We start from the raw sequence: 144,179 nt of genomic DNA on the forward strand, positions 1-144,179 counted from the left end.
AGCGGCTTGTCGTATCTAATTGGCTGACAAGAGGCGAGGAGAACGCTCAAGTGGAGAGGGGTACTGGGGCAGAGCGAGTGCACTGAAAATCGGTAAGCGGATGAAGAGATTGGTGCCGGCGTCTGCGATTGGTCAGCTTTCCCTTACTTAGCTTGTGGTGGCTGGTCGAAAATCACGGCGGCATGCAACGGAAGCTTAAGAATGACACTAAAACTGACCCTCAGCAAAGAAGAGTTCGCAGAATGAGGTGGTAAACGTGCCGAAAGGGCTCGAAAACGTTACACGGCCACGCAAGTAGCTTTATTATACGCAAATACACCCATGCTCTCCGGCAGGTGCGAGTAGCCAGCGTCTCAGCGATCGGCGGCAGCCATCTTTTATTCCTTTCGGAACGGGGCAGCCTGCGGCTATTCTGAAGAAAATTCAGTTTTGTGCGGCATATTAATGCATCTTTATCGCGTACACGTCACTTTGACGCGGTGAGTTTGTGCGGTTTTGTGACGTCGCGTGACAGGCAGGTGAAGTGGGTGCAGCCCGAAAACTTTTTACCAATAGCCGAGGGATAATGGCGAAAAGGGGTCGAATCAGAAATAACTGTTTTTCTTTTTTCTTTCAAATCATGCATAATCAGTGTGTACACATCATAACAGATGGGGAGGTATCGCAGTTTTCGTGACGTCGAGTGACAGACAGGGAAGTGGGCGTGGTCGAAAAATGTTTTTGACCAATCGTGGAGGGCTGATAGCAGAATCGGAATAGAAAAGTTTGGAATAGTTTTACGTTATAGCGCCCAATATTACCTAAAGAAAAATCCTATGCACACCATTGTCGACTACACTCGCTCACCTCTGTACAAGCTTTCCCGTTTCTTACACCGGATTATTTCGCCGCTCGTTGAAAAATGCGGCACCCACCTACGCAACTCTGGCGTCCTTGTCGAGAAGATACGGCACATTATTCCTGGCCATGATGACATCATGGTCTCATTTCACGTTAGGTCACTATTCGCAAGCGCTCCAGTGGAACTGGCCGTAAGGGTTTGCACCATTTCCCTCGAATCTGACGGGTCGCTTCGCGACAGGTCTCCAATTGACGTTCCAGACCTGCCCCGCCGGCTTAGGTTCTGTTCGTCGAATACATGCTTTGTCTTCTCTCACAGTTTCTACCTGAAAAAGCATGGTACGGTTATGAGCGCATCCATCTCACTCTCTGCTGAGAATGTTGTCATGGAGGACGTCGAACGTGGGACGTCTGCGAACTTTAGTCCTTCTCTAAAGGTTTGCCTGAGACATGTAGATGGTTTCTTCTGCATAATTCACAAGGATGCTAACACTGCCTTGACTGCTCATCTTAACAGTGTGGAACAGGCGATTCAGTTTACTGTCGAGCAAGAAGCGAACAGTTGTCTAATACTTGTTCATATTGTCGCAGCACTGCGCGACTGAGACAGAGAAAGAAGAAGTAGAGTGTGGGCGCGTGATCTCTGGGTACTCTGCGCTGGCTGGGCCTGGCCTGTAGCTTCCATCTCGGTCCTCGTTTCACCCTGTAAATAAACATCATTCGTAACATCTTTGGTGGACATGCGGGGTAAATCTTGGACGATCCTGGACGACTCAGCTCTACCAAGTGTCCGACGGAGTAGGCGCTTGGCCTGTTTACGACCGCAAGCAGCGGACATGGCCGATTCCGGAGAAGGCAGTGACGACCCCACCTGTGGCGGACCAGACAGCAACCACGCAGGTTAGACTGGCTACTGGACACCGCTGCGAGAGCCACCCACCTTTTCGGGAAAGGCGAGCGACGACGTCGACGACTGGCTTAAACACTACAAGAGAGTGAGTCGCCACAACGACTGGAGCACTACGAAGCAAGCAGCGGATATGGCCGATTACGGAGAAGGCAGTGACGACCCCACCTATGGCGGACCAGACAGCAACCACGCAGGTTAGACTGGCTACTGGACACCGCTGCGAGAGCCACCCACCTTTTCGGGGAAGGCGAACGATGACGTCGACGACTGGCTTAAGCACTACAAGAGAGGGAGTCGCCACAACCACTGGAGCACTACGAAGCAGCTCGATAACGTGTTTTTTTTTTCGCTGGAACCGCGCTCCTCTGGTTTGAAAACCACGAGAGCGTTCTGACAAGCTGGGACAATTTTGTAGAAGAATTCACCAAGTGCTTCGGGGACCCGATCTCTAAGAAAAAGAAGGCTGAGCAGACGCTTTCCCGACGAGCTCAATTACCTGGCGAAACGTGTACAACGTACATAGAGGCTGTTCTAAAATTATGCGGAATCGTCAGCGCTACCATGACAGACGAAGACAAAGTAGGACATCTGCTTAACGGAATCGCTGAAGATGTTTATAATTTTCTTATAACGAAGGAAGATCTTAGTACTCCGTCTGATCTGAGGAAACACTGCCGGGCGTTTGAAGCGCTGAAAATGAGAAGGATCGGGCCAAAGTTTGGACGCTTGTACGACGTTACAAATATTGCAAGTGTGTCCGTCCCAACCCACGACGACATCTCCTCGGTGATTCGGCAAGTGGTTAAAGAAGAGCTTGAACGCCTTAAAGTTCTTGACGACGCTCATGTGTGCCATCAGTGTGCATTTGATCATCGCTCTCGTGTGCCAACGGCCACCTGGGCACCTCAGAGTTACCAAAAACCTCGCAGGACCTGTGCTGATCGTACGGAGAGCGGCAACTTGCCACCGCAACCGACAAGTCTGGGACGCCGACAAGATGCACCACAGCGATTTGTTCCGCGGGCTCTTCCCTCCTACAACCAGCCTGAGAGCACGTTTCTACCCATGACACCCATGTCACCGGTGTCACCCGCGACAAGCCGCGACTCCCGCATTTGCTACAGCTGCGGTGTGCCTGGACACATTGCTAGGTATTGCCACCGCCGCCAGCAGCGTGCTCCACGGTTTAATTTCTACACGCCCCGCGTGCCCGCTGACGAGCCCTGGCCGTATACCAGTTCCTTCCAGCGGCTGCAGCAGGGACGCGCGAACCGCAGTGACTCCCCCGTTTCCGATCGCAGCCTGACACCACCACCGACACGACAACGACGCTCTGCATCACCTCATCGTCCCTCGTTATCACCGCCGCCGCTGGGAAACTAGCTGGTGCGACCGACGGGGGTGAGGCCACAATATGTTCATCTTCATCAAGACCCCCTTGTGCAAAATTGTTTAAAAACAGTGTGCGTTTTAGTTGACAATGTGAGTGCTTTTGCTTTAGTTGACACCGGGGCGGCAGTTTCTGTTATGAGCCTGTCCTTCAAAAATCGTCTTGGGCAACAAGTTATGTTTTCTTGGGATCGGAACGCTATCTTTCGTGGAGTTGGTGGGGAAAGGTTACGCCCACTTGGGGTCTGTTCTGTTTCAGTTACGATAGGGGACCAAACATTTCGAAGTGAATTTACTGTGCTTGAACGTATAACGCATGACATTAATTTAGGAATCGATTTCTTGCGTTAGTGGGGGGCAACTTTGGATTGTGGAAGTGACGCGATTTCTCTCCGCCGCGACGCACGAACTTCAATGACAGATAGCACCAGTGATGCTGCCGACGTTCTCTCCGTCTCACAAGATGTGTGTTTGCCCCCTCAGACTGCAATGTTTGTACCTGTGAATACTTCTCGCCCTCGTATAGGTTCTTGTTGTGGTTTAGCCGAGCCCGACTATAACAATGCGCTCAAGAAAAATGCGATAGTCCCTCGCTCCCTCGTTGTCACCACTGATGTTTGCACTCGTTTGTGGACAGTGAACGTTTCAACACAATCCATAACATTGCCGCGCTAGGACTTAAACTGGCAACTTTTGATGAAGAAGCCATTATCAGCGTCGGAACGGTCGAAATGTCAACTGCCGAAAAGAAATTCAACCCCAATTCCAATCAGGATAATTCTGCTGACCTTAAGCGCATGATTAACAAGTCGCTGTCTTCTAGTGAGCAGTGTCTGCTGGAAGCTGCGCTGGCTCGCTACGCCAGTGTTTGATTTTGCTCAAGGCCAACGAACATCCCATACACCACCGGTGTCTCGTGTGCAACACCGCATCCATACAGGGCAAGCAACGCCAATTCGTCAGAAGCCCTATCGCGTATCACCTTCAGAGAGAAAAGTCATCGCCGAGCAGGTCGAAGAAATGTTACAGAAAGGAGTGATCCAGGAATCATGTAGCCCTTGGGCTCCTCCTGTGATCCTAGTGAAGAAAAAAGACAACTCATGGAGATTCTGCGTGGACTATCGCCGCCTAAAGACCGTCACAAAGAAAGACGTGTACCCCCTACCACGAATAGATGACGCCGTCGACTGCCTCCACTCCGCGTCGTATTTTTCTTCTGTTGATTTACGGTCAGGATATTGGCAAATCCCCATGCACCCCTCAGACAAGGAGAAGACAGCCTTCGTGACACCTGACAGTCTCTTTGAGTTCAACGTTTGCCCTTCGGCTTATGCAACGCTCCAGCGACATTCGAGCGATTTATGGATACCGTGCTCCGCGGACTCAAATGGGAAATTTGCATGTGCTATTTAGACGACGTTATTATCTACGGCCGGACATTTCACGAGCACACTCAGCGCCTGTCGATCGTTCTTGACTGTATCCAGCAAGCTGGCCTTATTTTAAACTCGAAGAAATGTCATTTCGGTGAGCGTCAAGCCCTCGTACTAGGCTTTCTGGTCGACAGAGACGGCATAGGACCAGACCCTGAAAAGATAGCAGCGGTTCGCGACTTCCAACAGCCCCAAACGGTGAAAGATCTGCGAAGCTTTTTGGGCCTTTGCTCATATTTCCGGCGCTTTACCAAGAATTTCGTACAGCTTGCCTCTCCCCTCACGTCTCTCCTTCACAAAGACACCCCATACTTGTGGACTGCTGACTGCGAGTCGGCGTTTCAACAGCTGAAATTTTTGTTGACTTCTGGACCGGTACTGCGGCATTTTGATCCGGAGGCGTCAACTGAGCTGCACACTGACGCCGGCGGTGCGGGTGTTGGCGCTGTGCTTGCTCAACTCTGCGATGGCCGTGAGCATGTAATTGCCTATGCTAGTCGGACGCTTACAAAAGCGAAAACAAACTACACCGTTACGGAACTCGAGTGCCTAGCAGTCGTATTCACCATTCAGAAGTTCCGTCCGTATCTACATGGCGGCGCATTCACGATAGTGACTGACCATCATTCACTCTGTTGGCTGGTTGGGCTGCGTGACCCGTCTGGTCGGTTGGCCCGCTGGGCTTTGCGCCTTCAAGAGTACAGCTTTTCCGTTAACTACAAGAGCGAGCGCTGTCACACGGATGCTGATTGCCTATCCCGTCTCCCTTCGCCTCACACTAAAGCTGAGGATGATGACTTCGATGACTACCTAGTTTCCATCTCTTCCGACTTTCCAGACCTGCGTACCTTCGAGAGTGCGCAACGTTGCGACCCTACCTTGAAATCGCTACGGGCAGCTGCACGTGAGCCAGCAGGACAAACACCGTTTTCTTTTCGTAATAGTTTGCTGTACAGAAAAAATTACTCGGCGGATGGTCCCCCATTGCTTCTAGTTGTGCCCGAAAATCTGCGCCCTGCTGTCCTTCGTTCCATGCATGACGATATCACGTCCGGGCACCTTGGCTTTGCACTACACCGACTCTGGCCCAAGCTTTGGAAACAACGAAACAGTATGTCGCCAGCTGTACTGTTTGCCAGCGCCACAAGCAAACGACGACGGCCCCAGCAGGCTACTTACAACCAGTTAGGCCACCGACGCTACCCTTTGAAAAAGTCGGCATCGACTTGCTTGGCCCGCCCCGAAAGACGTCAGCTAGCTACCGCTGTATTATAGTATGCGCTGATTATCTTACTCGCTACACCGAGACGGCGGCACTTTCATCCGCCACTGCGGTAGATGTCCCTTCATTTTTGTTGCATCACGTCATACTACGTCACGGCGCTCCCCGGGTTGTCATCAGTGACCGTGGACGGCAATTCACCGCCGAGGTCGTTGAAGATCTTTTACGGCTTTGTAGTTCTGCATATCGGCATTCCACTCCTTACCACCCACAAACCAATGGCCTCACGGAGCGGACGAATCGAACCCTTACCAACATGTTATCAATGTATGTCGCTGCTGACCACAAGAATTGGGACGCCGTCTTACCTTTTGTAACATACGCGTACAATAGTGCCAAGCACGAAGTTAGTGGATATGCGCCATTCTTTTTGCTGTACGCACGCGCTCCCCAGAGCTTTCTGGACACTATTATACCTTTATCGTGCCAAGAAGATCCTTCCATCGCCCAAACTCTGTGTCGTGCTGAGGAAGCACGTCGACTGGCGCCTCTTAGGACGTTGTCCTCACAAGGCAACAGCAAGATTCGCTATGATGCGCGGCATATCCTCGTCAGCTTTACTCCCAGTGACTATGTTTGGTTGTGGACACCTGTTCGCAAAAAGGGATTGTACCGCAAGTTTCTCGCCACTTACACCGGGCCATTCGTTATACTCAGCCGCTTGAGTGATGTGAACTATGTCGTCGCCAAAGTGACGGCAAGTAATCGGCGTTCACGTGCTACGCAAGTTGTTCACGTGGCCAGACTCAAGCAGTACAATCACAGGTCCCTTTAACTCGCTCAGCGAGCTTCGTGTGCCCCCGGGGAAAATGTCGCAGCACTGCGCGACTGAGGCAGAGAAAGAAGAAGTAGAGTGTGGGCGCGCGATCTCGGGGTACTCTGCGCCGGCTGGGCCTGACCTGTAGCTTCCATCTCGGACCTCGTTTCACCCTGTAAATAAACATCATTCGTAACAATATTATTGTCAAGCGCGGTGACTCTGCCCTTTCTTAAAGTCTACAGGAAGCCCACACATACAGGCCGGTACCTGCATTTTAATTCGTTATATCCGCATTCACACAAAAGGTCTTTTCCTGCTACGCTGCTACAGCCAGCAAAAACCGTTTGCGCAATACAGGAGGACCCCATGCATGTTGTTGAGAGCATCTGTGAAGATTTAAGAACCTGCGGCTACCCTCCGTCCTTTTTGTCCTTGGTACGAAAAAAAGTGTCCCTCCCAGAGAGACAGTGTTGAAGAGACATGGCGGCGACGTCCACAAAAACTGGCCAACTTTATGGCGTGCTACGTCGTTTCTGAAGAAGCGAGCTTCCATTCCCTATGTCCCTGGCACAAGCCAGACCATCGCTCGTGTCATGTGCAGGTACGACGTCATAACTGCGCACGTGCCAACTCCCAAACTAAGAAATGTTTTAGTAAACGTAAAAGACAAGTTGTCACAGAACATTTTTTCCGGTGTAGTCTATGCCATTACCTGCGAGAATTTTGACTACAAGTATATTTGCGCGATAGGTGACTTCAAGAAACGTATGAAACAGCATGTGACCTCGAGTGCCCATGCTGAACGTGTGGAATTTAGAGACCGCAATATTGACTGGGCAAGTGTACGTGTTCTGGTCAAGGAAAAGAAGCTTCCGGCACGCCTGCATCTAGAATACTCGCGCATACAAACCACGGTGCACACCCTGAATAGAAATGACGGGACACTTCCGTCGGCGCACACTCGCTGCTTGCGTCACGTACCGAGACGTGCTCGTTGTGCCTCTGTTATGGGTCTTATTGTGAGCAAGGCTCACGTATCGGGGCCGAAACGTCATTTAATTTTCAGTTATCTTGGTCGGTGCTTCATTTGGCGCTTACTAATATAGAGAAAAATCTGGCACCATTGCCTATTTGGGTTTTCTAACGGGCGCTACGCGGCCTTGGGAAGGCCTGTATGTGCATGTGCAGCGTTTATCTCTAACGTGCCTTCGTATAAAACACGACCATGGCTGCACAAATACAGCTACCTGAATGTGAACACTTGTCAATAAGGTTTTATTAACCAGTAATACATATTTCCATAAATATTAGTCACCTGCCAAGGATAAGCAAAAGAGGAAAACATATGCGAATGTCCCATAGAGAGGGCTGATCTTGTCTTCGGTCCTCCAACTTTGAACAGCCTACTGGTACCTTTTTACACACAATTGCATGTCCAAGCAAGAAGTACAGATAAATAAATGAAAAAGCTTTTTGCTTAACAATAACAACAATACAGTCCTTTGCATGACGCTTTATCAGAAAATAAAGTATTGTTACAGGCGAAACGGTGCCAGGAAGACGTTCGATCAAAACACCCTTACTCTTCGTGAACGATGCCCATGCGAAGCCACCACACGCAAGCATTTAAATACATACACCAATGGTACACCACCAGTTTTCCCTCCGGGTTACATTGTAAGAAACTCCAAACGCAACTAAATGTATTATCAGGTAAGATAACTAACTTTTATAGGAATGGTGCAAGCATGCTCGAGTACAGTTGCGCGTCCCAATCAGAGCATGAAGATCTTGCAACCTGACCTTCTGACCTCAATTTGCAAGGTTTCTGTGGTTAGTGCAATGGTAAGCCCCACGACTGTAGTGGCTGCTTCTGGCTCAATTTGTGTGTGCAGGCTCCCTCGGCTCAGACAGACCCCACCATGAAGAGGGTGGTTAATGGTTCATTGCGCCGGCAATCTTCTAAAGGTGCACCACCAGTTGGAACAAGCCTTTCATGTGAGTTGACTTCGCATTGCATTCCCAGCTGTGCTTGACTAGTGCGGCACAGTAATACTTGCTTCAATGAATTCAGGTTAGGCAGTCGGTAAACTTCGTCATCAAATACTATGGCATTAGCTTTTGAAGCAAAGCCTCTCCATGGTCCTTCCTAACGCATTGCGTGGACGCCTACATGGCAGAGTAAACTTGGCCAATTCTCAAAGGTCATGACTTCTGAGCTGATGCTCATATGAACGCACGAGTATCGTCATCTAAACAGCTTTATTGTGGGTGCCCATGGAAGCGTGATAATTAAAAGGTAATTAGTAGACCTTTGCTGATAGCGTACGTTATGGCCTCGCGAGGATTTGATTGTAGTTTGCGACGAAAGCCAATCGTCAAGGCAGTGCCCCCGCAGCACATAGCCTAGCCGAGGATTTGATTGTAGTTTGCGACGAAAGCCAATCGTCAAGGCAGTGCCCCCGCAGCACATAGCCTAGCCGAGGATTTGATTGTAGTTTGCGACGAAAGCCAATCGTCAAGGCAGTGCCCCCGCAGCACATAGCCTAGCCTGTCTACAAGGAAGATATAATGTCAGTTTGGCAATAATCCACTGATGCTTCCTGGTCATATCTTATTACCGTTATAACATACGTTGCTTTCTCAACAACTTTGTTTGCGTTAGCTACTGAGAATTCTGGGATCAGGTCCTTGTGTTCAATTATATGTTATGTAATAAAAATTGCAGAGCATCAGCCCGTCTGATAGAGCTGTGGAACTTTCCCCTAATGAAGTGTGTTCTGGTCGCAAGCCAGCGACTGCAATGGTCCTGAGCAGGCACGCTGTCCCCCTCAATTTATCTGGTGGTTTCTGGAGGAACAGCCGCACCTCGAGCCAGACCTTGGAACAATTCAACTGAATATATGTACTGACATAGTTATCTTTTGGAAAAGCTTCGCTTTAGAGCTAAAACATGGCAAAGCAAGTCTGCTCCACCGCGCATTTGTTGTGGGTGAATTCACAAATATTTCAGGATAAGAGCAATTGCAAAGAAAGCTGGCTTGCCAAACATAGACCATGCAGAGGTTCTTCAAGAGGATTCTTATAACAGCTACCTTCCAGAAGAACGCTCAGTCTACCAGAAGTATTATAAGTGGGCGATTGATTTCTAGGATACAGTCACTTTCTTATGACTTGGCACTCGTCGTGTCGATGTCAACAGGCAGCAGCGTTCGGTATACTTTGTCAAGACAGCGTTACGATTGTTCCTGGAACTGGTGTAATGCGCCTGGTGTAATAGTGCCTTTTAAAGAGCACCGGTTGACTTATTCAACCTCACAAATAATATGCTATAACCACACTGGTGCGCCACTAAAAGTGTCTTAAATAAAAAGTGAAGGCTCTATTCGAACCTCATCGGCCTTGCGCGAGAACAAAAAGGAACAGGCAATTTACCAGAGATAATAGAACTGAGTCTGTCTCTGCAACCATGATTGGCGTATCGCAATCACTTGTTGTTAAAACAAAAATGCAGCATGAAACAACGCTGTTTAATTGCCTAGGCAACCTGTGCGTTTCAGGACAGAATGTACTACGTCTCTTTCCAAAAGATGCCCCAGCAATTTCAGATGCACTATAAAATTTCTGCCTTTCTCATTTAGGGCTAAAATAGCAATGTTGGCGCGGATGAGTTTCAGACTTGACTACATAATATTGGTCGGCAAAGTGCGAAGGGTGGAGGTCTGCTTCACCTGTGGTCATGTCAGCACCTCCCATGCTAGAAATTGCGCCACTGGGCGCAACCACAAGGTGCATGGCAAAGTTTGCTGACGTCGTTATTCGAAAGTTTCCGTGCCCCAAAATTGACTAACAAAGTTGACTAATAAATAATTCACTAATTAAGTTCTTCACTAATTATAGGATGGCCCATATTGCGCGCCAGACAATGAAATCTTCCTTACTTTAGTAAGAAAGCCTTCATTGCGGTTAGGCTACTTTATGTCACTCTGAAAGCTTTCTTACTGAGGGGCCCACGGTGAAGGCTTCCTTGGTGCTTCCTCAGCATAGGGTAGCTCCAAAGCTACCTTCATGCGTCCTTACGCCGCTCCTGGCCCTGAACGAGCGCTTCACCTCACTGCTTAACCACGTGACGTTTGCTTGCGCATGCGCGCTGTCGCCCATCTAGGGAGAAGCGCGAGCACGGTACGTCTTGCCAGGCATGTTCGTTGCAGTCACGCGTGCGGCATCAAAGCGTTGCTAGGCGTTGCTAGGCGTTGCACGACGCCGGCGGGCCAGCGTTGATGGAGCACATCAAGTTTTACACTGTAATGCGAAAGGTGCCCGAAATGTCTACGTTCACCCATGACGTCACGTTCGCTATAACCCATGATGTCACATCCGCTCATTTCCATGGCGTCTGTCTTGCGGAGCCGGCTGCGCTGCGAAGCGGTTCGTATTCCGTGCCCACTTAGAGGGTGAGTAATTCATCTTTCCACGCTATATGCCTGTAATAAAGGATTGAGGCTGTGAGCTGTTTGATGCGTTACCATTAGGTACCTTGTGCGCATATTTTGCCTCATGGCCGCGTCAAATTGCAGCCGGCATGTGGAATGGGCCGTGGCATCTTATATGGAGCTGCTCATATGTGAGTGGTATTGCCTCCGTCAGGATCGTCAGTGCGTGCACAAAACCATTCAGTAGTCTTTTTCAGGGGAGGGTGCGCGTAAGAACGAGGACGTAAGAAAACACTGGCATGAGGAGCTGTTCCGTCAGATCGCGTTACGTCGTGCTTTTTGTCTAAGACCATCTCGCTCGAGCGAGAGGATCTTAGAACAGCATTACTGCTGCTTTTTTACAGCTTTGCTGCGGCTCATTTAATCATCACCTGCATTCTTTTAATAATACGAATGGCATCGCTCCGCGGAAGAGCGTCTCTTGAAGTTTCCAAACAAGAGCCAATGCCGCCGTGCCTGCTGCATATACGCTTACCTTTCCTAACGCAGTTAAGACACGGTACCAGCTCTGCTACTGCGTGATACAGGGTCACTATGATAAGAAAAATAAAAAGAACAAACGAAATTCAAGCAGAAAATGTCAAACGTTGCCAAGCGTGCTAAACGGACCTGCCTCGCTAGATAAGTTGAATAAATCGGCGTCCTGAAGTCAGCTTCGCCGCAGTAGACTAGTGTTACGCGGTGAAGCATGTCAGAAGTGAAGAGTGACCGCTTTCACCGACATATATAATATGTGTTCCTTAATGATGTACGCGTGCACCTGCCGTCTCCTGTTACATTACGCGCGCCGAGGCGCCTAATAAGTGTACTGGCTGGCCTTCAGCGCTATTTCGGACGTGGCTGTGATGCTTTGAACCTTTGGTTTGTCGCCCTCGTAAGCAATTGAGTTAATGTTTACACAGCCATTTGTTTCTGAACTGTTGATTTCTTCCATAATAGCTACGTAATTTCGTAGTCTCCTGTCTAACTGCTTTGGTCATATGCGAGTGAAGGTGTTTTCTTTAGCCGAGCGCAGTTTTCGAAAGCGAAACGACGCTTTTGCATCGATCAGCATATAGTGCCGTCGCCCATTTACAACACAGTCAATCAATGTCATTTTGTATGTCACTGGGAAACCGCCGAACGCAGGGAACTCACTCGCATGCGGGGAACTGCATAACTAGCCACTGGATTAGCGTGCCTCTTGGGAAGCTGCTTTGCATCAAAGGCCAGGTACCCTTGCTATGATTCACCGCAAAACATTTATGTCTAACTGCTTAATCTATTTGTATTGCGGTGAAGCTAACCTTACGGAACCGAATTTAGCAACGCTTTTTAGACTCCTGTATCTCTACCAGACACTACCAAACGCTTGTCGGTACGTCTCTTGGCAAAGGTCCAGCTAAATCTCCCTGGTGGGAATTGGGGGGACTCACGTATATGAAAACTGCCAAGGAAAGCAGTTGCCCTGATGAAGGCACGCTCCCCTGTCGAAACATTTGCACCAGCCTGTTCGACCACCGTTATCACCGCAACATAGTTCTGTGTTGCGGTGAAGCATGCCAATATTGGGAAAGATTTACGTGAATCTGGAATGTATGGTTTCTGTTGGCGACGAACCTAATGTTCTACTCTCAACAAAGCAGATTTTTGCGGCAGGATGCATGGTGTCTTAAGAACTTTTCTTGGCTAAAGCCATACATGCCAGATTAGCTCTTGTCACAATAATACGCTTTACCGCAATACACAAGACGCCTCGCTGCAGGACACGCCCACCGTAGTTAGCCAAAACCTTACGTGACCGTTCACTGCAAAACACCTCCTGTATTGCGGTGAATCGTAATAAAGCACATTTGTCAGTTTAGAATGTAAAGACCCTTGCCCTTCGCTTTTGTAGTATTATGACTCAGTTTAATGAGAACATGTATTCACTGCTAAAAATATCCACATTGAACTAGAGATATGAACACTAATGGCAGCCTGTGTGATGTTTTATCTCTTTACTTCTTTTGTGTACCTGTCACGCTGCCATTATTAAATTTTCCTGTACTTTGTAAGGTGCTGACGTACATAACATTACATCGTAAGGAGCCACTGTGTAATTAGTGTTCAAGGACCAGTGTGATGGTTTTTCTCAAGAAAGGTTTGGGTTATTTTCTAGTGAAGGTTTTTTTTTTAGAGAGGTAGCTTTCTGAGAAGAAATCAGATGTCAGGAAATAGACCTCAGTGGCACAGTAATCTTGGCTGTCTTTTGCTGAAACGTGCCCTAGACATAATTGAGTGATTTGCACTTGCAACTAGACAGCAGGCTTAGCTTGGGAGACCAGTGATATGGCATATTTTATCAAACTAGGCGGCACATTGCATTACCAGTCCGAACAGAGACCTGTTTAAATGTTTGTCACCTTTAACACCTAGATTTTCGACCATGAATTCAGAAAAATCTGTAGCACATTTAGAACCTAGATTTTAAATGCTGTATAAGTTGGCTTCTTGTTCACTGCAGCTGTGCTCGGCTTCTGTCCAAACGGGAGAGCACTTCTGCACAGCTTATTAGGGAACATCCTTATTTACATACCTTCTTTTTATTTATCTTGCCTACAATAACAATCAAATGTTTATAGCACATGAATGTGCTATGCATGAATCTTAACTTACAATGCCATGTTCAACAGCACAGTGCATGTAGCTTGTGTTGGTTCATTCAAGCTATGCATTGCTATAGCCTTTAACTGTAGGTATCATTGTATGAGAGCAGAGAAATGGATATGCAAAGACAGTTGGGTACATTGAGACAACATCTTTGTTGTGTGTGAAAAGGTGACAGATACACAATATGGGGAGAACGCATGCACTTTCATATTTTCTCGCGCACAAAAAAAGCCGGAGGAATAAGGTTTCTTCACTGTGCCATAGAAACTATATGTTTGCTCTCAAAGGTAATTCTGATTCATTGGATATGTTCCTGTGCTGTGTTTATTTTCTTGAGTGTGCTTTAGTTTTTGCACGTTAATGTTTCAAACTCGTTTTTGTTTTCACAGACTGAACATCCCACGTCTTGGTTTGACTTCCTGGTACAGTATACTTGCACTTAGCATGGAGTGATGAAGCAGAGCAGTGTACTTTTATTAAATGTGCAGATTTTAGCAGTATAACAGCCATTCATTAAAAAAACATGTGTGCTGAAAATAAAGTGTTGTTACCCACATCCCTCGTTGTCTATTTATTTATTTATTAATACTGTCAACCCTCATAGAGGGTCATAACAGAGAGGACAATCCAATTACATAAATCAAATATGGACAATGTCAATGTACGTAAAGTTGCTTAACACTTGTCAATTCACAGTGAATAAGATGTTCACTTGAATGCTGTTCAGCACACTTCTGACATTTATCAAAATACGTACAATGAATATCAAGTTGCACATATCACTTGGCACTTCAAAACTAAATCGAAAACTCCCATAAATATGCCTCAGCAGCATTTTCAAAGTCGGTGACATCTTTTAGGCTAACAATAGCGTTTGGCAATTGGTTCCACATTTCTATCGCATCCAGGAAAAAATGAGTATCGATATGTATCACTATTGATACGGTCGGCTTTATGACATAGTCGTGGTTAGTTCGCGGGTATCTTTTGCCTAGAGCATGTAGATATTTGAGCTTATGAATCTAAAGTTGATCCTGCATTATTTGAAAAAGCACCTTCAGCCTATATTTTTTTCCTACGTACCTCAAGAAGATAGAATTTGTAACGCTGTAACATAAGCGTGGCCGATTCCTTCCTTCGGTATGTCGAACAAATGAAACGTGCCGCCAGACTCTGTATCCTTTCCAACTTCCTCTTAAGCGTCACTTGATGGGGACTCCAAACAACGGCTGAATATTCTAGTATCGTCCTAATGAAGGCGGTGTAGGCAATAAGTTTTACATTACGCAATGCACGTTCCAGTTTTTTTTTCTCAGAAAATATGACTTTTGATAGGCAGTCATACAGACGTTATCTATATGTTGGTTCCATGTCAATTTTGCTCGTATTCCTGTATTCTCATCAGCAAAACCACTTATATGGGGAACTGATCTTGATAAGTGCTCATGAGCATTTTAAAGAACAGCCTTAAACCCTACTCATGCACTCGTAAAATGTATAGATGCAGTGAAATTGAAACAGAAGGCAAAATAGCAAACATGATGCAGTATTTGTCAGACAATTATGTCAGAAATTTTTGCATAGAACAATTTACTTAGAGCATACTAGCACTACAAAGTACCCGTCTTTCTTGTTAGGCATACATTACCACAAGCTTTTAAATGTGGTCACAAGAGAGATGCTGGCTTTAATGAGGAACTATAGAGGTTAAAGGCAGCCATGAAAATGTATTAAGAAATAATGCAATGCATAGCATTTACTCAGTTCAGAGAGCTTCCAAAGCTGCCATAAGGCCTTGATAGCTGTGGATGAGGGAACAGTTGTTGTCCAATTGGAGTATGAGGAATGAACATTAAGATCGAAACAAGTAACAACTTGTATTGCAATTAAAAAATATTGCTATACCTTTAAAAAGACAGTGAAATGAAATTTGTGTGACAATTTCCTTTTCCTTCTACTTCATTTAGGTTCAACATACTTATTTTAATAACGCAAAAAAGCAGAGGCGTGAAGCACATAACAAAGATGCTAGTCTGTTTTTATATTCTGCCTTCTCTAAATTCAAAGCTCAGTAAAGTTAACTTAGAAAACTACAGTGAAGCCATTGCGTCTGCCTGTATGGTGCATTACAGCAGCAATCGCCAGCCTAACTGCTTGGGTTTACAGCGCCTTATCTGTATTGTATACCTTTTAAGTGCTGAGCTACTGGAAGATTGATTAAGGTGGCCAACATGCTGAACCAGTAGTTTACTAAGTAAAATACATGGAGAAGGGTGGAAAGATAGGACAGAGCACAGGGGATGTATTCCGTGTCCACCTAGTGGAAATGTCCATTTCATCCGCTGCTGAAGTTCTGATTGGCTGGGCTGGGGTAAGCATGAGAAGGAGACATGCCACCCAGCTAATTCAGCAGAAGAGGATATGGACATGTCCACAAGATGAATACTTACAAAGCTATTTAATAGAGTACTTCTGTAACCAACATGCCTGCTATGCCATCCTTGCTTTCAATGTCTGTCTTAGTAAAAGTGTGAAAGAACCAGGTTTGTGCATGAAAAGTCTTCCTGAGAGTGTGTGCCTTGAAGCCCATAGTGGTAATCACAGGAAACGGGGGTGGATCCAGAGTAGCACCAAAGGGCAAGCCTTCATCGAAACAAATATGGAGGGAAGTGACTGCATGCTCAAGCTTGTCAGCTCACAAGTTTGCCAAGACCAAGTGATGTCAGAAGTTGAAGAAGCATACATGGTTTATGTATAACCGCTTAGGCCAAAATTATTTAGATACTTTTTATGAGAACTACGTATTTACTGGAAATCTCAAAATAATTATGTTAGTGCAGAATACCTTCCACTAGTTGTGACTTCCTTGAAAGAATGAAAATGTTTGAGTTGTACTTGTGTGGTGCATAAAGTTACTTAAAAAAAAACTCAGCAATGGAAACAAAATGCAAAGAGTAGTATTGGAAATAAATTGCCACCTCTTTAGGGCTAGATGAATTCAAATAATAATAACAATAAGCAAATGAAGATCGGGCATACAAGATAAATGCTTCGGCTCCCACTTGAAAGCCTTGTTCGCAAAGATTGCGAACAAAGCTCCAGTTGAACCAGTTCTTATTTTTCATTTTTATGGTTAGCACCTAATTTTAAACTACTTACCGTGCCTCTTTTGACCAAACCAGACAGGCTGCCGTCAAACTCTTCACTACTTCAATGCAAATAACTGGAGGTTGGCAAATACATTTTTCTAATAGGAATAGTAGGTAACGAATAGTCAAACACTGATGCATACAGTTACAGCAGGCATATTTATCTTGGAATTAAGCACCATGCTTATATTGTCTAGTAAAAAAAGGACAGCTATCAAGGAAGATTAGGATTATTTTTAAGCAAAAGCAATTATACCTCGTATACTTGAAGCAGACGTAGTGCTTCTCAAGAATCACGTCCAAACTGCACACACTAAAACATTAAGCTGGGATACTCAAAAAGACAAGTACATGTTTTGCTCGCCAAGTGACTTTTAATGTGCTCAATTATGTAAAGTGTGCTATTATATGATTAATGTAATTTGCTAATGTAAAGAAAGAACAAGCCAAGATCTCTTGCTTCATATATATGCGCTGAATCAAGAAAGTAATTAAGGAAGAAGAACACCAGAAATAAACACAAATATTTGCGTGCTTTCTGGCATAAAATAGTTCTCATGTAAGCCACATAACATGCTTTCCAAAGCATCCCCTACCTCAACTTAGAGCTGCATTACATGAAGGCACTTTCTAAGAACCCACATGCTTCATGATCATTCATTGTGTTAGTGACTCCTACTGAAGTAGACTGAGAACATATCTGGGCATTACATTCAATAGCTGATGTAAAGTGAAAAGACGGCTGCTTGTAGGTATGAATGAACCAAGTGAATAAGAAATATAAGTTCTCAAACTTCTAGTAGTAAGTGTGGCAGCACTTAAGAAGAACATATTGCAACTAAAAATTGCAACACATGATGAAATAACTGAAATAGCTAGGGAGAGTTTAATAGACCAATAAACAGGAAACTGCAAATTCCCAACATTTCTGAATACTTTTCTTCACATGTACTCACCTCATAAGTATGACTTCCCTTAATGCTCGAACCTCTGCCTCAACTTCATAATTCCCCATTCTCGCTGCTTCGCTCATGCTGATTGACATCTAGCACAAAGGTTGGCAAAAGTAGCTCAGCACGTGCATGTGTTGTGAGGCAAGCTGCCCACATCTGGTAGCCGCATGCCAATTTCTCAGAGTAGATGAAAGGGAAGCCTTGAGGGTAAACCATAGAGAAGACGGATACCTTGGTTCAATGATAACTGAAAACACCAACATGGAAAATTTGGACAGCCCACAGAATCAGCAGAATTGACATAGTTTGGAAAAACTGAAAAGATGCATTATGATATTTATGTTACACAGGTTCCAGTCAAGTTGAAGATTTTCACTGTCTAATAAACTTACAAGACAATATATGACCAGCAATAATGTATGGAACCTAAACAATTTTAATAAAGTCATCTGATCCCGAAGAAGCACTAAACAAATTCTGCACTTTATTTTTATTGGCCGTTTCGACTGACACACGCACGATAAATTTGGGAAAAAGTATAAATATCCGCGCAACCCATGGATGACGGAGGGTCTTCTAGAAAGTTTAAGAAAGAAGGAAAACATGTACAAGAAAACTAAATGTCAGCCCTTTAATACTAGACTAGCTAGACGCTATAGTAGATACTGTAAATTACTGAATGTTTTACTTAAACATGCGAAAATAAAGTACTACAAAAATAAATTTGATCAGAATAAGGATAACCCCAAAAAGCAATGGCAGTTATTGAACTCTTTTCTTAACAAATCGTCTGTTGATGCCTCTATAACCAAAATAAATTACAATGGCCTCTCTCTTTCTGAGCCCAACGAAATTGCTAATGCTTTCTTGGACTACTTTTCTTCTGTTTACACTAATAACAACACACATGCGCAGTTGCATAATAGTTTGAGCCGTACGACACAATCATTCTTCTTGTTACCAGCTACACCAAATGAAGTGTGCTCCACGATTGCTAACCTTAAAAATACAGGGCCTGGCTTAGACAATATTTGTGTCAGGCATTTAAAACTGGTTGTGCATTTAGTTTGCGACACACTCTGTAATATCATCAACCTTATGTTCAAAGAAGGTGCATTCCCTTCATTTTTAAAAAAATGCCAAGATTATTCCTGTTTTTAAATAAGGCGACAAACACGTACACAGTTAATAATTACCGACCAATTGCAGTTCTTTCCTGCCTTAGTAAACTCATTGAGAAATTATTTGTTAAACATCTTAATAACTACTTAACAAAGTTTAAATAGCTAAAGAACAATGAATTTCGTTTCCGCCCAGGAAGTTCCACGAATCTAGCTGTCCTATCTCTGACTACATAAAAAAAATGTATTGATTTGGGAAACTTAGTTGGTTCTGTATTTTTAGACTTCAGTAAAGCTTATGACACGGTTAACCATCAAGTCCTGTTTAATAAACTTGACTCTTATGGTATAACCGGTCCTGCGCTAACATTCTTAAAAAATTATTTACTTGACCGGCCATACACAGTACATGCAGCAAATACTTTCTCAGTAACAAAATGTATTAACCAAAGTGTACCACAGGAATCAGTTCTGGGCCCTTTGCTTTTCCTTTTATATATTAATGATCTTCCGGATTCTCTTAACTCCACCAACTACGTTCATTGCATTTTATATGCAGATGACACAACCATATCTTCATCTGACAAATCTGTTACTACTCTTACTTCTAAGTTAAATATTGCATTAAGTAACAATGTAAAATGGTGTAGCAACAATTACTTAGTTCTTAATCCTTTAAAAACTAAATTTATGTTATTAAAAAGTGCTCAAAGGGCCTTAACTTCTATTCCTGAAGTAAAGCTTGGAATTGATTCAATTCCCATTAGCACCGATGTCACTTTTCTTGGCATACATCTTGACCCTAACCTTACATTTCGCTCTCACTTCCAACATCTCAAGCACAAGACTGCGTTTGGTATACGTGCATTAATCAAAGCTCGCCCTTTTTTATCTCGTGAGGCTCTGCTAGCGTTGTATTATGCATTCATTCATAGTCACATTAATTACGGCATTCTTTCATGGGGCAACACATACGCTTGTCACTTATCATCAATTCAACATATCTAAAATCAGTCAATACACATTATCACTTCTAGCTCCATGCAATCGAATGCCTCTTTGTTACTTCGCGCGTATCATATCTTGCCTATTAATAATTTGTTCCAGTTTAACATACTCGTCTTACTCCACAAGTTGCTTCATAATAACCTTACGTTTCCGTTCATTGCAACTCACCTTTTGCAGAATAAAAATATGACCAGATTTGCGGCTAACAACAATTTCTTGTTACCCATGGTTCATACCAATTATGGCAAAAAAACATCTTCCTTCGCTGCAATTTCTCTTTGGAATGAATTACCATCAACAATAAAATACTGTACTTCTCTTGCAATTTTTAAAAATCATTTTAAGCATCATTTCCTGCGTTAACTGTGATGTGGCGGTGTACCTTTGACTTTTATCTCACATGTCATTTCTTGTATTTCACCCATGCTTTTTTCCGACTTTCTTTTATAACGTGCTTTTTCGTGCTTGATTGTAAATGACATGTCTAGTGATGTATTTGATCTGTAGATGTTGTTAACTACGCTAACTTGCAATACGCTAACTTGCTGACTATTGATATCACCATCAATCTTGTTATTATTAACCGAGGGTCCCATTACAGTTCTCTCACTTTGGGACCCTCGTCTGTATATTTGTCATGTAATTACTTCTTTTTTTTGGAACCAATAAATCTGAATCTGAAATATGAGAAGTCAGGATGGAGAAGTGACTAAATTGAGGATGTTAAAATGGATGAGCTGGAGGCAGATTGTGAAGACAGGTCTTAAAAAATTAACATTCAACACACACTTAAGTTGGCAAAGATTGGACTCAATGTTCAAGAAGAAATTGACTAATATAATTGATTGGTATACATACATGAGAGAGCAGCAACAATACAGCAGAGATAACTGTCATTCAAGAGGGAAGGACGTCAGTATAAAAATTAACATTTGATCAGAAGAATGGTTATGCATGGGCTAAGGCTCATGTACAATTCTGTATGGTACGCATGATGTCAGAGCTGCATCGCATAAGGAACTGTGGCCTTACATGCCTCGATTATGAAATGATGTGGGCCAAGAGTGGAACAAGGATAGCACCAAGAGGGGGCCTCCTCCAAAAGTAGAACGGTAGGGAAACAGGGCGAGAGAGATTTTCTACTCAACAGATACAGAGTTATATGAGTCATAGTCATAGAAACCATGACCCAAGGAGCTGAACAACAAGGTATATAAATTCAAATATCTATACAGTTAAGCCTCAATATAACGAAATTCTCGATATAACGAAGTATTTAACTTTTCATAACCTCTTCTCCATAGAACACCATGCCTTTAGAGCCTCAATATAAAGAAGTGTGTTTGTGTGCAATTTCAATATAACGAAATTTTGCTTCTGCCGCAGAGGAGTGCCAAGACAATCAATGATAACTTCCGCGGACGCAGATAGTCAAATGATTGAATTACAAGCGGCTGCTTGCAAACGCACCTCTCAAACGGCGTGCAGCGCGACAAGAACAGCTTGGAGCCGCATCATGTTCCGTATAAATTAAGTCCAAGTGCGATCAGATCCTATCGCGCCCCGCGCACTTGTGCTTTAGGTGCGAGTGAAAGTGTGCGAGGGTGAGACAAGAAAGATGGTGGCTTCATAAGTGCGCCCTTCCCACGCGAGCAATGGCAAAGTGGGGAAGGAAAGCGAGCTGGCGGTAACGCGATCAAGCGCGCGCGAGGGGGCGGAGTGGGGGGGGGGGGGGGGGGTAAGTTGACGCGCGTCTCGGCCATGACTGCGCGTGGCTGTAAGCGCGGCTGAGCGCATATGCAGCCGCGCACCCTGCTCTAGAGGTAATCTGCTGCATGTGGAAAGAGCGGGGATGCCAAGACGGCGTGGCATCATGTAAGCTGTTTTCCAGTACGTTTAGTATTGAAGGTTGCGCAATCTCGAGTTTTGATGACCCGTTGGAACGAGAAGCAGACGAAGCATTATTTCGCTCCCAGCTGCCGGCGCTTTTCATAATAGCGTCGTCGCAGTGCGACCGGGCGACGCTTTGGGGGCGTAGTGCACGCGAAAGCATATGGCGTCACTTAATTCGTACCGCTGATGTGAAGATATCAACGTGGCATGAAACCGTATCATTCATCGCCACTGACTCCTATATTTCTCAAAATAAATTGTTTTCTCATTCAAACGCTTTTTTTTATTGCCCAATAGTTCAGAAAATTACATGGCCCCTTTCTGTGCAATAAAAATTGATCGGCGACTGTACTCATTTGCATAACAGATCGAATTTCAATGCAACGAAATTTCTATATAACGAAGCGAATTGCCGATTTTACCTACTTTGTTATATCAAAGTTTAAGTGTATAACGAAATTTCCTGTTCTCTACACGGGGGCGGCAATGTGGGCTTGTTCGTTGATCATCATGGAACAGCATGTAGTGTAGCGCAGCAAAAACAAGAACACAAGAAGAAGTGAAACACAGACACAAGCGCCTAATTATGCCTGTGTTTTGCTCTTTCTTGTGTCCTTGTTTTCGTTGCATTACACTACATGACATTCAATACTTTCACTGTCACATTCATGAGCACTGAAAACCTAGAATCAACTAATATCTTGCCTGATTTGCCATAATTAAAAAAAAATGTGGGTATAGTAGGTCTAATTGAGTTCTGGTGATTTTAGTATCACTGACATGTAGCTTTTAAGAATGTTTAATCGTTTCTTCTGTTAAGGCAGAGTACATGCTCAAGTGCTACAATAAGTGTGAATGTAGGCAAAACGACATTTCTGGCTCTTGCATCAATTTTATGGCATGTTGCGTGATCTAATCAAGTGGTTTGAATTTGACGAAGTTCTCGATTTAACAAAATAAAACCTCACATCCCAATAAAATTTATTAGCTAGACTTACTGTACTTTATAACCAAAGTACTGTATAACTATAAGCAGCTACAGCCGCCAAGAGTGGCGAGCAGAATTGAAATGAAATTGCTTTAGTCGAAACACGCCGAGCGCTGCTGTTAAAGTACGCGCCACATGCATTGGGCAACTGCGGGAACCGTGGTACCACATGCAGTTATTCAAAGCCGCACATTAAAGTGCCGCGGACTCAAATTGGTTAGTAAATGCATTCGGAACCAGTCTTTCGATTACTCAATTGATACATCAGCCACACACTCGCATAGCACGGCCACGTGGCAAACGCAGCCATGCGGACTCTTCACTATGCACGGATCGGCTGGTTGCAATATTGGGGCACTCTATGGGTGCATGTTTAAAGCACAGCGTTTTTTGCCTATCGCATGATCGTTGCGGGTGCTCCATGGCTGAGTGTATTGCATGGTACAGAATTGGCCCCAGTACCAAAAGTACACAGGTAGGGTGGTCCGTGTAAACGAAGCGTGAACGCGAGCTCAACATAACCACGTCGTCATTATTCTGTAGCGATTATTTATGCGAAAGCGTCAAATGGCCCATTGAGCAAAAAAGCCGGCGTTTGTCGTCTCAGCGAAACAGCACCTAAAATCCCATTGGCTGCGACCACGTCACAAGCGCACCTCGACGAAACAGAGTTGGTGAAAGGGTACACCTGCTGTCGCTATAGTGCACCAGGTGTTGCGTGAGGGGAGAGGGCGTCGCCGCGACGCCACGTCATCCTTGCACTCGCAAGCCGCCGCCCGGTCCGTATCTCCCCTCTCCACTGGGCTTAACTGCTGCGCGTGCCTGCCGGCCTTGGTGGCCACTGCTGTTTCCTGGTCTCTGGTCATGCAGCACGTCGGTGGCATGTGGTGTTGGCACCGCAGGCTACTGCTGCTTGCTAGCTTGGGCCCAATGTAGCTCTAGGGTGCATCACTTGCAGCGTAAAACTCGAAGGACTGCTCAGCCGCATTCAATTGGGCATTAATGCTTTCGCAATCACAACTCAGATAAGACATGCTTAGCTGTCCTCATATGTTTTTCTTTAGTTGCCAAGTGGATGCAGCATTGTTCACCATTCACAGTCTTCAATCTGTCGTCATCATTGCATTGTCATTTCAAATTAGTTGTAATATCACGCCGTCGGATGCTGCCGCCTTCACGCTGTGTAGTAAATACGCAGTCATTGCCATGCATGCACTCATCATCCCAAAGTCGTTATGCCTCAATCGTGATGACTCTAGAATTGTCATCCCATCGTTGATCATGCCATCGTTGTCACCGCATCAGCATCATACTGTTGTCGGCATTCGACAGATGCATTACACAAATTAGCATTACCTTTTCAGCTTCTAGAACAGAATGCACGTGGTGATCTACCGCAGTAATATCATGAGAGACACTTGGGCGGAACAATTGCTGGCCTCAATTGCCAAGCCTCCCTGTGACATCATTTATTTCAATCTCCATAATAATCTTGAATTGTGTCACAAAACTTCTACAACAAATGTCAACATGGTTTCCATAAGACCTTGTCTCTCATGAAAAACACAACTATATTGTCATGTTCACTAACTTGATCTCCTCCAATGAACTTAGTTCTTGCGTTGAATGGATGCTTTTAGCATTTTAAATTCTGCTACTTTGTGCCACTGCCTCCTTCTCCTGAATAAGCTAACTTAATATTGATCCACATGCAATTACTAAAATTCACTGAGTGCTTTCTTCATGACTAAACACAATTTGTATGTTAACAACTCCAATTCATAAATCTGTCTTAATTTTGTCACTTCTGGCATGCCACAATGCTGAGTGTTTAGGCCCTTGATTTTTCTCATTTTAGATCTCGCAATGGACTTAACGTAGAAAACTAAACTTTCTGTTGATGTCTGTGTCTTTTGTCGTGAAACAACCGAACTCTGGCAGGTCCGTTTCTGTTCAAACAGACTAAACAAATGGCCCAATCAGTAAAAAAGGCAGCGTCAGTCGTCTCAGCGAAATGGAACCTCAAATCCCATTGGTTGTGACCACATTGCGAGCGTGCCTCTACGGAGCAGAGCGGGTGAAAGGGTACATCTGCCGTCGCTCTAGCGCGCCAGGTGCTGCGTGAGGGGAGAGGGCACCGCCGCAATGCCACGTCATCCTTACTCTCGCAAGCCGGCGCCCAGTCCCCCCCCCCACTGGGCTTAGCTGCTGCACGTGCCCAGTGGGGCAATGTCTACACTAATGTCTCTCCAGGGTGCCATCACTAGTTAAAAACCTAACATATGTACCCTAGCAAAAAAAGCTGATAGAAATTTCTATAGTCTCTTAGGAATATGTATAGGTTGTACGGGTCCTTCTAAGAGTGATATACATTCCTACCTGACCCATAGAACTCTTTACCAGACTGGCAGGCAGCAGATAGATCTCACTGTGCTGCCTACAAGACCAAATAGCATGATGTACGTATCAGTCTTTTAAACCCAGATAGAGATCATCATATGACATACAGAAATCTCATTGAGGCACTGATAAAGCATGTTAGAAATAGCACACATGCCGGTGCCCACATGCCTGAAGAGACGTTTTTAAAATGAACTGAATATACAACCCTGAATGCATTGCCTGCCACGTGAACAGATTAACAAACACAGTTGGGATATTGAAGTATCAAATAAAAATGAAGTGTGTAAACTGTGCAATTATCAAAACTTTTTACAGCTTGTATGCAGATATATTATTCTAAACATGTTTCAACATAAATTAAAGCACACGTTTTCAAAGCACAGCAGCGTTACTTAGCCTGTGAAACTACATTGGGGAAGTTGCATGAGAAAACTATCAGTCCATCTTTGTAGCAGGTGTGCTCCAGCTCTTTTAATACAAAATTACATTTACAAATTTTGCGAGACGGATGTGCAACATTTAATGCATATCCAAAACAGGATTACTGTCATCATCATCATCATCATTATATTTATGTCCACTGCAGGACGAAAGCCTCTCCCTGCAATCTCTAGTTACCCCTGTCCTGCGCCAACCGATTCCAACTAGCACCCGCAAATTTCCTAATTTTGGCGCACCACCTAGTCTTCTGGCATCCACTACTGCACTTCCCTTCTCTTGGTACCCATTCTGTCACCCTAATGGTCCAACGGTTATCTAATCTGCGCATTACATGACCTGCCCAGCGCCATTTTTTTCTCTTAATGTCTATTAGAATATCATCTACACCCGCTTGCTCTCTTGTCCAAACTGCTCTTTCTGTCTCTTAAAGTTGTACTTGGCATTCTTCGTTCCATCCCTCTTTGCACGGCCCTTAACTTGTTCTCAAGCTTCTTTGTCAGTCTCCAAGTCTCTGCGCCATATGTCAGCACCCATAAACTGCACTGATTGTATACTTTCCTTTTCAATGATAGTGGTAAGCTCCCAGTCAGGAGCTCACAATGCCGGCCGTATGCGATCCAGCCCATTTTTATTCTTCTGTGAATTTCCTTCTCATGGTCAGGGTTTCCTGTGATTAGTTGACCTGGGTAGACATACACCTTCACAGACTCTAGAGGCTGACTAGCGATCTTGAACTCTTGTTCAATGTGCCCGGTTATTTATCATTATCTTTGTCTTCTGCATATTAATCTTCAGCCCCACTCTTACACTCTCCTTGTTAAGGTCCTCAATCATTTGTTGTAACTCGTCCGCAGTGTTCCTGAATAGAACAATGTCATTGGCAAACCGAATGTTGCTGAGGTGTTCGCCGTCGATCCCTACTCCTAAACCTTCCCAGTTTAATAGCTTGAATACTTCTTCCAAGCACGCAGTGAATAGCACTGCAGAGATTGTGTCTACTTGTCTGACTCCTTTCTTCATAGGTATCTTCCTACTGTTGTAATAAAGTTTATTTACAAAAGCAAAACAAAGCACTTTCAAAACTGTGGATACTAACTGTAGCTCTAACATGCCCGGCTGAGTTTCTGAATGCCATAAATTAGACACTACCAACGTGATTTCATTAAAGCTACTTTCTGGGCTAGTTTGTGCATACTTGATTTGAAAATTAAAACAACGCTAATGCATCCATCCACAAAGGAACAAGGGCAAGACACAAGCAACATGACTACAAACATGACTAGGGTTTATTTTACACTCCACTGTCTAAAGAATAAGCAAGCAACTTTAGCCACATTTAAACAAACACATAACAGGAAGAACACAGACTGAAATACCAACTTCACCATGCCCATTTGTGCTCACAGATGCTGTATAGAACACCAGGTCTAATTGGCATATGCTTTTATAATATTACAACTTCATATGAAGCTATTTTCTCTAGACTATGCATTTTTGCATTCACCCCAAAAGTGTTGTGATATGTCACAGAACACAAGTGAGCTTGTGCAAAAAGAACAAACTGGCATGGCACACTGACAGGAAGCAAGGAAACAGGACAAGCAGTGCTACTGGTACAAGATCTACAGCAATATATCAGAACATGACAATGCAGCAATATTATTTAAGCAAAAGTGAGTACAGATCTGATAACTTATTCAAGTAAGAACATGGATTTACCATTTTTAAAACCACATAATCATGAACAAAAACAGCTAAACATCAGTGCACATATTGCAAAATCAGAAGACACAATTCTTCACTGGGTGCTAGTTCAACCACCGCACGTTGAAATGTGTAAAAGTAGTTTAGCCTGTGTAGCCTTCAGCATGCGAAAGCAAAGAAGACTATCAGAACAGGCTTCATATATAGTGTTTGGAGTCTTTGATTCAAACCATAATACACTGTTAAAATAAAATTTCAGAGTTTGCTTGTTTGATTCAGAAAAGAGATAGTGTCTGAGTCATGCTGCCACAGTTAACGGATAAACTTGCACCAGCTACATTGAGTCAAAGGAGTAAATAAAGTGAGGCAGAAGGATGCATGGTGTGAAAATGATGCTGTTGTATCAAGTAGCATAACTGCTCACTTAACATTCAGCTGCTTTCCATGCCTCTGCATACAGACTGAGAAACTTTACCTCTTCACCATCTGCTTGCTAATGAAGCAGTGTTTGTTCACTGTGATCACCCACTCAAGGCAGTCACGTGGTTAATTAAGGCCCTTCGCTACATGTAAGGACACCGACCCGAAACTGTGCATAAGTCCTGTAAAACATTGTCATTTTTTGGCTACTGCAGCTGTTCATCAGCAGCTGCATCACTACTGCCAACATGCAGACCATGCAATTCCCCAAGCACTTAATCAACAAGAGTACAATAATGAAGAGTGGCAAATTGGGCTAGCTGGTTCATTAGGAAAACAAGAAGCTATCGCAAGAAAAAATAAACACTCTAGAATTTTGACGGCTCTGGCTTGGTTAATATATTCAAACATCAAAAAGCTGATTATTACAGAACGCCATAAAGTGTGGTGCACTGTTACCAACTGTTGTTTTTTAAAGCTATAACCTGTTATTACCAGACATTCATGTACCATGGCTGAAGACATACTGTTCATCGTTGCCATGTCTTGAGCATGGGAATTAGTCTCTTTCATAAAGGTTTCGTATTGTCCATTCAAAAATATTGCTGTCTATTTCTGTAAACACATAAAGGCGCATAACTTCGCTGGGTATTAAGTAAACTAGTGGCTCCTCTCTTCTGACGCAGACTGAAAGGTGCTTTGCATGGAGAATTTCAACAGGAAATAGTTTCTTGCATTTCAGAATTATACAAGAATTCGCTCCAGTAAGAATTCTACAAATGAGAGAAAACGCACCTGAGAAGCTGACAAATGCACTGTTTTTAGTCTTTATAGTTCAAGTGTACTGGAGAGAGTGGAATGTTTGTTGGTTGATGACCATTCGCTAATATTCAGTGACACTTGTTGAGTCACAGCCACGGTTGTGGACTACAGCCTGTTTTTCACTTTCATCCAAGTTCAGGCACAGCTTTCCAGTGCCTAACAAAACTGTCTGCTGACCAGCTCTCTTCTCCTGTACACCAAAAAAACTCACTGCTCCTGGTGAAAGATTTAAACTAGCTTTAGCTGCCTGTAACTTTCGAGCAAGTACATAACATTCCAATATTTGTAAAGGAACATCATTAGCTCCGCTGACCAATTTCACAAGAAGTTCATTTCTGCCTTCAAATACAAATGAAGAATGCGACCAATGAGGTCCTAGTTTAGCCGCACATTTAGGAAGATGCAGGATTTGGTGTACATTGTATGTCATTGCACCCAATCCAAACAAAGACTGTGCTCTCACAACAAACTCCGAGAGAAGATCAGATGATCTCATTATGGTCGTCTGAAGAGACGGTGTCTAGTAGAAGTATATAGACACCCTCCACAAGCAAACTGGAATGTCTGACAAACTTATCTGGCAAAAAGCCATGAAGGCATGATAATGAATAATGAAGAACCCACCACTTCCATTCACTAGCTTTCCAGATTGTGAAGTCTAATAATCTTTGTGGTGTTTGTGTGAACCAATTCGGTGGCTTGATTGCCAATAACCTCCTGTTTAAAGAGGCTAAACTTTGTTGTGAACCAATCTAAACATCTTTTTTCTTTTGAATGTGATCACATTTTTATTCTTTTTAAGCTGTTGTACGGTGTATATTTGTTCCAGCAATCTTTCCTTTCTGAATCCTGGGCTTCATATTTGATTTATATGTATATTGTCTTTTCTGATAATATAAATGCATTATTTCTGACTCATTTTTTGGGCAAATGAGGAAGCTTGCTTCTCCTTGAAGCACATTACACCTATACAACACACATAGATACTGATAGACTATAGAGCTGGCAAACTAATATGAATACACTATTACACTAATAAAAAGAATACACTAGTAGACTTGTACAAGCAGAATAGCACAGATACGTCCAGAATAGAACTAAAAGTAATTTTATCAGTGTATCAGTTGTATCGTTTCATAATGCAACTGATAAAAACTGATATAATTTTTATTAGGTTGCCCTATCAGATTTTTTGGTAGTGATCTTTCAGTGTAAATGCATATCAACTTTTTGACTAATGCTAATAACTGAACACATGGCTTTTTTTGCTGCAATATTTCTTGGACTCCTGCTTCCCTTAAACTTATACTGTATAATATGCTTGCAACATCAAAACTGGAGTATGCTTCATCAATCCGGGATACACCGACAAAAAACAGAACTCTTATATTTAGTTGAAGCCATACAAAACCAACCTGTACATTTTATTGTAGCTGCTTAGTCCCATACTGCAAGCATATCAACAATTAAAGCTTGCCTTGATTGGCCAGGCTTGTCAACAAAAAAACTTACCCATTTATTTCACAGATTCTCAACTGAAACATATGTTATTACCTCCTTGTATCTCATTGAGAATGAACTACAGCCTCAAGGTACAGGTGCCAACTTGCCAAACCAATCTTTACTATTCCTGTAAAAGGCAGCCTCAGAACACACACGCACACACATATATATCAATGAGCTACAAGGAGGTAATAAAGACATGTTTCAATTGAGAATTTGTGAAATAAACAGGTAAGTTTTCTTGTTGCCTAGCCAATCAAGGCAACTTTTAATTGTTGATATGCTTGCAGCATGGGAATAAGCAGCTACAACAAAATGTACAGGTTGGTTTTGTATGGCTTCAACTAAATATGAGAGTTGTGTTTTTTGTAGGTATATCCCGGATTGATGAAGCATACTCCAGTTTTGATCTTACAAGCATATTATACAGTATAAGTTTAAGGGAAGCAGGAGTCCCAAGAAAACTTTCAGCACAAAAAGCCATGTGTTCAGTTATTAGCATTACTCAAAAAATTGATATGCATTTGCATTGAAAGATTATTAGTAATATGAATACCTATGCACAAGATGCTTAATAAGAACAGAGTGTTTAATTTTGTAGGTAAATGTGTTAAAAGCACTAGTCATGATGTGAAAATATCTTCATTTTACTTTTACCACCCCACCTTACCACCATTTTACCTTTACATACACACACACACACACACACATATATATATATCTTTATATACCATGGCACCCATTCCCTAACTATAATGCTCCGTACGATAGAAAATACGATAGAAAATTGGGCAAGTTGTTGAAGCTTCATGGCAGCTACTGCATGACAGATGCCGGCAAAAGTAATAGAACGGGACAGGATACAGCACTATCAAATGAAGTTTATTGAAAGAAAACAACCAATATATAACACACATCACGGGACCAACACCCGGCCCCCTAGCATATGCAGATACATACCAAAACAACCTTCACATCACCGAATGCACATGTTTTGACGGCAACACACATGTCACGGCTGATTAATCAATGTAAAAAAACAATTACTAAGGCACAATGCAACTCAGTGGCTTTACTTAAGATCTAACACGGCAAGCTTGCTATCTTGCAGCGAGATGGATGGCTGGCTAACACATAGTGAGCCTTTCTTTTTAATGTGAGAGCTTTTCACAGTGTGTGAACAACAGAATAGTACTTTCAAAAACTGGATGATGCCCAATGCTGCAACAATGCACAGAAAGGTGTGGATGCGCAAAAATCCTTCAAAAAACTATGGTACTTCCTTAGTCGAATGTTTAAGCACCTTCCAGTCTGACTGATATATATTTTGTAGGCTTCAAGAAAAAGGAATCGAATAAACAACATGTCGTGTGCAAGAGACAAACTGTATGCAATATTTCACTTTGCAGTCCTCCCTGCTCAGAAACCCGTTGTGAAGAATGTGCTTGTTTATTGCTTCACACATTCCCTTCAGCTTATCTTTAAATGAAAACCCAATCCTCTCTTGGAACTTCGAAGCCACCTTTTTCTGCCTGTGCGACAATTAATAGAGGGGATAATGGCAACTTTTTTCCGCTCTTGCTCCTTAAGCTTCTTCCACCCTGGTCGCACCTTAGGTTCCTTAATTAACGTGCTTCAAGATAAAAAAAAACACTGAAACTGAATAACCTGCCTCATTAAGCCTTGTCACCAGATTCCTTACACTTTCAAGGATAAGGTTAGGATAGCTCTTGGTTGGGGCATCTCTAATTGCGTGAGTGGCAATACTGTACTTAATAAGTTTTGAATGGCTAGACCTATAATCAAGAAGGGGCTTAGAAGTTCTCGACTGATATCCCCAGCATACGTGATCCCACATAAAAGTAAGCCTGACATAAGAAGTTGCTGCACATTTTTTTTCTGGAACTTCTAAAGTGAAGTTGAAACCTTGCTACTGTTCTCTAAATAGCTTCAGTACTTCGATGACAGCTCTGTGAAAGTTATCATTTGCTCATGAAAAACAAATAATCATCCACGTATCTGAAAATTTTAAGAGCAAGCCCACTCAGGTTTTGATTATTTTCTGGTCAACATAACTTAATATATTACTGAGCACTGGTGCAACACCGGAACCTATGCAGATGCCAGCATTCTGGACACATATTTTACTTTCCCACCAGACCAAAATTGACCTTAAATAGAAATCAAGAAGCTCCAGAAAGTTTGCAACAAGAATTTTACACCTTTCAGCAAATTCCAGCTAACCTGTTTGCTTGCGTATGCAGTCCTTAACAAACTGCAAGAGACGCACCTTCGGCAAAGAATTGTATAAATATACTGCATCTATACTAAAGCCTGCCCATTTTCCCAGAATATACTCCTGCAGGAAGTGTACAACAGTCTGAGAGCTGGCATCAAGGAATTGGTCGTTGATTCCCAGCCTGTCAAGGTGTGTCTGCAGAAATTCTGAAACATGAAGCCATGATTTATATTCTGACACAATGGTTCTGAAATGGATTCCCTAAGCTTGTGTGTTTTGCACTGAAGAAGGCGCATAAAAGAAAACCTTTTTCCACCTTAACATCATTTGAGACTGTTGTCAAACCAAACTGATTCAACTTCGTGACAGCTCAACATTTTATGTCAGCTATATTGGTATAAATTTCATTAAAATTTATGTCAGTGGCTGACACAGCCTCCTCCGGAAAAGTGCTTTCCAACATGACAACACAATGCCCTTTTTTGTCTCCAAGAAACCTCCAAGTTTCTGCCTCATACGTTAGCTCAGGTAGACGGCAATGATTCTATGCTTGGTTGTACAAAATTATATATATATATATATAACTTTGTGTTCACCATCCAGGGCCAGGGAACAAGAGGAGCCAGACACCATTGACCAATTTCTGACTAAAAGAATTAATTTTTGACCTTATACATCTTGTTTTTACTGTACATGTCCCTCACCTCCATCAAGGTTCCCAACATTTATATCTAAAAAGCTTGTCTATCACCACATACAGAGTCTGTCCTGAAAGTAATGTGAGTAAATTTATTGTGATATGACTGTATGTCAGAGCGGTCTAACTGACGGAATCCAGCTAAGCAGTGGTCCGTCTGTCAGTGTGCTCCGAACATCGGAGAGTGTCGGACGGGCCCGTCCGTGAGAGCTGTTTTTTATTCTTGTGCAAGTGAAAATGCAGCGCTCATTAGAACAAAGATTTGCGATCAAGTTTTGTGTGAAACTTGGCAATACTGCTGCGGAAACTGTTACTATGCTCAAGACTGCTTATAAAGAACATGCCTGGTCAGATCGGCAAGTGTTTCGGTGGCACAAGGCCTTTTGGAAGGCCGGGAAGAGGGCGATGACAAGGACTGCGCTGGATGGCCATCCACGACCACTACAACTGACAATCTGACAAGAGCGACAGAACTGTTGAACTCAGACCAACGATTAAGTGTTCGTTTAATGGCCGACATGTTAAACGTTTCGAAAACTGAAGTTCATGAAATTGTTACAAACGATATCGGCATGCGGAAGGCGTGCACAAAAATGGTTCCAAAAGTGCTCACTGACAACGAAAAGTCACGCCGCATTGAAACATGCCAAGAAAATCTCAACATGTGCAAACGTGAGCGAAAATTTTTGGACAACGTCATTACAGAAGACGAGACTTGGGTATTTGAATATGACCTGGAGACCAAAAGGCAATCATCTGAGTGGCACACACACTCGTCCCCTCCCCAGAAGAAAGCCAGGATGAGCAAATCAAAGATCAAGATCATGCTCATTGTTTTTTTTTGACATCCACGGACTGGTTCATCATGAGTTTGAAGAACCTGGAACCACTGTGAACCCCAAATTTTATGTGGATGTCCTTGAAAGACTGAAACGCAGGGTTAAACATATCCGGCCGGACATTGCACACAACTGGAAGTTGCACCACGATAATGTGCTGGCCCACAGTGCCTTCATCGTCACCGACTACCTGGTTAATGCAGTGGGGCCGACGATCACCCAGCCCCCGTACAGCCCGGGCTTGGCTCCCCCCCGACTTTTTTCTGTTTCCATGCCTCAAAACACCCCTGAAAGGCAATAATTTTGGGACAGCGGATGTGATTAAAGCAGCTAGCACCACAGCATTAAAGGCCATTCCGGAGGAGGACTACCGCAACGCATTCGAGAGCTGGAAGTCTCGCTGGAGCCGATGTATTGACGCAAAAGGAGAGTATTTTGAAGATTTTTAAACTTTTTGTAACAACAAAATCAATAAATGATTTTTAATCGCCTTACTGACATTACTCTCAGGACAGACCCTGTACATGCACCTTGAAGGTATGTATGTGGAAAGCATTTCAACCTCTGCTTGCTTTTCTGGCATGGAATAAAATGGCCTTTTGTCTCTAAACCACTTACTTTTAAACTATTCCGTTTGGTTCATTTTTCTAACTTCTGCAGAGTTGCATTCACAACTTTCATAGTTAGCCGGCTCCGTTTTCATTCTTGCTTCCTAAAATATGCCCTCCTGTCATGCATAATTTGCCTTCTGTTAGCAATGGGTATTGTATTTCAAGACTATCAGTGCAATGTTGCATGAAGAAACCTATTCTTGGAGTGAATTATTGTTCAGCTTGATATCATGATACTGCTGCATGGTTGTTATTTATCTCTGCAAGAGAATGGTACTGCCATCCTACCAAGAGGGCATTTCATGGGTATTATTCTCTATCTTTTGACATTAGTTTATGAGGCTCACAGATATGTATCTGTGTCAACAACACCACCTGACATCTAAGTTTGTGCAACATACAGTGCATTTAATCAGATAAAAGTTGCATGTTTGGTCTCTTGGACCAGTCTGCTCAGTGGTAGGAGGTCGAGATCGCAAATGAGAATGGCTGGCCAAGATCTGTGGTGTATGTCCCGTGTTATGCATCTGACAAGATTTCATGGTGGCACGAAGACATGTCAGACATGATGTGATCTTTCTAATTATTGTGCACAGAGTTATCAGCATGATAATATCCTTAATGCTATAAAGAGTACCTCCAGCAAGCAGTCTATATGCTTATGCCTTTTTGTTGCTTATGGCAACAAAATCCAACATCCTTTGAAACATGCTCACTTCCTGTCTGATGCACAAAATGAAGAACGCTGCCTTCTGTAAATTTATTAGCAACAAGAAAGCCACTCTGGAAGCAATTATATACATACACAGCAACACACACTAAAACCTACAAATGGGAGAAAAAACACAAACTAAGCTAACAATAAAAGAAACCAGGCACTTAACAAGTGTTACATGTTACTTATGTAGGCACATTCAACCTGAGTTAGAGAGATAGATGGTCGACTCCCGCACTCCTGTGCATGCATCTGGATATATTAAGCCTCAACTACTCTTTCTGTATCATAACTATCCCCATGTTTGTGAAATCTGGTGTACAACAGCAAGAACAATGATGGCTTGACAGGTGGTTCACCTTTCAATGAGTTCTATAAGGAGGATGCATCAACTCTTCCAGCCAATGTACACATTACCACATGAAAGCAGCAGCTTATAAACAGCACAACACCATACAGCACAAATTATATATTTGCCACGTGTTATTAAACTTACATCATTAAAGTACATCAGAATTGGCGCTAAGGCTGGTGCACAATATATGAATATACTTTAATCAATCATAAATAATGCAGGAGCTTGGAATATGGTTGACTATTCTCGGAACTGCTTTGATAATACAGAAGTCAAGGCTTTGTTTTTGGCATCACCCACTCCAAGCATCACCCACTCCAATTCGTTTTCTTTCTTTTTCCAATTGAAGCGTTGGCAAGGTTTGTGCCATGCGCTTCGACCGTGATTTTTCCTTGTTCGCGCACGGCCATGACCATGATACAAGAAAATCGCCCCAGTAACGCAGTGGTCCCTGCCTACTTTTTCATGTACTTTACCGCAATACATTACGTGTGCTTCACGGCGTAACATGACTGTTTTGCGGCAAAGCTGATTTTATGGAACTGACATTATGTAACGGACCTTTTGTCCATCTGCTGCTCGCATGAGCATAAGCTCGAAAAAACACAAAATAAAGACTTGGCTTGCTGCTGGTTGATTTCTAGCTAACATTTCGAGACGTCCACGTTGTTTACAAAAAAAATCGGTGAAGTTTCTCGCGCTCGACGCGCTTCAAAAGGCAGCGTGACCACCTATACTTAAGGCAGTCATAAGCGGCAACGAATTCCACACAAGGTGCACCAACTTCCACAAAGCTACTGGGCAACGCCATCAATAACTGGCACACGGGCCACCCAGGAGCTGGCAAATGCTGCGATGACATCCACACAAACCACGTCGCTTTCCACAAAGCTATTGGGCAACACGATCAGTCACAGGCACAGGTGAAGTCCGCAAAACACTACATGGGCAGAACTACTACGGCCATACTCAATCACTTCGCCACAAGCTCTCACATTTAACGACATCAAACCGCTACAATCACTTAATTCTCCACAGCCACGGACACAGGCGAAGACCGCACGGGCAGAACGGAAGCACCGATTCAGGGCTCGATCGTCGGATGGATGGATGGATGTTATGAGCGTCCCCTTTGGAACGGGGCGGTGGCTTGCGCCACCAAGCTCTTACTACTATGCTGCCTAATATCCTACCTAGGTTCACCAATGGAAAAAAAAAAAAAACCCACTATGAATTACCACGTCCAAATTTTCTGATACCCTATTGCGAACTGTGCTTTTGTACGTCTCCGTCTTTTGTCGTTTCCCTACTTTTCTTCCACCAATCCTCCAATCGCCTCTTACTGATGTCTATTGCGGACCTGTTTGCTTTACCACTGCTCCCGCTGAATCCAAGGGCTTCAAGGATGCCAGTGGTGCCTAAATCGACCGCTGGGTAGACGTCTTCACATTCTAATAAAATATGCTCCGTCGTTTCCCTAGCTTTACCGCAGCAAGCACATGTTTCTTCTTCCTTCTTATATCTCGCTTTATAGGTGCGTGCTCTAAGGCATCCCGATCTCGCTTCGAAAAGTAATGAGCTTCCCTTTGAGTTATCATAAATGGTTTCTTTCCTAATTTCGTTTTTTTCCTCTTAAGTAGTTACTCATGGCAGGTTTCTTTTCCATTGCCGCCACCCATGAGATTAATTCAGCCTCTCTGACTTTCTGCTTGACCTTCTTTGTTGCTGTGTTGCCCACCCCACAGGCCGCATACTTGCTGGTAAGCTTCCTAGTTCTTTTCCTCCACTGTGAATCAATGTTTTGCCTGTACAGATACCTGAACACTTTCCCAGGCCATTCACTTTCCTCCATATTCCTCAGCCGTTCTTCATACTCAATTTTACTGCGGGCTTCCCTCACTTCAAAACTAGTCCAGCCCATATCCCCTTGCACAGCTTCATTTGTAGTCTTCCCGTGAGCGCCCAATGCGAGGCGACCCACTGACCTTTGGTTCCCGTCGATTCCTGATTGTACCCCTGATTTAAAGCAAACAACCGCATTTCCAAAAGTAAGTCCTGGAACCAGTACCCCTTTCCACATACCTCGGAGGACCTCGTACCTATTGTATCCCCATAGCGCTCTGTGCTTCATTATGGCTGCATTTCTCTTCCCCTTGACTGTTATGGTTTTTTCCTGTGTTTCCATATATCCGTTGCCTTCGTTTATCCATATACCAAGGTATTTATATTCTGTTACCCGAGGTATTTCTTGGCCCTGTATCTCCACTGTCTGTTCACTGTTTTCATTGAATACAATAACACCTGATTTTCTAACACTGAATTTCAAACCTAACTTGTTGCTTTCCTGTCCACAAATATTAGCCAGACGTTGCAAATCACTTTGCTTGTTTGCGAACAACACAATGTCGTCCGCATAAAATAAACCTGGGAGTTGCTGCTCTATTACTGTACCTGCCTGTTTGTATGAGAGATTAAACCCGATATTACTTCCTTCTAGCGCTCTCTCCATCCTCACCATGTACATCATAAACAGCAGCGGGGATAAAGGCACCCCTGCCTCAGTCCCTTGTTGATATGAACTTTCTCCGCGCTCCTCATCCCTTCCCATTCAACGCAAACAGTATTTTCTAGGTAAATCTCTCTCAAAAGCTGTATACAATCGTTACCTTAGCCTTCCCCTTCCAGAATATCCCACAAAATGCTGCGGTCTACGTTGTCGTATGCTCCTGTAATGTCCAAGAAGGCCACATACAACGGTCTGCTTTCTGCTTTTGATATTTCAATACACTGAGTAAGAACAAACAAGTTATCATCCAAACGCCTACCTATTCTAAAGCCATTCTGAAGCTCTCCCAAAATGCCATTATTTTCTGCCCATGCTTGAAGCTTTAATTTGATTGCCTGCATTGCTAGCCTGTATATTACCGATGTAATGGTCAACGGTCTATACGAGTAAATTCTGTCTTTCTCCCCCTTACCTTTATAAATTAAATTCATTCTACTTTGTCGCCAACTGTCTGGTATTCGTCTATATTTTAAAGTTTTTTCAACTGCTTTCACGAGAGCTTCCTTACCTTTTGGTCCCAGTTCATTTATCAGCCTAACGGGAACCTCGTCTAGCCCTGTGGCTGTGCGCTTAGGAATTTTCTCTTCCGCTTTCTCCCAGTTTAAATTTGTAAGCACTAGCTCCTTTCCCCCTTGGGTCTCTTTCATGCTCTTTTTTTCTTCAAATACAACCTTGTCCTTGCCTTGGAAAGATTCGGCTGTTACTTTTTGGATGTAATTTATTGCTGCTTCTCCTTCCAGTCTGTTTTCATCTTCGTCTAGGATATGTTGTTGTATTGTTGTTGCCTTCCTGCCTAATAATTTTATGTGATTCCAAAATATTCTAGGTGCGGCCTTCTTTTTCTCACGTATTTCTGACAACCAACGTTCACTTTCACCTTTTAATTTTGCTTGCACCAGTATTTGAACCATACACTTTTTCTCCCGGTATATTTCCCATTTACTGGTTACTTCATCCTGTGGCAACTGCGCCTTCTTTGCCTGCCTGTGCTCTCGAGATGCTTTCTGTCGTTCGGCGATGGCTTCTCGTATCTCCTTGTTCCACCAGCTTTTCGGTTTCTTTTTTCCTTTCCAATGAACATGTTGTTTCTCTTTCCGTATTTCTGTCGTTACTACACTTAGAAGCTCACCATATTCCCACCCCTTACTTGGCGACTTGCCAATTTCTTCCTCCACTCTAGTGACAATATTTGCTATTTGTTCAGCGTTCAAATTTGGACTGGCCATTTTGCTTTCGTTGCTCTCTTTCCCACCTACATATCCCATTTTCAAAATGATGCGTTTATGGTCACTCCCTATGCTGCTAAACCCTTCCTCATCGATGACCATTTCTCTCAACTTATCATGAATTCCTTCTGTCATCAGACAGTAATCAATGGTCGATTGCCGGTTTCCCACTTCCCACGTGATCTGTCCTTCACACTTAGGCCCTGTATTCACGATCACGAGATTATGTTGCTCGCAAAGGTCTAGTATTGACTTCCCGTTATTGTCGGTATAGCCATCTAAATCTTGTATGTGGGCATTCATGTCACCTAATAGGACTATCTCAGCACCATTCCCGAAACCCCTAATATCAGCGCTTATGCATTCCACTAACTCTTTATTCTTCTCTGTGCAATTTATTCCGGTCCACATATACGTAACTCCAAGCCAAGTTTCTTTCCCACTCATTGTACCTGATAACCAAAGATGTTCTTGACATTGTGAATTTACTCTTTTCCATTTGGATCCCTGATGGATGAGCATTCCGACTCCCCCTCCCTTTCTTTCCGACTTAGTTCTGTTGCACCCTTCCCATACATAATTCTCAATAACTGGCGGCTCTTCTGAGTCTCTAAGGTGCGTTTCTGTAACCGCATACACCCCTATTTGTTCTCTATGTAACTGCTCCTCAATCTCTGCCCACTTTTCCTTTCTTCTGCCGCCCTGCATGTTTATGTAGCCTATTGCATGGCGAGCTCTTGTTCTTGTTTTCCTCCTTTTCCTGTTATCGACGGCGATGCTCTTCTGATGTTCCCCTATGGGACCTTCTTTATTACTACCTACTCTGACCTCCTGAGCGCCCGCGGGCCCCCTAAAAAAGCAACAGCGCGACCCCCAAGTCGCCAGCCCACTTCTCGTGCTAGCCTCGTGCTAGCCGTGCTAGCCTGTCGCGTTCATCGCTTTAGCGCCACCTATTTAAAAATAATATACGGAGCCAAGCCAAACCATTATTCAGCGTCTATTTGGGTGAACCTAACGCTTTCGGGCCCTAAGCGTTCGAACGACCAGGGCACTATAACGCTTACCCCCCCTTTCCACTCCTGCGACCGGGTCGCACGAACGGCGGCCTTTAACTTTAGTAAACAAAACTAAAAAGAGCGTCCACGCTTCTCTATATGAGCTCTTCAATTTAAAGACTGTGTGACAATACAGCATTTTTTATAGAATAATGGCGTTCGCGTAAAGATTTTAAGAGATAATCTCGAACCCAGGCATGCGGCAACCGCTCCTTACGTGAGGACGGGTGGAGGGAGGTTTCAGAGTACGCTTGCTTCCTCCATCGGTCCTTCGCTGTAAGGAGGCCTCACGTAAAGTTAGGAAACGCTCGAAGGAAAGAAACGTTTCATTGTTTGGGCCTGCATGTTACAAATTCTAGCCGTGGAGTTCGCAAGGCCGATCTACTTGGAACGAATTTTCAATATGACGCCAGTTTCGAGATATAAACTCCCGAACTTTCAGGCGAAATGCATTGGCGTTCCAGTTAATTTGTTGACAAAACCTCATTTCATGCGCTGAAACACACAAGTAACTGGAACGCCAGTGCACTTCTCCGTAAACTTCAGTAATTTGTATATCGAAACTTGTGTCGTCCTGAGAATTTGTTCCAAGTGGATCCGCCTTGCGAAGACCACCGCTAGAATACGTAAATTGCAATATGGGTCATAAGATAATTACCTTAAAAGTTAATTAGTGAATTCTTGTTAATTAGTCAATTCTGCGTTTCAATATTTTGTGTAAGTAGATTCCGCCGCATCTAGTAGACCGGCTCAAACTAGAATTGAGCTATCTGCCGCAGGCAACCATTAAAAAATTTTCAGTGTTCACTGGAACATCCTGTACACATGTACCACGGTTTGCCTCTGCTCCACATTCTTTATAAAGTATTTACCAGAAAAACTATTGCGGCTATGTTCAATCATTTCACCTTCATTGAATAGAAGTTGTCTACCTAGGCTGCAATGGCATTCTATATCCTACCACTTTTACTACTACCATCAAGAATTTCTACAAAAACTGGCTGCGACGGCTTTCTCTCCTTGTCTTGTCCACAGCGTCCTCCAACGCATCACTGCAGCGTCCTGCAGGGCGGCTGTCAACAACCATCAAGCCTAGGGCGGTCATGCCGCGTCCCAGCTCTGTAACCAGGACTGCAGCCGACACTACTTTTACGAAGGACACTCAACGTCCATCAGGGCGGCTGTTGTTGCCCGCAAATCCCAGGACAGTCCCGGTGCGGCCCATTGCTGCAAGTCAAACAGCGGCTGGCACCAAGTTTGCCAAGGAGGCACCAGTGGGAACATCGATCACCCCAAAAGGTGCTCAGCAACCAAAGGTGATGACCACTAGTTTGTTGCAACCTATAACATGAAGGAGTTTCTCCGTAAGACACTGCAAGAACACTTGGACAGTGGCATAAAGAGGCAGAATATAATTTACCCTTCGCAAAAACAAGTTGCTTAACAGATGATAGACACACAAGAAATGCACTTCGTAAAAGCACGAATACTTTGTAAAATTATCTCGCTCTCCTGGCTATCACACTCTCGGAATCGCTAAATTGTGTAAAATGTAGAGGTCAGCTGAGAGTCGTGCAATTCAAGGCTCTTATTTTCATCGTAATACGCTACTTTTAACGCGTCTTCGCGCACCATATACTTCCTTACCAAGCATTTTTTCACCAGAAGGAATGTTTGCGATAGAAACTCTTCTAAATTACTGAAAGTTAGCTTTCGAACCAAATGATCTATTCTCTGAACAATCAGGTTTTACCTAACTGGCGAATATGGATACCAGAAACAGTGTTGCCCTCATAGCTCCATCAATAGCACAGCGCAGATCGACTTGCAGCCATTGTATATATTTCGTATCTTTTATCTGCACTTCCAAATGCATAACGTGTTATTACACACCCCTAGTAATTTGGTTTGCGTTAAAGAGGGGCTGTATTAGTAATGTCACTGCTTGGCTGTGAAGGTCAATCGCGAAATGTTAGCGCCGATGCCATTGTTGCTTTGCTGATTTCTTGCCTATAACCGCATGGCAATTCTTTCATTCGCATTTTCAACAATAAAATCGCCATGTTTCATTCTCGTATTATATATCGCATATTTATTTTTATGTGCCACAATTACCATGATAAATCAATATTTTCGTAGCGTCTGTCATTGCCTTTTAAAACCGGTGTTTTGGTGCTTTTTCACTTGACTAACCGCTCTGCCAATCAACCCCATTAAGCATAAAGACCATTGCTTTTCACAAAGGCTGACCAAAATATCGCATCTTTAGCGAGATAGAACCGCAGCGGCAACCATTATGCTCGTATCCGGGCACTTAGTTTTAAGAACCTCTAAATTAACTTAAACTGATAAAGTACCAATTACAGGATGATAGGCTGATCATTACAAAAAGCATTATGTTATCATTTTCTAAATATTGTACGAAAACCCTAACCGTGCGTTTCGTCGACATTGTGAATTCGAAACGAAAAATTCTGGGCATGTTGGCTTCAATGGGTCCCAAAATTTTTCACGTTCCTAGCTCAGTTAGGAGCCTTAGAAATAGCCATTGAACCTTCGTTTTTTTTTTGTATTTATTTGCGCGTCCATGATATTTCCGCCTGGTGTCCTCGGTGAAACAAACGAGGCAGCTCCTTTGTGCGTGACAGTAAGGGTGAGGCAATGGGTCAAATGTAGGAAAGCTTAAAGTAGGTGGGTTAAGTGGAGCTTTGGATATTAATTAGCTAATGAAAGCTCTGGAGCACTATGAGAGTGTCTTACAAGCGGCGCAAAATTCAACTTGTTCACCATACAGAACACAAAAGTCACCGAAATCAAATTTAGCAAGAATGGGTGGAACGCTATGACAATTATACGTGCGAAGTTACTTGCTTTTGCATAAAATGTGTCCTTTGCAAAGAAATATTTATTTAACTGTTATGAAAAGTCAGACGACCGCTGTCAGCAATGCTTCGCAATGTGTAACATAAGCGTATGTTTCAACCGGTTTGTACTTCAGGGAAAGGGAGTCATAAGTGCAATGTGTGAAATGTTCACGTTCCTGGCCTTATTCGAAACGTTGCAAATAATTATTGAGTGCTCGTTTTACTGTGCTTCTCCGGTGTCCTCCGTGAAGTGCAACTAACAGCTTGTACATACTTGTCGAAAATAAGCGGCACGTTAATGGCGAGGCGTAGGCAATGTTCAAAGTTTGCAGAGGTATTAAGGTCCTCGCGGTAAATTACGTATGCAAGTGAACCGCAGCATTGTAATGTGTTTCGGGAACAACGCAGATTTGAACGCAACCGGGTGAGGGGAACACTATGGGAAAACATCTGGGGACATAGGATGTCTGTGGATGTATTACTTCATTTGTAAATGATCTCGTACCAGCTGGTGGAAAGCGTTATGCGTAGGCAAGGTCTCCAACATACGTCGTCTACGGGCAAACATTTTCAAGTATGTCGCCTAAATACAAAGAACTAAATCTCTTGTTGCAACTGCTCCAAATAAACCGCTTCGCTGGTAATCAGGTTGTCAACCAGATGGGTCGCACTCGTTTTTTTTTGTTTTTTCACCATGCAGCCATGTCTTAGCCTAAAATTTTCTATGTGGCTAAGTGAGTGGTTCCTTCAATGCTCATTGTTGTTTTCTTGTTTTATTTGATGCATATTGTACTAAAAACTATAAATTCGAATTCGACGTCAGCAGTCGGCATCCGAAACGGGAGAATAGTCTTTTTTCTAAATCAGTCCATGTCTGATGCTTTCCCTAGAAAAGCAATTTCGAAGCAGTAGGATGGATCACGAAGTTTTCAGTACGCCTTTTGAAGCAACGACGTGTCAAGGCACACACACGCACACATACTCACACACATGCATACACATATCAGCACCATATATATATATATATATATATATATATATATATATATATATATATATATATATATATATATATATGTATGTATATATGTATATATATATTATTGTGTGTGTGTGAGAGAGAGAGGGAGATTTTTACTGGCCAATTATCCGGCTAGCTACATTACCAAAAATGTCACTAATAAGACAGTACATTTTTAAAAAGTTGGTTGTCATTAAAGCCTCGCAAAATGCAGTAATTTTCTTGCCAAGTTACCTACGTTGAATCTCATGTGATAGCCTTGACCACTTTTGCTAGATTGGTTCCACGTCGGGGGCATCAAAATCTGCTCGAGGAATGCCTTCAGCTCCTGCTGGGGCAAAGCGGCTGGCAGCCCGACCGACACCAGCTGTGCCTGTGGTACATAGGCCACTGGGACCAGCTAAAGGACTCACTGGGGCGTCGAGAAGGAGCCTCCAACGAGGTTTGCGCCCAATGGCCTTTTTCGTCTTGAGACTTCAGTTATGTTTTCCTAAAGTTTCTCTTTCAGAGGTAATAAATGATGAGTTTGCTCAAAAGGAAACAAATTCAGACGAATTTGCTACAACAGGTTCGCGACTCATAATATTAGACAGGCAAGTGATCTCAACTTGGTGTTGGGCAAAGTACTCCATGAACCACCGGAAGTCTGCAACTTTACAGCAGCCTAGATCGCGTTGTACCTGTGCAGTTAGTTGTTTCATTTGTGTTTCCCGTTTTTTTTTTATTCACCTGATAGGGCCCCGTATCTTGGAACCCCAGCTTAGTCATAAAGCACAAGGGCGAATGTCAGCGAACTCAGCTCTTCACAATCCCACCATGCGGCAGTACCGACTTACTGTACTTTCTATATTCCGAGGTGCACCGTCTTTTAGGAAGAATGAGAATGAACTGATCTGCACGCTGGAATGAACCACAAAAAATGATAGCTACGCGCTGACATTCTTGGCATTGAGACTTTTTGAGTGCATATCTTACTGACGCTTCTATCTACATATCAGGCGAAATAGCACGCTTGCAAAAGCCTTACGTGGCCTCTACCTATGTCAGATCCCACGGAGATTGGAAGGGACGAAGCAAGTGTTCGATTTATGTGACATTTACACGACGGCCAACCTACTTTTCGTATGCCTAATAAGCTCAAGCTGACCAAGCATGTTTACCTGAACTTCATTGTAAGAATTATTCCCTGCAGCAATGTCTCGCGGCTATATTATTTATGTAGTACGTGCAGTAGTATTTGTTCCAAGGCTCATCTATTACCTAAAGCGATAGCCGTAGCCATAACATTACACTCATAAGAAAGGAGACAGGACAAATGCTATGTCCTGAAAGTACGTCCTGAGCTTCCCTCCGATCACCTTTCCTTTGTGTGCCCTGCTAACGCTGGTTATCGCTAAAATATGAAACTACTAGCCTGAAAACAACTTCTGCTATGGCAGGTAGTCCGGTTGTGGCTGGTTTCGCATCGTGTTAGTCCACTGAACTTGCCCATTCGCGGCTCAAATGTTGCTGAGCGAGTGAGTTCTGACATGTTAGTTGTTCAATTTCTTGAGGCTTCGTTAGAACGTGCCGCTGACACAGAACTGTTTGAGCCTGTAGAAAGATTCGCATGGCAGGCACTGGCGTGCACATTGTTATGTTTGGAAATGCACTCTGCTTGCGAAGTGAAGTTTTCTGCGTTCACTGCACATCGCGATGTACTTACCTGCATAGGTCTAGATTAGTTGCATAAATTAAACTACTAGATCAACTTCTAGCGCTCAGGCAACGGCATATATGCAGCTATAGAATGCAAAGGCAGGCGAAGTGCAAGGTTACGTGCGCACTTGCCGTCCCTTAATGTACGAGACCACGCGCAGACTGCCTTGTTTGTATATACTCCAGTCAGCAATGTGCAGCACAGAATACTACAGCATCTGAGCTGTGCTACACTTGTATCTGCATGAAGTACACGTGAAGAAATCCAACAGTGCCCATCTAAAGATGAATTCAGACGTTAAAACGATAAGCATTCAAGCGCAATTTCGCCACACTATTCGCAACGCCGAAGCCTTTGATGTATTAGGTGTGCATGTAGCCTCCTCTCTCGTGCTTCCTAACGGAACATATGGGCCTAATTGGCCACGAGATCGAGCATAGTCGCCGCCTGTCAGGCGCTGACTAAACCACAGAAAGTAGGGATTGTGTCACGCGTCGTCTGCTAGGCGACAGTTGTTTACATGTGGTTGTACGGCCTTATTACATTTGCAGACCGTTGTTCTTGTGGTTTTAGCCCAGTTCTACATCATAGTCTGCATTTTTGACGGTGTGCAAAAGCATTCAGCCGTGCACTGTCACCTTTGCAGGGTACTAAGATGAGTGGCGGCCGGTATTGTGCAATTGATCTGTGATTGCCGCTAGCTCCACACGCCACAAGCCTAACAATTTTATTATCGCTTCGTGTTTCGACTACATCCCCAAAATGCATATAACGAAATTTTAAACAAGTAAAGTGGTCAAGAGCGAGACGTAAATACCATGCTTTAGTTATTTGTCGCGATGTGGTCATCGCTCTGCAATCTACGCGATATCTTAAACACAGACAGGCTAACGTGAGCTTTGCTGAACAGCAAAAACAATCCGAAGCACATACTTATATCAGGCGGCGTCGCACACTTTATGCTACGGCAAATGCATGCATTATAATAGTTGCAATAATTGAATCACTGAGGCTTAGCGGTTGCGCGACAATAGATGTTATTTCATTGTGGTTTTAATGCCACAACGGTAAATTAATTTTGCCTCGGAAATAAATAGTGCTCCTTTGTGCTTCGATTCGCTGCTATAGAATGAAAGCTAAACTAGTATATTATGAGTGTAATGTGTGAGACGGCGCTTTTCTGACACAGGACGTCATAACACCGACATGAAATATGACATTATCATTTCGCTCTTCATTGCGGCTTTGCGAGCGTGATAGAAGGCAATGCCCACTATTTTTTTTTTTTCAAATACTATTGGCCGTCTTGGCCGTAACAGGGTGGGTAAAGCTGGTTCGCACATTGCGTAAAAAATGTAAACACTTTACAAGTGTAAATAGGACATGAAGCAATGAATGTTGGAAATACAATGCGAAACAAATAATGAAATACAAATACAATAGTTTGGCTAAGAAATACATGTTTCTAACATTGTGACAGTGATAACGGAAGCAGCATAAAAGAAAGACTATTGTATGTATTTCTAGAATAGTGTGACAATGATTAGTAGAAATATAGTAGACAATGATAGTAGAACACCCGCCTCGCGTGCAAGAGGTCCGGGGTTCGAATCCCGGTGCCGCGCAATTTTCCACCGGATTAAAAAAAAATCCGCGTGTTGATAAAATTGCATAAACAGGCCTGGAGTGTGGCCTGATCCCGGTGACCAGAACCGGTAACGCACTCCCTCACCAGAGCAGGATTGGCCACCCTGGTGCAGTACTTGGCCACAACCTCCGATATGAACACAACAATCAAACCCCGGCCCTCAGTCCCCAACAGCTGCGAAGCAACTGACCACGGCGGCGGTCAGACCTGCGACGCTGCAGAGGGTGCTAAGAATCCCTGGCTCCAGACAGGCCGCCATTGGAATATGAACCTGGCAACGTTTAACGCTAGAACATTATCTAGTGAGGCGAGTCTAGCAGTGCTATTGGAAGAATTAGAGGGCAGTAACTGGGATATAATAGGGCTCAGTGAAGTTAGGAGGCCAAAAGAAGCATATACAGTGCTAAAAAGCGGGCACATCCTGTGCTACCGGGGCTTAGCGGAGAGACGAGAACTAGGAGTCGGATTCCTGATTAATAAGAACATAGCTGGTAACATACAGGAATTCTATCGCATTAACAAGAGGGTGGCAGGTCTTGTTGTGAAACATATTAAGAGGTACAAATTGAAGGTAGTACAGGTCTACGCCCCTACATCCAGTCATGATGACCAGGACGTCGAAAGCTTCTATGAAGACGTGGAATCGGCGTTGGGTAAAGTCAAAACAAAATACAGTATACTGATGGGCGACTTCAATGCCAAGGTAGGCAAGAAGCAGGCTGGAGACAAGGCAGTGGGGGAATATGGCATAGGCACTAGGAATAGCAGGGGAGAGTTATTAGTAGAGTTTGCGGAACAGAATAATATGCGGATAATGAATACCTTCTTCCGCAAGCGAGATAGCCGAAAGTGGACGTGGAGGAGCCCGAACGGCGAGACTAGAAATGAAATAGACTTCATACTCTGCGCTAACCCTGGCATCATACAAGATGTGGACGTGCTCGGCAAGGTGCGCTGCAGTGACCACAGGATGGTAAGAACTCGAATTAGCCTAAACCTGAGGAGGGAACGGAAGAAACTGGTACGTAAGAAGCCGACCAATGAGTTAGCGGTAAGAGGGAAAATAGAGGAATTCCAGATCAAGCTACACAACAGGTATTCGGCTTTAACTCAGGAAGACGACCTTAGTGTTGAATCAATGAACGACAATCTTGTGGGCATCATTAAGGAGTGTGCAATAGATGTCTCCGTTAGACAGGATACCAGCAAGCTATCGCAGGAGACGAAAAATCTAATCAAGAAACGCCAATGTATGAAAGCCTCTAACCCTACAGCTAGAATAGAACTGGCAGAACTTTCGAAGTTAATCAACAAGCGTAGGACAGCTGACATAAGGAAGTATAATATGGATAGAATTGAACATGCTCTCAGGAACGCAGGAAGCCTAAAAGCAGTGAAGAAACTAGGAATTGGCAAGAATCAGATGTATGCGTTAAAAGACAAAGTCGGCAATATCATATACTAATCTGGATGAGATAGTTGAAGTGGCTGAGGAGTTATATAGAGATTTATACAGTACCAGTGGCACCCACGATGATAATGGAAGAGAGAATAGTCTAGAGGAATTAGAAATCTCACTGGTAACACCGGAAGAAGTAAAGAAAGCCTTGGGAGCTATGCAAAGGGGGAAGGCAGCTGGGGAGGATCAGGTAACAGCAGATTTGTTGAAGGATGGCGGGAAGATTGGTCTAGAGAAACTGGCCACCCTGTATACGCAATGCCTCATGACTTCGAGCGTACCGGAATCTTGGAAAAACGCTAACATAATGCTAACCCATAAGAAAGGGGGCGCCAAAGGCTTGAAAAATTATAGACCGATCAGTTTACTGTCCGTTGCCTACAAAGTATTTACTAAGGTAATTGCAAATAGAATCAGGAACACCTTAGACTTCCGTCAATCAAAGGACCAGGCAGGATTCCCTAAAGGCTACTCAACAATAGACCATATTCACACTATCAATCAGGTGATAGAAAAATGTGCGGAATATAACCAACCTTTATATATAGCTTTCATTGATTACGAGAAAGCGTTTGATTCAGTCGATACCGCAGCAGTCATGGAGGCATTGCGTAATCAGGGTGTAGACGAGCCGTATGTAAAAATACTGAAAGATATCTATAGCGGCTCCACAGCCACCGTAGTCCTCCATAAAGAAAGCAACAAAATCCCAATAAAGAAAGGCGTAAGGCAGGGAGATACGATCTCTCCGATGCTATTCACAGCGTGTTTACAGGAGGTATTCAGAGACCTGGATTGGGAAGAATTGGGGATAAGAGTTAATGGAGAATACCTTAGTAACTTGCGATTCGCTGATGATATTGCCTTGCTTAGTAACTCAGGGGACCAACTGCAATGCATGCTCACTGACCTGGAGAGGCAAAGCCGAAGGGTGGGTCTAAAATTAATCTGCAGAAAACTAAAGTAATGTTTAACAGTCTCGGAAGGGAACAGCAGTTTACAATAGGTAGTGAGGCACTGGAAGTGGTAAGGGAATACATCTACTTAGGACAGGTAGTGACTGCGGATCCGGATCATGAGACTGAAATAATCAGAAGAATAAGAATGGGCTGGGGTGCGTTTGGCAGGCATTCTCAGATCATGAACAGCAGGTTGCCATTATCCCTCAAGAGAAAAGTTTATAACAGCTGTGTCTTACCAGTACTCACGTACGGGGCAGAAACCTGGAGGCTTACGGAAAGGGTTCTACTTAAATTGAGGACGACGCAACGTGCTATGGGAAGAAGAATGATTGGTATAACGTTAAAGGACAAGAAAAGAGCAGATTGGGTGAGGGAACAAACGCGAGTTAATGATATCTTAGTTGAAATCAAGAAAAAGAAATGGGCATGGGCAGGACACGTAATGAGGAGGGAAGATAACCGATGGTCATTAAGAGTTACGGAATGGATTCCAAGGGAAGGAATGCGTAGCAGAGGGCGGCAGAAAGTTAGGTGGGCGGATGAGATTAAGAAGTTTGCAGGGAAAACATGGCCACAATTAGTACTTGACCGGGGTAGTTGGAGAAGTATGGGAGAGGCCTTTGCCCTGCAGTGGGCATAACCAGGCTGATGATGATGATGACGATGATTGCACGGCACCACTAAGATAAAATTTCATAAAAGGTTTTTAACGTGTTCCTCAAAGATTTTAATGCTACTCGACTGCAAAATAGACGCCGGCAAACTGTTCCATTCCTTAATCGTTAGCGGAAAAAATGAATAAGCGTACATGTCCAGATATGCTTTTGGAATTGAGAACATGCAATGATTGCTTGATCTGACGTTTCTAGCCTGCCTGGGAGCAAGATAGCGCGTGGTTTCAATATTGAAGTGGCCTTTTGATAACAAAAAAAGAAATTTAAGTCTAGGTAACTTCCGCCGTTGAGCCAGGGGAGGCAAATCAAGCAATCGAAGCATTTCGGAAACAGAGTCACTACGATAATACCGGGAAATAATGAACCTTGCAGATTTTCTCTATCTTCTCAATGCGGTTTATAATTCCGGATTGAAACGGATCCCAAATGACACTGGCATACTCTAACGTTGGTCTAATGTAAGTTAAATATGCAAGTAGTTTGACGGGTGTCGTTGCTAGCTTTAATTTTCGGCGAAGGAACCATAACTCATTTTCTGCAGCTCCACAAATTCTGTCTATGTGTGATTTCCAACTTAAGTCTTTCGAAATTGTTAAACCTAGGTATTTTATCGTTTCAGTTTCGGTAAGAATTGTTGAGTTAATTTCATAATTACACTCAATAACATGCTTTGTTTTGTTTGTAACTCTGAGCATCACTGATTTAGATTCGTTAATTCTCATTTTACTTTTTGCGGCCCAGACTTCTACAGCTTTAAGGGCTTGACTAAGTGACGCCTGATCGTTTTGGTTATTGATTTCACGATATAATAAACAGTTGTCTGCAAATAACCGGATGGTTATGTCGTTACTTATGTTATGAGCAATATCATTTATTTAAACTAGAAAAAGAAGTGGTCCTAAAACGGATCCCTGTGGAACGCTGAGGTTATTTTTAATTGGTTAGATTTGTTACCATTTATTTCAACGTATTGTGACCGATCTGTAAGATATGAGCGGATCCACATAACAACATCATAATTTATATTCATTTCCATCAGTGTTTTAATTAATCCATTATGTACAACCAGATCGAATGCCTTCGAGTAATCTAAAAGTATAGCGTCAACATGCTTTCTATTGTTCAAGGAAGCTGAAAAATCGTTGCTCCTTTCTATCAACTTTGTGACAGTCGAAAGGTGCTGTCGAAACCCGTGCTGGTTGGGAAAAGAAGCTTTCTTGTCTTCAAGGTAGGTGTAGATTGACTTTGAAACTATGTGTTCAAGTAGCTTGCAGCATACACACGTGAGTGAAATTGGCCGATAGTTTCCAATATGTTGCCTTTCACCAGACTTGCGAACCGGAACCACTTTTGCGACCAGCCAGTCATCTGGGACCCGTTTTTGTTTCAGCGAAGAGCTAAAAATGATCTCTAGATAGTGAGCTACCCATTCCGCATATCTGCGCAGAAAGGCATTTGGTATGCCGTCTGGACTTACAGATTTCTTATCGTTAATTTTAAGCAAAAGAGCTACAATGCCTTCATGCGAAACCTGAACATTAGGCATTGGTGATGTGTACGGGGATTCTAGAGAGAGGAGACCATCTGCAGAAGGGTCAGTAAAGACAGATTGAAAAAAATCATTAAAACATACTGCCATACGCGAGTTGTCCCACACAAGTTCGTCATTAGCGACAATGACACTTGGACCTTCGTTAATATGCGACAAGTGGCGCCAAAAACGGTGTGGATCGTGCTTCATAAAATTAGTTAATATCACGTCATAGTAATTTGTTTTAGCAGCAGCCATATTTGTGCGCAATATAGAGCTTAGCGCCGAAATTTTATTGTGATCTTTGTTTGGCTTCTGTCTCTCACGGTTAATTTTCCGCTTTAAATGTATAATTTCGCGGGTTATCCACGGGTTCCGTTTATTTATTTTCTTCTTCCGAGTTGGCACAAATCTGTTTACGCTGTAAAAAACAATATCTTTAAACGCAATCCACATCGCATTGACGTCATCCGTCGAAGTGAATTCATCAAAACACAGCGAAAGATGATCAATAATGCTCGTGGCATCGGCTCTATCGAAGCACAGAACATGCGTAGTACTACCAGCCTTCGGGTATACAGCGGTAGACTTTATCTACACATAAACTAGCTTATGATCCGAGAGGCCGGTTTCAACCGATACGTCGTAGTCTTCAAATCGCCCGTCTAAGAACACCATGTCTAATACAGATCTTGATTTCCCAGCTACGCGTGTGAACTCATGAACTACCTGTTGTAAATCCTTACTGAAAGCTATTTCTAGAAGTAGTTCACAATGGGCATCTTCGCCAGGCTGAGCGCTAAACGTGGACCAATCAATATCTGGCAAGTTGAAATCCCCAGCAATGATTATGCGACAGCTGCGCTTTTTAAGGCTTTCTAAGTAAAGCTGCATATCTTCAAGATAGGAAATGGGTGATTTAGGCGGTCTATAAACAGTTCCAAGAATTATCCTTGTTCTATCTAGCTTAATTTCACACCAGATGCTTTCATGTGTTGGAATGCCAGTAATTTGCACACAGTCAATATCGGCCTTGAATACAATAGCAACTCCGCCCCCATGAGCATCGCGGTCTCTTCGTATGATTTTGTAATTAGGTGGTACGAGCTCTTGGCCTTGTATTTCGGGCCGCAGCCACGTTTCGGTTATTGCAAGCACATGGGGATCGTAATTAGCCAGGATATATTCTAAGTCTCCAATTTTGTTTACTAAACTTCTAGCATTCAAATTGATCAAGCGGAAGGCATTCGAATCACATTTTGTGTTCCGTCAGTCATCCGTACCAGCAGTAGGGCGTCTGCTAGGATACGGAACCTTCACACGGCTGCGCTTTGATTGATGCCACGTGTACACGTCAGAGTCCACATGTAGTTTGTCGTAATTGAAGCGCACGCGATGCCCGTCCCCCCTTTCTTGTTTCTCGGAATCCCAGAGCATTTTACGCTTCGCCAGCGTCTCTTTTGAAAAATCATCAGAAATGGAGACGCCGCTGCCCTTCAGCTTACTGCATTGTTTGTAAATTTTAGCTTTTTCCCTAGAGTCATACAACCTGAGAATTACAGGTCGAGGCCGGGCGCTCTTTTTTCCTATCCGATGTATTCGTTCCACGGTACTCAAGTTGACGCCAAGTTTTTCTTCGAATACACCCTCTAACACTTTCGCTTGAAGGTCAGTTAAGGATTCCTTCTCGCCTTCTGGTATTCCAAATACCACTAGGTTATTTCGCCTACTTCTGTCCTCAAAGCTGTCCATTCTTTCCTGCTGCTGCCGAAGTGTACTCTCTAACTGTTTTACTGTTTTAGACAATTGAGCAATTGTACTCGCCTGTTCTTTAAATATTTTAAGGCTGTTTTCAACCACCTTCAGCCGCTTGCTCATGCTCTCTAGATCTGATTGTATTGCCTTTTGGCCATCGCACAATTCCTTCAACATCAGCTTCGTTTCTGGCACAGGGTTCATTTCTGCGTCGCCAGACAGCAACAGATATAAAGATGCAAAGCCGGAAAAAATCACTTCTGGGCACGGCAGCACAACAGCAAAGCGATTATCATTCTTGTAGCCATAAAAATTGTAATAACTAACCTGTTCAAGCAACAGAAGGCGGTTAGACGACATTGGAAACGCTGTGCCGCCGTGCCCACTGAAGCCGTAGTTTGACAGTGGCCGATTTATAGTGTCGGACGTGATTCCCGTCTCTTGCCGATGGTCTCCGTGTCCGAGAGTAAAGTTGATAGAATGGTCCAGTTGAATGCCGGTACAGTCCAAAGGTCCGATGGCGCAATGGTTCCACGCATGCAGCTGGTATGATGCGGCGATCAGCATCACCTGTTAAAGCAACAGAAGGCGGTTAGACGACATTGCATACGCTCTGCCGCCGTGCCCACTGAAGCCGTAGTTTGACAGTGGCCGATTTATAGTGTCGGACGTGATTCCCGTCTCTTGCCGATGGTCTCCGTGTCCGAGAGTAAAGTTGATAGAAAGGTCCAGTTGAATGCCGGTACGGTCCAAAGGTCCGATGGCGCACTGGTTCCACGCATGCAGCTGGTATGATGCGGCGATCAGCATCACCTGTTCAAGCAACAGAAGGCGGTTAGACGACATTGCATACGCTGTGCCGCCGTGCCCACACCGTGCCCACTATTAGTCGAAACAAAACAACATTATTGTTTGAGCTTCTCAAATAGTAATACCTTTGTCATATCGCGGTCGTTTGTGTAACCATGCAAGAACACTAGCAATAATCTCTACTGGAGTAATCCTGATGATCCTACTAATGTGCTGTCACTCATAGTGGCCTAGGGAAAACACAGGGAAGCCGGGAAATGGAAATTCAAGACGATGAGCAAAACGAGAACAAGGTGAAAGCAGCAGCCAACGTTTCGAGAAGTGAGCGTGTCTTCTTCAAAGCCGTGAAGAAGACAAGTCCACTTGTCGAAACGTTGGCTCCAGCTTTCACCTCGTTCTCGTTTTGCTCATCATAGTGACCTAGTATTCGGAGTTGAACTCGCGAACTGTTTGAAAAACGGGGACATGTATGCGTGCAATTCGTGATGTAGAGTGCGCATTAACTTCCTACTTTGCCTTCGTTGTACAGAGATACCGAATTTTTCAAACCACTTCAAGATTCACATGGAACACGAAAATAATTATTATGGGCAGCGGTACTACCAGAGAAGGCGAAGTCGGTGTGGCTGCATGCCAGTCCTCCGTCGAGCGACAGTTTGCGCTTCTTTCAAGTAAATCGAAACGTTGTGCGCATTATGTGTAATAGTGTGGTATTGGACGGCAATATAAGGTCACTTCACTGCAATGAGCGCGTAGGTTTACTCGAAAGTGGAGGAAAATGGTTCACAGCGAAACGCCGTCGTGTATATTTCAATGCGCGCCATCGACCCCCTATACACACTAACGCGGTGATCGTGATAATGATGAGGAGGATTTATTACCATCCCCTTTGAAACACGGTGGTGACAGCTAGTCAACTAGCCTGTTTGTGGTGTTTAAGTATAATCTAGCATTTCTGTATACGTCTCCAATCTTTCTTTCTCTTCGTCAAAGCGTCTTCATCTACCTTGTACAGCTACCTATGCCTGTAACAGATCTGGTCGTATCAATGTCTTCCATGTTTTTCTTAGTTTTTTTCACCAATAGTCTAAACGTATCTTGCTTATCTCGACTGCTGATTGGTTGATGTTTCCGTCCACTTTAAATCCAAGTGCTTCAGGAAGGTTTACATTACCAACAGGTCTGACTGAATGAATCCCTTCGCATTCGATCAGGATGGGGTGAGTAGTCTCCGGATTTTTGCTGCAGCATACACATGCCTCATCTAGTTCCGAATATTTCTTCCCATATAGTTTTCTTAGGCAACAGGTTCAAATAGCAAGGCACTTCCCTTCCTGTTATCGCGCTGATTTACCCATCTTATTTCGTTCTCATTTTTGTAAATCTCCATCGTCTTTTTTTGTTTCCGTTGTTTGTATCCAATTCATGTCTATTTTTCCCTCAATTTCTTTCTGATGGCTCCTGATTGTCTGCACTTTAATTTAACCTGTACTGGGTTGACAACTTCTTTGGCGGTTTCTTCCATTCTGTGTCCATGCTTTGCATGTACAGGTACTTGTGCACCTTAGCTGGCCATTTGTTTTGACCGACGTTTCTGAGTCTTTCATCAAAACTAACTCTGCTGTGCACTTCTCTCACTTCAGACGAGGCCCAAACCATGTCACCCTGCACTGCCTCAATTGTTGTTTTGCTGTATGCTCCCACAGCCAACCAGCCTATCGATGTTTGGCTAACTTCCAGCCCCGACAAGACATCCAGAATGGCATTAGCGAATGTTAGCGCTGGCACAATTTCTTCATGCCAGATTCCACGCACCGCCTCATATTTATTGTGGCCCCAAACTGCTTCGTTTAGTCATTTCACTATGGTGCTGCCACCTGTAGTGCTACCTCACGGGTAATGTTGGCAGAGCCGCGAAGACCGGGCGTGGCATGTGTGCAGTACGCATACGTTCAGACAAGGCTGGCTGTTTATAAATAATGGAGGCTCAATTTCGCTCACTACTGCAGAAATAATAAATGATCTTTTCTCGCGATTTTACAGCCGCGTACACCCAGTTCCATATACACCCGGTGACCGACGTTGACGCGAAAGAAGGTACATTGACGAGCAGCATATACAAAGTGCCACAAGTGCCGCAGCCCGCAGTTTGGTTGGGTTAGGTTGGTTGCTTCCATCGTTTCGGGCCTCTTCAACAAATGTGTCCAATGGTGACATCGAACCTTGGCCTCCAATGCACGACGGCCGCATTCTAAAATCATTCGGCCACAGTATCGCGCGTACTTCTGTTGTGCCAATGCGAGCGAGCTCTTTCAGACGTCTGGCACAAGTGGAGCATTGTATGACACGAGTGACAAATGATTTAACGTCCTCTTGCACCTGCACATATGCCGGTTTCCATTTAGTTAGACTGCTGAGGGAAACGCGCGAGTAATTGTAGATATTACCGTAGCCTTTCGCGTGTGTCCTATCACGTTATGATTTAGTTGCTAAGAAAAGGCAGCGGGTGCCAGCTTTTCCCGTTCGTCCCTTGTGGCAGATAGCACTTGGAGACGCTCTTTTCGGGATCATCAAAAGTCGTAACGATACAAGTTCGAGTGTTTCCTTGCCGAACTACAAAATATTACTAAACTACTTAGTGGGACTTGTAAGGCAGCGCGTAATTCTTTCGAGTCGATCATGTTGCACACATGCGTTCCGGACGTATCCGAACGCACGTGGTCGGTGATGGCGGCGTTTCATTCTTTGCCTTTCTTTTGTTTCTTTGTTTAGGTTAGGATATTGTTTGAAAGAACCTCCTTTGGCATGCCATAAGGAGCAAAGATAGCACTAATCAAGTCAACGACGGTTCTGACTGTAATGTCTAGGAGGCATTCTGCGTACTTCTGGGATGTTGGATAAAGCGTCGCAGAGGCACAGGTAGGAATTGCCGCCGCAGTGAAAAATGATAACTACGGGATACGAAGCCTAGTATGGAATGGGGCAGATAATAAATGGCTCCTTCGGCTGGTTATGCGCATACTTTTTTGCGTGCAGCACACTTCTGAGCGAATACCTCAATTTCCGGCTTCATACCACGAGCCTTAGCTTTACACTTGCCGGTTCCCAGATGACCTTAGTTCTCTTGAAAGTGTATCGCTTCATAACCCTTGGCATTACGACCCTGCACCCCTTGAACAGACACAATTAATGTGAGACAGCTCAGACTCGCCGTGGTTTCTTAGTGTCTTTGGTGTTGGGCTGCTAAGCAGTAGCTCGCGGGATCGAATCGAGGCCACGGCGGCTGCAATTCAATCGGGGCAAAATGCGAAAAAACGCGTGCACTTACACTTAGGTGCACGTTAGAGAACCCCAGGCATTCCAAATTATTCCGGAGTCTAACACAACGGCGTGCCGCATAAAGAAATCGTGCTTTTGGAACGGAAAACCTCATAATTTAATTTTATATGAGGCCGCTCGGATAAAAAAGGTTTTAATGAGCCATCGATTGCTTCACCCGTTATTCATTTCTGTAGCACCACTTTCAGATAGCTATCCTTGGCCTTTTCTGCTGCGAGACGGTTTCATGTTTCGTCGTTTCCATGTTTCGTCGCTTCCATGTTTTGCCGCTTCCATGTTTCGTAGAGAAGACACCGTACTCACGGCATGAATTTCTACGTCAGCAGTGCTAACAGCATCCGTCCCCGTTTATTGGGTGCTCGGCACAGCATGTCGGGAAACAAGAGCTGCTTCCTTGGAACGAAATGCAGGTCGAAGTCATACCTGAGCCATCGCATAAAAATGCGCTGTAACCTGGGTGGCATGACACCCATCGCTTTCTTAGGGATAGCAATCAAAGGGGGATAGTCGGTTTCAGTGGTGACCCTTCTGTCGTGCGCAAAATGGTCGAAGATTTAAGTTAAGTTATGGGGTTTTACGTGCCAAAACCACTTTCTGATTATGAGGCACGCGGTAGTGGAGGACTCCGGAAATTTCGACCACCTGGGGTTCTTTAACGTGCACCTGAATCTAAGTACATGGCTGTTTTCGCATTTCGCCCCCATCGAAATGCGGCCGCCGTGGCCGGGATTCGATCCCGCGACCTCGTGCTCAGCAGTCTAACACCATAGCCACTGAGCAACCACGGCGGGTAGGTCGAATATTTCGCAGCCGTATCTATGGCCAGTGTTTTTTTTTTCCTTTTTTTTTTTACAGCGATGCTGTATATGGCTGCCCGTTTTGTCCGTCCATCCGTCCGTCTGTCTGTCGGTCGTCTGTACGCTGAAAACATTTTTTTTTCGGCGCAGCCCCACTGGCAAGTGCGAAAAGCAAGAGAAGCAGAGGGGTGCGATTAACCAAAACCTCCTGGATAGCCCAAGGCTTGCTTACTCCGATACATGACGTCACGCTACCTGGCTCGAAATTTCCATTGACAGTGTTGGAATAAACTTGCCGAAATAATATACAAACCCGAACCTTCCCTGCGTGGCTTATTTGTCGCGTGGCTCTGGAATCTGTATCACAGAGTGAATGATGGGAGGACTCGGCTTGATGCCTTCTGCAGAATTTACGTGCCTAGAAAACCTATTTCGGCAGTTCCAATGGCACATATGTCTGGGTTGAACGTTAGGCCCGCGTTTTCTACAGCCTTTAGCACCAACCCGAGTCGTCCGTCGAGCTCTTGCCTTGATGAACCCCAATATAGTATGTCATCGACATATACTTTCGTTCCTGGTAGGGTCACAAAAATATTGTTTAGGGCCTTTTGGCCCTTCTTATTCTGACAATATGCCGATTCTCGACGTTTCGTCGTGAAGCGGCATCTGGCGTGTGTGTGTGTGTGTGTGTGTGCGTGTGTGCGTGCGTGCGTGCGTGCGTGCGCGCGTGTGTGTGTGTGTGTGTGTGTGTGTGCGTGTGTGTGTGTGTGCGTGCGTGCGTGCGTGTGTGTGTGTGTGTGTGTGCGTGTGTGTGTGTGCGTGTGTGTGTGTGTGTGTGTGTGTGTGTGTGTGTGTGTGTGTGTGTGTGTGTGTGTGTGTGTGTGTGTGTGTGTGTGTGTGTGTGTGTGTGTGTGTGTGTGTGTGTGTGTGTGTGTGTGTGTGTGTGTGTGTGTGTGTGCAGGACGCTCCCACGTTGGCGGCATTGCCAGAATAAGCCCTTCAGCGACATCATGGGCCCTCTGGACGGCCCTTAGTTGGTCTTGAAACAATGGACTTTGAATCCTTTTTTTCTCACTGTGTCTGTTCTTCAACGGAGTTGGGGAGAGTCGCGGGTCACTCCGCCAACATATGTCTGATTGCAATGATGCCATTACAATCGTTACAGTCCATCTTTCAGTTTCAGTTTCCACCTCCCTCTCTGGATATATTTTATTATTGTGGTAGGGCATGGGATATGTGCCTGTTTGCAATACGCGCAGTGAGACTGCCTGAGCCATGTTCAGTTTTGAATGTGGCGATGGGAATTGTCTGCGTTTTTAATAGTAATGTTTGGTAATGTCATTGTAAGTGAATAAATGATATCTAGATTCCGTGGCTTTATGGTGAACGGCTTGGTTGTGACTGTCACGGTTAGCAATTCCTCGTGCCAAGTCATGAGCAACTTCAATAAAGTTAACCCGAGCCTCGTCCACTTTCCCCATGCTCGCAGGAAACCATCAGATTTCAGTTCTAATTATCCCAATGTTTTCAAAATGTTTATCTGCAACTCAAGCTACGTAGCCTTTATTGAAACACTTTATAGCGGATTTCGAATCACTGTAAATGCAGGCCCACTTATTACTCCTGATAGCTAGAGTTTTGCTGCTTGTTTCGCCACCATGGGGTCCTTGGTAAAAACAGTGATAGTGTACGGCACCTTCACTTGATAATTTCATACAATGGTCGTATTTGCTTCTTTACCTTTCACCCAGGCAGCATCAACTATAGCTGCCAGTTGGTTCTGCTGCTTTATTTCCTGCAGCAGTGCTTTAGCTTTTGCCTTTCTCCTTTTATTATTATATTCTGGATGCATGTTTCTGGGGAGAGGGCTGGTTTTGATCTTATTCCTAACTTTAATCTTTAATTCTACTTCAGCCGCTATTGGGCTCCTTGACCTATTGCCTGTAATGTGTTCCTTCCAGCTTGTGTTTTTGTCAATCTGTCATGTGGCGCTAGCTTTTGGGCCTCCGAGATTTCTTCCATTGTGTTGTGCATCCCTAGACTCATGAGTCTGTGGGATTCAGCATTACTGGGTATCCCTAGGGCTACGTTAACAAGATTCCTGAGCTCCACATTACGTTGTTACGTTCTGCATGCTTCCATTCGAATAATCCAGCCATGTAGGTGAAGTGACGGGAAGCAAAAGCGTGTATTAGCCTCAAAGCGCTGTCTTCTCCTAGACCTCTTTGTCTATTGGTAATTGTCCTTAGTAACCGAGTGACGTCATCTGCTTTATTCGACATATGCTGTATTTTCTATAGTTAGCATTGTTTCCTTCTATGTGATACCAAGAACCTTGATTGTTTCAACTATCCTGATTGCGGATTCTTCGTGAGTGTATAAGCACACTCTTGGTTCATCTTCAGAATATGACCTCCTGGTTTACGACCTTTCCTGTGATTTTTATTGACCAGGAGTTCTGATTTCGCTGCCGAGCATTTCAAATCCATGTCTCTCAGTGTGTTCTCTACAACATATAAACTTTCCTGTAATCTGGTCTTTGTCTGTCCTACATTACCCTTGGCACTCCATATGGTTATGTCGTCGGCTTATACCACATAATATATACCTTCAATTTTCTCCAGATTTCTTGCAACCTTGGACAATGCCAAAATGAATAGCATGGGTGAGAGCACAGCCCCTTCTTGAGTGCCCCTATTTCCCAAATTCTTCGCTTTTGATTTAAGTTCTACAAGCAGGAGTTGTGCAGTTCTGTTTCTAAGAAAGTCCCTAATCATGTTAAGAAATCCCTTACCTAACCCTATCTCCTAGAGAACATCAAGTATTGTCTTATGCTTTATGCGATCAAAGGCTTTTTCCACAACCAATCCCAAAAAGAGCTTTCATATGCGTTGGGCTGGCCTGTATAATTGATGTTTGATCAGTAACATAGCATCGTGCGTTCACAGCCCGGGACGAAAGCCGATCAAGTTGAGTGGCAGGATGTCGTTCTGCTCAACGTATTTCGTCAGCCGATTAGTATGACACGTTCCATAGCTTTGCCTAGACAAGACGTTAATGAAATAGGACGGAGTTTGTCCAGCGTTAGTTGTTTGCCGGGCTTTGGTATGAGGATAGTATTTGCCACCGTCCATGCCCTTAAGTATGCCCCTTTTCTCCAACATCCGTTCAAATGTTCAGTTAGATAAGAAATTGATTCATCATCTAGATTTCCTAATACATTGTTAGTTATTCCGTCAGGTCCAGCCGCCGATCTACCATTAGGACTGTGAAGGGCCGCCCTCACTTCACTCTCAGTGAAGTCCCGGTCATGTTCTTTACATGTGCCTTTCGTATATTCGGGCCTCCCATCTCATTTGTTTGGTTGTTTAACTGGGAGAGATTTAGATGCGAGTCTATCCATGATTTCTCTCTGTCTTTTATCCTGACTTTCCTGATGAACCAACTCAGCTGCAGCTGTTTTCTTGCTTGTCCCTGTTTGATTCTCGTTGAGAAAGTGCTTGAGGAGGTTCCGGCTACCTCCATGTCTGAGTCTACTATCAGCCGAGTTAAAAACCTCATCCCACTGTTGCTTCACGAGGGTCTTCGAGTGATCATCAATTTCTGTTTAATAGCGCTATTTTTATCCTTAGCCTTCTGTTAGCCTTCTGTTAAGTCTGCCCTGATTTCTTTAGTGGCCTCTTTGACGTCCTCTCAGAGCTGGATGACCCATGTCTGAAGGGGCTCCTGCTCGGCATCTAAAGGCCTCACTTTCCTTCTGCTCGCCCTGATTTTCCTGAACTGATCCCACTCAATAAATGTGAAGATTCTATTTTCCGTTCTCAGTATGCATATGGCTATGTATATGATGTAATGATCGCTGCCGAGATCCATGTTTGAATTTTCCCATTTGGCTCCTTTTTAGTTACTTACAAAAGTGAGATCTGGTGTGGAGTTCCTGCTTGTGGACGTGCCACAACGGGTGGGACACGCGGGATCATTAATGAAGCATAACCCCAGATCCATGGCGAGACTCCACAGTTCGTCTCCATTCTTTGTGCTCCATCTGTATCGCCATGCATGATAGGGAGCATTAAAGTCGCCTCCAATAATTGGGGGAAGTTTTTGGCAACCGAAAGCACCTTGTTGAAGAGTGCTCTAAATCTCTGTTTCGTGTCGGTAGGACTGCTCTAGATATTCAAAAAGAAAATATTTTGCGCCTTGCCTCTGTTACTTTTAAGTATTATCTCAGCTAGAATAACTTCCAGCCTGGAATGTCTAAGATGAATGTCATGCTCAATGTATGACTGCCTTTTGACGGTGAGGGTCGCCAACCCCCTCGCCATTTTTTTTTCTCTTCACATATCGCTTTGCACCCAGTAAGCATAATTTCGTCCGCTAAGATTTCCTGCAACATAATTACCTATGGCCTGGCTCAGGTGACCTGATCACCTGTCGCAGTGCTGCTTTCTTGGGTTGGAACCCGCTACAATTTCATTGCCACACGTTAAATCCATGGTTACTGTCCATGGTTATTAGGTGAGGTTGCCTTTCTATTACCCGCTATCTTCCTCTTTGTGATGGCCCCCGACAATCCAGGAATCGAGTTTATACTATCCGCCTCCGATGGCAGCTACTCATCGTCGTCCTCCCCTCGTGCCTCAATCTTCCTAAGTCTTTTCGCCGACGTTATCCTCCATTTCCACAATTTCTCCAGCTTAAAGTTGGTCGTTTCCATGGTCTCTCTTATCGCTTTAATTGCCTCACTGAGGCAATTTCACTGAGGGCTGAGAGGACTGAACTATCCTCGGAGCTCACCGCCCTCAATTTAGGGGCAGGGGAGCTGTATTACTCTGGTTCACTGCTTTTGCTTACAGGTCTATCTATCTCTACTCTAGCAGGGCTTGAGTGCTCTTTTTTAAGAAGTTCTACTATCTGTCGGGTCTATACTTCATTAGCTTTTCTTAAAGAAGTTACTTCTTTAATTATTTGCTCTATTCTGACATCATTTTCACCAGCCACAGACGCCGCGACGCCCCCACCATTCCTCACCGTACCTTTCACTTTGTCAGCCCAGGTGGTTCCTGGCGTCTTCTCGCCAGGTGTTCTGCGCCTTTGCGCGAAGCCCACATTCGCTTCCCTTGAGTTGGGGTGGCTTCTTTCCTTGGATAGTGAGCGATCCCTGGGTTTGGTGCTACTACTTGAGCGTGAGTGCTCCCTGTCTTCGGGGTGATGAATGGGCGCCAGCTGTTGTGCCTCCGACAGCACTCTTGTTGAAGACCAAGTCCTGTTGCGCTCTCTTCGAAGGAGTCGTACGTCGTAAGGTATTTGAAAGCTCTGCTTGCAAAACTTTTGGCCCAAGGTTGATTGCCTTCACAGAATTTACGCTTAGGTACACACACATGTACACCTCCTGGTTTGCGAGTTCCACTTTCCCACCACTGAACAAAGTCAAGTGTTGGACATACATCAGAGCGGTGCCAGACCCTTCCTCAGGTGAAGCATACGTCGAATCACTTCCTGCAAAGGTAACATCTCACTAGTGTGGATCTATATCTGACAATATTGGGCACACTGACTCCATCGAAATGTACAATGATCGATCCCCACGTCTTGATGCACTGGCAGCCAGCGCAAGTGAGTTCAAGTCATGCACGATATTTCTTGTTATCACAGCTTGTGAGTCTCTATCGTCCACTCCTAGGATGACACCTTTGCATGTTGCATGTTGTGCCGCTTCGTATGCATTTACCTCGTATTCCACTTCCATAATCTTGAACGAGTTCATTCTAACATACCTCGCCCATGTTCGGGCTTAGGTGTAGTGACTATGATGGAAATGGAAATGCCCCAGTGTTTCCCCACCACCCAGTCTAACAGCGCCGACAACTCTGCCAGGAACACGTATTACAGTCGCTCACCGTCACCGCGCGGACGCCAGTCTCGTTCACCGCAAACAAGTTGCCCATCTTAACGTTCGCCGCAGCCCCGTCGCCTCTCGTTGCCTTGTGGATTTTGGCCGCACCCTTTCGGAAAACTAATAAGCCCTCGGAGGTGGTGCTGTATTGCCCACTACTGCCGCATATCCTCTGTTTGTGCCCACAAAAAGAAGTGTACTTGACGTTAGAAAAGACATATTAGCTGTCCAAGCGCTCGTCGACACTGGAGCCCACGTGAGTGTGATGAGTGCTAGCCTACGTAGACGCTTAAAGAAGGTCCTCACCCCAGCAGCTGCCCGAGTGCTTCGTGTGGCCGACGACGGCGTGCTGGTTGTACTAGGAATGTGTACTGCGCGCATAAGTATAGCTGGCCGCCCTAAGTCTGTTCTCTTTGCTGTGATCGACAACTTCCCTCACGACATTATCCTTGGATTGGACTTTTTATCCCATTATTCCGCTTTCATCGACTGCGCAACCGGCGTTCTTCAGTTGCAACTGCCTCAAGTCGCCGATGCACCGCTCCACCGTACTTGTGTTCGCGTCAAGATGTGCGTCTGTCACCTGAGGCAGTCACTTACGTCGCTTTGACCGCACAGCCACAGATTCCCGATGGTCAATATGTCTTTTGCCCCATGATCGACGTGCTTCCGAACCGGAACAGTGCTCTTCTGCGTACGCTGGTGAGGATTACTAATAACAACGTTGTTCTTCCTCTTCTGAATTTTAGCCTGTGTCCTCAAGTGTTTCAGCCGGCATGTTCTTGGCCAGCGTTTCTAACACTTCCGAATTCGACATTGAGAGTCTGAATGCCGAGAGTGGGTTAGCAACAATTGCCGCTCTGGTTCTCTCACGGATGGCTTGACGAAGCTTATTGCGCCTGACCTCACCTCTGCACAGGCCACGGACCTACGTCTCCTCCTCGAATCGTACCTTGACATCTTTGACTTCGGCGACAAGCCTTTAGGACAAACATCTGTTGTTTACCGCCATATTAACACTGGAGACACGAATCTTATTCGTCTGCGTCACTATCGTGTATCTCATACTGAACGTCGAGTCATCCAAACAGAAATGACAAAATGCTCCGCAAAGGGGCCATCGAACCACCAGCCAGCCCTTGGACTTCGCCTGTCGTCCTTGTGAAAAAAAAAAGATGGGACCTGGCGTTTTTGCGTCGATTATCGCCATTTAAGCAAGATCACCCGAAAAGATGTCTACCCACTACCATGCATCGATGACGCCTTGACTGCTTGGACGGAGCTAAACACTTCTCATCAATCGATCTTCGATCCCGCTACTGGCAGATTTCAGTTGATGAATTGAACCGCGTGAGGACGGCCTTCATCACGCCGGATGGCTTATATCAGTTCATAGTCATGCCCTTTGGCCCATGCAAGGGTCCTGCGACATTTGAACGTATGATGGACTCTCTTCAGCAAGGCTACAAATAAACGACCTCTCTCTGTTACCTTGACGATGTAATTTTTTTCTCCCACGTTCGGCAGCCACCTTACCCGACTCGCTGTCATTCGTGCGGTCTTCGGAAAAGCTGGCCTCCAACTGAAATCCACGAAGTGTCAATTCGCTCGCCGTCAGATTACGGTGTTGGGACACAACGTTGACGCATCCGGTGTCCAACCAGATCCGGAAAAGGGTCGTGCCGTAAGCAGTTTTCTTGTGCCACCTTTTGCTTCTGACGTGCGCTGCTTCGTCGGCCTGTGTTCTTACTTTCGCCGTTTCATCAAAAACTTCGCTGACGTTGCTCGGCCTTTGACAGATCTTCTAAAGAAGAGCACGCCGTTCTCATGGGGCCCTGAGCAGGCTCACGCGTTCGCCGCTCTCATTGGCTTTTTGACCGCCCCTCCCATACTTACCCGCTTTAATCAATCTGCACCGACCAAAGTCCCCCCTGACGCAAGTGGCTACGGCATCGGTGCTGTTCTCGCCCAACAGCAGAATGCTACCGAGTGCGCGTTAGCTTACGCCAGCCGCCTGCTGTCACCTGCTGAGAGAAATTACTCCATAAGCGAGCGGGAGAGCTTGGTTCAGTTTGGGCTGTCGCTAAGTTCCGGCTATATATATACGGCCGCACGTTTTCGTCCGTTGCAGACCACCACGCCCTCTGCTGGCTGTCTTCCCTCCGGGACCCCACAGGACGGCTTGGTTGCTGGGCTTTGAGGCTCAAGAAACTTTCATTTGTTGTCAACTACAAATCTGGACGTAGGCACAAGGACGCTGACTGCCTCTCGCGTAACCCCGTGGATCCGCCCGATCCTCTTGCACATGATCCGGTGACCTGTGTGATGGCTTTGACTGACATGACCGACATGCGCGCTGAACAACAACGCGACGCATCCGTCATCGCCGGAATGCAATCTGGCAGCACCGACGGCACGTGCCGCATATCGTGCTGCATGACGGCATCCTCTACCGCCGCAATATCGACCCTGACGGTCCTGAGTTGCTGCTTCTCTTCCCTCGTCGTCTGCTGTCTGTCGTTCTCGGACAATTTCACGGTGCACCGATGGCGTAACACCTTGGAATTTTGCGTACATACGACCGCGTACGACGCCTGCCTTTTGGCAGGGTCTCTACCTCTCCGTGCCGTCGTTATGTCGCAACTTGCAAATTGTGTCACAACCAAAAGAGACCTCCCCTTGCACCTGTCGGATGACTCCATCCAATATAAGTTCCCTCTGAACCGTTCTTTCGCGTGGGCCTTGACCTGCTTGGCCCTTTTCCGACGACTAGAGGAAATAAGTGGATCGCTGTTGCTACTGATGACGCGACACGCTACGTGATAACAAAGGCGTTGCCGACTAGTTGCGCAAGAGACGTGACCGATTTTCTCCTTCACGACGTCATTCTCCAGTACGGTGCACCCCGACAGTTACTTACAGACAGCAGCCGCTTGTTCTTCTCTCGAGTTGCGGACGGCCTCCTTCGCTCTTGTGCCACTGAGCGCAAGCTGTCCACCACCTACCACCCACAAACGAACGGTCTTACTGAACGTCTCAACCGAACACTCACAGAGATGCCGTCGATGTATGTCTCCAACGATCATCGCGACTGGGACGCCACGCTGGCTAACGTGACATTCGCGTATAACTCGTCCCGACATGACACGGCAGGATATTCACCCTTTTATCTTTTGCTATGGTCGCGACGCCACTTTGCCCTTTCACACCATCCGACCTTCGATGCCACGTGTTGCAATTGAGTACGCTCGTGAAGTCATCGATCGCGCTCACTTTGGCACGTCAAGTCGCCCGATCTCGCTTATTAGCGTCGTAGCATCCGCTAATAGAGCGTCACGACCGGTGCCATCGCGATGTTCAGTTCGCCCCAAGTGCTTGGGTGCTGCTTTGGTCACCATGTCGTCGTCTCGGCCTCTCCCAGAAGCCTCTTTTTCGCTACACAGGGCGTTATGAAGTCCTAGGTCAAGTTAACGACGTCAATTACTAGATCCATCCTCAAGTCTTCATCCATCCTCAAGTCCGCCGCCTGTAGACGTCGTGCAGGTTTTGTGGCTGAAGCCATACTTCGCCTACCATGCGCCGAGACGGCACTTCACCACCCGGGGGACCTGTTATGGAAGGGTGAAAGAAGAGAGAGAGAGGAAGAATATTGCGAGACGGCTGGGTGCTGCATGTTGTTACTTTTCAGCCATAATTCACCCCGTTGACACTGCTTGTATATACATTCTAAATACAGTCTTATACCCCAAATATCCCCGTAACAATATTTTGAGTGAAGTTTCGGCCGACAACATCTTCACGGTCCTCCTCTACCGTTAGGCCTGACGCCTCGATGACTGCGGAACCAAACGTGGTGGTGCGCACCTTGTTCAAATTGAGTCCTTCTAGAGTTTGTAAAATGATCTGTCTTTGCTCCTCAGGCAGTTGAGGCATCCTCGAAGCTTTGATAATCCGATTGTTAACAATTCCACCAACGGCAGTCCCCTTGTCGCCATTCTCTTGCTGATTAGGTGGCAATGTTCTCTCATCTTCCAGGGCCTTCGTGGTAGCTCGCAATATTCGGCCAGCCACAACTTGCCAACCGAAATGGTCCTGAGCATTGTTTCCTTCATTTCCAGGAAAATCTCTATCTTCCATGTTTGTATCCGCCATGCTTGCGGGCAGCTGGTCTCACTAGGCCCAACAAAAGCCGTACTCTTTATTAAGGTTAGCCGAGCTAAGCCTAACTCGGCGTGTAGGAGCGGAAAAAGTCTCGTAAGGTTGCGAAAATACAAGCCCCATCTCGATTCTTGGCGGCAGTCGATTCGTCGTCGCTTCGCGGATCCAGCGATATGCTTCTTTTCGTTGTATTCTCAGAAGTGGCGAGCGAAGCATGGAAAAAACAGAGTCGGTGCTTCCACGTCTGCTCTGCGCAGCCGAAATCTGGTAGAATACGGAATCAGCATCTGGGGGCGTGAACAACTTAGCTCCAGTGAGCTCAGACTAAACGTCCTCGCGCCTTTTAATTTCGAAGTGTTCTCGTTTCATGGCCTCATTTATCTCACGTGGCTACATGCACATGCGGAATTTACAGTCTCATTTTCGCAAAATTACAAGAGAGTTGACCCATTCTCGGGGCTCGCTCCTTTCATGATTATGCCTACCCGTTCCGTGTGCTCCAGCTCCTTTCGAAGCTGCTCCTTCAAGGCCAGTGCTGCTCGACGCGCTAGCTGGTCTGAGAGTACTCCGTCTCGCAGGACCAGGCGGTAGTGGCATTAGATACAGCTTATGCCAGAAAAAAGGCGGCGAAATTCGTTCACAACTTTTTTCTAAACTGCTTTGTGATACGACATCAAGAGTTTGACGAAATCTCGTCTAATCTGGAAGTAACGGCATCATAGGGAGAAAATCAGAAAGCCGACCAAAATGGTATTTAAAAAATTTTTACGCGTTTGTGATTCCATACGTACGGAAGCCTTGTTCACTGAACAAAACTTCCGTGTGGAAGCCGGAACGTTTGAGAATTGTTTAGACAACACCATTTTGGTCGGCGTTCTGTTTTTATTCCTATTAGCTGTTACGATACGCGGTTTACTTGTCGGGATACTAGTCCCAGGGTCACTCACGCCTGCAGACCGAGAACTGCCTGGCCTCCCTATAGTGGACAAAGAAAAAGTCCTCAGTGGAAGTCCGGCCGTGCAGAGTTCCCTCTTGGCTTACGGTTCCCAAGTGTTTGATTTCGCTTCTGCCGTAGAATCGCAACACCGTACTTCTGGGCTTTAAATGTGGCTTCGGCCTCGCCTTTACGTACAGCCCGAACGGTAGCAGATGAGGCTGCGATCCAGCGCATATTTTAAGGGCTTTCCTCCAACCACCGATTTCACCGACCAGTCTGGCAGGCTCGTCTTGTTTCGGATTGCGATAATTTCAAAATCATCTTCACTACCCTGCAACTCGCCTACTTGCGGTGTTGCCTTGCAGCATATAGCGATGTGGCTTCTTTTTTACTGGGCATGCGACATGCACGACATATTCGTCCGTAAACTGGGCATTCTCCTCATGCGTTCGCCCTTCCACACCTTCGACATTTATAACTTTTGCACTGCTTTACGCTCGAAGCACCACTCGTCTAGTACCCTGTGTCTACTTGTTTTTGTTCTCTCCTCCGAAATTCCTGGTTCGCTGCCGCTACTTCAGTTGCGTTGCACAGTGCCACAGCTTTTTGCAGCATTAACTGGTTGCTAGAAAGAAGGTTCTCTCGAGTCTTAGGGTCACTTGGGCCAAAAACAATCTGGGATGCTATTATTCCAAATATTTCTATTCCAATTCTGCAATCAGCCCACCGCGGTTGGCCAAAAACTTTTTTGAACCACCCCCACTTCACCTGTCTGTCACGCAACGTCACGAAAACCGCAATAGCTCCCCATCTGATATGACGTGTACGCACTGATTATGCATAATTTGATCGAACAAAACAAAAATAGTTATTTGTGATTTGACACCTTTTTGCCATTAGCCCTCGGCTTTTGGTCAAACGTTTCCGGGCTGCACCCACTACACCTGACTCTCACGCGACGTCACAAAACCGCAAAAACTGACCGCGTCAAAGTGAAGCGTACGCGTTAGAGATGCATTAATAGGCCGAACAAAACTGAATTTTCTTCTGAATAGCCGCAGGCTGCCCCATTCCGAAAGGAATAAAAGATGGCTGCCGCCGATCGCTCCAGTACTCGCTACTCGCCCCTGCCGAGAGCATAGGTTTATTTGCGTGTAATAAAACTTCTTGCGTGGCCGTGTAACGTTTTCGAGAACTTACGGCACGTTTACGACCTCGTTATACCGACTCTTCTTTGCTGAGGATCCGTTTTAGCGTCATTCTTAAGCGTGCGTTGCATGCCGCTGCGATTGTCGACGAGCCCCCGCAATCTAAGAAAAAGAAAGCGGACCAATCGCAGACACCGGCACCCCCCTCTTCGTCTGGTTATTGATATTCAGTGCAGTCACTCGGCCCCATCGAGTCCCTCTCCACTTGAGAATGCTCCTGCCTCTTGTGAGCGAATTAGATTAGTCAAGCCGCTCAGTGCAGGCAATGTTATTCGTTTTTCAAGCAAACAAAAGTAGCCTCTCATGAACGAGGCGAGCATTTGATTGGTTTGTTGAGACAACCCTGCGGGTCATGCTTGCTTCGCGGTTACGCAACTTTGACGCCGGGAGATTGCAATAAAACATATTGCAGTAGTTTTAGGTTATACGGCCCCTGGTCTCTGATCATTGAATCTGCTAGGTCACCGAAGTTACACGCTCGTGTCTTCATCTTCAGATCTCTTAAGAAATTATAAGAAGCTCACCTGGATCTTGCATTCGGCTACGGAAAAGATAGCGCTGATGTACCTCATTGACTTGTGAAGCGAAGTATTTGTCGAACATTTTTATTCTTACTGGTTGGTTCCGTTGCAGTCAGGAATAGTTGAAACCGTTCCTTGAACAGCACTCAATGCTTGCTTATGTCACCTTCCAACCACAACTGCTCCGGTGGCTTTACGAAATCCATGCTGGCAGCCTTCGCTCGGCGACCGCTATCCTTCAACTTAGCGCACCGGCTAGGCGCTTCTGACACCATGTAAGAGCATGACGCCATGGTCGGGATAGCCTGGGCACGAGTGCCCAGGATTTACTGAGCAGCTGTTTTTATACAGTAAAATGGGAGAATAGCCCTCAGATGATCACGCTACAATATACAGGGAAGTTGGGCAACGCCCCCTCAGCTTATCGCGCGTAGTGCACGTGTCAGGCGCGATACGATACAGTAGGGATTAAGAATATATTGTGTCAATAAACAGTATACATTATGGTCATCATCAGCATCCTTATTTAAAAGAGCACTTCGGTATATTGCAAACGTCCCGCGCAATAGTTCTACAGTTACATTGTTTACCCGCTATAAAATATTCAGTGTGAAACGCATGTTCGATTTTCGTTTAATGCATGCTTGTTTCTTTTCAAACGAACAATTCAAAGTTTTTATTAAAGATTTATCTAATATAAGCATGCATTACACTGATTCACGCACCCGCAGCACCGACAAGTGGCTTGTTCCTCGTCCCCGCACGACCTATTTTTCGCAGTCTCTTAGATTCACACTGCCGTCCCTACTTAATAAATATGAAGAGAAAGACGCCAACTTTTCTACGTTTACAAAAAAAGAAATGCGTGAATTTTTTCTAACTCTTGTCTAATGTCTTTTGTACTGCCCGAGCATGATCAATTATGTTTCATTATTCCTAGTAACACGTTTATTTTCGTCATTTTATGATGTGTGTTCACGTGAACATTGAATATTTCAACTATAATGTACAACCGTTCTGGAGTGTACTTATATATTGACATTATTTGTTCTATTGTTCCGTTGTTGTATTTGCACAACCTCTTCTTAATTTTTGTTTTGAACTGCATTTTTTACTTGAATATTGTAAATTTGTTTTTGAACGTATGAATTGTAATACCGCGGTCATGTACGTGGGCCTTTAGGTATTTTGAAGTGGTGTTACTACCGCTTTTCGCCTAAGGGACCCCCAACTGTCGTTGGAAATAAAGATTTGATTTGATTTGATTTGATTTGATTTGATTTGAAAATACATATTCACGGCAGGTGTAATCGTAATTTGTTTGAGGCTCCGAATTGCGGTGTCTTAGCCAGCTTTGGGTGACGCACAAGAGTGACATGACCCAACCTGGTTGCTCAGTGGCTATGGTGTTGTTGCTGCTGAGCACGAGGTCGCGGGATCGAATCCCGGCCGCGGCGGCCGCATTTCGATGGGGGCGAAATGCGAAAACACCCGTGTGCTTAGATTTAGGTGCACTTTAAACAACCCCAGGTGGTGGAAATTTCCGGAGTCCTCCACTACGGCGTGCCTCATAGTCAGAAAGTGGTTTTGTCACGTAAAACCCTATATATTAATTTTTTAAGAGTGACACTACAGCATATGTTCACGTTATATTGCACTCTGCAGTGGGTGAAGCAAGTGCTGGGTCGCCACGAGGCTCAGCGTCCAGGCTCTCCGCTGCTTCAAGCGCACCCCAACCTCTTCTCTATGGTGAGCTTTGCTTGTGGGCATGTTTTCTTTCACGTGACATTGAAAACCATGAGCAAGATAAGAATGTAGCTCTTTATTCAAAGTAAGCAGCACTCAAATCTCAACGATAGCAGTGAGCACACTTGGTGGTCGTCTAATCTAGTCCAAGGAGTCAAGTCGGTCTTCCGTTTGTGATGCCTTGACGTAAATTCGAAAGTAATCACCCGTGATAGTTGGCAATCAATAATTGATGACTGAGTAAGCAGACGGAGAATGAGGAAGCAAGGCCGTTTCTTTATAAAAGGGCCAATAGCATGCATGACATTTCGGATCCTGACACTGGCAAAAAGTGAAACGACGTATGGGACCCTTATAGGGGCGCCCGCTCATACAGCCGGGCAAAGTAGCATTCGATACTAAACCAGTAACAGACCGTTCATCGTCTCATGGCACTACCCCTCAGGCGAAAGCGCCGACCCAGAGCTTTTTATGACGGACCAGAGGGACCGGTTTCGTGCGGCTTTAGTCTCACTACGTGCACGATAGCAGAGACCGATGGCGTAGGCAGCGCTGGCTCGGCGACAGGTTCGATTTCGTGTGTAACGTCAGTGATGACGTAGCACCCTGTAAGAACCTTCGTATCGGCACAATAGGTTTTCGGAGAGACCGATGCGGCGGGATGGAGACCATACTAGCACGAGGGCACCTGGGGAGTAACAAACGTCTCTGTGGCCACGGTCATACTTGGCTTTCTGAGAAGCCTGGGACACTGCGAACCGTTGGCGAGCGATCTGGCGAGCTGTGTCTGCACGCGCTATGGCATCGCGAACATTCGTAGCAGATGAGCTTAGAGCAGCGAGAAGTAGAGAGAGGCAGATGAGGTTGGCGTCCATACAGAACACAAAACGGTGAGTGACCGGTGGTGTCATGCCTGGACGCGTTGTAGGTTAAAATAACAGACGGCAAAGTGGAGTCCTAATCGAATCACGGCGGGGAACGGAGAGGTACGTTGAAATCATATCGCTTAGAGTTCAGTTCAGGCGCTCTGAATTGATTCGTTTGTGGGTGATACGCAGTTAGCTTGTGGCGGGTGTAGGGTGAACGAAGCATGTTCTCGAAGACGCGAGACAAAAAGTACCGGTCTTGATCAGTCAGAAGCTGTCCAGGAGCACCTTGATGCAAGATTATGTCGTGAAGAAGAAAGTCGGCGTCATTCGTTGCGCAGCTCCTTGGAATGGCACAGGTAATGGCGTATTGAGTCACTATGTCGGTGAAGATAGCGACCCACTTGCTGCCTGATGTTGAGATTTTATAGGGACCTAGAAGGACGAGCCAAAGACAAAAGAACTGTTCGGCGGGAGTGTCGATAAGATGAAGTAAACCGGCAGGTAGCATAGCTGGCTGCTTGCGGCGCTGGCATTGGTCACAGCTAGCGACATATCGCTGCACGAAGTGGCACTAGGCTAGAAGAAATGGCGCCTGACGCCATAATAAGTGCGGATGACACCAAGGTGACAAGCAGGTGGCTCATCGTACCGCTGGCGGAAGACAGCTGACTGCAAATGGGAAGGCACGACGAAGAGGCGTTCAGAGCCGTCAAGATGCATATTGTGGCGGTAAAGATGCCATCTTGAAGGCATAACGAGTGGAGTGAAGGGTTGGGTGGGACGGAGCTAAGACTGTTGATGATGGCACGTATAGTCGAGTCGCGGCGTTGTTCGTCCCATATATTAACGAGGTCCGAGATTGACATGATGCAGGCGTCGGTGTCTTGCTCGGGGACATGGCGGGAATCCACGAGAAGCTGTAAGAGGCAATCTACATCTCCATGAAGCTGGCCGGCCTTGCGTAACGAGTATTCTCGAAAACGAGTATTCTTGCAGGCGAAGAGCCCAACGACCAAGGCTGCCTGAAGGGTCCTTGCGCGAAGAAAGCAAACAGAGGGCGTGAGGAGGAATTACGACGGTAAAAGTGGAGCCAAAATGGTAGGCACGAAATTTGGGGACAGCCAAGACAAGAGCAAGGTGCTCTCGTTCTGTGATTGTGTAATGCTTCTCCGGGATCGACAGGAGGTGGCTAGCGTATGCAATAACGCAGTCGTGTCCGCCCTGACGCTGAGAGAGGACGGCACCGATTCCATGGTCGCTGGCATCTGTGCGAAGCTCTGTCGGCGCAATCGAATCAAAATAGGCTAAAATATGACAAGTCGTTGCGGCATCGACAAGCACCGAAAAGCCAGCAGCTTAGGGCGAGCCCGATGTAAAAGCACCGTCTCTATTGAGAAGCGCAGTAAGGGGACGCTTCATATCGGCGAAATTACAGATGAAACGGCGCAAATAAGAGCACAATCTAGTAAAGCTTCTTACGTCTATAGCAGAAGAAGGGCTAGAAAATTCTTCACGGTGCGAACTTTTCCAGGATCCGACTGGACACCTGCCATGTTGGCGAGATAGCCAAGCAGGGTTATTTCATGGCGTCCGAAACGGCATTTTAAAGCGTTGAGCTGCAGGCCAGCATTGCAGAACACCTCGAGAATCGCGGAGAGGCGCAGCCGATGGCTGTCAAATATTGCCGAAAAAACGATGACATCGTCAAGGTAGCACACGCAGGTTGACCATTTCAAACCACGAAATGGGAATTCATCATGAGCCCGAATGTGGCCGGCGCATTGAAAAGGCCGAGAGGCTTTACCTTAAAGTCGTAGAGGTGATCTGGAGTTACGAATGAGGTTTTTTCGTGGTCCAGTGGGTCAACAGCAATCTGCCCATAACCTGAGCGAAGGTCAATAGACGAAGAATATTGTCTGCAGTGTTGACAGTCGAGTGCGTCGTTTACACGGGACAAGGTATAAACGTATTTCTTCGTTATCTTGTTCAGGTGTCAATAACCAACGCAAGATCACAAGGTATTGTCCTTCTTGACCAGCACACAGAGGAGCGGCTCATGGACTAGAGGACGGTTCGATTAAGTCCTTGTTCAGCATTTTGTCGACCTCTTTTTAGATCATGGCGTCATGCATTATCGCGTGTTGCACGGCGGAAACGCCATAAGGGCGCGGGTGAACTGGTTTAGCATCGCCAGCGTGGATGAGGCACCGAACCACTAATGCTTGGCCTAAAGGGCCATTTTCGGGATCAAAAATATCGGCATACGACAGCAAGACCGGACGAAGATCGTCTGCTTGCGTAAGCGGGAGATCTGCAGATTTCTGTTTCTTCTTTAAATCGGCACATGGCGACACGATGGCTGTGAGAGATCCGGCGAAACTCCGAGGGCCGGCGACGGCTAACACAGAAATTTCGCATTTCTCCAAAGACGACACAGTGGCAAGCGCGATTATGGCTCGTAGCACATGGTTAGGAAGTCTAAAGTTCAGAAGAGGGACACAGGTATTCTTTTCGCATACGGGGACCACATTGTGCTGCAGGGCAAGAGACTGCATTACTACCACGTCGAAAATTGGGGAGACAACGTGTTCACCATCGCGCACAGCAGGAGAGGTACGTAATGGAACTTACGTAGCGGCTTGCGGTGGCAGATGAACTCTGCAGAACATTAGCGACTGGGGGTGTCAGATATGGCGTGGGCGTCAAAAGGAAATTCCAGTTGAAGCACACCTTAGGAGCAGTCGATAAGAGCAGAGTGCGCCGACAGAAAGTCAACGCCCAGGGTCTCGTCGTGAGGTCACTGCGAAAGCACGGCAACAAACAGTGGTCTGATGGCTAGCAGTGCACACGCGGGCAGTTCACATTCCAAGAACACCAGTCGTGCTGCTATGAGCTACCTGTACTGTGCCCTGAATAGCAGGCCTAATAACCTTGCGGAGCTTGCTACGGAGAGCCGAGCTCATTATTGAAATCTGCGGTCCGGCGTCCACGGATGCCACAACGGTAATGTCGTCCACTTGAATGTCTAGAAGGTTTCTTCACGTAGATGCCGTCAGCAGAGTAGTTTTATACCGGGTCACTGATGCAGCGTCACCTCCGCCAGCTGCATGGCTTAGTTTTCCGGAGCGTAGGTGCCACGCCTTGCGGGGGAGTATGACTAGCCTGGTCGTGGCGATAGAGATCAACCGCCCTGAAGGGACGGTGAGCGGCTGAACCAGGTGTGTGGAACGGTGGCATCGGAAGTATGTTGGTCAGAGCGAAGGGAAAAACGTCGAATGTTGCCTCCAGGATGGCACCAAGATCCAGTGGTCCAGTTTAAAGGCGATGACCAGCTACTGCGGCAGTGAAGGGCAATTTGTCCAGCACGCGAGCACTTGAAACATATGGGTCGGTCGTCTGTCGTTCTCCAGTCAGCCGGGTGTCTGTAGCACGAACGGTAGACCTGGTTCTGAGTGACCTTTGCAGGAGTTTGTACAGTGCATGGACGGAACAGGCGGCGCATGATAAACCCAGGTTCGCGAACTGCTGGCGGACGACTGCTTGTATGAGCTACACGGTTGACAGGTTGGCTGACTGAACGTCTCAAGGGACGGCAGTAGCGTCTATTGCTTTGAGTTCGCGACGGACAATGTGAGTTACATCTACCGACGCTGTAGCTTGCGCATACATCAGTGGGTCCACGGATGATGATGTGGCTGCGGCGTTAGGCAGCCGAAGGAACTGGCAGGGGAGACGGCGGCTCTTGGCTTATTCAAAACGTTGGCATTTGTTAACTGTTGCGTCGACCGTCGTGCAGTCCTCAAATACAAGTAGATTACACCCGTCGTAGGCAATTGCTTTCAATATTTGCGAAATTCCGTCAGCTTCGGTCATTTCTGTGTGAGCATTTCGACAAAGGCCCAGTAGGTCCTGTATGTACGAAATGTACGATTCAATGATCGTCTGGACGCAGGATCCCAGCTCCTTTTTAGCGGCCTTCTGACGGCCAAATACTCTGCCGAACAAGTCACGCAGCTCCTTCTTGCAGTCGTCTCAACTTGGAAGATCTTCATGTGCCATTTACCTCACGCATGCCGTTCTCTTCAGGTAGAAAATCACGTTAGCTAACATCAGCGTGAGGTCCAACGTGTTGTGGCCGCTGACGCACTCGTACATGTCTATCCATTCTTCGACGCCCATGCCATCCGCGCCAGAAAAGGTTCTCGGGTCGCGTGGGTGTAACAGAATTACAGGAGCCGGTGGATGCTGCGCCGTCGTTGCTGCGCTGGTCATCGCGGAGCAACCGAGATGGCGACGGCTTCGAAGTTACGTGCTTGGTTGACGGACCCGGCATACTGTCAGGTTTACGCCGCACTTCCATCAAAAAAGATATTACGGGAATAACGCGTATTTAATAATTATTACTATAAAAATTTGAAACTCCATTTAACGAAGTGATGACCACGCTCAAGATATCTCGCTATATGGAGAAGTTCGCAAAATCGAGAAATGACTTTTTCTGTCGGTCAAAATGAAAAATTGTAACGTAGCGGCACGTAGAGGTTACGGCGGCATTGTAAATACCGCTAATCCAGCCATCTGTCGCATAAACCTTGAAATAACAAAAGCAACCACCGCCACCCATACCGAGGCGGCGTTTAGTCGGCTGTTCCGTGCAGGGACGTGGCGTGCAGTCTCGTGATAATAAAGCTAGGGATGTGACCATGGCTCGTAGATCTTCTAACGCTATAGCTTTAGAGCGCTCCCTCGAAGAACCCGCCGGTGCCAAAATGAGAAAGAAAGCACCGCGAGTTTTAACTGTACAAGGATACAAGAGCCACAAGCAGCGGCAACTGATGGAAGGCTTTCGCGCGTGCCCTGGCCTCTTCGTCGCCTTTGTCCGACCGAGAGTAAGAGACCGTTCACATTGTCGTGTGAATATTTTCTTTATATACCGCATTAGTTATAAGCAAACGCACAATTGATTACAGGCAGGTATCCTCGCAAACTCTCGTTATATCTCTGTTGGTTACATATAAGTTTGTTTTGATAATGGGGTCATTACACGTGAACTGTCCTAATCGTGGCATTCGACCAATGTCCATTCAGCTAAAGAGATTACAAAAAATGCGATGTGTATAAGCATTAGCTGCAGTCATCTGTTAAAATATTCTGAGCGGAAAATATTTTTGCGCCCGTAAGGGACACGTGAATTTCACGAAATGATGGAAAAACCAGGTGGAGAAACTCTCTACCAGAAATCGACCGTCTCGCGCATTCTTTCGAAATTTGCATTTTGCGCTGCCCGAACATTTCTTCTTTCACTAGAAAAGTTTCACCAAGGAGTTTTATGCAGGTTGTCCTACATAACATGAAACAAAGTTTTAAAAATGAAAGGCGCTCCGGACGCAAGTTGAACCATATGCATAATGTTAGCACTCGCTTAGAGTTACCCAGGCTGGCTCTTATATTCCCCTTAACTAATGAATTAGTTGTGCTTATTTAATGAACTTTTTAAGTACCGGCTGCAGACCCCAAGTGTGATACGCAAAGTTGTAGAGCACCTTGAGAAACCTTTCAATAAATTGTTTCCAACACGATATATCTCACGTGGTCCTTCTTTCCGCGTTCCAAAGAGAGCCTGCGAGATATGAAAAAACACCACGTGACGGGGTGCTTGCTCACTATTGTTGTGCTGCTATCAAGCGTGCGATCATCATCATCATCAGCAGCAGCAGCAGCCTGGTTACGCCCACTGCAGGGCAAAGGCCTCTCCCATACTTCTCCAACTACCCCGGTCATGTACTAATTGTGGCTATGTCATCCCTGCAAACTTCTTAATCTCATCCGCCCACCCAACTTTCTGCCGCCTCCTGGTAAGCTTCCCTTCCCTTGGAATCCAGTCAGTAACCCTTAATGACCATCGGTTATCTTCCCTCCTCATTACATGTCCTGCCCATGCCCATTTCTTTTTCTTGATTTCAACTAAGATGTCATTAACTCGCGTTTGTTCCCTCACCCACTCTGCTCTTTTATTATCCCTTAACTTTACACCTATCATTCTTCTTTCCATAGCTCGTTGCGTCGTCCTCAATTTAAGTAGAACCCTTTTCGTAAGCCTCCAGGTTTCTGCCCCGTACGTGAGTACTGGTAAGACATAGTTGTTATACACTTTTCTCTTGAGGGATAATGGCAACCTACTGTTCATGATCTGAAAATGCCTGCCAAACGCACCCCAACCAATTCTTATTCTTCTTCTTATTTCAGTCTCATGATACCGATCCGCAGTCACTACCTGTTCTAAGTAGATGTATTCCCTTACTACTTCCAGTGCCTCGCTACCTATCGTTAATGCTGTTCTCTTCCGAGACTGTTAAACATTACATTAGTTTTCTGCAGAATAATTTTTAAACCCACCCTTCTGCTTTGCCTCTCCAGGTCAGTGAGCATGCATTGCAGTTGGTCCCCTGAGTAACTAAGCAAGGCAATATCATCAGCGAATCGCATGTTACTAAGGTATTCTCCATTAACCTTTATCCCCAATTCTTCGCAGTCCAGGTCTCTGAATACCTCCTGTAAACACGCTGTGAATAGCATTGGAGAGATCGTATGTCCCTGCCTGACGCCGTTCTTTATTTGGATTTTGTTGCTTTCTTTGTGGTGGACTACGGTGGCCGTGGAGCCGCTATAGATATCTTTCAGTATATTTACATACGGCTCGTCTACACCCTGATTCCGTGATGCCTCCATGACTGCTGAGGTTTTAACTGAATCAAACGCTTTCTCGTAATCAACGAAAGCTATATATAAGGGTTGGTTATATTCCTCACATTTCTCTATCACCTAATTGACAGTGTGAATATGGTCTATTGTTGAGTAGCCTTTACGGAATCCTGCCTGGTCCTTTGGTTGACGGAAGTCTAAGGTGTTCCTGATTCTATTTGCAATTACCTTAGTAAATACTTTGTAGGCAACGGACAGTAAAGTGATCGGTCTATAATTTTTCAAGTCTTTGGCGTCCCCTTTCTTATGGATCAGGACTATGTTAGCGTTCTTCCAAGATTCCGGTACGCTCGAAGTCATGAGGCATTGCGTATACAGGGTGGCCAGTTTTTCTGGAACAATCTGCCCGCCATCCTTCAACAAATCTGCTGTTACGTGATCCTCCCCAGCTGCCTTCCCCCTTTGCATAGCTCACAAGGCTTTCTTTACTTCTTCCGGCATTTCAAGTTTCTCTAGACTATTCTCTCTTCCATTATCGTCGTGGATGCCACTGGTACTGTATAAATCTCTATAGAACTCCTCAGCCACATGAACTATCTCATCCATATTAGTAATGATATTGCCGGCGTTGTCTCTTAACGCATACATCTGATTCCGAGCGTGCGATGTATACGCGTAAACTGAAATATGTTCTGTGAAGTAATTAATAAGGAAGTTAGCTGGTGAATTTTGTTTATTTACTCGAATATGCATTTCTATTTCCCGTGGTACTATTGTCCGCCTCCTTAAATACTCCAGCTCAAGGACAAGTAATATGAGATCTGCAACAGGCGATGTTTAAAAATTACGCATATCTTAAATATCATCACACCATGTGGTATATAATGAAGTCAAACGAAAAGGAACCGAAAAGCGCTCGCTGAGGATACACCACCAATATTTTTAAGCAGCAAATTCACTTGGTTTATGTGTCACGCCAACATGCTCTGAGGTGAAGTCGAAGCGTCAACTTATATATTGCAATGGTAGGACCTAAGTAAAACAAACTTTTCTCATTGAAAACGCCAATTACTCTAATTAAAACTTCCTTTGGAAAAGTTATTATGGTTCTCAATTTTCGCATGGACCATATTAGTGTTTACCAAAGTCATTTTAGAGCCCGTGGGCAACACATCAACAAATGAAATTTTAGATCATACAAAGTTTTGGGACAGGCCGGACAGGCCGCCATTCGAATATGAACCTGGCAACGTTTAACGCTAGAACGTTATCTAGTGAGGCGAGTCTAGCAGTGCTATTGGAGGAATTAGAGACCAGTAAATGGGATATAATAGGGCTCAGTGAAGTTAGGAGGCCAAAAGAAGCATATACAGTGCTAAAAAGCGGGCACGTCCTGTGCTACCGGGGCTTAGCAGAGAGACGAGAACTAAGAGTCGGATTCCGGATTAACAAGAACATACCTGGTAACATACAGGAATTCTATAGCATTAACGAGAGGGTGGCATGTCTTGTTGTGAAACTTAATAAGAGGTACAAAATGAAGGTTGTACAGGTCTACGCCCCTACACCTAGTCATGATGACCAGGAAGTCGAAAGCTTCTATGAAGACGTGGAATCGGCGATGGGTAAAGTCAAAACAAAATACAGCATACTGATGGGCGATTTCAATGCCAGGGCAGGCAAGAAGCAGGCCGGAGACAAGTCAGTGGGGGAATATGGTATAGGCTCTAGGAATAGCAGAGGAGAGTTATTCAAAGAGTTTGCAGAACAGAATAATATGCGGATAATGAATACCTTTTTCCGCAAGTGGACGTGGACGTGGACGTGGAGTAGCCCGAAATGGTGAGACCAGAAATGAAATCGACTTCATACTCTGCGCGAACCCTGGCATCATACAAGATGTAGACGTGCTCGGCAAGGTGCGCTGCAGTGACCATAGGATGGTAAGAACTCGAATTAGCCTTGACTTGAGGAGGGAACGGAAGAAACTGGTACATAGGAAGCCAATCAATGAGTTAGCGGTTAGAGGGAAACTAGAGGAATTCCGGGTCAAGTTACAGAACAGGTATTCGGCTTTAACCTAGAAAGAGGACCATAGTGTTGAAGCAATGAACGACAATCTTATGGGCATCATTAAGGAGTGCGCAATAGAAGTCGGTGGTAACGCCGTTAAACAGGAAACCAGTAAGCTATCGCAGGAGATGAAAGATCTGATCAAGAAACGCCAATGTATGAAAGCCTCTAACCCTACAGCTAGAAAAGAACTGGCAGAACTTTCTAAGTTAATCAACAAGCGTAAGACAGCGGACATAAGGAACTATAATATGGATAGAATTGAACAGGCTCTCAGGAACGGAGGAAGCCTAAAAGCAGTGAAGAAGAAACTAGGAATCGGCAAGAATCAGATGTGTGCGTTAAGAGACAAAGCCGGCAATATCGTTACTAATATGGATGAGATAGTTCAAGTGGCTGAAGAGTTTATATTATAGAGATTTATACAGTACCAGTAACACCCACGACGATAAGGTGAGAGAGAATATTCTCGAGGAACTTGAAATCCCACAAGTAACATCGGAAGAGGTAAAGAACGCCTTGGGAGCTATGCAAAGGGGGAAGGCAGCTGGGGAGGATCAGGTAACAGCAGATTTGTTGAAAGATGATGGGAGCACTGTCCTAGAAAGATTGGCCGCCCTACATACACAATGCCTCATGACCTCGAACGTACCGGAATCTTGGAAGAACGCTAACATAATCCTAATCCATAAGAAAGGGGACGCCAAAGACTTGAAAAATTATAGACCGATCAGCTTACTGTCCGTTGCCTACAAAGTATTTACTAAGGTAATCGCAAATAGAATCGGGAACACCTTAGACTTCTGTCAACCAAAGGACCAGGCAGGATTCCGTAAAGGCTACTCAACAATAGACCATATTCACACTATCAATCAGGTGATACAGAAATGTGCGGAATATAACCAGTCCTTATATATAGCCTTCATTGATTACGAAAAAGCATTTGAATCAGTCGAAACCTCAGCAGTAATGAAGGTACTACAGAATCAGGGTGTAGATGAGCCATATGTAAAGATACTGGAAGATATCTATAGCGGTTCCACAGCCACCGTAATCCTCCACAAAGAAAGCAACAAAATACCAATAAAGAAAGGCGTCAGACAGGGAGATAAGATATCTCCAATGCTATTCGCTGCATGTTTACAGGAGGTATTCAGAGACCTGGAATGGGAAGAATTGGGGATAAAAGTTGATGCAGAATACCTTAGCAACTTGTGATTCGCTGATTATATTGCCTTGCTTAGTAACTCAGGGGACCAATTGCAATGCATGCTCACTGACCTGGAGAAGCAAAGCAGAAGGGTGGGTCTGAAAATTAATCTACAGAAAACTAAAGTGATCTTTAACAGTCTCGGAAGAGAACAGCAGTTTACGACAGGTAGCGAGGCACTGGAAGTGGTAAGGGAATACATCTACTTAGGGCAGGTAGTGACCACGGATCCGGATCATGAGACTGAAATAACCAGAAGAATAAGAATGGGCTGGGGTGCGTTTGGCAGGCATTCTGAAATCGTGAACAGCAAGTTGCCACTGTCCCTCAAGAGGAAAGCGCATAACACCTGTTTCTTACCAGTACTCACCTACGGGGCAGAAACCTGGAGGCTTACGAAAAGGGTTCTGCTGAAATTGAGGACGACGCAACGAGCTATGGAAAGAAGAATGATAGGTGTAACGTTAAGGGATAAGAAAAGAGCAGATTGGGTGAGGGAACAAACGCGGGCAAATGACATCTTAGTTGAAATCAAGAAAAACAAATGGACATGTGCCGGACATGTAAGGAGGAGGGGAGATAACCTGTTGTATCTCATGTCAGTGGGTGACCAGGCAAGCGATCAAACAGGAAAACGGTGTTTATCGCCCGAAGCTTACGGGCTCCTGGTTACATCTAGAATCAACGGTTCACGCACATAGCAAGACAATATAAGTACTTGTGCGCACATGCGCACTAACAGCAGTCTGCTTATCAGGCGCGCTATCGCCGACACAACACTTCCTCCGCTTTTATTATGAAACTATCAAAGTTCACGTTCCTGTTTGGAACCTATGAGGTGGTCGACGATTTCGAATTGGGTAGCGTCGATCCTCGTCACCCCGTGCAGTGTCAGCCTGCGGCGTCGGTGGTCAGAGAGAAACACTAGCTGGTGGTATTGAAAAGGCTTGTCCCGATCCGGGGTCGCTGTGTGGCCCCACGGCGAACCCATCGCCTTCAACGGAGTTTTCCGCAGCTGGTCCCGATCCGAGGTCGCTGTGTGGCCCCACGGAGAACTCATCGTCTTGAACGACGTTTTCCGCAGGCACTGTCGTGCTTTGAAACAACTGGTTCTTGTGACGCCGCCACTCCAAGCATCCTGAGGGGGTTGATACACGAACCTTGAAAGACACTGGTCCAGTCTGGGCCATTACTACTGCTGGCATCCATTTTGGCTGTCCCCTGTAATTGCGTGCGAGAACATGATCACCAAGAGTGACTTCGCGCACTCGACATGGTCGGTTCACCGTCTGTTTGAACTGTTCGTAAGCCACCCTCTCCCCCACCACAGGCTTGAGCACGTCAAGGCGCGTACGCAAACGTCGACCCAACAACAAGTTGGCCGGCGCCTCGTGCGTTGTAGCGTGAGGAGTGTTCCGATAGGCGAGCAGAAACTTGTTTAACTTTACCTTCAGTGGTTGGCGCGTGCCATCCTTTCGCAGCGCATTCTTCAGAGTTTGCACGAAACGTTCCGCGAGCCCATTTGCGCTAGAATTGTAGGGTGCTGTTTGCACGTGTCGGCAGCCCATCTCTCGGACGAACTGTTTGAAGTCCTGTGACGTGAACTGTGGCCCGTTATCCGACACAATTGTCTCGGAGAAACCGAAACGTGCAAAAACATCTCTTAAGCACTGAATTGTGGCCTCTGTAGTAGTCGACGGCATCACAAAAACTTCCGGCCACTTGGAGTGGGCATCGACCACTATGAGAAACATGGATTGTTGAAAGGGTCCTGCAAAATCAATGTGTATGCGTTGCCACGGCGCTGTGGGCCAGGACCACGGGTGCAGTGGTGCTTTGCCAGGGGCGCTGCGTTGTTCTTGGCACTTTGCACATGATTGAACCATACGCTCAAGATCCGCTTCGATACACGGCCACCAGACATAACTTTGGGCGAGCGCCTTGCTGCGAACTATACCCGGGTGACCCTCGTGTAACTCTTCCAAAACTGCACTCTGTAGTTTTGCGGGGATGACTACTCGTGTTCCGAGCAATATGCATCCTTGATGCAAGGTTAATTCGTTGCGCCTGGTGACGTAATGTTTCAGCCTGCACTGTAAAATAATTTACACCCCTAAGGGTTTTTTTGAGTGTCTATAACTAACCCCCTAGCACCCTAGAGAAGCTGGGTTTTATAGGCAATTACACCCTTATGATGGTTATTCTATATTGCGATAACACCCTATCCCTTGAGGGTGTTTTGAACAACATATTACCCTTCGACCCATGGGGTGTAAGGGTGTGATCAGGAATATATTACCCCTTCACCTATCTTGTGTAATAAGCAATATAATAGCCCTTGCTATAAGGGTGTTGAAGTACGGCATGTCGAAGCGGGTACACATGCACTTCATTGTATGTTTCGTAAGTCTACAGTCAGGCTAGCACACAGAAATGTTATGTACAGTGTGCATACAATAGGTAATGTGTTTCCAAATGCATGGCATAGCAACTTTGAGCGAAAACACATAATCATGTGTGAGTGTTCTGCGTGAAATGGTCCCATTTACCATAGATACAGGAAGAGTGACTGCATGGAGGGTCATTTATTCTAGCCACCTGTACAATATTTAGAGCTTGCACTACGCCTTGTATGTGGTGACAAGTCTTGTGGTCGTTCTACACTGAAGAACAGTCTTATTCAAACCAATGTTCCAGGGCACAGGCGAGGCTGGTGATGCCTTTGTGTAGCTCCATTCCAATGTCCTAAGGCGAGCCATCATAGATGAAGCCATTTCTTCATTGATCACTGTAGCCATCTGCTTGTTTTCTACCTGCAAAATGATTTGTTGCAATTTAATGTCAGGAAAAGTACACGAAACATGACAAGCAGCGCTTCCCTGCATCATTCACTTTAATATTTCAAAATCACACGAAGACCAGGATAAAGAAAACAAGCACAGATAGTGCTTACTTCCAAGAAATCGTTATTTCGAAAGAATAAGGCATTTATTCTGCCACATCATGAATGTAGGAGAGACAGGCTACACAATTATATGAGGGCAATTCAGAAATTATTGCCTGCCCAAGCCCACTACTTTGCCAATATTACTGCAAACATTTCGAACTCTTTATCATTGATGCACTTATGTTTATGCTATCGAATGTCGCCTCACCTTCTCGTTCCAGAGTAATCGAGAAATTCATGGCATCGAGTGGTGACGTCCAGTTGAAACAGCAGGCTGTAATTGAATTTCTGACTGTGCAAGGTTGTGCGCATGTCAACATTCATCGCCATCTGACTGCAGTTTACGGGGATGCCTGTGTTGACGTCAGCACTGTGCAGAGGTGGGCAAGGACTGTGAAAGACCAAAATCCTACCGCATCAAATCTCCAGGATCAGCACCGAAATAGATGGCCCACAATGGCTTCTGATGAGGTTCATGAACATCAGGCAGATAAGTTGACTTGTGGCAATCGCAGGATCAAGCAACACCAGATTACAACAACACTCGCCATTTCCATTGGCTCAGTGAACCACATCATTAAAGACCTGCGTTACAAGAAGACTTGCGCTTGTTGGGTGCCACGGCAACTGACGACTGACATGAAAAAGTTGAAGCATAGCCAACAAGTTCAAATCTTCTTGTAACCCAGGAGGTTCTTAATTATGTGGTTTGCTGAACCAATGGAAATGGCGAGTGTTGTTGCAATCTGGTGTTGCATGATCTTGCGATTGACTAGATTCAACTGGTCTGCCTGATGTTGATGATCCTCATCAGAAACCATTGTGGGCCGTCCAGTTCGGTGCTGATCCTGGACATTTGATGCGGCTGGATTTTGATGTTTCATCCTTGCCCACCTTGGCACAATGCTGACTTCAACACAGGCATCCCCGTAAACTGCTTTCAGACGGCAATGAATGTTGAAGGGCGTAGAACTTTCCGCAGTGAGAAATTCAATTACAGCCCGCTGTTTCAAACGGACATCACCACTGGATGTCATGCATTGATCGATTACTTTGGAACGCGAAGAGATAGGAAGATGGGGCAAGTGACATTGCATAGCTTAAACATCAGTGCATTATTGATAAAGAGCCAAAATATTTGCAGTGCTACAGTTTGCAGTAGCGTGTTTAGAGGCATTACTTCCTTAACCGCCCTCATATTACAGCAATAACGTTGGGCAGTTTGTTTTCGTGTGTGACTGACTCAAAACTACAATTTAGAATGTGCACAAATAAAGATGGTCGTGTTGAGCCCAATAAATTGCTTACAAATATATTAATCCTTTCTTATGCAATAAATTTACAATGAGAAGCCACATCATCTCACTGCAACTTTCCCTACAAGCAAGTTATATTGAGAATAAGGTGCAGCCATATGCTTCGCTATGCATTGCAGGGTAACCATCAAGAGGTACTTTGACATTAATGCCTTGTTCCCAAAACCAATAGTTTAAATGCCAACCATTATTTCACAGGAGGTGGTGGCCACAAGGCAAAAACAAATTCGCAAAGTTTACGTGCCAAAACAATGACCTTACATTCATCGGTTAATATAACACATGGCATTGTTGTTTTGCCTGCCTCCTCAGGAATATACATTGTTAATAGTAGAAATCAGCATTTTCGCAGAAGCTTGCTCCTTTAACAAGACGCACAAATGATGCTGTTCTTCAGATTTCCCAGGCAAACAATGCAAGCATCACTATACTAAGCATCACTAAGCTGACCTTTATTTTTTTCTTAATCTATGACCTACACAGTTGCTAGTAACAACCCCTCTCTCAGAACTAATTGGCATCTCTACTAGAAGCCCTGCCTACACCTTTTAACATCATCTCAGACATCTCCACTAAGCAAGCACATAATCCTGCTGGTATTTTTATTACAGAGGTTTTCACTAAAGATCTTCCAAGCAAGAACTCTTTAGCATCTGATCATTTAGATGCTTTGAACTGGAACAACACAGTGAATGCATCATGCTTAAAAGAAGTTTAGCTATTTTAATCAAAGCACAGTTAAAGCCTTTCATGTATGAAGTTTGTCACCTGCTTTCACTTAACCTTGCTGGTTATCTGATCGTGAGTTACACTAAGATCAAACATTCTAATGGCCAACATCTTTCATCTGTGAAGCGCAGAAAACTTTAGTGCACTTGTCAATGTTGTTACGGCATTCTTAAATGTGTTGATTAGGCTGCTGGCTGTTTAGCACTGTAGTAGCATTGTACAGCGTGATCATTTTTAAGTTTTATGGAACTTTTTAAAATTTCCTGTGGCAGATGGCATAATTCTTGTTTTTGAGCTAGATTATTTGAAGAGGTGGACATCACTAGCATGAGAAATCGAAACACATGTTCGACTAATTAAAAAAATTCACTATTGACTTCGTAACTAATTATTTTACTGCGCATATTGCAATTTACAAATTGTAGCCAGTGAGCTTGGAAGACGTGTGCACTTGAATTTCCAGGATGACACCAGTTTAGGAATATTTCCCTGATAAAGAACACTACACAAGGATGTTCCAGTTACTTTTGTGCATCAGTGCATAAAAGCACATCTTGTTAAAAGAAGTGGAACAACAGCGCATGTTTACGGCAAGTTTGATGGTGCATATCTCCAAACTGGCATCATTCTGGAAATCAATTCCAAGTGGCTGCACCTTGTAATCTCACTGGCTATGATTCGTAAATTACAATATGTGCCTCATATATGTGGTGGCACTGGCAAACACTCCCAGAGTTCTACTAGGAAACATAAATACCCAAGAAAGTGGATGGGGAAACGGCGCCCATGGTAGCTCAATTGGTAAAGCATCGCACGCGTAATGCGAAGACGTGGGTTCGTTCCCCACCTGCGGCAAGTTGTTTTTTCATCCACTTTTCTTATTTCTTTTCTTTTCTTTATTTCATTTATTAATCACAAGTAATTTACTCTAACTTGTCCTTGGTGTCAGTGTTTGCTGGCTTCTTAGGATGTGATTAATAAACATCGGGTTGCTTGGTTAAGCCCTTTTATTTTTGTTTATATGAGCCATAAAGTAATTCATTTGAAAGATAATGAATACATTTTTGTTAATTACTTTAATATTTTTCGATTTCTCGTGCAAGATATATCTGCCTGTTGGAATATTCCTGCTCAAGGACTAGAATTATGCTATATACGACAGGGCTATATTTAAAAATTCCACAAAACTGAAAATCATCACCCTCTATAAAGACAGTGTGAATTTAAAAACAAGCTTCAGTGAACCTTATTGAATCAGCAAATGGCCAGTGTAACTAGCTTGATCATCCTGGAAATCTTTTGTAGCTTATAAGCATAGTGCATTTCAATTCCACATATAGGAGTGCAAATTTTTCTTGAAATCAGCTTTTTCTTCTTAACAGCTAGCATCCCTGCCAGCTTGGTCAAACATAATGTTGCATGACTTCAACAGTACTGCACAATCATACTTTTTTCTGCTCAAAGTGTCTAGTGATGTGTCTTTAGCAGCTGAGATAATTAATGTTCATGCAGATAAACATCAGAAAACAGTGCAATAACTGCCAAGAAAATGCAATCATGCGTTTCGTTTACAAAAGAGCATGTGCTCTACCTTCTGCCAGGTTTGTTCTCCATGTCAGGCTGGTACAGAACTTGCACAAGAGGCACCTTTTGCATCCATGAAGATATTTTATATGGTTATGGTGGTGTTGAAACATGACATCAACCATAAGACTTTAAACTATATTATGAAACAGTTATTTGTACACATAGAAAAGGCGCCAATTTTGAATTTATCACATTTGGTTGAGAGTACCATAGTATAAATAGCTCAAGTGGTACAGGTACGCAAACGGGCTAGTTGGTATTGGTCGATGACGTTAGACAATGTGAACTCGACAAAGGATGGAGAAAGAGGCGATAGCATTTGTTCCATTTCTCACCACTTTTGACGTCCTTTGTACAAGTCTGCACTGTCGAACTTCATGGATCAACTAGTACAGCCTGAAAAAAATATGTCATGAAAGAAAACTTGGCTTTCAACCTCGACAATCCTGCCTGTTAGGTATTATGGGTTCTTTAGAACTTATTTCTTTATACAAAGTCAGACCCATCAAGTAAAGCTTACTGAGAAAGAAAACACCTCTCAAGGCACATGCACCAAAGGAGTCAGAGCATCATACACATTACCTTTAAGTGCAACAGTATTCTTTTTCTTAGGCAAACTGCATTTCTAGTTTCTTAAAGCCTATACATTTATTTGCCACAGCTATGGGAAAATCACAAGATGGAAAAAGATGTGTTGATGCAATTTCAACTATTATGTACAACAACAAAAGGTAAAGCAAAGGAAGTCTCACTGCTTCTCTGTCTAAATGACATTCAGTTTCATTTGTCATGTCCACTCCTATCCTGATGGCAGTAAAAACAGGAAGACAGCAGCGTGGTTCAGAAAGTAGACGAAGGAGCTGATATCCTAGGTGACATAAAGAGTAAAAAAGGGAGCTGGTCAGGCCATGTAGTGCAGACTTGAGACATCATTAACTAGCGTGAAAAAGACAACGGACGACAGCTAGAAGCACATAGGGCAGAACTCTAGGCTTCAACTGAAATTTTGGCTACACAGAAACATAGGATTCAGGGGATGCGACTATGACGCATGGAAGCAACATTCATCCTTCCTTTTCCCTGCCTAACACAGGAGGTATAGGAGCAAATCGATGGACAGGTTCATTTCGAGATACGAACACTCTTTTTTGGCGAGAGCCAGGGAAGGGGTGCTTACACACCAATCACCCACTTTTTCATGCAAAGTGCTTCGAATATTTTCATGTCGACCTGCTTCTAGAGCCGCCTGGGCAGACGAGTGCTTTGAAACTGCTCAGTGCATGAGCATCTACAGCAATGATTGGCCGGATGGCCACCAGCCGCTGACAACTGCCCTATCTTTGTTCCCCCAAGTGGTCGTTTAAACACCGACCTGTTTGGCTTGAGGAAACATAGGGCAGCTTTCAGTACCTTAGTGGCTGGTGGCTACATGGCCAATCATCGCCATACATGCTCATGCACCGAGCAGTTTCAAAGCAATCGTGTGCTCAGGCAGCTCCAGAATCAGGTACATAGGGAAATATACGAACCACTTTGCATCAAAAAAGCGGGGAATAGGTGTGTAAGCACCTGTCTCTGGCTCTTACCAAGAAAGCTCGTACCAAGAAAGTCCATCAATTTATTCTGACAGCTCCTATGTTGTTTCTGTCTGTCGAAATTCTGTGCATTCAATGTTTCTGTGTAGCAAAAATTTCAGTTGAAGTCTAGAATTCTGTCTTATGTGCTTCTTGATGTCTTTGTCACGCTAGTTATTGATGTCTCAAGTCAGCAATGAGCACCAACTAGCCCAAGTGCCTTCTTCAACCATGTAATGCATAGGGCAGATAACGGGTGGCACATTCGAGTTACAGAATGGATACCAAGGGAAGAGAAGGGTAGTCAAGGACGGTAGAGAGGTAGACTATCATGAAGACAGAAAATTTGCAGGCTTCACTTCGAATCAGCTAGCGCAAGACAAAGGTAATTGGAGCTCACTGGGAGAGGTCTTCATCCTCTGGTGGAAAAAATATATAGGCAAATGGTGATGAAGAAAAGTATACCTGTCGGCTCAGACGTCTTCACTGTCTTTTCAGCAATGTGTAGGCCCAAGACAGCCAGTCGGTTCCCATGCAATTGCTCCATGCTGACTGTAACTGCATGGGCACAAGAAAACAACCCACCATTAATGCCGCCCGAGATTGACCACTCAATAAAAGAACCTCTCAAAACTGCAAATACAATTAAGCATTTACCAGCTTAATACCTACATATATAAAGGCCAAGAATAGTTACAATAACCATACGCTTTATAACTAGACATTAAAATAAGGTAGTGAAACGTACAATAACCGTAGGACGTTCAGTGCAATTCATTTCAGAAATACTAGTTGACCACTGACAGGACGCCTTAGGCAGGGTTCAGTCACACAACAAGAAAACAAATAGTAGTAGTAATAAGCATGCCTGCGTGAAACCAAGACAAGAGTTCAAGGACGTGAAAAAAATTGATTTGCTAAGTGTACTTACTTATACAAAAAGATAAATTTATAAACAAACAGCGCAACCACGCGTTCATCTGCAACAGCACGAGAGCGTCTAGAACAAACGAGCACAACTTAAAACGAAGGATAAGTACGTAGCCGGGATGGTCGTGGTTCTTTTGTTCTGCATTAGTTCGTCATGAAAGCACAAGCATTGCAAGCTACCTGCGCCATTACCTATCACGTGACCTCCGACAAAAAAAACAACAACAAAAAAATACAATTGAGTAAAAGTACATAAGCGACATTTAATACGGTTGTCACACTGCACAATTTTGGCCGCGATCGATGCTGACTGGAATCCAATTTCTGGGCGCGTTTGGCTTCGTTGCACAATCTGCGGACGGGAGCCAATCGCGGTCGAAAAGTTCCATCCAGAACGGGCTCGATCGTGATCGAAAGTGGCCCTGTGACACCGCGCCCATCCTTGGTAACAGAATGAACCAATTAGTCAAACCATAGCATTATTTACCTGCCTGCGCCGAATACTGACGCGGGGCAGTACTTAATTCTCTACAACTCTAGTTGAGGACACGTGAACAATGAAACATTCGATTTTTTTGCTTTTTCACATTCGGTGCCCGTAGGTTACGCCTGGAGTACAGACACTACACTCGCATCCAACACACCCTGTGCTGTCCTTTAAAGAAATTACGCGACAATTACTACCACAATGATGCACCATAAAAACGCGATGCTGAACGTGACTACGTACGTGCTACGTACCTTTTATATGAGCAGTCCATGCGCCTTGCAAAAGGCCCTCGGTTTGAAGGCGGAGCGCTGTCACGATGTGTACTCTGGGCACGTCGTTTCGTTTACGTAGTGGATGGACCATGTTGACGATGCATTCCGCCGAAAAACAAAACGTCCACTTCATCACTGTTCAGGCCGAATGGAAGATGTTTTCTCCTTCGCCACGAATGACGGCCGTCGTAGGCATAGTAAACACACTGTCACAAAGAAACACCGATGTCGTAGGCCGCTGCTGCCTTTCTTTCTCACGCATAATCGCGTCGCCATCACTCCGGACGCTCACTCCGCGTCGATGAACGCAAAAGTACACGAAAACAACGAGGTGGTACAACATAAACGCAGCAAAAAACAATCTAATTACTCACAACTTCAAGAATGTCACGGAGAACACACCATAACACACATGCACCCGGCGTCCCGCCGCAAAACGCAGGAAATGACGTAGCGGCGACACCCGTCGGGTGAAGTTATTTCAATTTCGGTTTCGTTTTCAAGGCATAAATACAAATATTTTTTAAAACTACATATGCATATTACTTTCCAAGCTATTTATTTTACGCTACCTCTAAGCCATTTTCTGTGTTTACGGGTAGCTTCAGTGGAAATTTATTCGCAGAAACATTGGCTGATATCAAATCAAATGGAATGGCAAAGATGGGCTGGTAACTGCGTGTAAGTGAATTCATTTTCTATACATATATTTTTTTTTTGGCTTGGACGTTCATTTGTAAAGAGACGTGGCCCTTCCTGATTGTATAATATGCAGAGGTACTTGCGAGTCTGTCTTTTCTTTTATGCACAAAGAAAGAGAGAGAGGGAGAAAAAAAAGCTTTAATTGGCATTTTTAAGAAGTTCACAATGCTCATATTTCTTAACTGGTGTGCTCACACAAATTTGAAATAGCTTTCTAAACGTATAGGCGATACCACGAAATTTCACATGTTCATGTGTTGGTGGGCTAGTTGGTTAAGCATGATTACAAAGCGCCTACGTGCTGTCTCGTGTCCCCCTTCTTCGTGTGTTGTTTTATTCGGCGCCGTCTTTGTATTCACATGTTCAGAATTACACGAAAACCTCAAGTTTCCAAGTACGAAAAGTCTTTCTTTGCGTGGTGTCGTGAATGTGCAACCGAAGCGAATCCAGTTCTCGTTTATTAATTTTTTTAAATTTTTTTTAAAGAGCGGGTGAGCGAGTGGGGCCGATGACCGCTCAAACGAAAGAACAAATATAACGACTCCCCTTTGGTGGACAGCACCGTGAGTTGTCGTTGTTATAATCTGATGTCGGTCTTTGTCTTACTACAGTTGCTTAGAATAGCAGTTTGACGGGTAATGAGGAAGATGTATTCACAATCGAGGTATTTTGTGCATGCGGTAGACAAGTCATTTTCAACCCAACTACTCTCGCCCTCAAACTACCGCTAGCAGAACATTTAGTATTGTTCCCATTCAATAGCTGCGCCTATACAATCGCCGAACCCCTTTGCTCGGCGAGGGTGCAGCTTTGGTAAAGGCTATTGAATGACAACAGCAATTTCTTGGCAAAGTGTGGGAACTGTGATGACATTTGTCTGGGTGTTGGCTTTAAGCACTCTCTTGTCTCTCCTCTGCGCTGTTGCATGTGAGTGCAAAACTAAGCGCTGCACCTTTTGCACTACTTTTGCGGGGGGGGGGGGGGGGGGGGAAGGAGGTGGCTAACGCGTAGTTAGTCTTCCAGAGGGCATTGTGTCGATGGCCAGGGTGTTTCAGTGGGCATTGTGACGGCCAAAGCGGTCCAAAGAGTATTGTAGCAATGCCCACGAAGTTCTCGCTAAAAGGACTCGCACACGCCTTCCCCGCGTCCCTATCATGTTCATTATGCACGCTCTCAAACAACCCACCGACGCGGCTGGCAAGGCAGTGACAGTAGCAGTAGCAACAGCAGCAGAATTGGAAAGGGTGAGGGAGGAGGCATAGAAAGCTTCGCTTTAAAATTTAGCAGAACGCCCCTGTGCAGACTGTAACGTACCTGCAATCCAGAGCTCTGGTGTTTGGACAAAATTCAATTTCATTCTACAAGGTATTTCTTTCCCGTATTCAGCATGTGCACCTGTCTCACCCATCTCGCGATGGGCGACGGGCGAGTCTCGCGCAGGTCTGCATATGCCAAGACATCGCGAACGCACTTGGCAGGTGGGCAATTGCGCGCACACTTGAAAAATGCCTCGCCACTGTTCCGTGAACAAAGATGGGTCTGCAAATGCCCCGCCAATTTCTGGAATCTCGTTATATCTACAATGATTGGCTTAATGTCCTATTCATGCATGCAATAATACAGTCTCCAATTTGGGAGGGGAAATATTTGAGTAAATAGCGCTGTTAGTCGGTGTTGTAAATACTGTATGCATCGCAAGTTGTACGTTGGTTCTCTGTACTTTCTCATATTATTCTCCCTTTCTTTTTGAGCACTCCGTTCTGGCAGCTGTTTGTAACCCAGTAGAACTTTCCTTTACTATACAACTACAAACTTAATAGTTTCTTTTTGGACAGCCAGCTTCGCAAATTGACGCAGACGCGAAGCCATGAGCGTTTTGCACGGCTCTTTCTGCAGATGCTGTTTGAGCAAAGCATTGTGGTGGGTGAGAAGGCTCAAGTTTGCCACCGAACCTAGCTTGTTTATAAACGTGAGAGAAGTAGAACGAATTGAGGTTATTGATTCGGCGAAAAAAGGTCAGGTGGGGTCAAAGCTTCCCGAATTGGCGTATCTTTTTTCCGCGTATGGTTCGTCGCGCGTTTTTCTGCCTGTTTTGTCGTGCTTGAAAGAAACCTAGACGACCGCACTGCATTGGAGCAATTGTGGCGCGTCCAGCTGCATGCTGTCACGTGGCCTATTCATTTTGCTGGATTCCTGGCGTCCCAAAAGCAAGAGCTGCACTAGTTCTGCCTTACTGAAAACATTTTGAACATTTTTCTTTTGGTTAAATATTCAATACTAGAAAAAGTAGCAACAGCAACAGGTTTTTCGCAGGACATATTTAAAATAGTTCATCGAAACAGACAGTGAAGCGGAGGGGGACTCTCTTCAGGAGTTTTCTCGGCATTGAAAGCCCGACATGTCTCGGTGGGAAGGGAATGGGGTAGGGGAGGGCCCACTTTTGGATCCGCCACTGGTTTGTAGTGCCGTGGGACACGCTGTCTCTTCGTACAACTGTATGTTTGTGAATGTAATAAAAATAAACAAAAACACCCTTGCACCCACCCCCCATATTCTTAGTCAGTGCACCCTTTCGGTGGGTAAAAGGGTGTTATGGCATCTAGAACTACCCTATGCTTCGCAAAAAGTCATGTTGATGGGATGTTTCTTGAATGAAAACACCCTTCAAGGGTGTTATGACTCGCAATTATCACCATCAAGGGTGTAAATTATTTTACTGTGTGTCTTCACCGACGGATCTTGGCCAACCTGTACTTATGAATTCTTTTACTTGTACCAGCTCGTTGTCGCGTTGCGTGGCACGTGCGATTTCTTTACTCGACACTGGCAGGGAGGCCAGTCGCAATGTATAAAAGGTTTCTTCGCTTTCTTGCGTCTCGTCCTTGACATAGGGAAGCGGCAACCGGGAGCAAAAATCAGCTTCGGCGTTATCGGCTGACTTCTTAAAGAGAAGGTTGTAGCTGTACGCCGATAACGTCACTGCCCAACGCTGTAATCTCGCAGCTACAATAGGCGGGATCCCAGTTGTTGGTCCCAAAATTTGCTGTAACGGCTTATGGTCCGTGATTAGAGTCAATGATCGACCATAAATGTAGTAGTGAAACTTCTTTATGCCAAAAATTATGGCCAATGCCTCTTTTCAAGCTGGCTGTATTTCTTCTCCGACTCGGACAACGTGCGCGATGCGAAAGCAACCGGTCGAGACCTACTGTCCTCGAAAACATGGGAAAGTACGGCACCTACTCCGTATTGCGATGCGTCACAGGCCAGCTTCAACGGTCTATCCGGGTCGTAATGGGCCAGCACCTGTGGTGATGATAACATTGTTTTGATTTGCTCGAACGCTGCGCGGCAGCGGTCGTCCCAGCACCACGAAGTGTCCTTCTGCAAAAGCCAGTACAAGGGGTTAGCGACAGTTGGCAAATTAGGTACGAACTTCCCGTAATAGTTGACGACACCTAGGAAGGACTCCAGTTCCTGCTTTGTTGTCGGTGCAGCAGCCTTAATAACTGCCTCAATTTTGTCCGGTGACGCAGCGATTCCTTCCGCGCTCATTTTGTGCCCCAGGTAGCAGAGCTCGTTTTGAAAAAACGCACATTTTTCTTTCTTCACCCTGACACCTCGCTCTGACAGACGTTTCAGGAGAGCTTCTAGGTTTATCAAATGTTCTTCAGCGGTTTTCCCGTGACTAGAATGTCATCGAGATAACAACACACTCCGCTCAGGCCCTTCAGTATCATGTCCATTATTTTCTGAAAAATACCTGGCGCTGACGCAATTTCGAAAGGTAGCCTGTTAACTGTAAACAGACCTTTCTGCGTGTTTAATGTCAAGTACTTCTTTGACTCTTCCGCCATGAATACCTGCTGGTATGCCCTGTTCAGATCGATCTTCGTAAAATGTAGCCCCCCGGCCAGCGCTGCCAGTAGATCATCTATCTTAGGCAACGGGTAGTGTGTGATGTCAACTGAGGGGTTTATCGTCGTCTTATAATCCCCACATAGGCGTATGCTGCCATCTTTCTTTATCACGGGCACTGCGGGCGTGGCATACTCCGCTGTATTCACTGGAGTGAGAATTCCTAATTCAACCAATTTTGCTACCTCGGCTTCTACAGCTGACTGCAATGCGATAGGCACATTCCTTGCTTTTAGGAACTTCGGCTGGTGGTCTGGTTTGAAAAACAGCTCGGCCCGTTCGTCTGTGATAGCACCTAACTCATCTTTGAACAGAGTTTCGTACTTGGCTAGCAAGGAATCGAGCCTTTCCTTCGTTCGAGAAGACGAGTCAAACACTGACCTTGAGATGTAGTTCAGACCCCAAATACTGTCCCAGTCTAGACGTAGTGTATGTAGCCATTCTCGTCCTAGCAGTGGTGGTCCTGCTTGGTCGACAAGGTAGAGCGGCAGCCGCGCCGTCCGTCCACAATGCTGCACGTTGACAACCGCGACGCCACAAGGTCGGACGAGTGCTCCGGTATAGGTGCGTAGGGTGACGTCAGTTGATCGGTAGCTGGTAGAAGGAAGCCGCTTCTTGAACTGCTTGAAAGGCATGATTGACACAGCAGCTCCCGTGTCGAGTTCTATTTCTACCGGTGCATCATTTATATTTAGTTTAACAAAAATGGGAGCGTGGCTGGCAGCCCCTTGTTTGGAAATGCTGATAGTCGGCTCCTGTGTCACAACTTTTAGCGTTTTCAGGCTCCGTTTTTTCTTATACCCGGGATGAGATTGTCTGTTGCTGCTCCGACAGGCTATTTGAATGTGTCCTTCCTTCGAACACTTAAAACAGGTATCGTTAATGTGAGGGCATACTGCATGAGTGTGGCTCGGGGAACCGCAGCGGTAACAAACTAGTAGCGGCTTACCAGCTCTCGCTTGCACCTTGTACAGAGCAGCATGTGCCTCTCTACTATCGTCTTCAACTTTGTGCAGCTGTGTGGCCAATGATTCCACGACTCGAGTCTCGGCGACATTCTTCCGGGCTGCTTCCATGGCCAGAGCGCGGTCCACTGCTCTCGAGAACGTCAATGTGTCGCCCTCGGTAAAAAGTACTCGCTGCACGTCCTCACGGAGCAGTCCACACACGAAACGATCCCGCAGCGCTTGTCTAAACTGGCTCCAAACTGGCAGGTCTGAGACAACTTGCGAAGTTCGGCAACATATTCCGGCAGGGGCTCACCTTCATACTGTGCTCTGCGGTAAAACTTGGCTCGTTCGCCGATTACGGACGGCACTGGGGCCAGGTGGGCGTCCAAGATGCTCTTCAGCTGTTCGAAACTTTTAGCCGACGGCAGGTCAGGCGCCGTCAACGACTTCAGCAGCCCATACGTTCGCGGGCCGATGATGCTGAGGAATGCGTGCACATTGTCGCTGGCAGGAACCTTGTTGACAATCAGAAAAGATGTCAACCTCTCCTTGTATGCCGTCCAGTCACTTGCGGTAACATCAAATGGCTCCATCTGGCCAAGCTGTACAGTCGACTGCATTGTCGCTTCTTTGTTATTCATGCACAGACAGTCGCAAAATCAGCATTCTTCAATGTCCAACTTGGAACTGAGGCTGACTTTGAAAAGACTTGCCTTCTTCACCAAACTAACAGCGGCCTTCGGATCCCATCCTCGTCGCCAGTATTGTATCTCATGTCAGTGGGTGACCAGGCAAGGGATCAAACAGGAAAACGGTGTTTATTGCCCGAAGCTTACGGGCTCCTGGTTACATCTAGAATCAACGGTTCACGCACATAGCAAGACATTATAAGTACTTGTGCGCACATGCGCACTAACAGCAGTCTGCTTATCAGGCGCGCTATCACCGACACAATTCATTAAGGGTTACGGACTGGATTCCAAGGGAAGGGAAGCGTAGTAGCGGGCGGCAGGAAGTTAGGTGGGCGGATGACATTAAGACGTTTGCAGGGACAACATGGCCACAATTAGTACATGACCGGGGTAGTTGGAGAAGTATGGGAGAGGCCTTTGCCCTGCAGTGGGCGTAACTAGGCTGATGATGATGATGATGATGATGATGATGATGATGATGAAGTTTTGGGGATAATTCAAAAAAAGTAATTCAGGTCTTGAAAAAAATTATCAAGTTTTAAGGTGTAAAAACCACGATCTGATTATGAGGCACGCCATAGTGGAGGAATGCGGAAATTTCGACCACCGGGCGTTTCTTAACATGCACCTAAATTCATGTACACGGGTGTTTTCGCATTTCAACCCCATCGAAATGCTGCCACCGTGGCGGGGATTCCATCCCGCGAACTCGTACTTAGCCGCCCAGCACCATAGCCGCTGAGCAACCAGGGTGGGTAGCTAACAATTCCAAGTTTCCTTCTATAACCGTCTTTTGTAAACAAATTCTCAAAATCGCTATCATTTGCGTATTTTTGTCTCGTTGCTGAGGATTAAAAAACACAGAGACATGTGTGACGTTTTTTTTTATATAATTAAAGCTCAGTGTTCAGACAACGCAAAAAGCAATGCTTGAATGCGCCAGACAGTCAATTTTTGGCAAAGTCTTGTTTCACACCTGCTTCTCCACCGTTTCATGCACTTCAAATGGACCCAACGGATGCACAAAAAAATTAATTCAGGAAAATTTGAGAAAGTACTATGAAAGTAATGCTTGTACACGCGTAATTTTTATGTAATATTTTGAGAGCAATGAATATTGCTCGGGCGGCACGGTTGGGACAGTTGGCGTGGAATGACCCAATCTGGACGCAGTATGGGTCGCACCTATAATTGAATGTAACGCGTATCACTTCCCGGCTTGTTCTGCTATATTTCCTTTTGATTGGAGATTTCGAATTATGAATAATTTTATGGTTTTGTGAATTGAGCGTTTCATCTCTGTAAACGTTGAAACAGCTGAGATATCGGCTTCTGAACCATTCATCGGGAGTATACGTTGGGTGGAAATACAGAAGAATGATATACATTCAATTTGCATATTGATCTTGCCGTAGGCAGCGGCTGCGTTCGCCATTTGTGTTGAAGGGTAGTTGCGAGGCGCCTGCATATTGTGTGGCTCGAGATCCAACAGGATCCTTTATCGTCCAGTGAATAACGAAGAGAGAACTTCTCTGTACCTCCACGAATAAACATAGCCTCGCCCGTTGGCTTCTGCACCTTTGGACGTCCGTACAGACGGCATTCGTGGAGGCGTACTGATTGGAAATCGAAACGTTTGCCGAGCCCCTTGATGTGGCGACGCGCGCTTCAAACTCGACCTAAATACCATAAATAATTGCTAATTGCAGAAGAACCCCTCAGATCACTGCGTCGGAAAAAAACTATTGCTTGCATCAAAAATTGAAACTATGTTAGTACTGCTGTTCTTATTGACCAAACTGGTAATAATTCTTACCGCATGCAACTACTAATGAGCACTGTGGCTCCTCTGTCCAGGCTGGATTTTCACTTCGAAAATGTAAACTGAAATCTGCAAGTGAACACACTCGTGCCATGCACGTCTTATGACAACGAAGGACAAACGTGACCGGCAAGTCGAACGTTAGGACTTGGTTCGATAAGCGATTTTTCCCGTTCACCACTGCGACTACAAAGCTTTCGTGTGACTGGGACTGCGCAAGTTTATTTCGTTCGCTTTCTGTGGACCGCTTAGTTCTTGCACTGCATTTGTGTGCCAAGTTAAGCAGCAAATTACTCGCAAGCTCTGATTGCATGCACAGTGCAATAAAACGAGGAATGTACAGTTAGGTTGAATAGCGCGACGGCGGCGCAATACGAGCCGCAACCGCAAAAAAGGAAGCATTGTGAATAAACATCAAATGGGAATATTGAAAAAAAAGCACATGCTATCCAACAGCGCTCAGTGATGTAGATCGCGCAGGCTTTGTTTATCTTTTTGCTGTTGGTAAGCTGCTGCGAAAATATGCACAACGCTCTTTGCCGATTTCATACCGGCTCTCACATATAGTAGTGCTTGCGATTTGTGTGTAAAGGTTAATTTTCATTAATAAAGTGTGCATGTATGCCTTAAAAGAAGTGTCCCAAGGGCAGGCTATAAAACTATGCGTGCACGGTATTCTACTGGACCTTTTTAATATGACTTCCATAAGCTTTTGCTAATATCCAAGTTCACAGGCTGGTGGAATGCATTTGTTACCATTAAGAGGAATCTTTAGCTCAAGTGCTCCTATCCGAATACATGTAAAAGAATTCGTTTTTATCGTCAACCACAGGACCAAATTTGAAGAAGTTTGTTGCATTTAAAAGAAAAACTTAAATGTAGCGACTGATGGTTGCGAATGTTCGATTTATGTCGTAAATGTTTTACTAAAAATCGGCGAATATCGCAAATTTCCTTAAAACGAAACTATCTAGTTTACAACACCCTAAGTCAGCAAGGAAGACTGCTATCGCAATTCTGTGAATTGCATCTCTTAGTACGTCTAAAGCGAACGAAATTGATATGTTACGCATGAATCTCAAAAAATGAGTAATGTATAACTACAGCTTTTGCCAAATCCTTGTACAATACGTAACAAATTCCCGTAATATACAAATTGGCGCATCGAATTTGTCCGCTTTGAATGATCTAATGGATGCCGTGTACAGAACCGCGATATCTTTTCTTGACGGAGAGCTATTATTTTGCAAACTTCGTGCTTCTATATTTTTTCGAGCTTTCCATGTTTTCAAAATATTTCAGTAAAATTCAGGCCATAAATGGTAATTCCGCTTGCAACAGTCACTAGAAGTTAACTGTCTCTATCGAATCCAGCGAATTTCATGAAAATCGGCCCAGGAGTTATTTTAGAAAAGCGTTCTTGCTTTTTACATGTATTTGAACGGGCCGCGTCGGAGCTGGGCCCGAGCTAAAGCTTCCTGTTAAGCTTGGGAGAGCACTGGGCTGGCGAGCACTGGGCTGGCGAGATGCGGATGCGCCGCCTGTTCACCACTCGAGACACGCTACGCAGGTGCCAGACGGTCTGTGGCTGCCGTTCCGAGGGCTGCAGGGAGCCAGCCGGTGCCTGGCCAGCCAGAGGCCAAGACTGGACTGGCTGCGGGTCCAGCCGTGCAGCCGCCGCCCCGCTCACGACTGAGGCCACCCACCAGCACCTGCGGCCGCAAGATTTCCGACTAGTCAGAGGAAACCGGAACGCGTTGTTTGGAGGTGGTGGGCTAATAACTGCGCTCCTTAGGATATTTGAAGGCATACACCGGCACAGACGAGTGCCCAAGAGCATACTAACAAGTATTCTTTCAATATCCTTCGCACAGGAAGGAACCAACATGAAAAAGAAGTGAACACAGGCATTTCATTTTTTGAAAGGTACACCTGTTCTGCTTGGTTTCTGGCGTTCGCAAATTTGTGTCTTAACGAGAAAATAAAATTTTCTATTTCTTGGTTACGTACCGAACCCTTTTATAAGGAAATCTGTGTATATTAGCATCACATTATACGCAGATTGAGGTATCCTTCATTCGCAAATACGTACTATTAGGTGCGCCATTTACTTAAAGGATGCTTGTAGGCTTGCGGCCTAGCTTGTAGTGTACACAGGCGCAGAACAGGAAGGAGCCTAATTCCATGTGCCACAACATATTGTCGCCTAGTACTGATGGTCAACTGCACAGTAGCAAAACTATGAATGAAAAAAGTTACTTTTTATTCGGTGAACCTGTGCCCACAAGAACAGGCTACACTCGAAGTGCAACGATAGTGGCAAGCACAGCTGGCGATGTCGAAATCTGGTCTGCGGGTCAAGTGCGTAAGCTTTTGAACTTGAGTCACCGGAAGTTCCATAGTACTTGCTGGTGCCCGCGTGTCTTTCAGACTGCACGGCACAATTCGCGCCTGGAACACAATCAGATTGCACAAGTTGCGGTGACAGCCGACAACGGGTACAGCCATCGAAAACATTCGGGAATGCATCCAGGTTCTTCCTGCGCTGAGCAATAAAGTTTAACATTTGTTAGTAGATGAACACGCTTATTGCCAATCCTGCGACCACCCCCTGTAACACATTAATTATTCCAGGGTTTGCTCAATTTAGAACGACAGATTTTTCTTCACCGTGATGCTTTTTGTCTGAAGAACCTATATAGGTTTCCTCTCTGACTTTGTGCTACTGTTCAAAGGAATGACTCCTTTGCTATTCGCACTTTCCAGCGACTATAGGGGGCGCGGAGAACGTTTCAATATGGCGGGGATAGAGGTGATGGAGCCGACACCAAAGCATGCGCGTCTCCAGGTGCAGGCGACTCACGGGCCTCTAGTATCTCTAAGCGCGATCCTCGACCTTGCTAAGGAAACGCAGAGATGTGTTGTAGAAGGAGAGACTGCCTTTAACGCTGGCCATATAATATGCTGCGGTATACGAGCGACGACAAGAGCGCCTGTCGAGGTCGAGTCACTATGCCTGCAGACAAGCGCCGTGAGAGGCCCCCCGCATACTATAAAAGTTCAAGTCTGCAATGAAACCGGCGCCGTAAAGGTCAGTATTTCTCCTTACGTTTTTTTAAGCTATGCCTGATGTACGAGAATTGACACCAAGCAGCTAATTGGTAGCGCTCGGATGTAAACAAAGCGCAGTACCCCTCATGCCGCTGCATAAAATGAACGTTGTGTGCATTGATGACGTTATGTGCATTCATGGCTCCCTGCAATGGCTTATTTGTGGAATGCTTGTTAAAAATGCCAGGTAACACGCAAACATTTCAGTAGTGCCGATTCAGAAGCTATGAGCGAGACAATGAGGTGTGCCAGCGCGCCCCGTTTCCAGCATGATTAGCGTTTTCGCGTGCTGTACGGCGATTTCGCCAAAGTGCAACGCGTTAAATGCAATTTTTTTTACTTACTCCTCGGGCTTAAACGCGCAACTTCGTCGTTCTAGTGTCATAAAAGCACCAATGTGTTGTTTTCGGCTTCCACAATTCAATGTGCATGTGGGAGCCTATGCATTTACCCTGTAAATAATTAGCGCGGTTTTAAGGTCGTTTGCGTGCTTAACATTGGTTTGATTGTTTTCAGGGAGAATGCACGTGCAAGGCCGGTCTCTCTGGTCAATGCAAACATGTGTTTGCCACTTTGATATACTTGAACAGGTAAAACTTTTTACATCATGTGTTTATTTATTTTCGTTAGTTGGCTTGCCTGTAATGTGCACCAAGTGACAGTGAATGTGTTTACCTTATGCAGAACTAAGAGCCACATTGTAAAAGGCGAACATAGAAGTCCATGGCAATGATGCCTTTTCAATGCCATCTGGGGCTTGTTGTTGCACTCGGAACTGAGTTTCAAGAACATGTTTCTACATAGCAATCAATTGAGTATGTGTTGCTTCAGTCACTTCAGGTGGGCACAGGCTGTATTAATAACCACAGAATGCCCAGAAATGTTTTAAACGTTCTGGGCCTTTTTATTTCTTTACTGTAGGATTTTGATTCTGAATCTGCTGTAAAATATTGTTGATGTAACTTACTAACACGGAAACAAAGGATGAAACAAAATGGAACCAATGCACACAAGCGCTAACTCAAAACTGAAATGGTTCCCGTCTGTCTCATTTTTTTTCCGCACTACCAAGCTACATCATAGAATTCCAACTAGCCCCATCGCGACACTGTTAGGAAACATTTTCTTGAATCATATGAAAGATGCAGAAAAAAGCCAAAACACAGAGTATTTCAGCAAGGTATGTTTATTTTGATGTACAGGACAAGTGCCACTTCCGTGGATTCATTGTCATGCACGGATGTGCAACAACAGTGGGGACTTGCCAGTGCCGCCAGCATCTACAAACCAAGGCCAATTAGTTTGTTTCGCCACGTCGAGCAGCTTCAACCAATAAGTGTCCCTGAAGATGTTCAAGCCCTGATTAGGAAAGAACTTATTGATGCAGTACCGAATTCTGCACTGGCCAAACAGAAAACTCGTGCAAGAAAGTCAATCCCTTTCACTAGCAATTTGAACATAGTCCGCACCATCGACACAATTTTCACACAAGGTTGCTACTTGAGGGAGCACACAAAAGTTTCATTTTTTGAATCAGTGCTAGATGGTGAAAAAACGGTACTGAAAAGGTTTACTCTTGAACATCTCAATGAAAATGAAAAGAGTTTCTATCTTCAAAATGTGTGCCTCTCCTATGCCAAAGCTAGGGAAATATGCCGCGAGACAACTGATCAGTCATCCACTCTGTGGCACAGTGAAAGAAAAAAAAAGAATTACTGGAAGCATCTCCAGAGAACTCTACACGTTTGAAGAAAGAGGTACACGCAGTTGGGAAGCAAAGCTGGACAGGCTGTACTGCAGGGAGCCTTTCAAGGGAAATGAAGCCACAATGTATGGAAAAGACAACGAGCCTCTTGCACTTGAAGAGTACAAGAAGACTCATAACGAAAGCGTGAGCAAGCTGGGACTCGTCGTCATTCCAGATGTTCCTTGGCTTGGCTACAGCCCGGATGGAATAAGTGAGCAGAGGGGAACGAACATCTTGCTGGAAGTGAAGTGTCCTGTTCTAGGCAAGCACTCTAGCATACAAGGCCTTGTAAATGCTATGAAGCTGGCATTTATTGTGTGTGATGGAGAAAATTATGCATTGAGACGTGCTCACGAGTATTATTCCCAGGTTCAACTGGGCATGCTCCTCCTTAACATGAATCTGTGTCATTTTATAGTATATTCGAAAGTCGAGAGCCTTGTTATTCATGTGCCGAGAGACACCGAGCATATTCAGGCACTTGTAGACAGGTTGCAGTATGTCTACTTCAAAAGGGTACTACCTAAGCTTGTGCAGATTAGCAAGGCTTGAAAGTATGTTGGTGTTCATAGGTTTTTTCCTTGTTGATCGCTTCCATTCTGTGGGAGGGGGGATACTTAGAAGAAAAGCTATTCAGTACTTTGTAATATTTACGAATTGCAATATATTAAAAATAAATTATGGGGTTTTACGTGTCAAAACCACTTTCTGATTACGAGGCACGCCGTAGTGGAGGACTCCGGAAATTTCAACCACCTGGGGTTCTTTAACGTGCACGTAAATCTAAGTACACGGGTGTTTTCGCATTTCGCCTCCATCGAAATGCGGCCGCCGTGAATTGCAATATATGTAGCAGCAATTAAGCAATTGTTAATTTATATTTACTGTTCAATGTCTGCTAAGGAAAGTATAGCAAATTGTGAGAACTGAAATGGCAAGAGTTTTTGAAGCATCGCAGAAGCAAAATGAGGAGTTCAAGTTTGGTTCTAGGTTTTGCAGCATATGTATAAAGGGCCACCTGCAAATTTTGCTTGTATTCTGTCATTTAGTGCTTTTGGATGTCTAGTTATGGAGTTTCGTTTTTTACTCTACAACCTGTGATGTTTTCTCTACAAATGACACCTTTACAAGTGTCTACAGTGCACATGTTGCAAAAAAGAGAAGCAAGCTGTTGATCTTTTTTTTAAGCAACTATTTATTTTGCATTCTTCGGAAAGCTAGTCACACAGCAGCTCATAATTCCTGAAGAGCTTGTTTGCAGTCACTCTAAAGTACTTGAGCGAATATAAGTATAAGTATATAAGTTTTTTACTTGAAAATTAGTGTTTCTGTGTTTAGAACTGGTCCTTTGTACCTGATATACTTGGCTGTTTTTTTTTACTTGTCAGTACACGTATCATACCTATAAACATACCACAATAAACATTCCTCCTGTAAATGTGTGTCTGTGTTTTGCTATTTGATATTCAATATTTACTATTTGTTAGAAAATGTTGATATTCGCCCTCCTCTCAACTTTTGTATGTCTCTTAACTGAATGTGTACACATCACTTCCATTTGTATAGGTTGTCTGAAAATAAATGTATGCCACATGCGAAGCTCTCGCATGCTTGTATATTTGCCACCTGCTCTCGGTTCACATTCTTCACGTTTTTGTGGTTGCAATGCCCACAAGTTCACAGCTGTACTTAGTCACACATTGCAATGTACACGACAAAGTGATGAAAAAAATAAATAAATAATCATCACGCCTATTTGACCTAACAGCGCATACTGTAGACAGTATGTATAATTGAACAGCTGATGATGTCGCACAAATGAAGTGGAAAATACACCAAAAGAGATTGTTCTGTTAAAGTAACATTAACATTCACCAGTTGGTATTCCGTTAACCATAGAAATATGTGTCTGATCAACACTGATAGGTTAGTGAGGGCTAGGATTCACCTCAATTTGAACAGGGAACGATTAAAATTGGTCAAGATGAAACAAGCCACTCTAGATGCAGTAAGGGTAAAAGCAGACCAATTCAGGCTGGTACTTGCAAACAAATATGCAGCCTTAGAACAGAGATGAAGATGACATAGGGGTAATGAATTAAACCGTAACGAGGATGGCTTCAGAGGCAGCAGTTGAAGTGGGAGGCAAGGCACCAAGGCAACCAGTAGGCAAGCTCTCACAAGTAACAAAGGACCTAATAAAGAAGCGCCAAAGAATGAAAGTGTCCAACTCAAGAGATAAGACAGAATTTGCGAAACTCTCAAAACTGATCAACAAGGCGAAAATAAGTGATTCGAAATTATAACGTGACAAAGACTGAAAGAAGCCGTAAAAGATGGACGCAGCATGAAATCAGTGAAGGAAGCTTGGCGTAGGTCAAACCAAGATGTATGCACTAAAAGATAAGCAGGGTAATAGCACCAGCAATCTCGAAGTTATAGTAAAAGCAGCAAAAGAATACAAATGGGTTGGAGCACATGCCAGATCCTGGCTGGAAGCTTACCATTATCATTAAAAAGAAAGGTATACAATCAGCGCATTCTACCGGTGCTAACATATGGGCAGAAACGTGAAGACTGACAAAGAAGCTTGCGAACAAGTTAAGGAACGCGCAAAGAGTGATGGAACGAAGAATGTTAGGCATATAGTTAAGAGACAGGAAGATAGTGGTGTGGATCAAAGAACAAACAGAGATACCGAATATACTGATTCACATTAACAGAAATAAATGGAGCTGGGCACATCATGTAATACATAGGTTAGAAAACCGGTAGACCATTAGGGTTGCAGAATGGGTGCGAAGAGAAAGGAAGCGCAGTCGAGTACGGGAGAAGTCTAGCTGGGGTGATGAAATTAAGAAATTCGCTGGCACTAGTTGGAATCGGCTGGCACATGACAGGGATAATTGGAAGTCGCAGGGATAGGCCTTCGTCCTGCAGTGGACATAAAATGGGATTGCAATGATGATGATGAATTGTGTGAGCTTTGTCAGCAACTACTGAGATTGTCAGGAACTACTGTCAGGAACTACTGAGATTGAGTAAAGCTCACAGAGCACATTGTTAGCGTGAAAGGCTGGTGTCGTGTTCCAGGGCTTCCGTGAACGAAGAGGCAGACTGAACTTGAAACGTTTTATTGTTTGGCAGCAACTTAATTTGACAGAATGACATCCAAGAAATATAAGTACAGAAAGCACACCACAGCTTGGCGGCCAGCAATTATATACACATAGTGGGCGAGGGTGATGTCATTGCAATATGACACGCGTGACAGAAAGGGAAACGCTATCACACATGTACACGTGTGCAGATATGCGACAGTTGGGCAGTGGCAGAAAATGTGCTTAGCTGTCTCGTCACATGGGCAAAAAATTGCATAAGGAGCATTTGCATAGCTTATATTACAGCAGATGACACCTAGCACAAAATGAATAATTGCAATACAATGTGTTCTGTGAGCTGTACTCCATCTCAGTAGTTTCTTGCAGCACTGGAGAAGCTGCTGGGCTCCTTAGCTAATGGGAAGGCTGAATGCCCCTCAAGATGTGTTCATCGCGCTCTGCCGTCTGCTCGGTGTCTGCAGTGATACAACTTCTAAGCTGCGACCTAGCCTCCCCTCTTCATAAAGTGTAAAATGTGCAGAGACAGCTCTGGAAACAAACGTGTACAAAGCAAGAAATCTGCTTTGATACAATAACTATATTGAGGTGCATAAGAGCATAAGCGACCAGCGATGCTTCTGCAATGCTTCTGGAACTGACAGAAAAAACTCACAGACGATTACGATGCGATGCTTCTGCAACTGACAGAAAAAACTCACAGACGATTACGATGCTCCCTAATACAAAATTTTAGTGCAGCGCTACACGTGTTGTCATTTCGCTGGTGTGGACAATCAGTCTCGTGTGGCATGTTGCAAACAGAGCGAAGTGTGGCGCCACTGCCTTGATAATCTGGAGATTGCGTGAGCCAGCGCATGGGTGATGCGTGGGCGTGATTCACAAAAGCCACTGCCAGCAAACCTCCCAGATATTGCGTGCTACTCTGGTACCATGTTGTAGCTACCGTCACTGCACTTCGCTTTTATTCGCACGCTTTCGACATACACTCCTCTGCTTACTGCCTCATGGTTCTGCTGCACCTTTCTCTCCGCTTTCCTCCTCGCGCCTCTTCTCACTTGCCACTTTTTATCTCCCACTGCACGCTGTGTTCGCTATCATCATTTGCTGAACTCGTTCGCTTGGTTAAATCAGCGAAAGAGTGGTCCTCACAGCACGACAAAAGCTAAAGGGAAACCAGCGATAGGAATACCCTGAATGCATCCACTATAAACCACGTTAAAGGATTGATTGAATGCACGATAGACGTGGTCTACAAGATACCTTTGACTCATGGGGCTGATTATGTGGGTCAAACAGACAGGTGCATAAATTATTGACTGTGCGAACATCGACACAACTACATTCTGATACAAGCACCCACAGACCTTGCCATATATTGCGCTTCATGCCATATCTTCTACAGCATGGGGATCTGATCTTGCTGAAATGTAGGCCATATCTTCCGCAGCATGGGGATCTGATCTTGCTGAAATGTAGTACCTAAAGAACAAGAAGTCATGGAAGCCTACAACATCAAGATGACCCCATGTGTCATCTATATCACTCAGCAAAGAGATTAGCTTAATGACTGACAATAGATGGCATGGCTCGATTGGGAAGAGCATCCCTGCACATGCGAGTAGGCTATATGAAGGTCTCATATTCCAAAAAATAAAACAGTTGTTAATTTGCACTCGGGTGCAGTGCATTGTTTTTCTTAAGTCCTGTCCCTTCGTAACTTTGGGCAACAGTGATATGTCGAGCCAACTAGCCCACTGGGAAATCTTTAATTATATGTAATATGCTCCAAGTGCACGTCTATGCGACAGTCTTGTTTGCAATGCACATGTGAAAGACAGCACAAAAATAATGCAGTATTAGACGTGAGCAAATAGGGATTCTTGGGACCGAATAGAATATTGCCAGAAGCAAACTGAATCAAATACTTTTCTAAAAGCGAATAGCCATTATCATAAGTAATACAAACTGATGTTTACATCCCAGTATTTCTGAAGTTAGAAAGTTTCTATCATATAGCACCTTATTAGGTATTGTATTTGAAGAACACAAAGGGAGCATTACAAGTAAACAAGCACTTTATTCGCATGCACAGGGTTCTTCAGAGGATGCAAGCGACCACTGTAGAGCCTGTAAAGTGTGGTTACCTGAGTGACCTAGCCTGCTCCACTACGCAAGTTCTCATGTTTTATGGCTATAGTATGCCTGTCGTGGGGAAAATTTACCATACCTTTCTACAATTTAATGTTTATGTGGGTGCGGTTGGCATTTCGAAATGCCCGAAAGGTATGAAAAAAATATTCACAATTAGAAAAAGTGACCACCAAATTGAATAGGGCACTATTCGGTGCATAACTACAAAGTTGCAAATATTCGCATATCCCAATGCAATACCAACAGCTTCAAATAATGATTTCGACCCTTACATAAACACTACATGCTCCAGCAGCCAACAGAACATATTTTGACAAAAGGGTGTTTAGCTGGGCTAGTTGGTTCATTCTTCGAGGATTGTAGCAGCAGAACTTCAGGAACATGAACACAGAAGGAACGACTAGACGACTACACAGCTGCACTGTCAACTGATTTCTTTATTTAATTTCCCACTATTATTTATTTCGTCACCATATCTCTTCTCTTATCTATCTGTGGCTGTTTCAAAACGGTGACTTCCTTTCTTGTCAAGGCGATTGACGGTGGGTGTGCTTACACATTGCGCTCCTGTTTTACTTATCTCAAATACCTCAAGAGTCTCCCGAGTTAGCTTACTGTTCTTCCTTTTCAGGACTTGCACTTCACGAAATTTGGGGGTACACGTGCTTACTTAGTCATCTTGTCCCTTGTTCATTTCGCAACATTTATCCGTGCAAGGCCAGATTACTGCCAGGACTCCCTGAAAGTGATGATGCGTGCTCTTTTGTTTGATCATTAAGGCATCTTCCTGTTTGCCCTATGTATTGTTTACCACAGGACAGGGGGATGGCGTACACTACTCTTTTGACGCAATCGCAGTCAAATCGAAATGAACAAGAAGGGACAAGATAGCCAAGTAAACATGTGCACACCCTAATTTCATGAAAGGCAAGTCCTGAAAAGGAACGATGGAGGCTGACTTGGGAGATTCTTAAGGCATTTGAGATAAGTAAAACGGGAGCGTAATGTGTAAGCACATCGTCAGTGGCCTTGACAAGGAAGGAAGTCACCTTTTTGAGACAGCCTCAGATATATAAGCGATATGGCGATGAAAAAAATGAGAGGGAATTTCAATAAAGAAATCAGTTGACAGTGCAGCTGCGTCCTTATCTAGCCGTTCTTTCTGTGTCCGTGTTCAAGTTCTACTGCAACTATCGTCGAAGAATGAAACAGCTGGCCCCATTAAACACCCTTTTGAGATTCATTTTCAGCACTCTGAGCGTTCCTACTTGTTTCTTGCATCTGCTTGACTCACGACAAATATGTCTTCAGATTGCCTTCTTTACTTGCTGGGCCTGCTTATCCTAATGTTGCATCAAGAAGAATGTTTCGGTGGAAGACGTTAGGTTGCTACTCAGGATGTTGTCGCCTTCCCAAGGACACGCAAGAAGAATTATAAAGATACTGCGGGCTGAAATATCGAAACAGATTCGCCTACTCACTGACTTCCTCAAGGCGAGATCCTATGGCAAAAAATCCTATGCTCTTCGCTTGACCAGCGGCAGTTTTAACACTGAACACATGTGGAATAAGTGGTTCCTGCCAATTTTGAAGTCAACAATACAAGGTCCAAAAAAGTACGAGAAGATAAGCAAGAACCCAGTGGTCACAGTAGGAAAGGTGCAGCTCTCACAACCTTCTAAAGAAGTATTGGAACTCAATCCCAAATTTGCGCTTCCCCGAGACTAGAGGCAGCAGTGAAGCTTGCCATTATCACACGAGTAGCAGAAAAAGAAAATTAAGAGGACACTAGCAGAGTTGTGGCTGATGGAGTAGATACACTGGCTCGTTCAAAAGAATGCAAACGCCATGTGCACAGTTTTGTTAAATCTGTAAAGGAACTGAAAAAAAGAAAACGTCATATTGGGCCTCTCAGACAAAGGGGGATTTGTAGTATTTGATGCCAGCAGCTACAACACAAAAGCATTAGAAGCCATCAACAAGAACTTCTGCAAGGTAGAAAATAAAGACCTAAAGAAAGCTGAAAGAAAGGTCAAGATGTTTCTAGGAGAAACAACTAATGATAGCCAACTGTGCAACAAGGTTAAAGCAGCAAAGACCACCACGCTGTCGGTGTTCTTCAGTGGAAAAAGCCATAAAATTGGTACCCCCTTCCACGCCATTTTATCGGAAGCAGACACATGGCGATTGCTGCTCTCAGCCCACCTTTTCACGCAACTTTCTCAAGTTAGGGTAGCAGATCAGTTCATGATTAGCAACTCTGAAGAACTAACCTTCGAGATAAGAATGTACGAAATGATTGATTGGTACAGGTTCTCTATTGACATCGAGGATATGCATTATTCAATACCGCATGCTGATTTGATGAATGTACTGAGAGAGACCATCATGGAGCAAGGAGCCATTCCATTTCAAAACTCCGTAGGAATGTCTGTGGAGACCTTCTTGGAGCTGTTCAGCGCCTATTTCGCTGCCACTATCACTCTACATGATAATACCTTGTTTGACCAAAACAGAGGGGACTGCATTGGATCAAAAATAGCACCAATCCTGAGTGACTTGTACTTGGCAGCATGCGACAAGAAAATTCAAGGATACATCAAGGAAAGGCGTGTCACATGGATCTATCGATATGTGGACGACTTCTTGATACTGTGCGAAACAGAGAATGCAATAAAACACGTTGTGGGGCTTGTTGGTGCATAGATTTCAATAGATGAAGCGCCAATAGTGATGGCACACTAGGAAGGAACAAAGACAGGACAAGGCGCTACTTTCAATTGTTTATTGAAGTCAAAGGTGGCTGATTATGTAGCCATGGGAAGAGAGGGGCGAAAAAAGAGGAACACTGATTATGTGAATGCGCACGTGCGAGAACACTGAAGATATATATGAAGGAAATCGCATTTAATCTAAATCTAAAACTTATCTATGAACATGCTTTCATTTGTGTAAATATTAAGAGACGGGGTGCTGACACAGGTGTCCCCTCTTAATCTGGTTGACCTCCAACAATTCATGCGCTACAGAATCTTTACTTTTAAACATGATTGTTTTATCATGAAGCCTTGCTTCACATTCTTGTTTCTTCTCATTCCCGTAGGCCTTGCAATGAAGCGCCAAGTTTGAACCTTATCCATTTTTCAATGAAAGCTTATGTTCCCGCAGGCCTTCATTAATACATTGGCCAGTTTGGCCGATATACTCTTTGCCACACTTCAGCGGCATATGGCCCCTTCTTCACACTTAACAAAAGGGTTCGTATGTTTTATTGAGTTTTATTTGTGCTCAACAGCTGTTTGTTTTCAAGGCCAGGTTTATGTGCAAAAGAAAGGAATTTCTATTGGCTCGTGCGTGGCTCTCGTACTTTGCAACATTTTCCTTGCGGGCATAGACAGAGAGCTATCCAAGATGTTTGACGGAGGCAAAGTGCTCAAGGTTTTTAGGTGTGTTGACGATTTCCAATTTTACTGACGGAATGATCTCCTGTGACTTACTCGCATACTGTGCAGGGCATTTTATCTGACTTTAAACAGCAAGGCAAAGGCTTAGATTTCACTTTTGAACTAGCCAAGGATAATAGCTTGCAGTTTTTAGATCTTGACATAACCCTTACTGACGAAGGTTCCTGCTGGATGTACCGACACCGTGCCTGCAAGGAATTGTTGCCGTATGAGTCTACACACTCCAAGACTGTTAAACGTGTGACTGCCAGTGTGTGCCTCGAATCCGCACTGAAAAAATCATGCTGTCATAAGGCACAAGCAAGCTTTGACGAACAGATTTTGAAGTTCAGGAAGGCTGGCTTTCCTTGCTTGGTTTTAAGTGCAATTTCGGAGGCGTTATTGAAAAAGGTGAAAAAAGGAAGAAAAAGAAGGGAAGGTAAAACATTCGAAAAGAAAGCTAAACCAGCGGTGATACCATAATCTCATAAAAGTGACGCATAATTTTAAACACATCGCCGTGACATACAAAATTCCTGTGGTTTTTTCTGTGCCCCCCGAAAACTTGCTACTTTGTGCCACCCGATTGGTTCGGATGGCTCTAAGAAAGTCGGGTGTTCCATTGAACATATGAACTCTTTTGTTAAGTGTGAAGAAGGGGTCGTATACTGCTGAAGTGTGGGAAAGAGCATATCGGCCAAACTGGCCGATGTATTAATGAATGCCTGTGGGAACGTAAGCTTTCATTGAAAAATGGATAAGGTTCAAACTTGCCGCTTCATTGCAAGGCCTGCGGGAATGAGAAGAAACAAGTATGTGAAACAAGGCTTGATGATACAACTATCATGTCTAAAAGTAAAGATTCTGAGACGCATTAATTGTTGGAGGCCAACCAGATTAAGAAAACAGGGGATGCCTGTGTCAGCAACCCGTCTCTGAATATTTACACAAATGAAAGTATGTTCGTAGATAAGTTTTACATTTCGATTAAATGTTATTGCCTTCATAGATATCTTCAGTCTTCTCGCACGTGCACATTCACATAATCAGTGTTCCTCTTTTATCACCCCTCTCTCCCCATGGCTATTAATCGGCCACCTTTGACTTCAATAAACAGTTGCAAGTAGTGCCTTGTCCTGTCTTTGTTCCTTCCTAGCGTGCCATCATTATTGGCGCTTCATCTATTGAAAGAGAATGCAACTGATTACCAACAACTTGAGGACACCGTACTGGAGTCCTTTTGATCATCGTGCCCAGAGCTGAACTTCCCTTATGAGCGTCTGAACCACAGTCCCCTGCAGTTCCTCGACATATTACTAGAATTCCAACCAGGACATCTACACTGGGGGTTCGAGCCCAGAGCATAGAGACAATTTCTTCCCTTCACGTCAAGCCATTTCAAGACTGTAAAAAGGGCAATAGCGAGTGCAGCGTTTACTTCAGCACTAAAGAAATCATGCCAGCATCAAAATGAACAAAGTTTTCAGCAGCAGTTAAGTAGGCTTAAAAATGCAGGGAGAAACATGCCGTGTGAATGCTATGCAGCATAGCTGAAGGCCTCGTAGAGAAGACTAAAAGAAAACAAGAAAGCAAAAGCGGATCCGAAGTTGTGGATGCCAAAAACAATTCTGCAAAAATTATATATGTGCACGGACTGACCCACAATGTCATCAAGGTTGGTGAAAGACACGGCGTCCGAGTAGTGTGCTCAGCACCAAACAAGGGAAAAAGTATGTGCTCATGAGTGAACCAGGAAAAAAGGAACCACAATGCCAGATCACGCACCAGAGCAGATACTGCGATTGTGTCAAAGGAGTAGTGTACGCCATCGTCCTGTCCTGTGGAATACAATACATAGAGCAAACAGGAAGATGCCTTAATGTTCGAACAAGAGAGCACGCATCATCACTTTCAGGGACCCCTGGCAGCAGTCTGGCCTTGCACTGTAAACATTGTGAAATGAATAAGGGACAAGATAGCTAGGTAAGCACCAGCACCCCCAAATTTCATGAAGTGCAAGTCCTGAAAAACAATAGGCTACCTCGTGAGATTCTTGAGGCATTTGAGATAAGTAAAACAGGAGCGCAATGTGTAAGCTCACCGTCAATTGCCTTGACAAGAAAGGAAGTCACCGTTTTGAGACAGCCTCAGACAGATGAGAGATATGGCGACGAAATAAATAAGAGTGGTAATTTCAATTAAAAAATCAGTTGACAGTGCAGCTGCATCCTCGTCTAGTCGTCCATTCTGTGTCCGTGTTCCTTAAGTTCTGCTGCTACAATCCTCGAATCATATATTGACCATACCAGTTGTGTTGTCATCTTCATGCTTTGTTACATGCATATGGCTTTTTTATCAAAAAATGCAAATTGTCAAGAATCAAAAGTAAGTATGTAATTTTCACACATTATATGCTTATTATGCCGTGCCACTGGCGTTGGCACTAACAGTGTGTACTCAGATACCAACAAGAAACAAGCAACTGAATTTCTTTCACATGCAAGGCGCTCACATCCCTCAGTACAAGACTGTATACTTTGCTTAATCTAGAAATACGCCTCAGGATTTCTGCTGTTTACACCAATGTCCACATGACAAAAATGAAGAGTGCCCGAAATTTGCGTTCATAAGAACAGTTCATATAAGCGCACCCACATTTCACGACAGCGCGCATGTACTCATGTAAGTTTTAAGCTGTTCTTTATATTGCTATCATTGATTACAAACACCTTCATAGCACCACATAAATAACTTCTAAATTATGGGTTTTTACGTGCCAAAGCAACTTTCTGATTATGAGGCACGCCGTAGTGGAGGACTCCGGAAATTTCGGCCACCTGGGGTTCTTTAACGTGCACCTAAATCTAAGCACACGGGTGTTTTCGCATAGACAAATAACTTCTGAAAAACACACAAGATACGTGAACGAGGCAGAAAGGGCCGGAACCAAAACTCGCCCGCAACGCTTATGCACGGTTCACTTCAGAGCACATGCATATTGCATGAAACGAACACTTATACGCCTAGCACCACTGCGACACATTGCACGTACACATCACAGTACACTTACGCTTCGTACAAGTAAGAACCCTAGCGCTCGAACGTTCTGTACGTGTTCGCGGTCACCAATGCGCATCGCAGCCCGCAAATCAGCTCACACGAAGCAAGACACAAACAGCACATTACGACTGACTGCGATGAGGCAATAATGAACCTCATCGCTACACATCGTGCCATCACTTCTGAAACACAAACCAGTACTGCACAAACTTGCAATGTTCGTATTGATGAAGCGCTCACACACAACACCTACGAACACCATATGCTGAGGAGGGCGATCGCAATCTTTTCATTTTGCCGGATACCGAACTAGTGTCATGCTTAGAATTCAGGTGTATGCGATGGCCTTCGCGTTTGTTATGCACATGCAAAAAACGGCAAAACATACGAAATCGGCGGCTTCATTCCTTCCGACCCTCGCGTAAACACAGCACACAACCGTCTGTTTCCTTTGGTGATCGCACGGACTGAAGAGGTCAGGAAGAGTACAGCTGCTTGTTGCGTTAGACAAATAGCTTTGCAGGTGCTGAATAGCTCTTGCAATGATCGCAATAAACCACACGCAAAACAAACTGCCGCTGCAGCCTAGCGGTCTAGGCCTCGCGCTCCGCTTCGCTTCGAACCAGCGCCATGTTTATGCGGTCGCCGCACGGAGGCGAAAGTTGACGACCGCCTCTCATGACGTCACGTCGGCCATTACTGGCGAACCACTCGCTTGCGGTGCGGCGTGCGGCCATGGGCGGTTTGAGCGTAAGTCGGCCCTTACTTGGTTGAAAGCAGTCAGTAGTGGCGGTGCGGCAGTGCGGCTTTGGCCTCGGTGAGCTCTGGCAGTACAGAATCTGCGTTGTGTGACCCGTCCTTTGTTGAGAAGCCGGCGGTGGTGACAATTGAAATATCGAAGTGGCCTAGCGCCTCGGCAGCAAAGTTCTGCGAACCGCGTTCTGGCGTCGCCGTGTCCGACTTTCCTTAACGGACATCGAGGGATGTGCTGCTCGCTGCAAGTCATGTAAATGCAACTGCGTCGACCGCCCACTGTTCAGCGCTGAATGTGTGTTTGGTGTGCTGTGCTTGAAACGAGTGGTGCAGCCGTGCAGCGGGGGTGGCGGAGGAGCAGAGTGGCTTAGGGGCTCCGTTTGCGCGTTCACAGACATGTGCTCCCGTCTTGGTCTCATTAGCGGCTGTCGCGGGATTGTGGTGTGCTAGCTCCTTGCCTAGTATTAAGTTTACGACACTAACGCACAGCATGTTCACGTTTTTCCGCGCTATATGTCATTTGCATGACGGCCGAGTTGAAAACGAGACATATCTCTGTGTTCTTTGCGTTTGTGTGTTGTAAATTACTTTCTATTGTGGAAGTTCTGGGAGTCTTATTACGCAAGGAGTGCGAACGTAAACATAAACACATACGTGTGTCTGAAATTCTGAATTACCCATAATACCCTTTACGACTGATAAGTGGGCTACACGGCCTGTGTGAATCAGCTACCGTATGTTTCGACGCTCTTTCCTGTCGTAGAATGATGCATGGTGCGCGTTTAATTCTGTACTATCGTAAAAACCAATTTGTTTATTCACTCAATACAAATGTACGGCTTCTTCGCCGCAGTACATATTAGTTACGCGGTGAAGCATACTAAAAGTGGGAGGGGGCCGCTATCAGCCAGCACAGTATGTCCACTTAGGCGACATGAGAGGCGGCGGGTGCGCGAGTGTATAATTAAAGAACTCTTATTATGTCCAGTGACAGTGGAGATCATTAACTGTAGCACCAAAGTAGTGGACCACTACCAGAACAAACATGTAGTATGCCCATCTCAATTCTTGTGCTTATGCCAGTCTTCTTTTTTACAGCAAAAGCTGCTATGGGCTAACTCCCCTGGTTGTTCTGATGTCTACTGGTGTTGTCACTGGAATTCCCAAATTTCTTGCCAGAATATTGCAAATAGAGTTCTCATTGTGCTAGGAGGATTCAAACATACGATCAAAAGAGTGGCAGTCCACAATTCTACATTTCAGCCACTCTGCTGAAGGTACAGTCGTGGTGAATACTGATCCCGGAGAGTGTGATCTAGCCAACAAGTGCCATGATTGGCTAACACCTGCTTAATGTCTGCGTACTGTATATAGAGCTGGCATCCACACCTTCAAGTTCTTACACATCACCTTCCCACTTGTGAAGGCAGTCCTATGTTAACCTTTCTTCTTACATGTGATGACAATGATTGGGTGCATCTGCTTCATTATTCTTCTTCTAGTGCTTGGCTTCTCAGATTTACTGGATGGAGCTGTTGATGTCTTGTTTTCCTCAAGCAAAGCGCGAGACCTAGCAATGGGTAGCCCAAATATAGATTTGAGAAAACCAAAACCAATTCAGCAGTAAGAAGCTAAAGGGTAGATAAGTGGCCAAGTCCGGATATGAAAGAGGAGGAAGAAAAGCCGAGTCTTTCCACTTCAACACCGGGAGGCACAACTCCCACAAATAAATACGCTCCCACAAATAAATACGACTCTTACTTATTTTACTTTCTTTAAGGAGATTACTGACTTGCATCGGCAAGTGTTCACTTCAACAAACACTGCATGAAGTAAGCTTCCTGTGCATATTTCACCAGCTACTGCATCATTGTTTCACATTACGAGTGAAACTGCAATTTTCTTTATGCCACAACTTGCCCAATTTTGCGTTTTGCAGTAGAATGTTAGCAGTGCTATTAAGGCACTTAAATACTCATGAATAGTAGTAGAGAGAAAAAGAAAGTAAGAAAGCAGTGACTTTTTGTGCGTAGACTATGCATACACCTGGTGCTCTTATGGTCATTTTTTCCCTATCCGCTAAACCATTCTAAGCAAGAAAAGTTTATACACAGACCACAACTAAACCACAGGTATCGTTGGTAAGCAAAGTATACTTATTCGGTGACATTTTCTGCAGCCCTGCTATTGGGCTTTCCTTCCTTTTCAGCTGTGCAGGCTCATTAAGAAGTGATGAGACAGTTTGACAATTTTAATCGTTGAAAGACTTAGCGAAACCTTTTTCGGGTTGTTTTTTCTTGGTTTCAGACTTTGCACATTGCATTTTAAGGCGTGTTTTCTGTGTTTGTTGCATTTTTTTATGGGTAGGGCATGTCAACATTTTTTACACCATTTCAAGTATGTGGTGCCATAGACTGTTCTTAGATGGAGTCTTGCCCTTTGATTCTGTACAATATGATGTCAATTTTTTGTGTCCAAGGCCGTTTTACAGCGTGATTGTAGCATTTTGCTAAGTTTTGCCTCTGTCACCCAAGCTTGAAAGATTGCTACCCACTGCTGATGGCATGACAAATGTCACATTTCTTCTTCAATAAAAGGAAGTCTGTCACTTATCCTGTGCACTGGTTGTCTTTTGTCTCCTTGAATTGCAATTTGTTGCCTATATTTGCTCTTTTGTTGCATTTCAGATTAGAAATGGCTATCACAATTGACATTTAACCATATTGCACACAATGTGGATGATATGTAATTGCAATATATGGCCACCATAAATATAATTGAAGTTAATTCAAGAAAAGTGCCTTTGCATGGTGGTGCAGCCATGAATTGTGGCTCTAAGGTACCAGTGCTGCAGGTAGCACTGCTTGTGCAGAATGTAGTTCAACTCTACTACTTTCAAACATCATTGTCTTTATCTGCATTTGTATAGCTCCAGTTTCTGTGAACGCACATCTGGTGGAAGAGTGGCTTGCACATGCAGTTGGGTCCAATGAATAGCCAAATTTCTGCCCGTTTTTATGTTATTGGCATATTAGTAAAGGCAGTCGTTTTTATAGTACCCTGTTTGCCCAGTGTAGAAGCCGCTGCAGGGTGTCAGGATCTCATACACAACTTCAGCTTTGCAGGGGACACAGCATCTGGCACATAGTTTGTCACAGGCCATGTATTCGGGGCAAGTTGAGTTCACTCACTAGCAAAGGGAGAACCAAGCTTGTTGGATATGAAGTAAAAAGCTTGCATACTCAGTGGCCTTCTTCATCTCCTGTGACATATGTGGTTATAGCGACCCTTGATTTAAGCACTTCTTGTCCAGCAGCGGCCGTTTGCTTTTGAAACACTCAGGATAGCTTTCAGCAAGCTGGACAGGAATAACACTGAAAACCAGCAGATCTTAATTCTCGCACTTATCATGCGAAGCTTCGTACAGTATGATGAGGGCGTAAATAAATGAGGGTGTTCCTCAAGGCCTTGTAGCACATATCGCGAGTTTGAAGCAACATGTATAGCACTTTTTGATCGCGTGCTATAGGTTTAGCAGGTGTGGCCATGGTTGAAGTGCAGTGCAAAGTCAAGAAAACAGATATCTATGAGCAGCACCCTGGTAAAGGAGAGACTCGGAAAACTAGTTGGAAGCCTGTTGAACATCTGGTTGGCCCACTTGCTGGCTCCATCAGGCAAAGTATGATAAAGAGAAGGAAGTCATCAACACATCAGAAGGTTTTTACATATAAACAGTGTGCTAAGGTCATAACATGCCAACAAGTCTTGGTGCGCAGGCTATGCACGACCAACTACATATGCCTTCTGTTCGGACATTCCTCATTGTAACTAACAACGATGGAGTGGACAAAAAAAGAACAGCAGCTCCATTAATTTGGTTTCACTGGCATCAACAGTGTTTTGTAAGTGTACATTGCCATACTCCCCAATGCCTTCTTGGGTGGCATCAGCAAGGACAAGCTTGAGGCAAGGGGTAATAGACGTCTTTACAAGCTGAAAATGCTGCATGCATGGAGAGCACATTGTGTCCAAAAAGTAGGCACTTCACAGGGGCACTGAAGAAGGAGCAGGTTATTAACAGTGGGCAAAGTCAAGCTACTAAACACCCAACACTGTTGCCATGTAACGACCTCTGAAACAATCCCTCTTAAAGAGGAAATCATCTTTGTGTATCCATAAAGAGGGCAGATGGGCAAAGCCCCTTCAGTAATGCTGCCAGCTTCAAAAGCCCATTTTGCACATCCTGAATGCTTCCTTCTTAAGACTTTGCTGGGTGCAAGCATTCTACTGTCCAAAGGCTGTCATTGAGAGCACTGTTGGTTTGGTGGCAATAAAGTTCAGAAGCAATTGCAACAAACCTCCCTTCCTAGTTTGCCTGGATGCTCGCGGTGCTTATGAAGCAGCACCATGGGGCAAGCAAGGTGAACGGATGCCTCCAAGCCCTTGTTCGTTTATCACACTGTTCTGTTAGTAACAACCATGCGACTTGAAACCAACAAGCTCAAGTTCGGCACTCGCATGCTTACTGCGGAGGATCCATAAAAAGCACAATAACAGAAAACTCAAGGGAAAGGATAAAGAGCCATTTAACACTTAGTTTGCTACAGCCCACCCCTTCATTTATTTTGTCTGGTCGTGCTACATCTTTTTATTATAGATAGGCATGAACTTTGGGTGATGTTCGCAATCAGTGTCCAATTTTTATATACACTATGTGCTGGTTCAAAGAGGCACAAAACACTGCAATGGATGCTTCAAGTAGGAAAGGTGCCTGGAAGAAAAAAGAAAAGTGTGCTGCAACCATCGCGGCAAAATCTTGTCCCCTTAATAAAAATTGTGCTTCCATATTAACTTTAGCCCTCCACTTAGAGTAAACTACCAGTGCACTTATGGACAATGAATCAATTCTCAAAGAGTATGTGCAGTCCAGCCAAAAGCAGGGGCAAGAATCCGCATTGTGCTCCATCATTGAAGGTGAATAACACGTACCATACTGGCGAATGTGCTTTAGTAAGCTTCCCTGCAATATGAATTTGTAATGTACAAAGAATTCTCAATGAAGCTTACCACGAGCACAGATGCACTTGCAAATTATGTCACAATTGAAAATAATAAGCACAGTGTAAACCTATGTGCCCTTTCCACTGTTAGTATGCTTTACTGCACGATGCTTATTTACACCCCTGTATTGCGGTGTAGCAAGCTACAAAACAAAATTTGCATAATTAGGCTGTGTAGGATTATCTTTCTCGCATTACACTAATATTTCGCGATGATAGGATTCCGTCCACACCTCTCAAATCAAGACATCCTACTTCAGCTGAAAGAGGAGGTGATTGTACCAGCGACACGCAACTCCCCCACGGCTATCCTCGCCTTAGATCTTAAAGGGGCGTTCGATAACGTCAAGCACACAGCAATCTTACAGAGGCTAAACGCGCTGGGCTGTGGGGCCAGGACGTACTCCTATATCAGAGATTTCCTCTCAGATAGAAAAGCCATCCTAAAGGTCGGGGACAAAGCCACAAACCCCTTCCTACTGGGCGGGCGGGGCACACCACAGGGCGCAGTGTTATCCCCTCTCCTTTTCAATATCGCCCTTATAGGCCTACCGCCGCTCCTGGATAACATCCCAGGGATCCGGCATGGCCTATATGCCGACGACATTACCATCTGGTCGTCCACAGGGTCCATCGGGGAAATTGAGAACCGCTTGCAGGAAGCTGCAGACGTGGTGAGCGACTATGCTAAGTCATGCGGGCTCAGCTGCGCCCCCCAAAAGTCGGAGCTACTCCTGGTCTCACCGCGAAAGAAGCACACATCCGACTCGCCCACTATCAATATACAACTGGAGGGACACACCATCGTTCCGTCTCAGAGCGTAAAGATATTGGGAATGGTTTTCCAGTCGGATCGCACCAATACAATATTAATTCAAAAGCTTAAAAATACAACAGCCCAAGTTACGCACATGATCCGGCGAATAACAACCAAGACAAGAGGCATGGGGGAGGCGGACACGCTTCGGCTTGTCCAAGCCTTCGTCGTGTCTCGAATAACTTACGCTATTCCATACGCACTACTCAACGAGATGGAACTGAAGAAAATCAACACAATGATCAGAAAGGCATATAAGCAGGCGATGGGCCTGCCAACCAGTACGCCCACAGAACGCCTACTACGACTAGGTGTGCACAACACGCCGAGGAGCTAATCGAGGCACATTTATCCAGTCAGCGAACAAGGCTGGCGGTTACGGAAGCAGGGAGGTCCATTCTCTTACGCCTGGGGCTCTCTGCCCCTCTGAGCCATCCGCCGCCTCAGACTGTGAGCTTACCCCATGCCATCCGGAGAAACATCACCGTACGTCCTCTACCTCGCAATATGCACCCAGTGCACCACGCAGAGCGAAGGGAGGCCCGCGCCCTGGCCATACACAAGCGATACGGGACTTTACCCTCTACAGCCTACACGGACGCGGCTTCTTACTCCAGACGCGCAGCCACAACAGCCACCGTAGTCGTCAACACAGAACATTGGAGCAGCATTTCGCTCACACGAAACAATCCCCTCCAAGCCGAGGAAGCGGCCATAGCCCTCGCGCTCTCCCAAACAGAGGTTGAAGTCATAGTGACCGACTCCCAACAGGCGTGCCGCAACTTTGCTAGTGGCAGAATTCATACCACTACGCTCCGGATCATCAATCAAAAGCCGCCAACGAGATCAGTCATGATCATCTGGGCGCCAGCTCATCAAGGCATTCCTGGCAACGAGGTCACCAACCACGTGGCTCGAGATCTGACCCACCGAGCCGACGCCGAGGAATCTGAACCCGAGCGCATGCACCCTCTAGTCTCTTACCAAGACATCACACAACACTACAAGCTAACCCGCAGAACATATGCACCCCCACACAAGTCACTACCTAGAGAGCAGGAGCGATTCCTCCGAGCTTTACAGGTTAATACATTCCCCCACCCAACCAGAAATCACCTCATAGACCCTACAAAATTCTCTCCGCAATGCCGCTTCTGCGCAGAGCCCGGGTCCCTCAGGCACATAGTAGGGGGTTGCAGAGCGGCACCATTAAATCCTCCGAACCCTTACCCCACTAACGAGCTTTGGGAGAGAGCCTTGGCCAGCTCCGACCTCGAGGGTCAGCAACGGCTGATTGCGAGGGCCCAGGACGCGGCCCGAGCTCAAGGCATTCTGGAATGAGGACGCCTCTCCGAAGCTTCATTCACCGAATAAAAATGTTTATTCTCTCTCTCTCGCGGTGAAGGCTAAGCAATGTACTGCAGTGAAGCATACTAAAAGTGAAAAGGGGCCACTGTTACTGGACATAATTAATTTCTTTAATCATACACTCGAGCACTCGGCGCCTCTCAAGTCGCCTAAGTGGACATACTATGCTGGCTGATAGCGGCCCCCTCCCACTTTTAGTATGCTTCACCGCGTAACTAAAATATACTGCGGCAAAGAAGCCGTACATTTGTATTGAGTGAATAAACAAATGGTTTCTACAACAGTACAGAAATAAACGCGCACCATGCATCATTCTACGACAGGAAAGAGCGTCGAAACATACGGTAGCTGATTCACACAGGCCGTGTAGCCCACTTATCAGTCTTAAAGGGTATTATGGGTAATTCAGAATTTCAGACACACGTATGTGTTTATGTTTACGTTCGCACTCCTTGCGTAATAAGACTCCCAGAACTTTCACAATAGAAAGTAATTTACAACACACAAACGCAAAGAACGCAGAGATATGTCTCGTTTTCAACTCGGCCGTCATGCAAATGACATATAGCGCGGAAAAACGTGAACATGCTGTGTGTTAGCGTCGTAAACTTAATACTAGGCAAGGAGCTAGCACACCACAATCCCGCGACAGCCGCTAATGAGACCAAGACGGGAGCACATGTCTGTGAACGCGCAAACGGAGCCCCTAAGCCACTCTGCTCCTCCGCCACCCCCGCTGCACGGCTGCACCACTCGTTTCAAGCACAGCACACCAAACACACATTCAGCGCTGAGCAGTGGGTGGTCTACACAGTTGCATTTACATGACCTGCAGCGAGCAGCACATCCCTCGATGTCCGTTCAGCAAAGTCGGACACGGCGACGCCACAACGCCGTTCGCAGAACTTTGCTGCCGAGGCGCTAGGCCACTTCGATATTTCAGTTGTCACCACCACCGGGTTCTCAAGAAAGCAGGGGTCACACAACGCAGATTCTGTACTGCCAGAGCTCACCGAGGCCAAAGCCGCACTGCCGCACCGCCACTACTGACTACTTTCCGCCAAGTAACACAGAACCTACAACCAACACACAAGCAACGCACGCACAATCACATGAGCAATGTTGAACAACGCGCGGTCCAGAGAACGATCACGCCGAGGACGAACACGCCACGGCGTCGCTCGGCGCCAGCATCGCGCCTTCTCAAAGATTCCTAAACGATGCTGTCCCTAGGCACCTAGGATTAGGTCACGTGAGGGATTCTTGTACGACAAATAGACGCACGCCATTTCGATGGGGGTGAAATGCGAAAACACCCGTGTACTTAGATTTAGGTGCACGTTAAAGAACCCCAGGCAGTTCAAATTTTCGGAGTCCTCCACTACGGCGTGCCGCATAATAAGAAAGCGCTTTTGGCACGTAAAACCCCATAATATAATTAAACGGTTCAGGGGATATAGAGGAAGCGAAAGCTCATATAGGTAGTTACTGGTGATCAGCGAAAGTGAGGAAGTAGCCATCGCTAGAATTCACGTCGAAGCGAGAGCCATGGTTGCCGCCATGTTCGGTAACGCCATTTCTTGACGTCCGTAAAAACTAAAAACGTTGAACTTAAATGATACCACACGTAAACCACAGAAGCTTAATTATGTTCCGAGCATGCGCAGTGAGGACAACGCTATTTCATTACGCACCTAATGCGTTTGTTTCGTTGCAAGCGCTATTATAAAGCTGTCTATCTGATGGGGTGGGTGCGGACAGTCAGTGCGATGCTACGGAAATAGGATTAGCGGTGGCGCATGAGATAGGAGATGCGGCGGCACGCGCGTATCTCAGGCCAAGCTACTTGACGCGCTCCCCTACCGTAGTATAACGAGGCTGTAACTTAGCCTTTCTCTATTGTCTCATACTTCCACGACATTAGTGCTCATTCGTCACCTTCTGGTTTGCAGTCATCGGAAGCGTCACAGGCTTACAGGCAGCAAAACGGAGGACGGGTGAGAGGGTTCCTCTTTAGGAGGCGAGAAGAGCTTCGCTGATTCCTCGTCACGTTTATTCACTTTACGCATGCGCGTGCGTTATTATTGTATCTCATCTCGGATATTGCCTGCGTTATCGCTGTTTGATGCACCTGATTTCCTTGTCCAAATATCAATAGTCAAGGGCCATTTACCAGCTGTTCAACGTTCTTAACTGTATTAAGGCTGTGCACTACATTCTTGCGCTCCGACGACGCGATATTAGTTGTTAGCTGCCAGCTTCTCGACGTTACGCTAGCATTGTTTTCGCTTCCCTTCATGCTGTCTAAAATCTGTGAAGAGTTAGCAAGGTCGCCAATCCCTGTAAGATCATGCAAAGTATTGAATGGCCAAACATTAGAATTCTCCAATAGGTGAGGATCATCATTATTATTTAACTTTTTTTTTTTACTATAACGCACTGTTGGAGGATTTGTCAACCAGGGGAAACACGCACTACAAATTGCCCGGCAAATAAATAGCGTGGACCCTGCCTGGGCGTCCGCGACGAGCCCTCGGGCTTTGACGGCGTCATCGGCCCGCCACACTGCGCACCTTCTGGAGCTGAGCTGAGCAGCAGTGCACACGCACGCGCGCAGACGCTTTCGCTAGAGGCTCTGTCCCCGTTGCTACACGTCAGCCCACTGCATTCCCAGAGCATAAGGTCAAGAGTGGCTCTTGGCCCACAAAACTTACACTTGTTTATCTCGTATCTCGATAAATTATATTCCGCAGTACTGGATTGCAGTATGCCCTTGTTTGTAATTGACGCCGCTGGACAGGCTACGGCTTGTTTAGTTTTTGATCAAGTGGTGTATAAATACGCATCTGCATTTTGTAATGCATTGTTATATCTTTGTGTTTGGTCAATGTGTCTCCCCGCTCACAGTATCCGTTTTCACCTTCTTCGGTGGCCCCCGAGTTGACGGCTACAGTGTTTTCCGCAACTCGGTCTGTCAGCCCTCAAGTTGCGTTGTGTGCAGCCTCGTTGTTTCCGCCGTCCCCTGGTGAGGTGGGAGTATGGGCAGGTGTACACAGTAATTAAACGTTTTTTTTTTATTTTTTTTACTCCTTTCAATAATATGTCTAGTGCCTCAGGGGAGATTCGGCCATTTGCATAGTTTCGAATTGCTGCCTTTGAGTCACTGATTATTATGTATAATTCAGTTTGTGTTATTGCTAGTGCTATCGCCGTTTCTTCGGCTGCTTCTGCATATTCCGCCTTTATTGTGACGCTCGTTACACATTAATTTTACTATTGACTACGACTGCAGTGAATCATTTCGTGGCGTCTGAGTCCAGCTGCGTCTGCAAAAACTGCTGCTTTATCTCGTCAAATCTTTTCTGTATCTCCTTGGCCCTGCTTTGTCTTCATCCTTCAAGTTGTGTGGGATGGATGTTCTTTGGCAGGGGGAATCATTACCATAATTCTTATCTCGCTTCGCATTTCTTTCTTTTCTCCGTGTAGTTTGTGGTAGTTAATACCCAATCTTTCTAATATACTTGTTCCGGTCTTTGTCTTAGAAAGACTTTCATACTGTGATATGCGTTGAGCTTCTATGAGTTCATCCAATGTGTTATATAGTCCTATTGCTAGTAGTCTTTCGGTACTAGTGCTTATGGGAAGTCCTAATGCCTGCTTATATACTTCCCTTATTAGACATTCTAGTTTGTTCATTTCAGCGGCATGCCATCTGAGGTATGGTGCCACGTATACTATCCTGCTTAGGGCAAATGCCTGCACCAGACATATTGTGTCTTTTTCTCTCATTCCGTTGTGCTTGTTAGTTATCTTTTTATTAATCTTATTATTTGACAGACCATCCCCTCTAAATTCCTGATTGCTTCCTTGTTGCTGTCTTCGGCCTCTGTTATTAGTCCTAGGATTCTGATTTTATCCACTTTAGGTATGAGTGTTCCATCCCGAGTTCTTAGTTGTAATTCTGCTTGTTCTGGCCCATTGCCCTCTTTGCTATTATTTTGTTTGCTTCCTCCTCATGTGGGTCTGTATAGCAATAATTCTGACTTTTCTGCTGAGCAGGCCAGCCTGGCCCTTTTTAAGTATCGTTTACTGTCTCTACCGCGTTCAGAAGTGTTTGCTTTATTTGCCCATCGCTGCCACTAATCACCCATATTGGTGTATCGTCGGTGTTTATGGTGTGATTTAAGCCTCCTATGTGCTCTTCCACTATACAACTACACTCTCAACTATACAGTGTTAAACAGCTAAGCAAGCATCCTTGTGACATTGCACAAGTAAGGAGGCTCCAAGTGAAGTAATTTCAGGAATCGCGAAGTTCACTTCAGTTTTTCTAGATGTTGCTTCTAAAATGCTTTTCCTTGCATGTGCATATCATCTACAAGCTAAGAAACATGGTCAACTATCTCACATTCACCAGGACACAGCGGGGAGGGAGCCAGATCAGATATGTGGTGATGAAAGCTTGAGGAAGATATTCGACACCATTATCGCTTAAAATTTATCTCAGTTTTAAGAATTTGAAAGAACTTTCTGCGCCAAAGGAATAGTAGCGGGCGACGCTCTGCAAAATGACTCATAGCTGGGTTTAAAAGCCCACCGATGATGACGATACTCCCTAGTGCGAAATTTGGGGGCAGCTTTATACGTGTTTTCATTTCGCAATACATTGAGGCAAAGAATTTGAGACAGATCTGTAGCAGAGTTGGTAATCGTCGAAAATCTGATCGGCGGCTCAAGCGCGTTCGTTTTATACATGACTCGTCGAAGGTTCCGGTGTAATTCCGGGTACCGCTTGGCTTCCAGAAATTACTACACAATTCGCGTCGCACATGCAATCATATTACAAAACAATCGGAAACCATGACAATCGAAACAGGCGTGAACGAAAACAAACCAAGTAAATAAAACAAATGGGAGCGAGAGCTGACGCAAGCAGAAGATAATACGAAACTAGTGGCCTGTCTGAGACCAGATACGAGTACGCATCGAGCGGTCAGACGGGTCCACATGAAACCAGTTTTCCGCGTGCCCGTCACTGTAGGAGCTGCTCTCATACGAGACGTTGATTTGAGAGACCGCCAGCCGTTTGTGCTCAGGCGCGAGTAAGAGCGCGCTTGAGAGAAAAAATCTGGGGGCTTTTGTACCTTGAATGTGTGGCTCTGACTATGCACTACGGAGGAGGTTTCTTGACGCGTGTTGTATGCGTTTGTCCCCTAGACATGCCGGCATAGAGAAGTGCGGTCGTGTTACTCTCAGCCGCTGGCTGCCCGCGCGGTGAGGCAGTGGGCACGGGCGCGCCATTTGGTGATTGCTGTGTCTGAAGGGGCAAGGTTCTGACTGGTGTGGTACGAGTCGCGGGTTGCTTTTTTCGTCGGCACGATAGCTTGGATTTTTTACGAGCACTGCTCCAGAAGGGCACATGTAACCGGCAAACGGAGGCCTCAGGAGAGCACCTGAGGCTATAATAAAGCAGGCGGAGCAGAATCTCCAGGGCACCCAAGGGGGAGTGGGAGATCAAAGCTGTAAGCAAGGTGGCTCGTGGGTTGGGGCCACAGAGGCCGAAGTAGGCCAGGGGGCCTTCGCATAAAAAATTGGCACAGCTGATGTTATACACCCCTGGCACGCGCAGGCCTCGGCGAGCCCCAACCCACGAAGCAGTCCGGGTTCTAGCTTTGAGGTCCCCGTTGCCGCTTTGTTGTCCTGCAGGCACCGCCAATAGTGCGAAATAATGACATGTTGTTACAATTAGTAAAAAATATGATTGAATATAATTACGTCCAGCCGCCAACTTGTGACGCTAAGTTCAGCGCTACCACGTTCCGCGACGTCGCGCAGACTTTCTCACGCTTGCGACGCTGATGCTGAGTTAGTCATAGTCACCGGCAGACTTTCAGGCACCTGCGTTCAGCCGCGGTTGCTAAGGCACTCTGTCGTTTAGAGTTTCAATATTTGCGGCCCGGGCGCGTGTTTCTATTTACGCGAAAGCCCAGCGCTCCACCGCTGCGCCACCATGCACCGCTCGCGTGTACCACGTTCCTAGGTACTTTCTCCCCAAAGCTCCATGGCGAGCGCCCTAGATCCTTGTAGGTACTTGGTGGTACAAGGGAGATGTTATGCCTGGGCGCACAATCTGCTCACCCAGCTGACGCTAAGAGAAAATCGGTTTTTCAAAACAGGCCGCCTAGGCTGCTTCGAAATAAGAGTTGCGTGCAAAAGCTGACGTAACACTGGACGAAATTTTTCCATTTGGATAAGGGGATAAAGGGATGTGATAAGAAGTTGGTCGTGGTGTGCGAGGCGCTTCGATCTACAAAAGCTGGGATAATCGTTGGGCATAGAGGGTTTCTCGCACCACCAGCCACATCATCGCTACGCTCAAGCTTCCTTTCCTTATTGAAATCACTATATCTCTTCCAGAAGAAAGAATAACAATGCGCTGGCGCCATACACGACGCATATTAAACGTCTAGGTACAAAAAAAAATCTCGCAGAAACGCCTCTGGGAGTTTGACTATGCGTAAGCATTGTGCCACTAGCTCATCTCCGCGCAGCCCGGTGTCATCACTAATGATATGTTACTTGATTAGGCCATTACTAACGACAGCTCAGTGGCGACACGAACTGGTGCCGATGGCGGCGCAAGGAGCATTGATGACGCAAGCAAAGTACTGCAGGTGGAGGGCCGAGGTGCGCTGATGACCGTTCCGATCATTTTACAAGCCGTTATCGCTCTTCAGCGCCTCATTCATCCGCGTGAAAGCATTGGAAACTTTTAGTGTGTCCGGTATTCCGCTCAACGGGGGTGGTTTGGGCGGATTGCCGGGTAGGCGGGAGCAACGTGAGTGGCCGGAAGGGTGCAGCCGCCTTGGTGGCGTAGAGCTCAACCAGACAAACACAGAGCTAAAATTGCAATAAGCTACTATATTCTGCTTCGCTGCTGGTGCAAACTTTCGGCAGTGGAATAATTGTCCACACGATTACGCCGCTGTCCAAAATTTACACGAGCAGCTAAGCAATTGGCTCTATGTTTGTGTGGTCGAGCTTTGCGCCAACAGCTGGCGCCACCAATCTCGCCGCTGACGTTTACGCCCCCGTTCACCCGGCAAACCGCCCGCGCTTGCCGGAATACTGGACGCCCTAAAATTCTCTATTATTGAGCCATGAACGTACTCAGGCGGCGGCTTGAACGTACTCAGGCGCAATGCCGCGTGGGACGCAGCTTGAAAGCGATCTGCGATGCCCACAAAACAGTGCCAACAGCTCATAGCTTCGCGCGCTGTGTTCTTGCCGCTTACATAGTCTTAAAAGAGACACGGGCCCGCTTAACTTCAAAGCGATCAGCGAAAGTTGCAGAATGAGGCGTTAACTGAGAGCAACGCCAGCCCTGTGTCTTCGCGCTTCGTTGCCGTTGAAGCGGAAGGCAGCGCAAAGGCAAATTCATTCGCTACTGCGATTGCTATATCGGAAGCGGTCGTCTTATTACGGGACGGACGAAGGGACGGTTTCCTCTTTGGATAAGCATACAATTGTTTAAGCATTCAGAATTAAAATTTACCTACACCGCCTAAACTTAGGGAATGCGGGCTGGCCCGAACACACCGCGCGTACTGGCACAGCCAAGGACGCAAAACGAAATACATATGGCGCTTCGCCGAAAAAGTACCTAGAAATGTAGTACGTGCGGGCGGCGCATGACGGCGCAGCGATCAAGCGCTGGGCTTGGGAGCAAATAGAAACACGCGGCCCGGGCTCTACTACGGTCGGTACTGCTCCCAGAGAAACATCAGTGATGTTATTTACAAGGTACATCGCCGTCAGGCGCAAGAAAGCTATGATCCGCCGCGACTGACTTAGCACGAGTGCCGCAGGCGCGAGACAGTCTGTCCGACACAGCGGTCGCCAAATCGGGCGTCAGTGCCCGCTGCTTCACCTACTTTACCGCGCCGGCAGCGAGCGTCCGAGCGTAAACAAACTCGACACCACTCCGCAACGTTTATAGATACTTGTCACGCCTAGGGACAAACGCCTACAAGAAACCTCCTCCGTAGCTATGCTCCGTAGTGCCTAGGCAGAGTCATCTATTCAAGGAGCAAGAGCCCCCAGATTTTCTCGCTCTCACTCGCTCTTACTCACGCCTCCGCACAAACGGCTGGCGATCCCTCAAATGAACGTATCGTCCGCTCTCATTGATCTCCACCCTTCGCGGCTTGTGTCTTTCATGTGCCGCTCCGCGTTCGCTCTTTTACTTTCGCTGTTGCGCTCGCTCGCTCAGTTACGCCGCCAACTCTCGCCGCAGGAACGGACCGTTAAGAGGATGCTTGAGCTTGGGCCCAACACCGACGCGGACTATTCAAAAACGTGTAAAACGCAAAAACTTTTTATGAAATAACCCCAGGACCGATTTTAATGAAATGTGTTGCATTCGAGAAAGAAAGTTTAATTCTTGTGACGGTTGGAAGCGGAATTTAGATTTAGGGCCTGAAATTTATTAAAAAGCTTTCGAAAATTCGAAAGCTTGAAAAAAATAGAAGCACGAAGTTTACAAGTTTATAGCTCTGCATCAAGAACAGATATCGCGGTTCTGTAAACGCCATCCATTAGGTCATTGAAAGCGGACAAATTCTATATGTCAATTTATATCTTACGTGAATTTGTTACGTTTTGTACAAGGGTTCTGCAATAGTTGTATTTCAATATTATAAATTCTTTTTTATATTCCTGTATGGCAATCAATTTTGTCTGCTTTAAATGTATTACCCGATGGAATTCACATAATTGTGACATCATTCTTTATTGCTGAGTTACAGAGTTGTAAACTTGGTAGTTTCGTTTTCTGAAAATTTTCGATATGTGGCAATTTTTTATAGACAATTGACAGCCTAAATAAAAAATTCGTCACCAACAGTCACTAGATTTGAAGTCTTTCTTCTAAATACAAAAAAAAACCTCGTCAAATTTGGTGCATTGGTTGCCCAGAAAAACGAATTCTCTTTTCACATGTATTTAGATATGCAAGCACCAGAGCCAAACATTTCTCTCAAGAGCTGCGCTCTGAAATGTCAACCATGATAGCATATGACCTGACTCTAGCTGCAGTATTCTAAATTGACACTGGAAGTACGGAAGGAACTGGGCCACTGAGGCCCGCTTTCGCCAGGATATCTGCCATTTCATTCGTGGATGTAGACACAGCTTCGTCTACGTCTTTCTGCACTGACATGTCTGTTTAAAGGCATGTTAGTGCGCGCAAAAATTGGCCAACATCATTTACCCCTAATAAAAGCATGCTCTTGCACCAGGTGGCAAACCTGCAGGCACCATCATAGTGACCTTAAAATTAAAAGCACCGCAAATAGCTAGACACGCGTAGTGAAAACTAGCTTCCATTTCACAAGTTCCCATGCAATTTATATGTTTGTATGTTCATTCTGTAAGAAATGATACATCGGCGAAACAAGGCAGTCAGTGAACGTCAGGTTAAACGAACATTGCACTGAAACAGCTTAAAAGCTTCCCAAAGGCATCGGCCAGCATTCCAACCAACCAGGTCATAACTTTGATGAACTTAAATTCTACATCCTTCAGTCAAATTTCCGTCTTGCGCGAGACAGAGAATACAGAGAATCATAAACAATATAAATCCTAAATATAATATATTAAGGTCATAAATATAATATAAATCATAAATCATAATCATAAACTCACTGCATATCTGGCATTGGTACGTCCCGCGATAGCATATGCGAGTATAATATGGAATCCGTATAAGAAGAATGAAGTACATAAGATTCAAAAAATACAGAGGCGTGCAGCAAGGTTTATTATGTCAAAATATAGGTACACGGATTCTGTGACTGAGATGCTCACTCAACTAAACTTGCCCGAGCTTTCGTTGCGGCGAAAAGTAGCTAGACTAAAATTTATTTATTTACTGAAACATAACCACTTCAATTTCGACACCCGAAGGAACTTACAAAAGAGAACGTCACGGATATCACGGTCCGTTAGGTCTAGCCACGAGAACCAATATATGCCCATACCAGCAAAGGTTGACTCATTTAACTACTCCCTCTTTCGCAAAACGATCGAAGATTGGAATGCGCTACCGCATAGCATAACGAAAATTGATTCTCTAGAACATGTTGAAAAATCTGTACTGGCCTATTATTCTTCTGTGTAAGCATCCCCTCACATTATTAGCTTTTTTGTGCAATGATAAGCAACATGTGCAACATGACATGAATTAAATGATCCTGCGGGATATTGATGATGTTTCTGTTTGGGTTGTTGAAAATATTATTTTGTATGGTACAGTTGTTGCTTGTAATGTTCGGTGCCTGTTATACAATGCTTATATTCTTGTGTAAAATTGGCGAACCTAAGCAGTTGTATTTTCCGGATTGATTTGTGTAGGCGCTCGCGTTTGTAGCGATCGTTCAAGCTTATTTTATGATTACTCCACCCTGTGTCGGCCTTTGGGCTAACAGTATCAATAAATAAATAAATAAATACCTCATCCGTAAGTTCAATACATTGCAACCAATAGGCATAAGTGTTTCAAAGGGACTTTTAGAATCTACTCGCTATGCTAAGTTTCAAAGTATGCAATTGAAATATGAAATGAAAAGCACCCAGTTATTTTTCTTCTTCTTCTTCTTCGCGATTTGGGAGAGGGAAAACGCGCTCAATTCTGCAGCCCATATGGGAGCACGGCATGGCGTACTGGGGATGGGGACGGGGAATGAAAGATGAGAGGATAGAGGGGGAAAGGGAGAGTAGGTTTCAGGCAGCATACGTCAGCATCATCCAGGGGCGATGGCCGGCGTGCGAGGCAGAGGCTGTGGGAGGCCGAAGTCTATTGGCGATCTAGGAACCCGTTTGAATACACATATTCAAGCAGGCTTGCCAGTGCTGGGAGGTGGTAGGGGGCCGGGAAGAGCAGGTGTGTCTCTGAGGTAGCCGGGAGTCCATACCGTCGGTAGGTGGCAGTGACTGGAGCGCGCTCCTGGGCTAATGCAGGGCAGGTGCAGAGTAGGTGCTCGAGGGTCTCGGCGTCACCGCACCTTCTGCAGGCCGGCGAGGCGATGCGTCCCTTGGCATGAAGCCTAGCTGCTGTCCACACGGAGCCCGTGCGCAGACGAAGGAGTGTAGAACGGTCCCGTCGCGAGAGACCGTTCTCAGGGAGGAGTTTTGGGGCGTGGTTGGTAGCTACCCTGCTATCCGGATGGCTGCAAGTGAGCAGCTGTTTGAGTCGCTGCCTGGAGGAGTCCGATGCTGCAACTGGTCTGGTGAGTGGAACGGTTGGGTGGTCGGCGGCCTTAGCAAGGACATCCGCCTCCTCGTTTCCAGCGATCCCTACGCGGGAAGGCAGTCAGTGGAAGGAGATGGCTACCCCCACGGCAGAGAGGGTCGACATTTTTGCTCTCAGGAGGGTCTCAGTGACTCCGTGTCGATGGTGATCGGAGAGTGCCTGGAGAGCCCGTCGCGAGTCACTTAGCACCGCCACTGGTTTTGTGGGGGGGTCCTCAGCCAGGAGGTCTGCAGCCAGGTGCAGTCCCGCTAGCTCAGCTGCTGTGGAGCTCGCGCGAAAAGGAAGTCGGCACTGCCTGCTCCTGCCCTCAGATGGGATGGTACATGCCGCCGCTGCGGAGCCATTGGAGAGCACGGAGCCATTCGTGTACACGAGCAGCCTGCCTTCCAGCTCTTCCAGGAGTTTGCCAGTAGCAGCCTGTTGTAGTGCTGCTGCTGGCGTCCGGCGCTTTGATGCTCCATTCAGGGATAGGTGCACCTCTGGAGGTTGCTCGTGTGGCGGAGATGTGACCATGGACAGTGGTCGCTGCACAATCAGCTGCTCGTAGAGCTGACAGAGGCCCCCCATGCGAGACAGCGGCTGGCTCCGCAGTCGGCAGAGCAGAACCCCACCATCTGGAGCACGGTGCAGACGGTCAATGTGCCCAAGGGCACGTTGGAGCATGTGCAGCGACAATGGCCATTCGCCAGCTTCAGCCAGTGTGGCAGCAATTCGAGAGTGCTTGGGGAGACCGAGGATGCTCCTTACTGCACTCCTGTGCAGTCTCTCGAGTTGTTGCTTCCTGGCTTGAGATAGTAGAACCAGCGGCACGGCATATAGCAGGATGTATGTGGCCGCCGCTTGGTTCATCCGCAGCGCCCACATGACGGTGCAGCCCCGACCACGCTGCTGCATCTTGCTCACTGCCCCCTGGCCTCTTCGGACTTTGGAGATGACAGCCTCGGTAGCAGAAATTCAGGAGAGCCGATGATCAATTGTTAGGCCTAAATATGTGACCTCCCGCTTACATGGGACGGTGGTGTTTCAAATCGGGTTGATTAGTTCTTTTTTCTTTCTCTTCCTTCTTTTCGTTCTTTTTTTATCTATTCATTCACTTTTTTCCCCAAGAGCACCATTTTCTGCTGCTACATTTATTCCCTCTTTCAGGGTAGCGATACTAGACGATAGTTCATTGGCCTCCAACGGAGCAGATCGTCCCCCCTCCCCTCATCCAGGCCATTTCCACGAAAAGAAGAAACCTACAGTCACACGTCAACTAGCTGACACACGACGCTACCACACATTCCTCCAACAACATTGAATACCACAGCTTTCTTTTCAATTCTTCACCACCCGCTCTCCGCTTTAGAAGAATAGCAGCTATGTGTACCGTGCCGAGGACAGCCGATGTCGCCTTGAAAAAGACAAATCCACTAGATGAAACGTTGGCTCCGTCTCTCACCTTGTTCTCGCTTTGCTCATCGTCTTGAATTTCCATCTCCCGCCTTCCCCGTGTTTACACTGTCCCAGTGTTTTTTTTTTCTAAGCCCAAGGCTACAAAAAAAAAGCAGCATTAGCGTTTCTCCCGTTTCTCTCGTTCCTTCTCGTTCCACGAAATATATTGCAACATTCTTATTCTGTGCTTTCCAATCCAGCCGTCCTCCGTTGCACATTCTAGAGATTCTCACTATGTATTTTTTCTTACTACCCCGCAATTCTATGCCGAACTCTACGCAGTGGGTACTAACCATACTTCGCGGTTTCATCACCATTTATGGGCAGGCCCACGTTCACCTGAGTCGTCGATGCTGCGCCGCCGCAGGTGAGCATGCTTCTCCTGCTCGAATTGATGACCTGCGGCAAAAGGCTGATAGAGGGACGCATAACCTTCATGCAACGAAAGCTGCGAGCACGTTGCTCCCGCGGGACATCGTACCAAACCTGCTGGGAAACACCATACTGTGGAACACCCGGATTTCCTGGGATATCGACGTGCGGCATTTTTTTTCGGAAGCGGCAGACACCTACGTGAATAATCGGAGGCTGGCCGGTTTCTCCTTCGTAACTCACCGACGCGTCGCGTTAGTTGAGGAGCTATGGCGTAGCGCCGCTGAGCACGAGGTCGCTGGTGCGAAGCCAGCCGCAGGCGGCCGCATCGTGATGGGGGCCGAATCTAATAACGCTTGGGTTCTGTGCGTTGTGCACGTTTACTACGCGGGGTTATCGTTTCTAACATTTCCGGAATTTTTTTGAAAAATCGCCTGTTGCATAATTCTAGTCCTTGGGCTGGGGAATGGAGAGAGGCGTTCTTTACTTGCACGAGAAATCGAAACAGATATACAACTAATTAACCAAAATTCGCTAATGAATCTTTCAATTAATCATTTTACGTCACTTATTGCAATTTATTTATTGTAACCCGAGAGTCTGTAAGGTATATCGACTTGAAAAGAACTTCCAGGATCACTCCAATTTGGAGATATGCGCCATTAAATACATTAACGGAGCTACATTAACCAAACGTTTAACTATGTATGACAACTAAGATAACTATGTATGCCCCTCCTGTTTTATCCCTGATGAAATCGACAGTTTGAATAAATAAAGAATAAAAAATTTAACGCGCTGTAAAAAGCCGATGTTGTCCCACTTGCTTTTTTAACAAAACGCTCTTTTACCTATACAAGCCCATAAGTAACTGGAATACCCACGTATTTACCCGCCGTGGTTGCTCAGTGGCTGTGGTGTGGGGGGCTGAGCACGAGGTCGCGGAATCGAATCCCGACCATGGCGGCCGCATTTCGATGGGGGCGAAATGCGAAAACACCCGTGAACTTAGATTTAAATCCACCTTAAAGAACCGCAGGTGGTCAAAATTTCCGGAGTCCTCCACTACTGCGTGCCTTCTAATCAAAAAGTAGTCTTTAATTTTTTATTAACCCACGTATTTCGTCGCGTACTTTGGGAAATAACGTACTGGAGATTCATTTGAAATGCATACATTCTGCCAACTCACCGACTGCAATTCGCAAAGTGTAATGTGTGCCATAAAGCAATTAAGAAATTAATTAGGATCTTTTTGTTATTGAGTTGAATACGTGGTTCGATTTCTCGGGCTTGTAATTTGCGCCTTTTCGAATTATCCAGCTCGAATACAATAATTATCCTATCTGCCACAGGTTATATTTAAGAATTCCAGAAACAATAATATGATCACCCCGTATAAAGAAAAAAGGAAAAAAGAACTTAGGTGATGAAAATTATTCCGAAGTCCCCGATTACGCGTGCCTCGTACTCATATCGCGGGAATTTTTCGCAAATCCCCAAAATTTAGTTTCAATAAGTGACAGACTATGAGCACCAAATAAACTAGAAGCGTGCAGGACAACTGTAGAAGAGGAGTAACTTGTAACCGATATTTATCAATGAATAATGGCACGATTATATGAAAAAGCTATGACAGCAAAAAAGTAACATAGGCTCTTTGAATGCGTGCACAAGAAAACTTGAAGGCTGCCTTTTTTTTTAATCATAACCTTGCATATTCATTCTTTCTGTGCTGCGTGAAATACGCGTAGTTGCATGTCGACAAAGGTTGTGCGCGCATTGTTTGATTCTCTTGCTTCGTGTGCGCAATGCTAAAGGACCGAAGTCACGGCCCCACGAAAAGACGCAGTTATGAAGGTGTGGTCCAGTGGACGAAGAGCAATACCATGCATAGTTGCAGCAGAGCTACTTGAGAGCTTCGGGACACAATAATGTGAGTGCGCAGGCGAAATAGAGGAGTATCGACGCGATATGTTCGACTATTAACATTTTTTTTTTCATTAGAGGACGGTACTGTGCCTGTAGGTCCTAGACCCCCAAATCGTTTGGATTGAGTGCCTGGCAGCAGCATCATGAGCAAGACAGCCCACCACCATGCTAGGACGACGCGGAAAATCGCGGGCAGGTATGCAAAGAAAGTCCCGTTGTGAAACATTTTTAACGCGTAAGCATTCTAGGGACACTACCCTCGAAATCAGTCCGTCCCTCTATCTGCAGTGCGTGAAACGATGCGCTCCACAGTTATACTTGAAGTCCTACGGCGGTGTATGTGTCGGGACATCTTATGACGATGTAAGACTACGGAGATTAAGGATTATGGCTATATCTAGTAATTAGTGAAGTTCTAAGACTAATTCAGGTTAAGAAATGACTAAGAATAATTACGACGAGACTAATAGGCCGGAATAACACTCCTTAAGAGGAATGGTAGAGAAGCCTAATAGATTAATTAGCATCAAAATAATCAAGCGTAATTACGATTAGTTGAGGGTAATTAGGATAAATAAGGATAAAAAATCGGATTTCAGGTAATTATCCTAACCCACCTTATTTCCGTTAAAGAAATTAAGGATAATGAAGTGTAATGAAGGGTGTTGCTACTAAACTATTAAGTATTAAATTATTGATTAATTAGTTAAGCAAACGTCACCATCATCCGATTAAGCCCATTTATTTAGGAAACCGTCACCATCATATGGACAGACGCGTTCGGGAACGTCAAAGACGTTTATGTACAAGCTGCGCGACTGCAAAAGAATGATTACGCACTGAGTGACAAGCCTCACTAGCGAGATTATGCAGCAATTTGTCATTGTTATAGCGAAACTTGGACGGGGGGGGGGGGCTTATCTGGCGACCGTAAAATTCCGCCCTATTGTCGAATTTTGTAACTGCGAAATTTTGAGCCAATCAGAAACGCCGCAGCAGCCCTCCGAAGGAAGCAGATCTCACAAGACGGCGAAGTTGGCAGTGTGTTGGAATCCCTGAATGTCCAGAATAGCTCCTGTGAACGTCACAAGTTTGCATTCATGCCGTCGACGCCGCCACCGTCGTGTTTTTATGGCATCGACGGCGCATGCCCAGTCTGAAAAATAATGGCGAATATTTATATTCCGGGGGGTGGGGGGGGGGGGGATTTACGTGCCAATACCACGACATGATCATGATGCACGCTACAGTGGGGGACTCCGGATGAATTTCCGCCGGGTGCTTTTTAACAGGTACCCAATGCATGGTACAGGGGCGTTTTTTGCATTTCGTCCCCACTAAAATGCAGCTTCCGCCGCCGGAATTTTGTCTCGTGTCCTCCGGTTTATAAGCGCAACGGCATAGCCACTACACGCCATAACGGTGGGTTGAATGTTTATGGAACAATTGACTGGTCGCCTGCTGATTGCGCCAAAAAGCTACCTAAGATTGAAGTATATAGGCTCAAATACTAGAATACGCGGATATAGGGAAGATAGTTCACCCTTATTACGTTGCCGTTGGACCCAGTTTATACTCAAAAGATTGTGTACGTCTGCATTTTCCTATTCTAGCTTTAGCAACAGTTTTAGGTTCGGGTTAGCCTTCCACGCATTGCTTGCACTTGTAGCTCAAAACTGTACTACCTCATTCGTAGACGCATACGGCCTTCCTGTGAATTTACATGACACAGTGCTGTTATTGCGGTCTTTAACAGGGCTCTTTGGGTATCGGGCACTAGCGTGAATGTTTGAAATTGCTTACTATTAATCAGTTATCTAATGGGAAGAGACCTATACAGGGTGTCTGTTTAGATAATGCAGATTATTTGTATGAACGTAATGATGCAGTGGACGTGCTGCTTTGGCAGATCAATTCTTAGGAGAAAGGGTGATACTTAGCCGCTAATAACGTGAGCTTCAGAAGACTAATTAACAAAAGGCTTCCTAATAACCTCTTTTTTTTTTGTTAGTGCCTTGGGGGCAGTTGTCTAAATAGAATATTTGGAGGCAGTGACGCTTTCGTCCACGTCCATATTTTAACATTCTTGAAAATCGCACATAATTCGAGATATTAATCATCCAATTCCTAAGATCAGTCGAGGCAATATCGAGACTCAGCGCGTCTCGCTGTGTGCCAAATGGCAACGTCCCGCACCGAAGTGCGGGGCTAGGTTTGAGTGACAGCAGCCCGCGAAAAATCCTGAGT

The 144,179-nt window shown here is 45.1% G+C and overlaps 1 protein-coding gene and 1 long non-coding RNA gene across 2 annotated transcripts; one reads left to right on the forward strand and one right to left on the reverse strand.

Moving 5' to 3' along the window:
- The first annotated feature begins 8,512 nt into the window (after positions 1–8,512).
- Positions 8,513–104,190, forward strand: LOC140220001 (uncharacterized). Its single transcript, XM_072290152.1, has 5 exons — positions 8,513–8,612; positions 41,482–41,762; positions 44,608–44,773; positions 73,391–73,474; positions 103,825–104,190. Exons 1-5 carry the CDS (start codon positions 8,537–8,539, stop codon positions 103,989–103,991), a joined length of 774 nt encoding a protein of 257 aa, XP_072146253.1. The 5' UTR covers positions 8,513–8,536; the 3' UTR covers positions 103,992–104,190.
- Positions 86,892–94,588, reverse strand: LOC140219777 (uncharacterized). The gene is made up of 3 exons (XR_011895954.1): positions 94,150–94,588; positions 92,944–93,036; positions 86,892–87,138 (listed from the first exon to the last, which is right to left on the reverse strand). It is a non-coding gene; the product is annotated as an uncharacterized lncRNA (long non-coding RNA).
- Positions 104,191–144,179: the final 39,989 nt, after the last annotated feature.

Source organism: Dermacentor andersoni, chromosome 8 (genome assembly GCF_023375885.2).
Source record: "Dermacentor andersoni chromosome 8, qqDerAnde1_hic_scaffold, whole genome shotgun sequence".
NCBI lineage: Eukaryota > Metazoa > Arthropoda > Arachnida > Ixodida > Ixodidae > Dermacentor > Dermacentor andersoni.

What these genes read in the sequence shown, in the direction of transcription:
- LOC140220001 (XM_072290152.1), top strand. Translation starts at nt 8,537, where the DNA reads ATGAAGAGGGTGGTTAATGGTTCATTGCGCCGGCAATCTTCTAAAGGT. An exon ending in GAGAAGGAGCCTCCAACGAG is followed by an intron (nt 44,774 to 73,390) that starts GTTTGCGCCCAA and finishes TGCACTCTGCAG; the next exon opens with TGGGTGAAGCAAGTGCTGGG. An exon ending in ACCCCAACCTCTTCTCTATG is followed by an intron (nt 73,475 to 103,824) that starts GTGAGCTTTGCT and finishes CACGCTACGCAG; the next exon opens with GTGCCAGACGGTCTGTGGCT.